Source organism: Ptiloglossa arizonensis, chromosome 10 (assembly GCF_051014685.1).
Source record: "Ptiloglossa arizonensis isolate GNS036 chromosome 10, iyPtiAriz1_principal, whole genome shotgun sequence".
NCBI lineage: Eukaryota > Metazoa > Arthropoda > Insecta > Hymenoptera > Colletidae > Ptiloglossa > Ptiloglossa arizonensis.
Window position 1 is genome coordinate 4,941,269 of NC_135057.1, and position 125,946 is coordinate 5,067,214.

Genomic DNA, 125,946 nt, shown 5'->3' on the forward strand with positions numbered 1-125,946 from the left:
ATTTCCAGAACTTAACCGATACTACTCGACTCGTACATTTCTTTTGAATCGACCAAAGACTAACCAGGCGAGACCGATTTGGACCAATTTGTACAAGAAACGTTTTAAGGTTTTAACCAAAGGAGAAGGAGTTGATAACTCAGGTATAAGGACTAAGAAATGTTTCAAAGTGTTCAGGATTGTGATAACTAGCATCAAGGAAAAAGTGGTTGAAAACGTTTAAAAAATAAACATGGCAAAATAAACATAAATGAAAAAACGCCAGTTTCTCGTACATGGTAAGAAATAATGTGTTATGAAAGACGATACAAAGAGAGAACTGAAAGATTAGTACTATTGAAAATACAATAGAAAGTGTCTTACAACTCGAAAACTATTATAATTATTGATACTTCCTTGTTTACTTTTGAAAAGTAAACAACGATTTTTAACTTTAGTTTTATTTAGCACCGATAAGGCTATAGATATACAATTTTACTATAGATTGTATATCTTGTTCAAGGATACATTCGTTTATCATATTCACGAGTAATTAATGAATTATCAGCTGAATTCAAGGCTTAGATAATATCAATTCTGATATCTGATAAACTGTTATTAATAATCTTATCAGGTATGTTGTCGCTCGAAGAAGTCACGAGATATTTTATACACAACATTATCAAACACTTTAATAGATGGCAATAAAGTAGAGGTAAACCCGCGTTTCAATATTTACACTATACTTTTATTCGACACATTGTTAGGTACGTATTATTTACCACAACATCTATACGAGCACTTATTCTTTTGACAATCCGTATCAAACGACTGCCAGTTATTGTTGTCCAATTCGAAAAAATATTTACGAAAGATGTTTCACCTAACGCGTACGTCTAAAATGTCTCGTCTACCATTAACGATACAAATAAGATTTTTAATAGCACGGAAAAAGAATAAAGAAGTCGTTACATTCCTCGAAGACACAAATCTATTACAAGATTAACACGTAAGTATATAAAACGAGAGATATCAAAGAAAGAAGTTTGTTTTTAGAGATAAAATATTACGATTGGGAAAAAGTTGGGATAAGATTATCGTGTCAACAGCAGTTTGAATGAAAAAATTTTCCACTCCGGTAACGCGAATAATTCCTACGAAATATTGATTCTAAAGAGTGAAATTTACGCAAGAATCCAATGGCTCAAGGACACGGTAGGAAAAAATTGTACGACAACGAAAGATCATCATCGATTAATTATAAACGCAAATGTAGCACCAGGTGTGCTTGAAAATGTACACCGAGCCACGATCCAGAGATACGAATTCTGTATGTTAATGAAAGAACGCGAGTCTTTCGGAATCCAAACCGATCAACTTCGTTTTTAGTCAATTTTTCGATTTAAATATTAAAAATCAACGTTGAAACAATGATTCTAACATCAATTTCCTCAATCTTTCGTTTCTGATTGGCAGCTTTATTGAATATTTCTGGTAAAAATGAAAATGAACAAGTTAAGTAAGGGAAATTTGACGCAAATAGTTATAAAATCATATTTTGCGCCATGAATAATAATTGAGGAGTATTTTAAGAAAACGTAAAAATGTAACTACCAAAGTTACAAAATGTTGTTTTTTCTTCGTAACGTATACTATGTATCAATGGAAATACGGTAGTATAAAATTTAAATACCATATCTGTTTATAAATAGTTATAAATAATGCTGACTGATTGCATCATTAATATGTCGAGCGTTATTTTTGTAGAAAACAATTCAGGTGTGAGCGTGAATATTAAATGTCATGCATTTTACAAAAATTTACTCGAGACACGATCAAATAAATTTTTAAAAGAGTTCATAATATAAAATGGAGAAATCTTATTAAAGAAATATATTTTTGGTTTTTGATACTTTCTATATACTAATGTTCTTAAGTAATTTGCGAACAAACCGGTTTGATACTTACAATGCTTGCAGATTTAAATGAACGATACCTTCGATTCTTCCGACAATTAAGATACCGCACATCCAGGTTTTTCTACAAATACAATTCTTTTTTCACAAATTCAAATATTATTAACGTAAAAAGTAAAAAATTTTTTAATGCGTTTAGATTACTCCAGTATTAGTGGCACGTAACAAAGGAAATAAATCAAATTTTGTTAACAATCTAAAGTCAACAATGTTTTTATTTCCCTCTGAAAAATTAGATTCTTGTCACTTGTATTGTTTTCTACAAAGACTTATCGATTTCCCGATATCGAAAAATCGTTTGCTTCCTTCCTAGAAAAATGAAAACGCAACATTCTACATCCACTGAATCATAGCTTAGGTAATTGTTTATTCCCTTGACACTCTTATTCGAATAAACTTGCTCGAGGGGGATTAAAATTATGTTTTATTGCAACTATCGCTTCGTAAATTAACCCTGATGCGTTCTTCGATTCGACTGTACACTCAGTCTTCTAACCAAAAATGTCCCGAATACATTAGAATTCGTGTTTTTTAACTTTGTTATATGTACTAAGGAAATACACGAGAATCCACTCGTATCTATTATTACACCATATCTTTAATTGGTAATTGGAAGAATTAAAAAATTTGGTTTCTTGATAAAAAAATGTATGCATCAACGATAATACATTTGTAGTATGTAATTTAAGTGCAATTTCATTTTCGTAATAATTTAAAACAGTGCCACTACCGGTACGTTACACGTTGCTGCTATTTCTTGACTCGTTTGTGTCGTCTGTTACTTACCATCGCCTGTGATTTTAAATAATAGTTTAGTTGCTTTCCGGTCTTTGTTGTTACATTCGTTCTAATACCTACTGTGAAAATTTTAAATCACAAGAGATAATCACAAAAGCGATTCAAATTGACACTTACAGTGTTCGAAGATTGAAACGATCGGCAAAGAGAGTCTTCTCCGTGAATTAAAGATGGCGCCTACTAGATGTTCCACAAAATCAAATTGGTATCTGCGAAATTTTCACCGATGGTTTCATTAATTCGAAAAATAGAAAATTCCATTATTCTTGGACGTATATACGCACAAGTGAAAAAAAAACGAAAATTTGCAAATAATTACAAGTCGAATGAATTTTTTCACCGTTTCGAATAGTTTACATTCTGGCAACGTTACTTCTCGCGGCAACGCTTCGATTAACGAAAACCAATATACCGTGAAGACGCGACAGGTCGAAAAAGACCCGAGGAACGTGCCAAGATCGATAAATAAAAATTGTTAAATATGTTCCGCGACGGCCGAGCATTTCGTTCCACCTTTTAGAAGGTTCCTCCCGATTAATAAACTATCTAAAATTTTGATATCGTCACTCGACCGGTCGATTAGACTCCCCCTATATTCGGGGGACTTTCCAGCCCCTCCCCCCCAATCGACGATAAATTAACCCGTGAAAATACCGAAAATAATACCGGGACGTCTAGATTTTTACACGGGCCCGGATCTATCTCTCCCGTTCGATTAAAATTTTCAATCTGCCGGTGAACATTCCACGTACAAAGGGGGAGCCCCATGTGAGTCAGGATACCGATAAGATTCATGCGTAAAAACGGATCTGGTTTACGAGAATGCTCGTCGTCTAGAACACGATTATTAAAACGTGCCGCCAGCATGTAGACCCCAACGAAGGAAACACAGTTCTCGGGGCCTTCTTGGAACCTTAAATTAAACCGCTCTCGTTGTTTTGCGATCGGAAAAGGATCCCGATCAGTGCCGAGGACTTGAGAGCGTTCCGGTGTCGTTCGCAATCGGGGGCATAAAGTGTCCGCATAAAGCAAAGTCCGGCGTAGACGTCGAACCACCAGGTAAGGATACGCTCGAAAAGGTGCCCCACGTACTCTACCTATCTTTGAATTCACTCGAGAAAATTCGTCAGAATTTTCGAACACCGTCGTTCACTGGTCTCTCGGATCGAATCGATGTCGCAGGGAACGATCACGTGCGCTCAAATTCGAATGAAACTGTTAATTAACGCGTTTATCGTTTCGCCAATTTCTAAACTCGAATCACGAAGAACGAGAACGAACTTTTCGATACGGAAACGTATCGAAATATACGGAAAAATTCCAATAGCCACGAAAACGAGGAACGGTTACTTTTGAAGGAAATTCGATGAATTTGATCCCAGCACCAAGCGTCGAAATTAAAAAGACACCGACATTGCAGAAGAGACAAGAGTCGTAGCCGTAGATACCTACTTTGTTTTTTCAACATTTTGTACGACGCTTCGTGCCGGAATCTGTTCAAAATTGCAGCGGTCAATCTTCGAAACAATAAGAGAAGAAACGCAACGCGTCGTATTGTGTAGAAAAATATTTCGAACGTCGATAGGCAATCGTAGGAGGTAAATAAGGTTAAATCCGCACGGGACAACGGTTAATCGATAGAAACGATTCGAAGTTTCGAAGTGAAATGCTCTCGTGTCCGAAAGTTGCAATTTCCAATAAGTAAAGAAGAATTCCCGACCGTTGCCGGATTGTTCATCCGCGCGCGTAAAATTAACCATCGGACTACGTAGCTACGGGTGTGTTCGACTTTGAATACCTAATCAAGATTCTATAATGCAATTTCAGTGTCGGTAGTCGGCTACGGGACACGGTGAACGCGTATCCTCTGGAAAGTCCACCGACTGATAACGCATCTAACGTTTTACAATCGAATGCCCCAAATATTTCTCGTCGACGAAGGCGCGGAAACTGCGGCTCGAGATTGATCTCGAAAACCCTCGAACTTGCTTGGTGCTCGTGTCGGGAATTTCGATTCGACGGGTGACGAAATTTCTTCGCATTTTCTGCGAAAAATTTGTCGAACTCGATGACGAAGCAACAGCGTGGAGCTTGGTGTCCGTTCCTGTTCACGAGGAAGAATCTTATCGGGTGGACAGACGGCGTGCGGCCCTGCGGGGTTTTAATTCGAATAAATCCGAGTTGACGAGGAGGCGGCCTTTTAAAATTCCAGTGATAACAGACCGGATCTACGGGGCTCGTCAACGATGTAACGTCTACTTACCGAGCTTTCTTTCTCTAAGGGAATTCGGTGTAATATGGGAACCATGGACAATACGATCGTTATTGTTCGAATGTTTCTACTAACTGCGAACTAGTAGAAGCGGTTGTAATTTTTCGTGAATGCGAAAAATTCGTTTTCCAGAACGGAGAAGAAACTATTTATTAAAGTAATTGTTTATAAATCTTCGTTTCGTAAACTTGTAAATTTCGTTGCGAATCTTTATTTAAACGTAGGAATAATAATAAATGAAACGCGTAACGGGATTCTCTATATCTCGAATTAATTGGATGAAAAATTTACGAAGAATGATTCGATTTTGTGGAAAACCTAGTAGGCGCCATCTTTCAATTCATACGGAAGACTCTGTGTGTCGATCGCTTAAATTTCCAGACACTGTAAGTACCAATTTCAATTGCTTTTAGAATTACCTCTTTTGTTCTTAAATTTTCACGGTAGAGATTAAAACGAAGGAAAAATAAAGAACGAGAAGCAACTGAAATGTAACTTAACATCACGGTCCGCTATAAATAACAGACAATGTAAACGAATCGAGAAGCAAAAGTAAATGATTAACGCTCGAGCTGGCACGTATGGTGTTTTCCACGAAAGCAACATGCGACGTACCGGTAGTGCCATCATTTTCCAATGTTGCAAACTACTACCAAATAAAATTATCACGGTACTTCCATCGGCGCATAGAAAATTTTTGATCGAAAAATACAATTTTTTCATTTGTCCATTTACACTGGTTTCCACAAAAATGTTTCGATTTTTTCATCTCCATTTCTATGCCTATCGACTAGTTCTCGCTACTACCTTGTCGTTGAATATGTTACTTTCGTTGTTTCTAAGATAGAATTAGTTATTTTATTTTTATACCAGTATTATTTACCACACTATTACGGTTCCATTGAAACAATGAAACCTCCAAGCAGACACCACAATATAATTATCGACACCTTGTCTGTTACTCGAGGTAGGTATATAGATACGTGAAACTTTGTGACAAACTTGTATCCTTGGAAAGATTATACATATGTACATATCTTATCTCGTTTAACAAATGTCTCCGTTCCTAAATTTTAATTCAAGAAAATTATCCAAATAATTTATTTTAATTTTGTGTTTCGTATGGCATTGTTTGCAACATAAAGCATGGTAAATATAATCGACTTTTCAACGAGAACTTTTTGAAAGCATTTAATTTAACCGAAAATTTCTCTAAATAATCTTTTATCGTCTATAGAACAAAATTCGATCGATCGAAATCAATGAAAACAGCTTAATTTACATAGGGTGTTCGTAAAGTTTCTATTTATTTGGTAAAATAATTTAAATTTTGTTAGTTTTTCTCCAGAAACCCCTAGAACGAATGCAGCAAATTAAAGGAAAGAAATTGTAAGGAAATCGGAGAGAAGTTTAAAAGTTTCATAATGGAAGACTTGGTCAACTGGATCAACAAATTTAGGTCTTTCGGATTTCTTTAGACGAGTTTGTCTGTTGAACGAAGATTACGAGTGTAGAAAATTTACACAAACTAAGAAGAGATGCATATTATGTATAATCCAACGAACAATTGCAATCCTACACGTTTGTGCAAAGGATTCAAAAGTTTATAAATGGATTCTACGCTTCAAAATTAAGAAAGGAGTCATAATAAATATGAGTATGAAAAACTTTTTTCGTTTCGTTTTCACAAATTCGATGGTGTATTAAGCTTGTCAAAAATAAATGTTTTTAAAATGTGCATCGCGATAATCAAAAATTGATTGATTTTGTTGTACTTTTATCAAATTATTCTAACTTATTTAATAGTCATGAATTTCGTTACAATTTGCATCTTGTACACTTTACGTCAATGTACACGGATTTGAACGATATTAAGTGAAAAGTCTAGAGCTATTTTTCTTTTATAACGATAGGTTTACTTCGACGGTTAATTCTAAACTAACACGTTCGAATTTTTTAAAATACACGACAATTATTGGAAGTAATTTAATAAGAATTATTAGGGCTGTTTTGTGGCATTATCAAAAGAATTGTTAAAGCAAGGTTGTAATTGTTAAAACAGTATGATAATCGTTGATATAAAGCACCAAAACACTGGTTCGATAATTTATGAAATTTATACAATTACACAAATTGAATGCGTGTATAAAGTATTGAACTGTAATGACCAACCTCGATACTTTAAACGTATTTAAATTTTATCCAAAACAGAAACGCGTTACAAAATCATTTAAGCTTGAAATAATAACTATAATAACCAAATTCTCTGTACATAAAAAAAAAGAGATAAATTATAATATAGATTATTTTTAAATTATACGTACAATTTTTAATCTTTGCCGTGTTACTGTTTGCATTTGGTTACATCAGTCGATAAGCTAAAGTCGACACAAATAAAAAGGCAGAGAAAGAGGAATGTTACTATCATGATATTAATATTACTGCAAAATAGAGGAAATATACTTCATCTAAAGAAATGAAGTGATTCATCTAAACTTGTCGTCGAAGGAATGATTAAAAGTCGCTTCGCAGTCCGAAATATTTCATTTTTTATAAAAGTGTGACGCTTAAAATCGATTTCCATAATCTACGGGAGAAAATAATTATTCGTGATAACCAACAAACTCCCACTGAAATTCTCTACGACAATGGCGCTTTGACGGTAATATTTGGAATTAAAAAACGTAAATCAAAGTAAGGTAATATCGCTGTAATACAAACCAATGTACATATAACCAAATTAAACTTAAAATACGTTATGTCACATAGTGTAATGCCGAAACATTATTGAAAGGCAATCATTTTTTTCATTTGTAACATATACATATTTTTACTTTAATATATTATTTTGTTTTATTTTTCTCGATACTTCAATTTTGTATACGATCGTGATATAATAAAGATATATAGTAGCTCGTGTAAATAATATATATTTATTCGGCAATACCTTCCCCTTCTACCAATAATGACTCCATCGCAGTTACGTTATCTAGTTCCTCGACACTCTAACCTTTAAGCCGAGCAAACAGCAGGATTATCAATAAATGTTAATTTATTGTTTTTTGTTGCTTATGGTAAAACTCTGCTTTAAGGAGAGTTACCTCTGACACATATTATCCAGTATTAATGAACAGTTCAACTCTCATATATAGTAAACTGACCGTTGATCGATAACTTACAAGGAACAACACCAATTGACACCAATTCTCATTCTCGGCCCTCTTCTGGTAATTATTTGTAGTTTGTCAAGGAGGTCACTAGATGGGTACTGCCATCTAGAAACCATAACCGAATACGATCGAAGGTCATACGTAGATTTGTTCCGTTTATAATTGAGCGATTTAATGAAATATGATTATGTAAATTTGGCATATAATTTTAAATGGTTTCAAATTAAAGAAGCATGTACATTCTGCTACAAGAGCATTTTAGATTATTAATATGCCGTTAATCTTTATTCTTTTTTAACGATGCAAAAAAGTTGTATTTCATCCTAGGTTTTCTACACCAATGTTTTTCAGTGTAGCTCATAGATTCCTGGTAATTTTCAAAAACGTTGGTGAGATTCACAAACTGGTAAAAGAAAAAAGAAGCTATTGTATAATGGAATTAAAGAATGCTTCCCATAGTGAAACCCTAAGTTTTTATGTCATTCTTTGTAGTATACACTTGTGCAAATACGCCTTTTTTTCATTAGTTTTACTTATTTGTAAATATAAAAATACTGATTACTTCCTTAATTTTTTAAAAACAACATTGCATACTCGTCACTTTTCATTCTATTTTATTTCTATTAAAAGTAGTAAAAGATACTACATGTGTAAAAGTAGTATAATGAATTTTTCGTTTACAGTTAAATAGTTTTATTTGAGAATCAAATAGAAAATAAGTTTTTTTTAAATTCTACTAGATAAAAAAAATTATATTATATTTATTATAAATATAAATGCTATTATAGATAAAAAAAATTAGAGAAATATATATAACGTTATAGTTAAATTGAAAATTACAGTGCAAAGTTCTTAAATATGTAATTTAGAGATTAATTACGATTTACAGATAGGATAGAGACAGGCTTTTATTAACATGCATTAGTATCTATTAGTATTTATAAGTATTGATAAAAAAAGAAGATGAATCACCGAGACAAATGTGAAAACCTCTTAAAACTGTACTGTCAAAAAAAAGCTATATACAAAAATGTAGTAATAGAATTGTATTGTAAAGTATTCTGTAAATGAAACACATATGTAATTATGTCGAGCAAAACCAAATTGAATAATCGAAATTAGGATATCATTCAGATTAACCAATCAGAATTGAGAACAACCTTCACGTTCCTCTGACTTGGGGCCCTCTAGTCGTTACGTATTACAGCATACATGCATATTTAGAGAAAATAACATTGCGATGTAGCTGAATGTATGTATGGGCTATGGTTCAGTTCAGTGTCAGTTGGTGTCAGTCGCGCAAAAGAAGTCATTGAGAATAAGCTTGACGTAACACCTCAAACCTCTGTAGCGCCTAGATATTAATGTGAAATATTTGAATGGGTCTCAAATGTTATTTAATTGCATTGTTTATTTAAAACGGAACATTTTCGTTTTGGCAGTTATTTTTGCACACAATTGACAAAGGTAAATGTTTGTTTATTTATATCTTTATTTTGTTACGCATTATATTACTCATGCATTATTTAAACCATATTCTACATTACTATAAATAAATAGAACATAAAGAATAATTCTAGATTCCTTTAAATGAAATTTAAATTCATATCATAATATTATTATAGAATTTAAAATAACAAGCACTACGCCCACTACCGAGTACAATCACTTAGCATGGAATCATTTATATTAAATCGATTTTAATTTTACGTTCCATCATGTTAATCCGGGCGTATAATCGACGTATGTAACGTCTCGATATTATTGTACGAACGTCACTATTTGTATACCCCTTATGTTAGATTAATCGTCGGAAAATAAGTGTTATGTTGAAATTTACACGTTAGTATTAATTGTCTCTATAATACATTCACAATATACATTACGTAAGTCTACTAATTTTTTAAATGTGTACATAGTTATCTATTCAAATTTTTGTGAGAGTATTGGAAAGGTCAAATGCTATAGCTGTTCGTTCTCAACACATTTAATTCAAATTCTGCGTAAACTGTTGCTAAAACAAACTTTTTTTACGTGTATTAATTAAATACATTATTTAGTTTGAATAAATGAGTTTAACTAATTTTCATAATTTTTACGAAAATACAATAATTTATGACGTAATTATAAACAATTCTAAATAATATTAAATTATTAAAAATATACATTTGAATATACAGGGTGTCATATAATTGATGGTACAAAGAAAAAGGTGGTGATTTTGTATGAAAAACTGAATTAAAAATACAGAATAAAATTTGTTTGTAAAAAGTTTTGTTTTCAAAGAAAATGACTTTGAAAGTATATCGAGTATATGTGTACTTGATTAAAATTCAATTAAACAAATATTACTTTATACTATTTCTATTATAAGGTATTTTGCAAACATTGTGTTTAACTTTGTGTTCATATAACAGTCTCAATGTTACGTCTTTTTATAGCATTCTTACTCTTCTCTTACAATTGTGGGTGTAACAATATAGACATCATTTCCAACAATTTTTAAATTGAATAAATTTCCAAAAAGTAAACATTTTGCTTTATTCTATGTTTATGCGTACCAATATTTGGAATATTCATAAACTATAGTAGAAATAATCTTCATGAAATTCATTTAATTGAATTAAATGCACACATACTTGATAAGCTTTCAAAGCCATTTTTTATGGAAACACAGCTGAGTATAAAAAAACATTTTTATTCAATTTCACTTCCTTGTTATGTTCAATCAAAAGCATAACTAATAATACATGCAAGCAAAATATAATTTTTTTTATATTTATAAATTATATATTGTATAATAGATATTTAAACCAAAACAACAGAATTAGATAGAATGTATTCTCTTAAACCTGTTTATTTACAGAAGTGTCTACAGACATATATAATAAAAGAGATTATTAATTAAAACTACTGAAACTGCAAAATAATCTATTAATGAAATGAGATTCAACACTTTGTCCTGTTGAAGGTTAATAAATAGTAATTGAAAGAGTACAAATGTCTGTATTATCAGATACAAAACCTATATCCATGTTACAAACTACATCACCACATTCAATGGAACTGGATGTAGATGTTACAGTAAGTTATAAAGCAATTTATTGAATATTCATAATATGTTTAAATCTGTGTATAATATAAAAATATTTTTTATGTTTAATATCAAAATTTTACCTAAATATTTCTTTACTTGATATATTTTAAGTAACTATTAGTTATACATTTCATTCTTTTTATGTTATATTGAATTAGATCAAAAATTCAAACAAGAATATATTCATTGATTTTTGTAAATTAAAATAATTATTTGACAGATTAAATACTAATTAAATCATACTTTACAAATTCGAATTTCGCCATATATCTGATTTCAGTTAATGGAAAATCTGATATTCAACTATATCATACACAACATTAAATTGTGTATTTCAGAAGAAACAAGAAAAGTGTATTGGTATTTCAAATACACAAAGGGTATGGACAAGTTTGATATCAGGTGCTATTGCAGGAGCACTGGCAAAAACAACCATAGCACCATTGGATCGCACAAAAATAAATTTCCAGGTTTCGAAACAACCATACACAGCGAGAGCAGCACTTAAATTCTTAATAAACACGCTTAAGACAGAGGGTTTGTTTAGTTTATGGCGTGGAAATAGTGCCACAATGGTCAGAATTATCCCATATTCTGCCGTTCAATTCACAGCTCATGAACAATGGAAGAGAATTCTAGGAATAAATGGATCGGAAAGGTAAAATACAACAAAATTGAAAGCAAATAAAAATAGTATAAATAGTAATGTATCAAATAGTGTTTAAAGTTTTTATAATGGATAGTTAATCAGTGGTATAATATAGTTATATCACATTTATGTCTGGTATATCATCATCTGATTTTTACATGTAGTCAACAAATTTTTGTACCAACACAAAGGTGTATTTACAATAATCACTCTTATTACAAAATCATGATTTAAACCATTATAAAATATATGAACACTAATAATGAATCAAAACGTTCTTTAATATCTTTTCACAAGAGTTCCAATCTAATTAAAGCTTTCAAAATATTTTTTGATTAAAAATATTTAAATTCAGCATTTTATTTAAATTTGCATTAAAAAAATTAGAACTTTTTATGAAGATTTAAGATTGCACGATTTGAAATTAATGATTTAAGACAACTTTCTTAATTAATTGATGTTTATAGACTAGAATTAGGAATACAAATACTAGAAATATTATTATAAGGAACTATAATAAAGGACATAAGACTTCTTAAACATACTTAATAAGTTGACTGGGCGGTAGCAACGACGGAAAGAGTAGGATTATGTACATTAAACACTGGCCAATAACTAGTAGCTGGTGAAATTTCATATATAACATAGCAAGTACTTAAGTCACTTACAACAGAATTTTTAGCAAATTATCTACAAATAGAGTCACCTTGCATAATCAAGTTTAGATATTAATTTACTTTAAACATTATTGTTTAAATTATGTATATAAAACTATAAATAGTAACATATATAATTATTATACATATATATAATTGTAATTTTATAATTTCACAAAAATGTTGAATATGTGCAGAGAGAAACCTGGATTGAATTTCATTGCTGGTTCACTGGCTGGTATAACGTCTCAAGGTACAACTTATCCTCTGGATTTGATGAGAGCAAGGATGGCTGTGACACAAAAGGCTGAATACAGAACCCTACGACAAGTTTTTGTACGCATTTACGTGGAGGAAGGAATACTCGCGTATTACCGTGGATTTACTGCAACGCTACTTGGTGTCATTCCCTATGCAGGCTGCAGTTTCTTCACCTACGACCTACTCAGGAATGTGCTGACTGGTGAGTCGGTTCTTTCACAAACTTGTTTGACGCCGTGACGGTGCTTTCACGCAAAGAAAAAATCGTAATTTATACGAACGAAAGTGGCTCGTGTATGATCGTAAAGCAGGGTACCCGTGGGGCACATCGGGGCTGTTTCCCGATATTGGGACAGTACTTACTTTAATAGCGACGCTTGTTGAAACAAGTCCGATGGCGGCGTTTTTCAAGTGCGTGCTTCATGTTCGATGATGGCTACGTGTCGATGAACAGTGTACCCGGCTATTCCTGGGTTTGCGACATCACTGATTTGCGGCGCCATTGCCGGAGTGGTTGCTCAGACTAGCAGCTATCCTATGGACATTGTTCGGAGGAGAATGCAGACTTCGGCAATCAAGGGTCAGCATTATCACACAATTGGATCGACCATAATGAAAATTTACAAGTAAGTTTAGTCTGTAAATTTTGTTATATTTTTTCTAAAAAGTATATTAAAATAATGTTAACGTTGTAAAAACTAAGTTATAGAATGATGTCAAAATTTAATGAGATTTTTGAAAATCATAATATGTACATATATTTTTTTTATATAAGATTGAAGAATGCGATATTCAATGTATGTACTTATAAAAATATATTTTCGTATATATTGTACGTTTACATATGTTGAAAATAATATTAGAATTTCTATTAATTAACATAAATTTACTCTACTTTATTTTGCAACTATACATCATTTTTATGTATTTTCAGAGAAGAAGGTCTGTTGGCTTTCTATAAAGGATTGAGCATGAATTGGGTAAAAGGCCCAATTGCAGTAGGAATTAGTTTTGCGACACACGATACAATTCGCGATACATTAAGGAAAATTGTCGCTAGTCACAATGAATCGCTAAATTAATACACCAAAATCATAAAATACAATATAGAATTACAAAAACTGAAAGAAAACGATTAATTATCCACTAACATAAGAAATCTAATTATAGATAAAAAGTAAATACACTTTTATCTGTAGAGAAGTCCTTTAAAATATAAATATGCCTAAAATTGATTATTGTGCAAAAAAATTGTAATACATAAAATAATACTGTAATAATTCAATGAAATTATATTATTTTTAAAGGACACATCTTAAAACAAGAAGGCATTAGTACAAATTGTTAATGTACATATTGTTATCTGAAATGTTATAAAAACTGTTGAACAGCTAAAAATGCATGTCAAATAGCTATATTTAAGCCAACGAAAACACATTGCACAAATATTCATTTTAACACGTTTGTTGCCATATTTTTGCAATGAATGTGATAAGCTATTTTGTATAATTTTTAATTTTTGCTTTTTTCTCTGAATTTTGTGAGACACTAAGAAACTACTGATATGAAGGAATCAAAATATTCAAAAATAGGATGTTTGTAGCATATGCAAACTTGACAACGAATGTGTTAATCTGTATGTTATATTTGAAATATGACATAAATTGTGTCAGTATAACTGTCTTTGCTTACCTAAATGGTAAACACATTTTTTAAATGTCGTGATTTCAAAACTCTTTTTGAAAAAGTAATAAGAATTTGAATTTTTCCTTTTTTAGTGATGGTACACACTGTTAGATACATTTTAGTATATAAATTAAAATAATTTTGGAAAGTGATAATGAACAAATACTCTTTCTGTTTGTGTCATTGATTAAAAAGCAACAAAATTTTGTATATTATAGTAGTAGAAAAAGCTAACTATGACAATAATCTTGTAAGTGTAATGTGCAATATTGAGAATTAGTACAATTATTTATAAAGGAACAAACTATTTCTAACCAACATTTTTCACAGTATCTATCTTTTTTTATGTCAAGATTTGTAGTAATTTTATATTCATATGCTGCTCCAAATTATTTTAACCTTGTATATATATTGAAACATTCATTTTAAACTTTATTATGTATTGTAAAACATTTTGTTGTTTAATCAATTCTAAGTGACTACTTATTAAAGAAATCAGTTTTAAACATTTCTTTTTTGGAAGTACATTCTTCGTTAACATTTTTTTATTTATACTGTTTATAAATAAATGTACTTAATTATTTAATATGTATATAATGGGTATGTGAAAATGTTGCAATATATTTTGTTTAATTTAACCCAAATATATTTTTATTTGAATAAAATAACTCTGTTTACTTAAATGCAACCAATGTATTATATGTCAATTCATAGTGCAGGTACTACGAACTTATTTAAAAATAAAATGAGAAATAAAATATGTGTGAATAAATTTTTGTTATAATATTAGTGATGTTTATAAAACCTATTATAAATAATCATGTCAATATTTAGTTTGTAAAATACTATTGAATTGGTTCTTTATGTAAAATAAAAAAATATTTTGTACAAAAAAAATATTTTATTAAAATTTGACTAGCCTAATTCTAAACAGGTTGTTCATTCTGAACAGTTTACTTTGCAGAATTTTGGTTATTACCAGTTAATTATTTAAGATATAAAAATGTAAAATACAACACTGTCAGTATATAAATTACAGATGGATCAGTTTCTATGAAAAGGCTTTAACATTCAATTTTTACTGCTTTAATCAAGCAGAATACAATTGAAAAATTGTCAATCTATTTTATAAAAAATTATTTTACAATAATACGATATTATTTTGGTTTGGTTTCTTGGTCATTTACGTATCTTATATAAATTTCTATTTCATCTTTTCCACCTGGTGGAATTTCAGCTTCATTCAAATATGATACTCCTATAGCAAGTACAGAACCATCGTGACTAAAACTAAGAGCAGCAACACCAGCATTATATCTGTGAAATTGACATAAGCGCTTTTTGTTAAAACCATCCCAAATATTCACATATCCATCTGAACCACCAGTTGCAAATGTATTATATGTTGAATGAAAACTAATAGCATTCACAGGATATATATGTTCTACATTATTTTCCTTAATTCTATGACACTTGAAAGCATATTTCTTTTTCTGTGCTTCGGGTGTGGTATCAAGATATTCAACAGCAACACGGCCCTCTATACTGCTAAGAACATATCCCTGAAAGTCATAAAAAAAAAATAAGGCATTACTGTTAAAGTGCCATTTTCATAATTTGTAGAGAACTAAACTTACTTGCTCATTAGGAAAACCTTTAATGCAACGTGTCTGATACTTCAAACTACTTTCACGTCTTTGAAACATACCAGCCATGTTTCTCAAATCCCAAATACAAACTTTCCGTTTGGCTGTACCTACTACAAATTTATCTCCACACACAGACAAAGCAAGAACAACATCTGGTTGTAAATAACTACCTACACAAGTGGGTGTTCTAGGATCCCAAAGCTTTACTGCAGCATCCCATCCACCAGTTAATATTGCATTTACTGCAGCACAATATTCAATTTTTCTAATTGATTTTTCATGTGTTCCCATTACTGATTCTGCAACACAATTCATTTTCATAATACTTTCTATACTACCAAGAATATTAGTAAAAATAAGAATTTGAAAATTATTCATACCAGTATTGCTATTGATATCATACATCTTTAATGTGTTTCCCAAGCCTCCACTATAAGCGTGAACAGCATCCTGTATAAAAACAACTTTTTACTATAGTATTTCAGGAGAATGAAAAACAAATTGAATTATAAATACAATTATATAACTCAACAATACTGTCAAGCACAATATCAGTAGATTACATTATATTATACATTGTGTTTAAATAAAATTATGAATATGTATAGCATTACTTATGTATAACTAAGAAGTACACATAACTTTTCTTATTACTTTTACTTTAGTTTTCCTTACCACACAAAGTTTTAACTTACATTATTTTGTCAGTGCTATACTTTTTTTCTTTCGCTCTTTTTCTGTTTCAAATAAACATAAGCACAATAACTCATTTATTTCTACAATAAATGGTACATGGAAAACTATTAATTAAAAAGAATTTGATGAATTTATGATTACCTGAAATGCAACGTCTAGAACTGGCAAATCATGATTATATTTTAATCTCATAGTATTAGCATGAATATCATACAACCGCACTGTACTATCCCATGAAGAGACAAGAAGAAACTGCGTTGAGTTCGGTCCGAATTCCACCGCCGAAATTGCATCGGTCGGAGGAGATTTTATTTTAAATTCTGTCCGAGACTCCATACTTTAAGAAAAGGAAAGATAAAAGATCTATTGTATACGCCGAATAATACAAATAAACATAACCTGTAAACAATAAAACAACCACGTACATTTTAAGAAAATGTCGATGCTCTTAATGGTGGAGCCACAATATATTTATTCGAAGAAGCAATATAGATTTATATACTGTTTAACTAATGATATACTATGAACTAAGTTTAGTGAAATTTAAATATTCTAGATGAAGGTAGGGACATCCGCTCAAAGACATAACGTAAGTAAACTGGAACGTATAACTTCACTACTGAACTTAACGCGAATACTAATCCTTGCATTACAAATTTAAAATAAATACAATTTTAATGAATCAACGTAGTTTCTAAGAAGGTATCACACCTAAATCACATATTAAAATCCAAGCTAAGAATTTTAAAATTATACAAAATTTTCACAGAAATATTAGTATAAATTCAAATCTCAGGAAACATTACAAACTCCATATTTCTTTTTGTTTGTACTATATCCGGGACACATGGTCGTTTCCTAACCATAGTATTACATTTTCGAGTTGTGTAGTGATTGTTTGAAATATTGAATGGAATATAAAGTAAACGAAGTATGGTAAGTTAGCGTAATAATTATTTAGTATCTACACCGTTTGTTTTTAATATAACTTTTTTCGAAATTATATACATATAACATCTTTTACAAAATAGAATTTTAACCCGAATATGATGATACTCAGTGTTAATTTATTTAATTTTATAAGTATTTTCAAATAAAATTAAAATACTATTCTTACATATTCATATTCGATACTATAGATTTTTAAACATAATAACAAATGCCTACAAATATTTTATACAAATGAAAACAGAAAATTTTACTTAAGCGTCTATATAAAACACGTGTAGAAATGCTTGAAGTACTCTGAATGAGTTGTTTTTATATCATAACATCGTTCATTAAATATAATATCTGTCAAATATGTTTTTTTAGTGACAATATTTTGTTAAAGATAGTAAAAATTTATTATATTCAAATTTAATTTAACATATTAAATTGAACTTTTTTACATAGTTATTTGTATTTTATGACTCAATACAATTTTTAAAAATAATAAAGGTAATACAAAATAAGTTTTATAAACACATTCATTTTTTTTGTATTAGTATTAGTAATAAATTTTGTCTTCATAATTATAACTAAATGTTCTTGCAATAAATTTGCATATAAGTGTAATAAGTGCAATAATCTAAATAATTCTTTATGATTTAAATATTTTAGTCGAAGCTGTTTGTCCTGTTCGAGCATGCTGCTGGCTATGCTATCTTTGCTGTTAAAGAATTTGAAGAAGTAGGAATGTTAATGCCTCAAGTTGAAGCATCCGTTACAGATCTGTCACGCTTTAATGCAGTTGTGAAACTTATCGGATTTTCGCCATTTAAAACTGCTTTGGCAGCTCTGGAAAATATAAATAGTGTTTCTGAAGGAATTGTTCCAGAAGATTTACAATTATTCTTGGATTCATGTATACCGAAATCAGGGAAAAAGGAAAAAGTTGTACTTGGTGTTGCAGATCCAAAACTTGGAGCTAGTATCACAGAAACATTAGATATAAAATGTGATCATACAGGTGTCATTCCAGAAATCATTAGAGGAATTAGATTTCATTTCCCTAATTTGATAAAAGGTTTTACTGCCAAAAGTTCAGGTGTTGCACAACTTGGACTTGGCCATAGTTATTCCAGAGCAAAAGTGAAATTTAATGTTAATCGTGTGGATAACATGATTATACAAAGCATAGCTTTGTTAGATCAATTAGATAAAGACATAAATACATTTAGTATGCGTATAAGGTAAGTTAATGTAATATGTAATTCAACTAATTTTTCTGAATTTATAAACGTAATTTGTATAAGTATTTGATTCAATTTTTCAAATTATATGTAAAGTAATATATGTTTGAGTATAATTTATATTTAGATGCATATATTATAATGTATCATTTCAGGGAGTGGTACAGTTATCATTTTCCAGAACTTGTGAAAATAGTTCCTGAGAATTACATGTATGCCAAAGTTGCACAATTAATAAAAAATAGGAAAGAGCTTACAGATGAAAAATTAGAAGCTTTGGAAGAAGTTGTAATGGACAGTGCTAAAGCTCAAGCAATTATTGATGCATCAAAATCATCTATGGGAATGGATATTAGCCCTGTTGATCTTCTTAATATTGAAATGTTTGCAGCACGTGTTATCGCTTTAGCTGACTACAGAAAACAATTATCAGAATATTTGAAGTCTAAAATGGCTGGTGTAGCTCCCAATTTAGCTACGTTAATAGGTGATCAAGTCGGAGCCAGATTGATAGCACATGCTGGATCTCTTACAAATTTAGCCAAATATCCAGCCTCGACTGTTCAAATTCTGGGGGCAGAAAAGGCTTTATTTAGAGCATTAAAAACCAAAGGAAATACTCCAAAATATGGATTACTGTTTCATTCAACCTTCATTGGTCGTGCGGGTACTAAAAATAAGGGTAGAATTTCAAGATATCTGGCAAATAAATGTTCTATAGCATCAAGAATCGATTGTTTTACCGAAACACCGACTAATGTGTTTGGCGAAAAGTTACGGCAACAAGTAGAAGATCGGTTGAAATTTTATGAAACTGGTGAAGTACCTAAGAAAAATATAGATGTGATGAAAGAAGCTTTACAAGAAGCTGCACATATAATAGCAAGTATGGAAGAAGAATCGCCTAAAAAGAAAAAGAAAAAAGAGAAAAGAAAAAAAAGTGATGTTATAGAAAATGGGACAGAGAATGGTTTGATTGAGAATGGAGTACAAGATGAAACTGAAGAACCACTAAAGAAAAAGAAAAAAAAGAAAAAGTCAAAAAATTTGGCTGAAGACGAATAAAAAACTATTTTGAGTCTTTATATAACTATAATGGTACGTTAATAGTAACAAACCTCTTTATTCAGTGAATGGTGTAAGTAACATATTCAATTTAAGGTATATTATGTCTTCTACAAAATTTAAATCGTAATTGCAATTTTTATCAAATTATTGTCTGATTTATTAATAATTAATTACTTTAATTGTAAACTTGTATTAAAAATGTGACAACTACATTCGATTATGACTTATACGTATTATTCATATACCCAATATATTATTTGAGAAAAAAAACTGTAAAATATAATCTTTTGTAACTTAAGTAATTGTATACATATATAATGTGCATTAATTTCCTTTTTGTATTATTTTCCAGTTCCCTGTTATTTTAATATGTATAACATTAGAAATAAATATATATGTATTTATATTTGTAATTTTATTCACTATTCAAAATCATTCCATTCTTCAACATATATTAATTTTATACATATTTCATTCATACAGTGCAATCTGATTAAGTTTGGTTAAATTATATTAAAAGTTTGAATCTCAGAAATTTGTAATACAAATATATCTTAACAGGCAGAAACATTTCCTGTGTAATACTATATCTGCCTAATTTATTCTTTATATATTTCTTTATAAATCATAAGATGTAATTTTTAATTATGTCAAATTTAGTACGTAAATATTTTATCTTTTATTAATTACTTTAATTAGACAATAACAATTATATTTTTCTTGCAATTTGTTAATTCTTTTATTGACATTAAGATAATATATTTTATAAACGATTAATCATGTCTGCTGAATATTTTATCATTAATCTCATCTATGGAATAGTGTGTTGACATCCTTTACATTTACACCTTATCTAATCTTGATTAAAAACTTAACATTTTTTCAAAAAGCTGTAAAAAAAGAGGATTATGCTTAAATTTATATCTGCTTTTATTATACTAAACAATCCCAAAATCCATTAACATTATTATAAGAAAATTCTAAAGTAAATATATCCTTGTTTATTAATCATGAATTGTTTTTATACAGTAACAAATATAAAAATCTAAAAATGTAGCAAATAAGAAATGGGTAATTAAATAAGTACAAAAAAATACTGAAAACTATACTGGAATTACACTTTAAAGAATTTTGGATGTGTTCATATATGTATATTTACTTTGACTTGTGTATAATGAAATATTTTATGTTACAGGAAATCAAAATTAAACTTCAACTTTAAAGGAAAATATACAAAAGGATAGTCAATTGGATATCGCCTATGCAGGGGAAAGGTACTTTGTGATGTTAAAAGTGAAAAAATTATAATAGTTAAGAATTCGTATTAACACCAGCACCAATGAGCATTTAATAACGATAAAACTGTGATGTAAGTATAAATACCTGAAGAATTAATTATTACAATTATCGCGGCTACTGTAAACAATATTCAGTCAAAAATCGACAAATGAGCTATTGGTTATCATTCGCACGTATATATCATAAGCGATATAATGACTGTTCTGAATTTTTCCAGAGGAACAATGACTTTCAACTCTGTAGTATCTTTTAAACGTAAAACTGTAAGGCATATGTAACTTTTAACCATATACACTAAACGCGCGATTAATATTGATATGTACCAGTACATATTGGTTAATATTGCTTAATGGTTTCAATTTAATACTTGTTATTTTAAAAATACTTTGATAATAAATGCAACTATACGTATATAAAGATCTAACAATAAAAAGTATTTTTGAAATTGTTATACACTAGTAAGTAATTATAACTCCTTCCACGCATATACAATAGACCATAATAAATTTTATAAGTATACTTATAACAATGAAACAAATGACAGATGTTATTAACGAAGTGTAATTAAATAAAATGAATGAGCCGTATTTGTAAAACGTACAATGAACAATATCATCGCGCGCAAATAGCATAAAAATACAGTTTACACTTAAACAGGAATTAAGAATGCGTATTTCAATAAGACAATACATATCACTTTTGTTTCCTATTTCTCAAATATAGAATTAATAAAAATTTTTGAATATATGATTTGTTACCAATATTCATTGTAAAAATTTATAAAACTTATTCACTAACAAAAAAAGGGTCGTTTAATTTCCATGATTCTAATTTTCTGCCAGTTTGACTCTATAAAGGCCTCTGTAATTCTAAATTGTAATCGTGCCTCTGTATATTAATATTTAAGCGGTTTGAGTGATGGTAGTACCGCACTTACTCATATTGACTATACTTGTTATGTTTGTACAGTAATACACACATGTATATGTATATTAATACATACATATATATGTATATTAATACATACATGTATATGTATATTAATACATACATACGTATGTATATTTTAACACTTTAAAAATATATTCCCATTTACATCAAACATTTTGCTTCATATAAAATGCTCAAATAATGGAAAATGTAAAGGATCCATTTTTCCCTTACAAGATTCAGTCTCTGATACTCGCATAGAAGCCTGTAAGTTAATTCCACATCAACTGTATGAGAATTGAAACAAAATTTGATAACAACTTAACAATAGAACTGTCTAATAAATGTAAAATACTTTCAACCATACAGAATACAATTTTAGGATACCTGTTTTACACATACTAATAATATAGTACATGTTCTGTGAAAGTAATAGATTACCTAAATCATTCATTCACGAACACGTATAAATATAAATCTGAACTTTGCTGCAAATTCTGAAATAACTTCTAAATTTTCTTTCTTCTACTTTATAAATAACAAAACATTATAATATTTATTGCATTAAAATATAACTGTAAAATAAAAATAACGAATATAGCATGCAGACAATTTTTTCAACATTCTTTCATTAATAAATATTCCAATAACTAAATATGTTATAACAAATTATTTTATGATATATTTCAGTATCATGCAGCAAAGATTTATGAAATCATTGCTAATGAACAGCACGCATAAAGGAAATACGACTTAATAATCTAATAATTAATGCTTAATTATTCATACTTATTTCTTCTCTCTTAATAATCGCATAAACAATTATTCGGAAAGATATGCATTTTTTCATTGTTAGTAACAAGTAACTAAGGAAGTGCTATTTAATTTTTACTTTCCCTGTCTACTTTACAAAAATTCTAGAATATCATTCAATCACAAAGATGATTAAATTTTTCATAACTATGTAATTATGCAACTACAATGTCCTTAAATAATTTACAATGGACCATAAACACATAATATTATTAAATCATTATGCTGAGTGGAGCGCTTTTAAAGCGCGAAAATGTTCCATTGCGCTGTTTTTGTGCTTCTGTGCTTTTTTTTAACGCAATAAGATCTTGCATTCTGTATCATGCTTTCATATTCATCTATAGTTTCTTAAATACTAGTAATTTTGTATAATTTTCTTTCGTGCAAAACTAACTATAATAGGGAAGCACTTATCATTAGTGATGTTATTGCGTCTTTTTTTTATAGACGAATATCATCAACACCAAATATCTGTTATAGAAAAGTGAAACGATTTTTAGATTCTTCATCACTGATGTAAATGCAGCTTCTAAAAGCTGCAATAACTCTACTTTCTATATTCAACCCCTGTAAAAGCATTTTCCGTTTTTTTTTGGAATTTTAAATAACAATTAACAGAATGTCTCGTATTCAATAGAAAATAAAAGTAGTATACTACATTTCCACAAGTATCTATAACTCACTTTCATGCATACACTCTTATGATACATTATACACTTAAGGCATAATCCTGATTCGTCATAGAGTTCAATTTACAATTATGTATAAAACGTTTAGGACAAGTCTGCCTGATTTGTTCCCGCGTAATTTGCAAATAACATAAATATTGATTACAAAAGTGTAATATTCATATTGCGGAATGTTACTGGGAACATATACTATCTAGAATTATCACTTTGACAAACACATGCTCACAGATGTATTGAAACTTAATCTATAGAGCTGCTCTAGACGTTAAACTAATCACGTATTTTACGTAGCACTCATCACGATTATATGTATTACATTTGTCAATAAATTGTTTTCTTTTGTAATTGTTAAATGACAGTAAAATGATAGTAACAAAGTTAATTACAGTAGAATATTAACAAATTATGCAACTCAGAATTAGAATATATAAAGTTTAGAAATAGAAAATATTTTTTCAACTTTTTATGAACACATAATTATGCAATGTATATTTCAGTGATCATTTTGCTCTGACATTTACAATACACAATTGTTTACAGTTGCACCCTGTATATAGTTAAACTGCTTCGCCCAGAAAATAGAAAATTTATTTTAATTCGAAATTATTTTATTTATGCCTTCAGGTTTTACTAATGTCAGCATTCACTTGTTTAAAAGTTTTCATTGAAATGCAGAGAAAAATGCTGGATTAACCTGTTGCTGTTTTTGCTGCTGAGGTTGAATCATAGGTGATGCATATCCCATTGTTGGCGTTGCTAAAATAATTACATTCTTTTTGTCACATATCACTTGTCACACAATTCAATTACAATATATGTAATTGACATATACAATTAATATACAATTTTATAATTTGATTTTGCCTACAGTTAGTATATGTACTTATAATGGAATGTTGAATGATTTTTCTTATTCATGTAAATTGTAAGATTAAAATACTCTATTCTATAGAGTTTAATAATTCAGTTCATTTTTTACTTTAACATTGTAATGATTTCACATTACTAGTTATTAAGAAGAAAAAAGAATTTTCTCTTTAAAAAGTTAGTTTTTATGTACTCATTAGTCAAAATAATTAATTTATAATATATACTAATACTACTGGATTTTGAAGAATTTACTGTATTATTATCGAATTGTACAAAATCAAAAAAAATTATATTTCACGTATTTTATAATTTACTTACTCGTAAGTTTAATTTGATGTTGTGGACTATTGCTTGCCAATTGATTCATTGTTGGTGCAGGTCCCATTTGTTTAGCTTTACTTCCCATTATATTGTCAAGATCTATATTCAATCCTGAACCAGCCCATGTAGAACCAACTTGTGCAGATATATTACTTGACATTTGATTTTTGGAATTGGTAGATGTAGGGGTAAGAAGATTTGTAACAGATGGTAATCCAATTGTTCCTAAATGTGACATTTCTTTTAGTTTTAATAACACACGTTTCTTTTTAATGCTTTATTATATTCCCGTATTTACATTATTTTAACTTATTAAGTGTCGAAAAGGTGAAATGTTTTGAAGTTAGTAATGCACGAACATATTTGTTTTTTGTTTATTCATTATATGATATTATTCTAGATAATTACAATTGTTTGAAAAATAGATTATCTAAATTTTATAAACTGTATTATGTTATAAATTACATTTTTTAGATGGTATTTAAACTTTCATTTGTGTGTGATAAATAACTAATAAAAATAGAAAATTTACTATATTATTTTATTTTATATATAATATTTTTAATGACATGCAAAGAAGCACTATAAAATTCTAGAATGAACTATATAAATACTTTAAGAATATTCTTCTAATTATTTTAAGATTTTGTAGAATGCATTCATAAACATCTTATTCAATTCCTGCTAATAATTAACTTTCAAATGTAGAACCTATAATGGTGTCGATCAAAAATATCACTCTAACACCTAAACTTCTACATTCTTTATCGTGATCACCAGTAATTAAATTTTGAGTCAAATCTAAAAGCCATAGTCTTACTTCAATAATAGTTTCAAATAATTCATTTACAATTGTATCTTTTGGTACTGCAATAAGTACAGCTGCAACACTTTCTATTACTGCTACTCTAACTTTTGCTTGATCATGATATCGCAAGGTCCATGATAGTTCCAAAACTTCTTTTCCCATTTTAGAAGCAAATAAACAATTTTGTGCTGCTGCCATTATTGTAGATAAGGTTTTAAGAAATCGAATCAACAAGATGTTTTCTTGATCTGAGAAAATCTGCAATCCACTATTTAAACAAGTGCCCTGTTTACCGAAACTATAAAGAAGTGGATAAAAAAATGAAGATGCAACATTTGCAAATTTATTTTCAAATGTTTTGGGAGACTGTATGCTATGTGCAAATCGTTTTGTATTTAATTCAGTTCTTTTATCAACAATTTCTCGCCAATCTATAATCTGATTTTCTACGCTTTTAAATTCTTCAAAATCGTCACTGTAAAGTACATTATATTGCTGACTTTTTTCAGTATTAATAAAAAGTGATACTTTGTTTAAAATTTCTTTTCTTCTTGGTTTCAATTTTTCTTCATTAATTGTATTCTCTTTATTTTGGTTAACTGGGATGCTTGATAATTTTTTTGCTGATTCTGCCAATACATCTAAGAAGAATAATCGTTGACTTACAGAATATTTATCCACTTCCATGTAAAATTGTTGACATAAAAATGCAGCGCATTCTTGGGGATATACAGTTACTATAGCAACACAAGACTTAAATGTTAATACTTCAAAATTTTCTACATAACAAGATTCTTTAAGTGTAATAAGAAGTTCCAATAATTCAATAGCAAAAGATACATCATCGCCTGGTAATTGCGATAATATTAATTCTTCACAAACTTCTAATGATTGTGAAAAGATATCTGGATTTGTTGAATTTTTTTCATTTACTAAGTTATCACGCAAATCTCGTAAATAGGCTGGTCGTAATTTTTCAATAGTTTTCATATCATGAGACATATCATATGGCACTAAATCATCATCACTATCTAAGTCTGAATCATTTTCGTTGTTGCTCTTAATTACTGCAATATTTTCTGATACTATTGTATGTGCTTTTACTAATTCTTTTAAATTTGTTATGGTAGAGATTTCTTCACATTTATTATTATCTTTTGTTTCTATGTTTCTCTTAGGTAAAAGGCTGCATTCCACTCCCAATTCATACAGTCTTTTATCACCCAATGTATCGAATTCAATATCATCAAGAATTAAATTATGCTCTTCAGTACATTCCTTTATTTCTGAATTTTTTGTTAGTGTACCTAGATTTTTTAAAGACTGAACTAAATCTTTCACTTCCGTTGGCATACTGTTATATTCAAAAGAAAGCTTTGGTGTGTCATCTGATTCAGATAATTCATTGGTAAAAATTTCACCAATACACATTCCTATTGCTCTTAACATAATATGCGAACATTCAAGATGAACTGATATACCAGAAAACAGTAATCTTTGAATATTATCTTTTTCATCCCTACTCAAATAATTTTTCGATTTTCTTAAACACATAATTATTAATTTTGTGATGTATTTATGTTGATCCACTGAAGTATGATTTAAAGCACTTTTATCACCCCAAATGTCTAGAAGTTTTATTAATAATTCAATTAGGATATGATTTTCATTTAAAAATTGCGATAAATACGAGCTCAGATTCATTATTAAATTTTCCTCGTTATAGTAACACATTAATGGAATTTTCGTTGTTAATGTGTATTTCCAATTCGAATTTGATAGTACATTTCCAAAAATTGAATATACTCCAAATTTTACATCACAATGTTTTAAAAATAATACAGCTATTGGTTCTATACTTGGTGTATCTAATGTTTTTAATATACTTTGTATTAAATTTCGTTCATTATTTTTATTTTGGTAACACCATGCTGCTAAAATGTAGATAAATGACAACAAATTTTCTGGCTTTGTAATAATTACCAGTTTGCTGATTAAAACTGAAAGCGGTTTTGTCTCTGCACTGATACCATAATGCAATCCAGTATTTATAAACAATATTGCATGAGCAATATGAAAACTAATAATTTTAAAATATATTCGAGGTAAAAATGTGTCAAATGTTTTATCTTTCAGCTTATTAGCTACACGATTTGGTAATGAGATTAAAATTTGTACCACATTTCGCCATGTCTGATCAAATTCTTCTTCTTGCCTTATATTTTGAGTACGACACTTGCATACATTTATTATTGCAGAAAATAAAGAATCACTTTTTATTAATAATTCCAAAATTATTGAAATAGTAAACATTATTTTCTCATCTTCAATTTGTTTCAGAGCAAGATTTAAGGTTGATAAAGATTCAGCTAAAATTGATACTGTAGCACCATCAACAATTATTAAATATTGAAGTATTGGATCTAATATATTTTCTTGCAATGGCCAATTGTGATCAAATTTTTCGATAACTTCTTCTAAAATTCTTCCATATAACATAGAATCAATTTCTGTATCAAAATCAAGCATAGTATATTTTTGTGGTGTGAGTGGACCTGGTAAGAATTTAATATAATCAGAAATATATGACTTCAGTTTTTTCAAACTTTTATGGCTTTTGATAGGACCCATAGAACATAATTCTCCCAAAAGTCGATGTGCAGCATGTTTTGAAAGATTTTCAGCTGAAGTGATGAAGCTTTCTTCTATCTTGTATGCTGTAAGGAAAGTCTCTCTTGGGGGCATTATATTATCTTTAAATATATCCTCAAGATTAAATAAGGCATGCGCAAACTTTTGCAATAAAAATTGCTTTTTTTAAATCAAACGATAATAATAATGGAAACAATTTTAGGATAATAAGTGATAAAAAACAAAATATAATAAAAAATCTTTTTTTCATATTTAATGCATTTAAAATCCTTAATTTTATGATTTAGTAATATTGAAATATGTTTACAAAGGAATAATCTTTTTTTTAATAAACCAGAATAAATCTGTAAAGCATTAAAAGGTATTAGACTTAAGAATATTTTGTTTTTAGTAAAAAATTAAAAAATTAATACATAATTAATCCCAAATTATTTATTGAATTAAAAAGTGTTTTATACAAAAGTTACTTGGTATTGAATGTAGAATCAAATCAGAATAGAAACATTTTATTTTCAAGTTTTTTATTTTAGTAAAATAGAAATGGTAGTGGACAATTTATTCTATATTCCCAAATTCCACGAATAGTTTGAAAATAATTGTAAAGCGAGATTATTTTGGTCAGTAAACTTTAAAAGAATGTTTCAACGTTTTGAACCAATTAATGGCAGAAATAAAAAAAAAATGCTTCATAAATTTCAATTAAAAAAAAAATTGATTACTTTTAAAATATTCTCTTTTAATTTTATCAAAATGTACAATACATGTTTTAAATCTTACTAATTCTAATGATTAAGTATTACTAAATCATAACATCATAATTACATTGAAAATAATGAATACAGAGTACTTACCTCCATGGCCAACCATAATAGGTGGTGAATTCATGCTCATGAAAAGATTAGAATTATCAGTGCTGTTTATTCGCCTATCAACAGAACCAGTGGTTACAGAATTTAAGGTATCCAAATCTGATAAAAGATCTGTAGATGAAGGCGCTAAAAAAAATAGTTTTATAGTTGAGTTCATATACTTTTTAATTGTAAATAACAATTGAATAGCAACTAATGGTTATCCATAATGTACCTGCATTGTTATTCAATGTTTGTTGATTACTAAGCACTTGTGGTTGTAAAGTATCAAACAAATTACTATTCATATTAGGATTTTGTGGAAGTGTATTTCCAGAAGTTGTAGGTGTAAAAGGTGTGCTTACTGACTGGGTATTCATAAACATTGCATTATTCACATTGTCAGTCATTGGACTATTAATATTTGGTATTGTTGCTCCTATCAAATTTATTTGTGTTTGTGGCAATTGTGATTGTACGGTAGAATTCGATATTGTTACAGAAGAATTAAAAGCAGATGTAAAATCTGCAAATTCATCATTACTATCTTTCGTTTTCACAGTGGGACTGCCAAACGCACTAGTAAAGTCTCCAAAATCTACATTTGCATTTTGACTTTGTACAGTGGGTTGAGTATTTGCCCTTGGATTAAAATCATCATCATCATCAACAACTGATTTGTTATTATTCTCATTCTGAGAATCAAAAATATCATTTAAAATGTCATTTTTAATTTTTTGCTTGGCAGGTAAAGTCAGAGAGTTGTTTTGTGATCCAGATATACCATTCTGCAATTTAATTTATAATTTTCAATTTATACCATTATGAAACCCATAAGTAACTACAATCTTCTATAGTTACTACTTCATTGCTTACATTAGACTGTTCTTTTCCATAATTTGCAGCAGCCCCTAAATCTACCTTCTTAATAATTCGTGGCATTCGTGCTGGTGAAGCATTCGTAGAAGTTGTGGACACAGAAGTGGTTTTATTAATACGATCTATATTGTCCATTGTATCTCTGTATTCTCTACCTCCTCTTTTTGGACTCGGATGGACATCATTATCTGAATCTTCTCTTTCACCATCGTCACTATTATAAAGAAATAAAAATAAGTAATACTAAATTAGTTGATTATTGTTAAAAGAAAAGAAAAACATAAAAGTTAAAATCTACCTGTTATTCGTATCCTCAAAACCTTTTCCTCGATTATCTCGATCCCAATCATTATAAGCATCTATACTACTTTTACCCCATTTTGGACTATCTGTCCACCTATCTCCACTAGCAAATCTCATACCCATGGCTTCACTGGATAAACCTACATATTTGTCCTTATTTTTCTTAGCTTTTTTTCTTTCTTCACGTAATTTGTCATCATCTTGAATGAAATCAATCAATTCTCTAACTTTATGCCTAATATTTATCCCTTGATCTTTCCCAAATTCATCAATGCAAGTATAATTTTCTAAAGATCTAAGATCATAAATATGTTCCCTAGATGATGTAACCACTCGTTCTGAACCATTGCGAACAAGATAATTTAAAAGTAAAAGAGACTGAAACAAAGAAACACAAATAATTATTTAAAAATAGAATTTTGCAATATAATTATAATAAAAAGAAGTATTTATAATAGTAAGAAAACATAATGTTCCTTTTTTAGTGAGATTTTGCTCAGTGATATGACATTTACACTTAAAACCATATATTGTTATATTCAATATTTCGACCTCTATTACTGTATGAAAGATCATGAAATAGTGAGTGACAGTTGAAGTGGAGTATTTCAGAATTATATTATATTATATTATATATTATATTATATATTATATTATATATTATATTATATATTATATTATATATTATATTATATAATATTATATTATATATTATATTATATTATATTATATAATATTATATTATATATTATATTATATTATATTATATTATATTATATTATATTATATTATATTATATTATATTATATTATATTATATTATATTATATTATATTATATTACATTATATTATATTATTAATTACTATAGGTATAACAATCATTTTTAATTACTGTATTATTTCTAATTATTAATTATAATAATAATAAACTTTTTATGGTCGTATTTATTTTATTTATATCAGTCGAAATTACTTTTGTATTATCTGAATTAAATATTTTATGTAGGATATAATTATTCAAATAATATATTCATTTGTTAAATGATCAAAATAAATATATTCATAATGAAATGAACATACCTTGTATGTTCGACGCCAATTCCGTTTTTCTTGCAACATCCTTTTCCACAACATGGACATTACCTCGGGAAATTGCTCATATGTGAATGTAGCTTGAGCCAGTTCTTGCATCATTGCCCCTGAAGAAATAAATGTGGTACAATTAATTTTACCATACGTCGAATTTCAGAAAAAGATAAAATTACACAGGGGTTAGCAATCATTATGCATACATATAAAAGTATATTTATTATTTAATACATCTATTAATTAAGATATTTGTAAATAAATTTCACAAACAATAAATATTTCGATACAATATCGCACGAAAGATTACACCGACAATATTCAAAATGCCGAACTTCGTGAATTATGTTTTCAGTAATGATTATTTGAATATTATTTTTGTAAATAAAAGTTTCGATAATTTTGATATTTATTTTATCAATTTTTCTAATACCAATGATTTCGTAATTTTCGAAGTACATATAATATAAAAACTATGTTTTAAATTTTTCATACTTTTATAATTAACATAATTATTTCCTTTAAAAAACAAGTAAACAAACTAAAAACATATGCGATAATATACTTGTTTAAATATTAAAATTTATACCGGTAGGACCCCAAGCATCATCGTTTGTTGCTTCTCGAACTTTAGCCTCAGTTTCTGTGTAATTCATTACCACGTTAGTCCTGTAAAATCAACATTCACTTTTATTAATAAATTATACAATTTTTTTAATATTCTTAAACAGTATAACACAGTATATGCGACAATGCTATTAATTCTGATGAAAAATTACTTTCACTGTATTCGTGCAGATCGTACGAACACCTGCTAATTGCGCAATAATTTTACGCCTCTGATGGCACACAATACTTTTCTGTTTTCAATTTCTAGTGCATACGTATCATATTACAAAATTTCAATATCGTTTGATAAAATTGTTTTCATGAAATTATATCTGTGAAAGCATTATTACAATACAAGAACAGATGTATTCTATATTTATTATTCAATATTCCTACACGCAGAAATCATTGTAAACATCAAATCGCGTCTAACAAAAGTAACCCGGTAACATTCCGATTACCGACTTTGCCTAAATTTTGCACATACTGTATGTTATATGTATACAATAATTTTCCCAAAACAAATATGAATACACTACCCTAAAGGTTCATAAGAAAATCGAATATAAAGTTCTATATTTTCTATATATTCAGTATACGTCGATATGTAAGAATAGAGTTCTTTTAGGAAAAAGAATGTATAGAAAGAAAAATTTTACTACATTCCAGATACCGCATTATTGATATTATTCATTGGTACATACATAACAAATTCCAAAAAATATGGAAAATACAAAACTTAAAACACGAGTTACTTGTGACCTTTTTAGTAGTGTCTCAATGCGTTTATAAATATCTGTGAATTTAATTTAAATTAAATTAATGATTCAAATGTTGTGAAATCTCTTCTCTAAAATTTACATTACTAGGTCTTAAAGAAATGAAATATTTAAAGTTTAAAGTTACCTATTATCTTTATATTATATTTTATTGTACATACGAATTTTTCCATTCTTCTAAATGATTGGATATTACTAAATAAATAATAAATAATAACATTTAACTATTATTTAATAATTTAGTTAATAATGGTTATGTTTAACACTTATTTCATAGATAATCAATCGAATGAAACTTTGTAACCAAATTATTACAGAAAAAGTAAATTGACGGGAAAGAATGCATAAACGTTTTTAACTCTTATCGTCAAATAAGAAAAGCAAATAACATTTTTCCTGGAAGATAACGAGTAACGATAAACAACTTTGTATTGTAATAAAGTTGATGTATTTACGGTTAAATTTTACGCGTTAATTATTATCAAGGTTAATATGCAAGGACTTCGAATTCCATTTTAATAGTATTTATATTCTTTTTAACACTTTTTTGGTGAAAAACGATAGAGTAAAATCAATTTTAAACGTTATTTTCAAAAATTTCATTACGAAGATATAAAAATTATGTTTTTCTGCAGTATGCATATGAGTAACAAATACACGAATTGAAAAATCAAACATTAAATATAAAATAAGTTTGCAAATACATATTTTTATTTAAAATTAAAAATAACGTTTAAATAAAATGGCTTTATTTAAAAGTTCATTACTTTATTAAACGTTTTACAAAATATTTAAGCTGAAAGTATTGATCTCAAAAAAAGGTTAGGAAAACAAGCTTTCATCTTAATAAATTTCTTATTACAAATAGTGTGTTTTAGAAATATACATATTTTACAATGTAAATTTATATAATCTTCTTAAAAAAAAATAATTTGAAGGAAACCAACTAATAAATGTACAAGTACATAATTGTTCATCAGAACAGCATATCAGTTAAACAATCGTATTTAAAATCAGAAATCTTCACATGCCCGTTCGTGGATTGCATTTGTATTCAGAAGCACTGTTAGGGATAATGGTGTTCTTCCGCTTCTCGGTTTCCACAGATCGTAAGAAATCATATATTTCCGATCGTGAGTACAAATTAACTTGTGACTACCGCTTTAAACAAATAATAAACGTAAACAATAATCACACGTTGAGAACTATATTTTAGTATTATACAGAAAGAAATAAAAGAAGAATAAAGTAATTAAAAAATTGGAAACTCAGTAAACAGTTAACGTTGAGAACCACTGTTTAATTCGACTCTACGAGTGTGTATGTATGTAAGAAATATAAGAACCGGTGCTGTAACCATACCATACTTATACATCCCATGATTACGCAAAAAAAGAAGGTAAAATGTTCATTTGAACACGACATTTTTTCTACTTTCAATTTTTATGAATACTTTTCACGCACATCGATTACAGTTGCATCAAAGCGTAACTTAACAACAGGTGTGAAAATCACGCGAGAATATCTAGCATCCTTGTAAATGAAAGGAAGTGGAAAAAAACAATTACTATATTAAACAAGTGATTGCACATAATTATTACGATAACTTTGTTATAAAATGTTTTTTTACGGCATTTGTAACATTTTATATATCACTAAAGATTATTCCGTATTGCAAGCGATTAAAGAATATTACTATGGTCTACTTTGATCTTTTATCATTGGTTCACGCTTGCTGTCATATTCAACTATTTTCATCGACGAAAACTGGTATTTTATCGATATAACTCACTTCCTCTTTTTTAAATATACAACACTTTCTCAACTGGTAGTCTTACTTATCATGGACAGCAACCTGTTCGTGAGCTTGTTAGAGGGCAGCTTATCTACTAATTCCAGTCTTTGCAACGATAAAATTACTTATTTTTTTGTACATTCTTACTAAGAACATGAAAAATATTTTCAATTCGAAAGTAAACTAATTAAAAAAACACCAATATAAAAGTAAAAATGTCGGTCCGAATAACGAATATAAACATAACACATTTCTATAAAAATATCTTCAACACACAACAAAGCAAAAGTATATAGTACAAAAATAGATGAATTATATAATTAATAATGCATTATTAGAATGTCTACCCGAACTTTTCGTAATACTCTTGTTAGAAATTACTTTTTCTAAGTACAAGATCTGCTACTGTTTACATTAACAACACATAACTAATATATAAACAAATTTAAAAAGCTGGTAGTGGGTATTATAATAATAATGAATACAAAAATAGCTAAGGGAACAATAAAATTATGTGTCGTCATTAGCAAAAAGTATTCAGAGAAAATAGTTAGGTTATTTTAACTTCTTATAGACACATAACACTACTTAATATCAAAAGAGGTATTCGTTATTATTTGACCCAGAAATTTGTATTCGATTAAATAATCGTTACTTAATAACTCACTCAAATAATATAATATAACAATATATTTATCGTAAAGAATTGTACAAAAGATTCATTTGAAATGAGCTTACGAGAATCTCGATTTTACAGATTTTTAATAGTAGTTAAAATAATTTTCGAATACTAGCCTGCAGATAGCGAGGGACCTGTTAAATAATGCAAGCAAAATAACTATTAACAAACGTAGAATTTAAGGGTATATGAAAAATCGTCCAGCGTATCGAAACAAGTAGAGTGGAATGCGTTGAAAAAAGTAAAAGCAAGGTTAGATCGCGTGTAATTGACTTAATCGTACTTACGCCTTATCCATTAACTCCCGCACTTTCCACATGTTCATCATCGTGCTTTACACTTTCCACAGAATGTAATACGCGTTTATCGCGAGAAAACTACGAAACTTACACTGATAAATGTTCACCAGATGTTTTTGGGAGCATTTGATTTCGCGACGGCGACGGCGAACGAACGTCACCAGGCGGTGGCCATGTTATCCCTTCCACGTTCTACTGAACTAATAGTCGTCACAGGTGTTTTACGTTTGCCAACCTCACTTTTCGTTATCACAGGTTTTCCTACGTAACACTTTTATAATCTTTCTCCAACATTATGTGTGATACTCGATAGCCGAAGAACCTAAATTGCTTATGGCGAATGGAATCAGTTAGTTTCCATTTGATCGAATGAATCATTGATAAATACACGTTCACCTTAATAAGTATAATGCACCAATTAATATTAACAAGTTAATTGTGAACTATAAATTATTTGTTGCTTGTATATATTTAAGTATTTAAAACAGAATTGTCATTGTTTGTATTTTGGTATTTTTACGTTGTATTTAAATATAACATTTATTTGAACTATTGCCAACTGATTATTTAAAAACTGACGGCAATCGTTTGAGTTACGTGCTTCATATTGTTTCAAACATTACCTATTTTAAATTGAATAAGCTTCCATTGTTTAATTTTTGTATTATATTTATTTGATTGTAAGTTGTGAATATAACCATTTGTTAACATATTCCGAATTTCTATATAAATGAAATTCTAAAATTTATACAAATCTTTATTTACAAGAACACCGTTTAAGTCAATATATACTAGTGTAAACTTGATTAAAATAATAATACAAAAATGTTACAATATATGTATTGTATATAAAAAATTATAGTAATAAATTGATGAAAAATATTTTATAATAGAAATGGAAGTGTGATGTATCACTTATTCTTTTTGTTTTGTATTGTACGTTGGTTAGGATTTATTTTTAATTGTGAGTAATATCTTAGCATTTTGAAAATACCAAAACTGTAGTGAAAAATTACGAAAATATTTTCCGTTATTATACACTATTATTATATTCAATTCAATGAAGAGTTATAGTAAACAAAACTGAGTGACCGAGTGAATATCTCATTGGTCCTTTTGTTTCTAGTTAGGAGTGTATCGTAGATTCAACGCTTAGTGAATTGAAACAAAATATTCAAGAAAAAATTACAAAATCAATGGCAAATTTCTATTAAAAATTTTTGACAAAAGTTAAAACTTTTAGAAAGAACTGACAATATTGTTATTTACATACATATAGAATAACTCATATAAAGTCTATTATATCTGTATGTATCTACTTTGAACAAAATTTCCTACCGTTCAGCCTTGTGCGGTCACGTGGTTTTGTTTATATGTAGTACATGATAGATGTAATAAGGTGTTACAAAACTACTTTATCGATTAAATAAAACATTATCATTGCTTCTTTTGTATAAAATGAAATGAAATTTATTAATTTTTTATAAACACATGTAAATTTACTTTGTGTAAATAATAATTTAAATAAAATTAAAAAAGTATATTTCGTAGCCCTCTGATGGTGGTTTCCGAGAAGTATCGCTATGTCTAGTTTTGTCTTCATCGTAGACTATACTCTCTGATTTATAATGTCATTAATACTTAGTGCAAATATCGGACAGTTGGATTGGTTGAATGATCATGTAAATCAAATACGAATCAATGAAAATAGTATTGTCACGTAATATGGCTTGTATATTCTTCACCAAATTATTTCAATTATTTTATAAAACATGATTTGTATGCACGAACGTATAAACGTGGTGGTTACAGTGAAAGAAGTCGTTCAGATAAAACGAAAATAACCGCCGTTGACGAAACGGTAACGAGCGTGCGTATAAGATTCAAAGATGTCAGAACGTGTTTAAATTGTCGTTATTGTAATATCGACAATGGAAGATTTTAACGATAGTGTGGATGGTAAGTTGGCTTTCAGAATGCGAAAAGTCAATCCAGAACAATTCCACACCCTTGTCAAAATGCATTTGTCTTTCGAATTGGATCTTAATACTGAGGAGTAAGTTGATAATTATTGTTATTTAAACTTTCATCTATAAAATTATTTTGTAATGTGGTACATTTTTTATGAAACTAATTTTTTTAATTATAAAATTAATTGCTAAATTATACAGCAATGACTGCTTCAATGAAAAAGCAAAATTAAAAAAATGGGGCCTTTTGAGCTTTACAAAGAAACCTAAATCTACAATTAACTTACAAAAAGGTGTAGAAGGTGCTAGTTTAACCGAGGATGGAATTAACCAAGTGAAACAATTAATAGAATATTTATCCAAGGAACAAAGTAAGTGTAGATTTTATCAGTTTGTAAAAACTTACATTATTAAATGGCTAATATTTCTTAAATAATTTCTTTTATCTTTGTCCTTTAATAATTTTAAAGATATTATTCAAGAGGGTATATTTCGACGTACTGGTAAATTGACAAGACAACAAGATTTGAAAATTACAATGTATCAAGGCATTCCATTAAATCTTAACGATGGTCGGTATAGTGTTCATGACTGTGCATCAGTATTAAAGGGATTTTTGGCAGAATTGCCAGAACCATTATTGTCAGATTTGCATTACCCTGCACATTGTCAAATTGCTGGTAAAATGTTTATAAATTTATATCATTATGCATTTTCATATTTGAATTATGATTATGTTTTTGTATGTACCTTTTCTCATTTCTTTTATAATTTAATTTTTTTTCAATATTTCAGAATTATGCAGTTCTGATATAAATGGCAATGATGCAAAGTTATTAAGGTCTTTGCAATTGCTTTTGTTACTATTACCATCTATGAACAGAGTTTTACTCAAGTATGTTTTAACACTTCTTAATAAAACAGCCAGTTTTGAATGTAAAAATAAAATGAATTGTGATACACTTGCTACACTTTTCACTCCACATTTGATGTGTCCAAGAAAATTGTCACCAGAAGCTTTACATATCAATTCTCAAAATTTATCATGTTTAGTTGCTTTTATGATTAGGAAAGGGACTGAATTGTTTGAAATTCCACCAAAATTAGCTACAGACATCAGAGCTTATTGGGTAGAACAAGAAAGAAAATTATTAAGCCCTAAGAATATTGATGTAAATCTATTTCTTTTTAAATTAGTTAAACAATTAATATTTTAAGTAACCAATTCATTGAACTATTTATTATTTCAGTTAAATGAATCTATACCAGATACAACAGGTACAGCACACACTGTATTTAGTTTTGTAGATCATAAATTAACAGCAAAAGCAAATTCTACACAAGATACTCAAGCGGCTTTAGCTCAACTTTATGCTCATATACAAGCTATGCCGGAATCGGCTAAAAAACGCAGGCTTGTAAAACAATTTAACAAAGAAAATGGTCAAGGCACACCAAGACAAGTTAAAAATTGTCGAACTAAAAGTCTTGGAGATTCAATTAAGAAGCATATATTTCAAAAGAAGATCTTGGGACATAAGAAATTTATTGATCTTAATATAGGTTGCAATATCACCAGATCAAGTAGTGAAGAAAATATATTATCATCGGTAATGTGTACACATAATAACTTTTTTTATGATGAATATAAATTAATTTTTTAATAGCATGATTATGTTAAAATTAACGCATTTTGTTTGCATGCTTATTGTTGTATAGAATTTAGAAAAATCATTACTTCAGACAAAAGTACTGTTTAGTAAATCAGATGATGAACTTAGCATGGAAAACTGCGATACAAATAATGATAATTTTCTTCATACTAAACATATTAGTAATAGTACTGGTAGTCTTAATACTCCTACGTTGAGGAATTATAAAGACAAAAGAAAGGCCATGTTGATGAGATTTGTAAATATAGAAGAAGAACAAACAAATGAAAAATATCATGAATGGAGTATAAACAATTCAGTTAAAAGATTTGAAGGAAATTCACATACAAATGATTCTATATGTTCAAAAATAAGTGACGGAAGCATATCTTTGCAAGAAGAACATTTTAATCCTGACAACTTAAGACGTGATGACGGTACTGCAGCTAATATTGTTAGATTATCTAGACAACTTAGCGAACCACCTGATATGTATTCTTCTCAAAGTACTTTGTATGAAACTAGAGAAAATGAATTAGTCAGACAAAATTCAGAACCTACTTTATCAATATCAAAAGTAACTAATGTAGATATGGCTTCCTCTTCTAAATGTTTTGAAAACAACAAGAAGCTACTGGAACATTCAAAAATGGAATTGCACACTGATAGTGCATGTGTTCACTTATCTCCCATTGTAAAAAATAGACTTTGGAATGTATATGTTGCCCATACATCTACACCATCAAATTTATTGCGCAAAAGCTTAGTTACTAATGATTATATGTTAACTCCTATTACTAACAATGATAAGAGCATGAGTCCAATTACCCAAAGTGCAACTAAGATGACAAAAGCGATGCAGGTATGTATTTATTCTACTTTAATATCACTCCTATGCATAATTAAAATATAATTATGCATTTTATATACATAAACTTTTTTGTTATAGTTCACAAGTTTATATAATTTTCATCTAAAAAAATATCAAAATTGCTCTGTAGGTTTTATCTAATTTAGAATATAACACTAAAATAAGATTATTTTCTTCAATACATACAGTAGATATGTAACTATTTAATTGGTTTCACAATAAATAACATAAGTATTAAACTTTATATTTATGGTAAAGAATTTTAAATAATTGTTTACATTTATTACAGGAAACAATGATGACACCACGATCTAGAAAACCAGTAATGATGGTTTCAGGTTCAAACCTTTGTAATCTTGCAAGTGTTAATAATAGTTGGACTCAACATAATGTATCTAAAAACATGCGTAGTTCAAATCTTGATATAATTGGACCAATAAACTGCACTTCAATTCTTGAAGAATCCCAAAGACCTAATAGTACAGATAGTGAAATCATTTATGGAGAAAGTATTGATTTGGAAGAGAAGGAAAACTTTGGCAATGATGTGAGAGAACAACGGAAGTTCTTTACATCCGTTGATGACTGTTGTGCAGTTACACAACACAGTACAATGTCCATAACAAGCACATTTAGAGAATATTTGTTATCTAGAAGTGTTTTAACTGCTAGTCCCGTTGATCTCAGTTTCACATCACGTACAGGAGATTTTGAACAATCAGAGTCTGACTTAAACATCTTAAACGAAGATCGTCTTTCTGACAGTTTACTTTGCTGTTTAAACGGAAATCATCCAGAATCTGATACTTCCGGTATTGCTTCGGGTAGCACTAATAGTGCAAATAATTCTTTGGAAAAAAATGACGAAGTTGCAAGTTCGCCAAGGAAACGAGCAACTAGTTTACAGCGTAATGATTCTAAAAGATCAGTAAAAGAAAATAGAACATCAAAAAGTATACGAGGACAAGGTTTTAAATATAAACAATTGAGTGAATCAACATTAAATTCAGTGAAAGTAAAAGATACGTTTCAAGAGACCTCATTTTGAGACATACAGTGATATATTTAAAGTACGAGTCAAAATCAACGTATTTTAACACTACATTGTTAAGGATACGTTAACTTTTATATAATTATGCAAATACATTTTTTATTTTAATAGTACATTTCATTCTGGAAAAGAAATTGATAAGAATTAATATCATAAAAACTTACAAAACTGATAAATTTGTACGTTAATGGTATTAGAAAGTGTAATTCTTTCGTGTACATCTGTGTCTTCGAATTTGTCTTACTTTTTGAATGTTCATAATAACAAAGAATAGCGTATCTTCATATGATATGTACAAATTTGTAATATTTACATTGTGAACATTTTATACAAAAGTATAAAGTATGACACATTTATTTTTTATAATGCCTAAAAGTTTATATGGCATATATTTTGTTAAATTATCAATCTATAAATAAATTTTTTTGCACAACAATATGTATGTAGCTCTACGTTTTTTTGTTATTTATTACAATAAAAAATATTACACACGATTGTAGTTTTAAAATATATACTATACATAACAAGTTTCAAATTAAATTTTACATAAAATTTATAATATTCCAATGAAGTGCTAGTACTTTTTTTTGTTATAATTTTTCAATATATAATACACATACCAAGAAGTTTCTTTACATCTTTGTATATTATTGATGTAGATAACATAAAATGCAGTAAACATGTGGAATTTTTATATATTTTATCACATGCTTTTTAGACACTGCAATTGTGTTACACACATTCACATTACCTATAACTATAATTATATTAAGAATTTAAACAAAAATAGCACTCTAATCAGAGTAAAATATACTTTGCAAAAGTTTTCAAAAATTTAGTATGGTTAATAAATAGATAGGTATAATTATTCTACAAACGTATTTTATTAATTTAACAAATATACAGATAACATGTCCTTAAAATATTGATGTACAAAAATCAGAAAAAAATTTAATTTGTGTAAAAAAGAATTTATATTTAAGAATGAGAAAATATTCAATAATTTATCATGCACATATGTTACTTTAATAATTAATCTTCACGTGTATATGTTTCCAATAATAAAACACTTTAAATTATAAAATGAATTTATGAACAGTTAATGATTCATATATTTATTATGCATAAATTGTATAGACAGCATTAAGCACGTAATATTTTTTTTATTAAACCGACCTTAAGTCTTTGCTGTCTGTTTATTTTGCTCAGGTTTATTTTTAGATTAAATTAAAAGGAAATTATTGAAATAAGAATTATTTACACAAAAATAGATTTGTAAAATTGATCATAGAAAAATATATAATCAATAAAAATTTGCAAATGTAATGAACATGTTCACTTATGTGCTTAATATAGATGACAAAAAGATTATATATGAGTTACAATACATTTCTATTTAAATATAATACTTTTATAATGCAGAGAAGTTAAGATATTCTTAAAAGTATGATATAATTATAATGTGAGTATTCTCCTCACTAGATGAATTATTGTAGTGAGATTAAAAATATATAAATTCTTGTTATTAATGTTAACAATAGATTTTGACATTATATGCATTAATTAGTCTTGTACTATAATAGTTTTGCAAGAAAATTAAAAAATATTAATAATAGTTATTGCTATTTTTACAGTAGTACAATATAGTTATACTTTACAGGTTGTTACCATTAATACCCTATAAAGAACATGTATCATAGCTTTCAGAATTATGTGAAGATGTAGATGACAAAGTGGTAGTAGTTAAAGGTGTAGATGTAGGTCAGAACATATCATCATGACCCATGTCTGGAATGTATGATAAACCTCGCTCCTTCAAAGCTTTATTTATTAATCGCTTTTGATCTTGTTTTAATTCCTGTTCTCGTCTTTGTGCATCCAGAATGTCATCTACAGATACTTCAGTTAATGGTAAATCTCTTTCTTTTTCTCTGTCCTATAATAAGATTTAATTCGTCTAATACGAATGTAATACAATCTTTTTTAACATATTAAATAATTATAAAAGTAAAGGTATTACTATTTCTCCTAGAAGCACTACATTTTCTCCTCTTACAATAAAAATTCCTCTTGGAATGTCTCCATATTCCTTGCCAACGTGAATTCTTTCAATTGTACGATGAAGTACTATATTAGCAAACTGATCAACACTTCTAAGATATCCAATTAAGGTTCTTCCATCTCTTAGTAAAACCATAAGTTTTTCTAAACCAGAATGACATGTGATATTTTATGGTAATGAAATAAACTTTATTAAAATAAGTATAGTAAATAAATTTTACTAAAAGCTAATTCATTTATTAATACTCAAAGAAAAAATGAAAGAAATTACATATAAAGTTTATGTAGTGAAATATTTTGTTACAGACACAAATATTTCTTTTATACGTAGTGTTCCTAATATTTCATTTTTTTGTGCTTAAACGCTGTTTACTTGTGTACAAATAAGATAATATTTATAATGAATAGATTAAAAAAACATAATAAAATTAACATAACCTAAAAAATGACCTAATTCTAACACAAATACGTACTGTCAAGTTCTTCGAGAAGAGACGCTGTCCCTGGTAAAATATTCATTTTGTAATGTCTTCTTCTTCTTGTAGAAATAGCTTTCAAATTAAAACAAATAAAAATCTTGCACATCAACTTAACCTGCAGTAGACTTCAAAACTACAATCATCTCATTTATTTGATAATATCTCTTGAATTATTTCAATTTATTAATTATTACCAACTTATTATTGTTGACAGTTTTATGTATATATACAATTAAACTAACAAACTTGTATATTTGATCATTTCCACATTTCCTACGTATCTACACAAGATACAATCGATAAATTATTACTGAAGTTTTATTGGTTAGATAAAATTTGTTATCAACTTTAGTCATTGTAAAGCAAGTAATGAATGTACTGAATCATTTCCTAAAAACGGCTTAGTTCTTAATTGAAATAAGTATCATTATTAATCATTTATGATTGATAAGGTATGTAAAAATTTCAGAAGTACAAAGTAATGCATAAATAGTAATACAATACTAATAAAAATTGTAGCGATGAGATAATAATTCTCAGCTTATGATTGGTCTAGAGTCTAGCTAATAGTACAAAAATTTCATAATTATAAAAATATATGGAAAATGTGAAATTAAAATTCTAGTATTCTAGTAATAACATAAAATTAAAAAATTAATATAATTTATATATAATTTAAAGTTGCATTAAATGCATTTGCTTATTAGTGTCTTGTTTTATTTGTTAGAGTTTATTAAATAGATTTAAATATATCTTTAAGTTAAGTAATGACATCATTGTTTTTCGATATGATTAATAGTTTCTTTTTAGTTGAGTTTAGTCCAAAAATTGTTCTGTGTTTCTTATATTTTTATATGATTTAACTGTCATGATTATTTTAGTATTATAAATATCAATCTAATTCTTATAATTTTTATTAAGGTATAATTTCTTCTAATCATTTTTCTATTTGTAACTAAACATTACTTTTCTAGAAAAATTGTTCATAAAATAAATGTAAATTATGTGTTATTTCATTCTTTTTAATTTAATACTTTTTATACAATTTATAAAAAATGTTTTTTTAAAAGTTTGGAACTATTAGAAATTTTCAGTTTTTTAACGCTATTTTTAAAAATTTTAAAATAGAAATGTTTGATTATATTTCTATCAATAAATTTTAAATTACTCCGATTGCAATATATAATTTCAGGCATACACTCTATATGTTCTACATCCACACGTAACATAACCTTTGATATGTTAGCATTTTATACGAAAAAAGGATTTAAAAATTTTGTACCATTTATAATTCTCGTTATAGGAGGATCATTTCTACTACGCGAATTTATACAAGTAAAGTACGTATTTATAATATGTATTTTGAGTTCATATACATGTGATAAAATATAATACTTTATGAACAGTTAATATAGTTTAACTATATTAGACGCATATACAGTGTGTCTACCAAAATATCTTATTTAAAGCAATACGTGAAAATGTTACTTACCAAATTGCAAAGTTTAAAGAAATACATAATATAGTAATAATGGTTTTCTTACAAGTGGAAACGTGAAACTCTAGAAATCAAGTTTGTTTCTTTAAATGGAGTAATCAATTTTTTATGCTCAATTTTAATATTACAGTGAATTCTGAGTATAAAAGTTCTAACGTACAGTTGCAGTGAATCTCTAGAATTTTTGTTTTATCACGTTATAATTTTATTCATAATAATAAATCAAAGTATTTTTTTATATATTACATTAATATAAAGTATCTAGTTAACAAAAGTATAAAAATTATTTGTGTATCTTGTAGTATTTGTTGCAGTATGTTTTTAAATAAAATAAATTCTTGCTATATCATGTGTGTTTTTAAACCTTACAAGTAACATCTTTGCATATTGTTTAAAATAATGAAGTCATTTGGGTGGACAGAGTTCACGAGACACACTATATTTGTATGTGTAGATATATATATCACTGATAATTATTAACTAGTTTTCTGTAATTTCTTTAGGTTAAAATACAAAACTGTTACACAATACAATTTGAAGGAAGATATGGAAAAACATGGTATTAAAGTGAAAAAATCTCTTACACTAGAAGAAGAATATGAAAAACTTAAAGAAGTAAGTAATGAGCACATTCAGTTATTAATACTGTGTAGTAATAATGTATCATATAATATTACTATTAATAATAATAATAATACAATGTAAATTGACGAATAGTACTAATACTAATTTTATATAAAAGAAATGCCATTATTAAAATAAAATAATTATAGTAGTATAGTAGAAATTGTAAATAATAACTTAATAATGTAGAATTTAATATTGTTGAGTAGTCGAATCTTGATAACTGGGAAAATGTTCGAATACCAAGACCATGGGATGAAGAAGAAGAAATAAAGAAATAAGATTCCTCTTTAAAAAGTTTATAGTTTATAGCAAAAATAACAAAATTTTATTATATTTGTCATGATATGTCTACATGTACAGATATATATAAAGTTATAGTAATAATATTTAAACATATGTTTTAGAGTATTTTAATCACAATAAAATAAGATTATCTTAAGGTGTGTTTGTACATGTATTTTCTTTTTTATAAATAATTATATACACTTCTTTCATACAATTGTCTTTTTATATAATAGTAGTAGCACAGCACACATTATTTGCCAAATAATCCTTATGTATAGAGTATTTTTTTTAACTACTTCTGCAAGTAAATGGCAATTTATACACTATTAGTTCAATTTTGTAGAAGTTGAAAATTATTATATAGAATTTCAAAATGTATTAAATATGAACGAATGAAGTAAATTTTAATATATTGAAGTTACCTTTCTTTTTTCAAATCCATACATACTCAATAAACTTTGTTGCCTTTGTACTGAACATAATTGTTGGCTTTGGCGCGTACTGTTTGTCATATGTGTTTTATTATTTACAGCCTAAAATAAATATTTTAATATATGTTGCCTATTTGTACTAAAGGTTGGAAGTTAGTTACTTTAAAAAAATATATGAATATTTTTGGTAAAGTTTAAATACTTACTATTCCAGAATTTGTAAAATTTTTACGTGTCATTTTGTTATTTATTTTTGCAGTTGGTTTTGTATTAGACCATTTGAACAAACTACTATTTGAAGTATTTATATCTTCTTGTTGAACTAAGAAATCAGAATCTATATCAGGTTTCAATAAGGTTAATGAAGTACTTAAATTGCATAATTCTTGGTTCCTTTTGTTTGAGTTTAGTTCATTTATTTTCACATCCAAATACGATGATAAATCACAATTGTACAAATTATTTGATGAATCTATATTATTGCATTGATGTGATTCAGGTAATGCATTATTATGCTCCTTGTCTATATCCATAGGATGTGATTCTATTTTTATTTTATCAGTGATCATTAAGGTTTGAAAATTGTCATTTGTTTCATTAGTTCTTTCCAGTTGCATATTTTCTTTTTTTAGTAAAATTTCATTTGAATTATTGGATGAAAACGACACATCTTTGTTTGTTACCATACTATTACTTTCTTTATCATTAGCTGATTTAGAAAAAAATTTACTTTCCACAACAAGTTCTTCATTTATAATTGTTCGCCTTACACGCGTCATATTTCTTCCCTTTATTCGATTTCCACTCTTAAACAAAAGACTCGGAGAACTTTTATTGCTAGATGACTCTTTTGAAAATGGATTTGCTCTTCTGACTAAAACAGGAGACATTTTTTCTTTATCCGGAGTATATACATCTATTTCTAAATTTTCTTCCGTCTTTGATGAAACTTTAGCGTCATATGTATTTAAAATTTCTTTTTGATTCAATTCTGTACACTCTGAAATGTTTGTATATATGGTTATTTTTTTAAAATGTGCCCAAACATATCTAACTATTCTTTTGTATATAAAATTAATTTCATACCAAAATTATCCTGTTTTACTGAAAAAGCTTTTTTTAAATGACTTGTTTGGAGAACCATCTCTTTACTAGAGGTATCTGGACATGCCATGAAACTTGTGTTTTGAGATGCTTGCAGAAGATTATTTTGTAACTTATATTTTTTTGACCAAATGCTAATATGTTGAGGATGAATTATTTTTTGTTTCCATGCAGTACTTTTGTTATCTTGGCTCTAGAAAGTACCAATTCAAATAATTTTCAGTACTATAGTCAAAGTTTTTAATAACATGCTTTGCTGTTCTATTTATTTATTTATATTTGTAAATATCTGTATTCAGTTTGTAATAAAGAAACAGTAAGAAAGTAAATTTATTGAAATGAATTTATTGTAATACTGTTTACCTTTACTTTATCAGGATTAAAGTCATGAAGTGGTTTTAATGAAATAGGATCCCAATTTCCAAAAGCAAGTTGCAATGCAATATCTGGATTTGTCTCTACACCAGCATAATATAATTGTTCTTCTGTGACATCAGACGTAGGTGGATTTAAGCGAACTTGTTTTCTTTGTAAAGGACAAAATACTAATTGGTGTTTAAAAGTAATAACTGCTAATATAAATGCATCTCTATATTTTTCTGTTACAACTAGCGACTTCATATTTAAATAAGAGCCCAAACGTGTTAAAGCCTATGAACATAAATACAATTAATTCATATATAGAATATTTTTATATATTTAGAAAATTGATGAGTATAAATTTAGAAATATTTACTCTATGTATATTATTATCTGTATTTTTCATAATAAACTTTTTTGCTTTATTCAGTCCAATCCCAGGTAGAGATGGTAAATAATCACAGCCTGACAAAATACACATGTAACGAAAATTTTCTATACTAAAATGCTCAGATTGCAAATCCATTGCAAGATGTAATCGTTCTTGATCAACCAAAAGACCATTACCATTTATATCCATTTTAAAAAATATCTATAATATAAAAAAGGAACATAATTTTGTTTCTGAAATTTTTAAATCATACGATTAATTTGACGCACTTATTTTTATATTTACACTCTTTACAATCTTATAAAGTTACTCACAATAAAACAAATATGAAAATATTTAAGTTATATATAAAATAATACTAACCTTTTTGCAACCAAATAATGTTAAATCACTATCTTCTGTAATAACAACATCAGCAATTCCACTGATATTAAGATATGCCAATTGTGCATCTGCCTCATATGGTGCTACAATACAATCAATATTCATTTGGTGGCACTGTTTAATTAATTCTAAAGCCATTTCATGTGTGACATCTATAGACCTTTGTAATAATTTTCTTCCTTCCACATGTTGTCCTATTTTTATCAACTCAATACCTTTGCGACGGTTTGTTTGTCTAGCTCTATATATACAAAAATAATTGACATTTTATAGATAATATACATACACATATATTGTATAAACAATTGAATATAGATATTGAATTAGAATTGAATGTGCATGTGCTAAAATATGAATAAATCTGTTACTAATTAAAATTATATACATAAATCTTTAATAAGGCTATTAAATATTAACTAATGTATACAGTAGATAGTAGAAAACAAAGTTTAATTGCACGTACTCTCGTCGTTTAGCTTCGGTTTGCGCTTTAGCAGGCAAGTATCGTCCATCAAATACAAGAATTGGTTTTATTTTATAAGAAAGTAACATATCTATGAACTTCATACAATAATGAACATATCTAAAACAAAATAACAATTATACAATAAATTGTTTTGATGCATAATATAATTACAGTAATATTAATTTTCTTACGCATCAGTCGATTGTCCCATTTGCAATTTAACAGCACAAGAAAATACACCTTTATGTAGCCAACAATAAGAATCGATTGCAACAGTACCACCGGCAAACTGATTAATATTTGTTCTTTGTGAAGATTTTTCTAAAAAAGGAAGTAATCCGATAATACCCATATTTTAGTTTAAATGTGAACACTGAATCACAATGGACGTTCGTATAACTGAATTGACCACAGTTATACATTTCCCGCTAAAATGTAATCAATGATTATAACGTTACTAGATGTACAAATTACTAACAAGTAATTGTGTATGGTTTTCATGGAAATAAAGCAACATGTAACTTACTTTCTATGGCTTTAAGTAGTTATAATGAAATGTGTAAATAAATATTTCTTCATTTAAAATTTTCTTATGAATTGAAAATATCTAGCAAAGAGTATTTAATTTTTTTAAAAATTGGGATCACTTTCAATTATATTTAAGGAATACTACATGAGTATTAACAAAATTTAGCATATTTTATGTCCCTATTTTCAAAATTCATATTTGCCAATCATTCATTTAAATTTATTATTCTATTATTTGAAATTTTCTAGCGTAAGTCATCCTCATTTGAAATTTTATAACTAACCTATAATCAAACAAAAAATTTGTTGTCTTATTACTGATAGAAAGTGCTGATGGCAACCATTCCTTGTAGTCTAAAATAAGTTTCCAAAAAATTAGCAGAAAGATGGCATTCATTCCTCTGGTAATGTATATCTTAACAAGGACTCCCATTCTTGTTATCGAAGGATTGTAAGAATTGTTTGCTTTTCGTAGCCCTCTAGTAACAACTGCAGGAAACGCCGCCCCATTCTAGCATGCTCGTAATACACGCCACCTGCTGTTTCTCATTGTGATTTAATAGATTTAAACCATGTTTATTTTTTTTATAATCGCACGATACAAGTAGAAGTTTGAAACTTTCTGAAAAACTGTCAAATCGAATGTAACAGTTATGCTTGGAATTATATAAGCGTGAAAAATAGTTTAGTGTGGTGTATTCGTCCTTACGTTGGCATAGCATTGAGATATGTATATCATACATATATAGATAGATGATACGTGACTCGTGAAACGAACTTTATAATTTAATGGTAGGTTATAACTATTTTATAACATATATATTTAATCTCCAATGTAAAGAAAAATTTTAATAATGTAATTTGTTATCCAAAATTTAGTATTTTTTTAGTTTGACACAGAATAGATTTATTAAATTCTGTGCGCATTTCAATTATTGAGTTACAGATATAACTTATTTTGTAACATATTTGTTATGCAATCTAAAAATAATGAAAAGTAATTACAATAGTTTTCATTTGAAAAAACAACTAATTTTTTCGAAAGATTATTAACGTGTACACGTTTACGTTAACTTGCTTTGCGTTGTAAATTAGTAATCTCCGGACATATTTCTTAGGTTAACGTATTTTAACGTCGAGTCAAATATATTTTGATTTTTGTAAACATTTTGGAGTTTCTGTAATAATTAAAAAAATTTTTAGTAAACATTTTAACTAAAAATATAAAAAATATTTACGTTATATATAATAATTTCAATAAATTCACAAACTATATGAACAAGAAGGAATTTTGTAATTTTTTCTCTAGTATATACTTTTCAAGAATATATTTAAAACTATTTTTGTCTAATTTTGTTTAATATTGTCTAATTTTGTCTAATTTTATTCTAATTTGTAAAGAGAATAATACGTATTTGTGTTTGTAGATCTATTATATTTTGTAACACATAAAAAAAACAATGAAAGGATGCCATGGATGAACACAACAATGATCCTTATGAGCAACAGCTTTATGCTATGTTTCAAAGTTGCTTAACAAAAGGAGAAACTGAATTACAAGAGGATAATTGGCTTACTTTATGTCATAAATTACATCTTACGGAACAAAGCGAAGAGTTAAAATCCTGTATATGGCAATATAAGCAAGAAAAGCAATCTATATCGTTTCAAGAATTTAGAACAGCTTTATTGACTTTATTAGGAAAAACTCAAGAATTAGTTACTCATTCAGATAAAGATTTCTCAACAGAGTCACAAAGTGACATAAATTCATGCATTGTAGATAGTAAAACATGTAGTTCACTAACACCTAATAATTCCAGTTCTTGCATAGATATTCTTAATGTAAAAACAGGTGATTTTAATATCTACATTATTTAAGGATTATAAGAACTAATAGTTTTTTTTTAGTTTTAACATACAAACTATTTTATATTTTATTTTTAATAAATGTCTTTTAAAACAAATATTAATTTTTAGGTGTGACATTAGATGAAAACAGATTAAAATGTTTATGGGAAAAAATAAATTGCTTAATAGAAAATGTAGATTCCACAACAATGTATTTTATAACTAATTGTTTAGGAATTCCAATTCTTCCAAAACAAGTAATTAGATTATATTGATATAATTATACTATATTATTTATAATTATTTCTTTATTATATTGATTCATTAAAGTAATGTAAAATAATTTTTTTTACAGGTCACACAATGTATTTTTGAGAAGCTTGACCAAAATTGTGATGGATTAATCAATTTAGATGAATTTCTTGTCATATTTCAAAACAAGACAACTTTGGAAGAACAATTAACCTTAACTAAGAATGATGATGGAACGTCTCTGAAGGAATTAACTAAATTAGATTTTAGAAAACGTAACTTTGATATGCATCCACCTCATAAAACAAGGTACTAATATCTTTATAAAATACTTTGTTTTTAACATTTAAATATTTAACACAATTCAATAAATATTATATGTATACTTTTTATTTATTTATTGACCAGCAGTTTTGCACGGGGTAACACTTTTCTTGATACATGGAAACTTTCTGATATAAATACATCTTTGTTAACTGATGGCACTCCTAAAACTTCTGATGTTTGTCTAGCTGATTTAACAACTACTTTGTGCGATGAATTGAAGAATTTTAATCATTCATTAGATCATTCTACAATTCGATCGCATATAATGTTGTTACGAGATGTTTTAATACTATATCAAGATGAACTACATGGCCTAAAGTACATATTATAAACTTTTTAAATAAAAGCATTTAAAATAAAAGAATCTAAATAGTTAATAATAACATTTTTGTATTTTTAGTCTTATGATAGAGAATATAAATGGTGAGAAGGAAAAGTTACGCATTGATGTTATAGAAGCTAATGAGCGAGCAAACACTCTTGCTCAAGAAATTGATGAGCAACATACCCGACAGGAAGAGGTTGTGCAAAACTTACGAAAACAACATGAACAACGTTATTCTGAAATTGTATTAGATCTATCCAATTTACTTAATTCTGAACGAGAAACAAGTGCTAGTGCTTTAAAATCAAAGGATGATCAAATACAAACATTGCAAAAAGAGAATCATGAAATTAGAAATAAGTTTGTAAATACATTACAAGAAAATCAAATTTTTGAAACTGAAAATGAGAATCTTCGTAGTCAAATAGAAAAACTTAAACAATCAAATAATGAGTTATTAATTCAGATGAAAATGTTAGCAACAGAACATGATGAGGTATTTTTAAAATGGTTTGATAAACAAGATACTAAAATGTAATTTTTGTATTTATAATCATATTTGTTATTGTTTTTAGTCACAAAATATAGAAGTGAAGCATCAACAAGAAGTTATATATTTAGTTGATCGTATTAAACAGATACAATCGGAAGCTGTTCTTTTACAAGACCAGAATGATGAACTTACAGCAGAATTAGAAACTTTAAAACTGCGTCATAGCCATGTTAAAGATACAAGGTGACATATCAAATATATACCGAAGTATTTCATAAAAGATATTTAAATTTTAGAGAATGAGTTTAATTTTATATTTTATTATTGTAGACAAAATCATTTACCAGGTGATCGTACAATAAAGAATATTCAGTCAGATGAGACTGAAGGTAAGAAAAATAGTATATATTGCATTTTTGTTTCCATTTCATTTATGAAAAATGAATATATAAAATGTTTCTTTAGATAAAGGAGCATTTATACTGGATGAAGAGGAAGATTTAGATGTATTTTTAAAACATTCCTCATCTGTAAGTTATGTTTAATATAATAATTTTCAGTATTTAATTTAAAAACGCAAAGTATATTTTTAATGTATATCATTTATTTGCTATTTACATAGATGCCCTGTAATTCCAATGAAGAAGAGAATGTGAAAAATTGTAGAAAGATAGAGTTAAAAAATTTTAAAAACTTGGTTATAAAACAATTAAAAAACATTTTAGCAAATAGTGACATGTGCACTTTAGAGAATTGTGTAATTAGAGAAGAAATTTCAGGAATTATCGTGAGATTGCAATCAAATTTAAATATGCAAACTTTTAAAGAAACAGATTCTATGAAAAGTATTGCATCTGAAATGGAAACAGAATGTGAAGAACGAACGAGTGAATCATTAAGAGATTTTGTTGTTTCCAAACATAAAAATTCTCTTTCTGTAAAACGAGCTACAATATCCAACAATAATGAGAATAATTGTGATGATGATAATTTCAACAATCAAGATGTGAAAACTGCATCGCAAAATAAAGTTCCAAGTCTTAGAGATTACCCTCCTCGGAAAGAAGAACATATAATTATAGATCATTTAAAATCAAGTAAGGAAAAAGATACTTTGCTTAATCATGCAAAGATAACTAATGAAATCACTACAAAAACTAATTCAAGTTTAGTAAAAAGTGAATCAATTGCAGACGTTAATTTTCTGAATTTAAAAATACAAGAACTACAAGCAGTACATACTGCTGAAAAAAAACAATTAACTGAACAATGTGCAGAATTAGAAAGAAGTCTTGATTTATTGAAAATAGAATATGAAGAATGTGAAGATTATTGGACTGCTAAACTAGAAGAAGAAAGACAACTTTTTGAACAAGAACAAAAAATTAGTGATGAAAAGTTTTCAGAACTTATAGCTAAAATGGAAGAATACGAAGAATTAATTAGTCCAGTAGATAAAGTAAAAAGTGGTCGTTTATCTCCAATTGAAGAGAAGTTTAATTTAGAACAGCAGGTAAATATTTTACTTGTTTTATCACGCATATAAGTAATTGTATTTTGTTCCATATAATTATAAAATGCCTTTTCGTTACACAGAGTGCTCTTCCTAATTTTATAATGTAAAATATTTTTTTATTCTTGGTATTATGAAAAAAATCTTTATAACAGACGCATAACTTGGTGAAGCATCGCATACTAAAATCATTTTCATTTAAGGTGAAAGTGTTTGAAAGACATTAATCAAAAGCTTTCACTGTAAGAGTCTTATAAACTTATATTTGCATTCTGTCATTCAATTGTAAGCGGTTATTAGTGTGCTTAAACATTTGTTTTTCCTGTGTACCATAAAGTCTTAAAAAATTCGCTTATATCTGGCTATTGTTGTACATCGAATAATAGATATCTATGTGTAAGAATGGTTGAATAATTCTTGACATGTATTAAATTTGTTTTACAAGTTCTTATTATATATTAATAAGGAATATATGACCATAATCTTATATTTTAATAACTTCATTTGACAGAAAAATGTTTCCATCATGTTTTCATCAATATTCGCTATAAAACTATATAATTTTAATGGAAAATGAGACATTTTGTACTTATTTAAAAGTATTTGAAAATTACAAAATTGTAATATTATTTTAGATGATAACGTTAGATGGAATAGTTTGTATATCTCAATATCTTTTTGATTTTTGTATTTATTCAAATGTCAAAATTTCGTAATTTATAATTAAGTATTAGAACTTTCAAAAGTGTACATTACTTTTTTTTATAAAGTATTTAGATCTTGAAGAAGAATTCGAAAAATGGAAGGCACAAGTGGAAGAAGATATTTCTCAAAAAAATAAAGAAATTAAAAATTTACACGAAACAGTGAAATCCTTAGAACGACCAAAAATGACTGATATGTCTGTTCAAGTTACGGATGAGTTTATATTTTCGCCTTTATTAATGCGATCAAATTATGTTCCTAATAATTCATTTAATGTTCAACCGTCCAGTGAATCTGCTTCCATGTTTACCCAATATAACGATAATATTCATAAACTGCCTGAAGAATTTAAATTTAATCGAATTCTAGAATCTTCAGCCTTATCGAGTGACTTTATTCCACGTGTAACAAAGGAAAACATGGACATTACCAAATGTAATCCGCATCAATTGCATACACAGTATTCTATTAAAGATGTAAATAATACATGTAAAATTGAAACACCAGGGTCTCATTGGAAGGCAGTTGGTGAAAATTTCATAAAAGAAGAAAGTGTACATGACACAGAATATAATTTGGTACAGGATACGATAAAATTACAAAATTTAAAAACTGCAAATTGTCAGTGTATGCAAAATAGTGCACAGCAACAAGTATGTTGTGTGAATGTAAATATAATACAGAACTTAAGTATGAAACTTCAGGCACAAGAGCGTAAGAAACACCAATTGCAAGAATGTTTTAAACAACAACAATACCAAATTGAATGTGTATTACAACGTAAGTTTTTTATTGTCTTTTTTCAATGAATTTTTATTGTTTTTTTCATTGAATGTTTATAATTATTATATTTAAATATTTATATTTTCGAAAATCCGTTCTGTGATTTTAGAGATTAATAAAGTAATGATATTATTTTAGATATTATATCTCAACATCAAATAGAAGTTTCCGAATTACAGTATCTCCTTCGTAATACACAAGAAAGGCTGCAACTAGAATTTCAAACAAGTGCAGAACAGGTGCGTGATGTTTTAAATAGTATTTAAAAGTTTTAAATTTCCGATTATTATTATTCCTAATTAATATTATGATTATAATATTGCATCAAATATATTCGAAGTTTTAATATAGTTACATATTTTGATATTTTTATACTATTCTTCACAGGCGGAACGATTGGCACGAACTGATATATTAGTAAAAGATTTGTACATAGAAAATGCATATTTAAAAACCAATCTGAAACGTTTACAACAGTATTATCACATGTTAACGGGATTGAATGCTGAATCTACTTCAATATGATATTGCAAACAATCATTAGTAATACATAGGAAGCAGAGGTCTATTAGTAAAGTCTTAGTAACAACATTAATAATGTTCTAACATCAAAGTGATTCAGAGATAAATGCAATCCTATCTAAATTATCAATTGTAATGCATATAGTTTCTTTTCACATAGTACATTTTTAAAAGAACTGTTAACAACTAACAAGAGTTATACTTTTATTTTTTTTCCGTGTTGATCGCTAATATTGAATTGATATTAAATTATATAAGTCATAGAATACTTTTTTAAACTCAAAAATAGTTAATATTTATTAAGTAAATATATATACATTATTTTTGCTTAGAACTTCAAATATGTATATATACATATAATACAACATCAACAAAATTAAAGAAACATTTTTTTTTTATTTCTTCTTGTTTATGTATATATGTATAGGAGACCATTTAATTGCATTGTTATACAATTTAATATAATTTGTTGTAATATTATCCATTATACCATAAACAAAGGATGTTGCATGTTCTTGATCTTCATTAACTGGATTTAAACAATTCATTTTTGTGCTTAAGACTAGCATTATTTATCAATAAATTAAAATTTTTTTAGTGTAACGTAAATTTAGAAATCTAGTGAGTTTATTAACGAATTACTTTATAATATTACTGATCGTTGATAAAAGTTTATAACCTGTTTTATTCTTTGTAAGTTACAATTACAATAAAGAAAAAGCAGCTTAATCACTAATCATGGTGCGAAGATATGTAAACTCATAACTCTTTAGTATCTACTTCTTAAGTTATCATGTATGATGCAGACACTTTACAGCTATTTGTTTAGATTTTTTTAGCGTAAATACCAAAGATACAAGTATTGCGTAAAATACGACGCTGATGATTATGCTTGTTACTTGTGATGTATAAGTGATTGTTTTCTCACTATTTAATCTATTTCAATTAATAGTATGAAATTAATACAAAGTTATTTTGTTACATTAAGGTATGTATTATTTACATTGAGAATGAAACACTTGTATTTTATATATGCAGAGTATTTCAAACAGATGAAAAAACCAAAATATGGAAATTTCTTGTATGAAGAGAAATCAAAAAGTTTTTTACCAATTTACAATCTGAGACTTTGTTTTTTCAAGATAAAAGTAGTTAAAGTTTTACGTGTTCAACTCCATAAACACATATTCTTCATGTTTGAGTGAGATATATGTATGTATATAAATAGTACGTATAGGGAGTTAGATGAGTAAACATTTAATTGATTGTAACCCAAAAATAAAGTCTTAGATTGCAAAATGCTAAAGTACTTTTTGCATTTCTTTAAATACGAGGAGTTTGTATGTTTCGGCTTGCCTCATTCTTTTGAAATACATTGTATAGTAGATGTATGAATTTATTAGTATTCACACTAATATTTATAAACTAGAAAGTTAGGAAGAAATTTGAGTCATGATAGAATTTTTGTTTCTTTGCTAAAATGTGTGTAATCAATAATAGTGATTAAAAAAATATCAAGTAAAGAATTATACTTGTTGAGAGTTTGACGGTTTATATCGGAAACTTATTTATTTAAACTAATTTATTTACTTATAGATGTGAAATTTTGAATACTTTGTTATTTGGAAAATCAACTTTAAGAGTTAGATGTTTGTACATGTAATCAAGATTAAGAGTATCATGGTATAGTTTTTAGTTTTTAATTATATTATGTTTTATAATACAATAGCTAAATCAAATTTTGCATACAAGTCATTGTATATTAAATTTCAACCAAATATAAACAAGGGATTGTATAATACACAATAATATTTAACTTATGTGTATGTATTTGTTTATCTGATTTCAGTCATATTGCTGCCATATAGAACATTTTGTATGATATTCATATAAATATTTGCATATTTTCATGTTGCAGCGAATTAAGTTTTTTCACATTTGCCTTTATATTCTTTAAGGTTCTAACATAATCTTTGCGACTAACTTATTTTATATTTTAAATATTCCTCTATATATTATTACTTATAAATCATTTTGTCTTCGATCATTCTATAGTTTTTCATAATGAAATTGATAAACGGCAATAATAAAATAAATTATGATATTATTATAAGCAAATCAGAGACTTAAGGCGATAATTATTAAGAGTTTAAGTTATTTAAATATCATAATTCAGCATGTTATTAAGTAAGTGCATTTCCTATTGTAATTACATTGTGTATAATAATGTACAAAATGTATTGATAAGTAAAGAATATGAAGAAAGAAAAACTTATTTTATTTATTACTATTATTATTATTATTATTATTATTATTGTTATTATTATTATATATTATAAATCTTATATCTTGTTAAAAATTAAATTACGTTTTCAATGCCAATATGTATTGAACAAAAAATTTGAGATTTTTTAAATTTGATCCCAATTACGACACCTATAGGAATACATTGGGATGGTCCATAGCTATAAGTGGTCAATAATTTTGTTCCCAATTTTCCCTTCCCAATAATTTCAATACATACAAAATTTGTTCGTCTACTCCACATTACTTTCCTTGTATCCACTGATATCTAAATGATCTTTTAATACCCTTTCGGACAAAGGTCGCATTCGATTACAATAGCTTTTACAAAAATTTTATGCGAGGCTAACTAGGTTGGCGGGTATACAATATATAAATCGTAATCTAAATTATATCTACCGGAAAAGATCGCTTAAAATGACTTTTGCAAGAAAAGGTCATAAAACATCCACTAAATACCAGTAGCTGAGAGAAACAATAACACCACCAGGTATGTATGTATGTGTGTATATGGAATTTCAGTGCAAGCTTGATGGAGTAGCGAAGCTACGTGCACGAAGGTTTACATGTAAAATACTATCCAATCGCGCTCAGATTTGACAGCAATTATTGTTCGATAAATTAGAACCATTTGAGGGGACAACAAAATTTCATTCATCTAGAATTTATAAATAGAAAGATTGTTTTCATACTAAGAGATACAAAATAAAATTAATGTTAATAGGTGGAAAAATGTATACCATTTAAAGAGGCGGACCTACACTTACGGAGTTTCACATGTTAAGTTCCAAGACCCGTGCGATATGTTTTCCTGTTACATGATCAATTTAATTTTTTATAGGAGTCATTTATTTATGTATTAGAACCATTTTAAGGTATTTTCCTAAAAAAATTTCGAAATAGAAAAATAAGGACCATTCAAATATATATACATACATATACAGGGTACATTTTTCAAAAATCTATTTTCGATTTGCTACATTTGTCTTATTCACTCTTACGTTATAAGTAACTTCAATATTCAAGATGTTTTTTTGTTTTGTTCTAGTTTTTTTTTCCTAGCACGAAATATCATAAAAAAACAAGAAAAAACGGGAGACATTTGTTAGATAATTTGACCATGAGTTAAATAATTACAATTTATTGAATAAAATTTAACATTATTTTTTAACTAGCAATAAAATCAATAATTTTCAAAATGTTGAAAAATCGTTTCAGATACATTTAAATATTGTTAAAGACTATAACATCTATCAAATTCAAAAATGGCTTTATAACGAATGCTTTGTATTGAATTTAGAAAGCAATTTATATACAACATGTTTTGTTTAGTTATAATAATTTAAATGTATGTATGTGTGTATAAGACGAAACCTGATCTTAGTATAAATAAAAGACTAATTTGATATCTATTTCTACTTCAACTCTAAAGTTTATTATAAACTCAAAAAATAGGAACATTATAATCGAAATCCAATTTACTGGACTGGACAATGTGTACTTATGTAAATATTATTATGTTTTTATACTCTTTTGCTAAAGCGCGAACGATTATCCGTCAACTGTTACGAACCAGTGAAGACTATTTTAATTTAACAATAGGGAACCTTGTATTGTACTTGTCATAAATATAAAAATCGTGTAATATAATATAAAATTAAGTTTATTACGTACCTTTTTGATGGAATTTTATATTCTGTAGACCAATAAAAGAACTGCGTTGTACGTGAACACGAAAGATATCATTTATTTATAATTTATGAGGACAAACAAGTAAATTTACATAGGAAGGACACTTTCAGTAAAACACATTTGCTAAACCGTTGTCATGCTTAACATAAAAAAGAAAACTAATCGAAATCTAGTCACCAGCCTTGCTGATATTTAGTCTTTCACTGAACGACGACAATGTTGGAGTTGTCGTAAAACAATTTAATTAGAATTATAAAATGTTTCGAAGCGAAAGCACAATAATTATACGCATTTTTTTTTTTTTTTTGCAAATGTTACTAACATCAATCTTTTGTCGCCTGGTAGCGAAAAATAAAAGACTTAACGTGATCTTCGAATGGACAATAAACATCTCTGTTGCTTTACCTCTCGCGTGCTTTCTTTCTCTTTCTTACTTATTCGATCTCTTCTCTCTTTCACTTTCAATTCCTCTATATGTAATCTATAATAGCATCATAGTAAACTAGTAAGGTACAAACAGGAGTTTTATACACAGTTTCACGAGAGAATACATTAAGCTCAAGGTCTTATCTCTACTTTTACGAAAACATGGTCCTGTGTGTGTCCAACTTCGCGCAATAATTTGGATAAATTGTCGTTAGTTATTCTTTTCGAAAGAGGGCGCGGCGATCACCGATAATTGGCGCGAGTCAAGTATGCAATTTTGAACACAAGTAAACTTATCGAAGTTTGTACGAAGATACCGACGTGAAAGAAATATACGCAAAAGTAAAGCGACCGGCAAAAAATGTCTTAAACTTATATAAAGATTTCAAAGGTAATTGTCGATCGAACAGCTACAATTTATGTAACTATTGGTAACGAGGATACAAGAATCTGTTGCTTGTCTCGGGTATACAATTGTACACACGATAGTGTATGTATGTACGTTGTCCATTCGATTCGTTTCGCGAGAATGGTCGATGTTATATTGCCTTGGGACTCTAACTTAAATTAATATCGGTATATAATTCGTGACATCGAAATTAATATTTTATTTATTGAGCAAGGTTCTAAAACATTCGTTCTTTTTCTCAACTAGCGAAACTAAGGCTATGACATTTATATAAACAATTATTCGTGCACGCTGCTTCAAAGATACGCTTGGAAAGTAACCCCGACTGGGTAAACGCGGTCGCTTACTTTCGCCATTTTCTAAAAATCGATACAATAACAAGAAATAAAGGGGGACAAATAATTAGGTTTCTAAAACTAATACAAAAAAAGGAGAAAAACGACTGCAAAGGTGAATACTGATAAATTATTAGTATCGTATAATCTGCTTGAATCTATCAACGTAACAAAACGATAATGCTTGCGATTCTTAAAACGAGATTACTGAAGCTCTTTCGGAGTTAGGGGTATCGGAAGAAGCATCTTCGTAAAATCTTAATAAACACGACTACGATCAACGTTAATATTGTTTAAAATCAGCATATATTATTACCTAACTGCTATCACGTTAACAATGCCGTAAAGAAAAGTTTCGAGATATCAAAATTGCATCAAGAGGTTACGTACTAAATATTGTAATGTTGTAAATAGGGACTTCTCAAAAGTTACGTTTAAAAATGATTTATCCACAGAAGTCAACCAAACAAAGAAAGAGAAGGGGAAGAGCCAAAACGAAAGAGATAAAAGCAACGAATAAACAAGAGAAGTTGGAAAAGACTGGCGTTTAGCGATATACATATGTATGTACATATGTATGTACGTATCTCTAATAGATATGAAAAAGTACGTTGCGTTCTTGCACCGCACTTCTAGTTCACGAACTCGAAGCGTTAGTCTTCGAAGCAGATGCATCACAGTACACAGTTTTAGCGACTGGGACCTCTATCTAATCGTAGTTACACCTTACAGCCTTATTAGCCTAATATCATAATTCGCCCGTGTCCACGGGTACGGTAGGTACAGCATTATTGACAATCATTAAGACGGATCCTACTATATTAAGTATAATTAGGTACAATTTGTGCAAGGTAATCGTTGTGTGACAGAATATAGGACAAGTGGCTACGCACTCAAACGACTGAAGCGTCTTTGTAAAATGATGCCATATCTTTCCCATATGTATTTCTCTTTCCCCCTTTTTTGTTGTTTCCATTATTATCGATTAATCGTTCATTTCTCTCGAAAGACAAACGAAACAAGAAGATCCGACTCGTCTGGTGTATAAAGTATATAAAGGTTTCTACCACAGCCCATTTAACGATATATCATTCATACATACATACGTACATGCATACATACATACACACACATATACATATACACGTATACACATATATATGTATATAATATATATTATTGTTATATTATCATATACGTATCGTGTCGTTAATACGATTCATAGGGTACATTGAAACGTAACATATCCAATATATATACATATATACACACACATATATATAATATATAATATATGTTTATATATATGTATATATAATGTATATATATTATATATATATTTTTATATATAAAACACTAAGAACGACAGTTAATTTTCTTTCCTTTCCTTTCGCATCCAAACCCATGTATTTACTTTTTTATTTATTTGTTCTTTTTTGTGTTTGTTCGTATCCCCTCGCGTTCCTTGTTCGAAATCCTTCTGTGACTATATGTATATTATCCGGTAATGCGCGATCGACGTGTCGCGGTAAACCTTCATTTGGTGGCGCTTAAGTTAAGAATGCCAAAGTTTCGTCCACGCTCGAAGAAAGAGTTAATAAGAAAACGTCATCGAAGTCCTTTAAAGTTTTCCCGGCTTGGATTGTCGATTTATGCTTCGCTCGAGAATGGAGCGCGATTTCGTTCAGGGTGTTCAGCATCGTAGGATCACAGTCGAAAAGCATTGAAGATTGGTTGAAGGAAATATTAACAAGCGACCAGTATGGAGTCGATCGACGCGTTACGATTTTATTTCTATCGAGCTCGGTTCGATCGCGTAGGCTTTTCTCGAGTTTGTCGCGCGCAAACGATTAATTACGAGAGAGAGAGAAATAAGTTGACACGTTTCGCAGCGAGGAAGCTAGGCTATTCATCGAATCGGACGAAAGCAAAAAGCGAACGTATCGACTGTAATGTTTAGTCGAATCCATTTTATCGTCTTCGCTTTAAGCAACGACGTATCGTTTACTTTTCTTGGGAGATTTTAATGGTACGTTTCAGGCTTCAAACACGATAAGGCCATGACTTTGTACAACTTGTTGATAAATTATACGTACAGGCGCGATCGCAATTTATACAATTATAATTATTACAGTAAAGGTAATTTTCAATTATGGTCTACGCAACGATAACGAACCAAACTGTACACGGAAAATGGTCTTCATTCTAACGCGGACGCACGGTTGAACGCATCCCAAGACAAACGATTTTACGAATTCGAGAAACTTAGGCAAATTGAACGATAAGATCAATTACGCTTCGTACCATTGTCCCATTTACCGTCCGTCCACGAGAAGGCACGGTTGTATTTATGTAAATTTCCAGCCCAGTTACAGTCATCGACGGCTGTCATTTCAAGATTGACCGAGACGAAATAATTCGCAGTGGCATAAGCACAGCCTTCGAACGATAGTGTCGAAATAGAATGATTTCCTTACTACGAGATTCTTACAATGAAGAAACGAGTTTGATTTAACGTTTTTAATAATCATTAATGACTTGAAATTCGTTTGTAGCTGAAAGAATCAATTTATATCCGTTAAAAATAATATAAATCCGTTCGAACTCATTTTAATTCAGAGAAACTCTGCATAATTACAATTTACATAAAAGTAAGTAATGTTGAAATTAAATAAAAGTATAACTTTTGTAATCAAAGGAAATAAAAGTTATACTTTTATTTAATTTCAACATTAATTGCGTGTAAATTGTAATTATGCAGAATTCCTCTAGATAGAAATTAGTTCGAACGGATTTATATTATTCATAACGAATGTAAATTAATTCTTTTAGCTACAAACGAATTTCGAGTCATTAAACTTATTTTTGTATTGGAAGATTCGCACCATAATAACATATACGTAAACAAGGAAATTATTCTGTTTCGACACTTTCGTTGCTGTGCCAATGCTGCTGCGAATTATTCCATCTCATTCAATTTCGAAACGAATGCAGTCGATCTTCTTCGTCGTCTTCGGCTAAGAGCGAAAAACGTTTGCGATTCTAGGAGAGCTAGTGGAACTAGCTAAACACAAACGTGCTAATTCTTTTCGCGGACGGGTGGTACTTTTGTTCATCGCGACGCCTGATTTTCGTTATCGCCTGGGTCGTGAGGCGAGAGTCTTCGTACGCTTAAAAGGCGAAGAGTGTAAAATCTTGGATCGTATTAATTGGTCTCGAACGCGATCACCGCGGTTACAATATTTTTCTTTTTTTTTTTTTCCTTCGGCAGTATAGTGTGTATTATCTCGATTGGTCTCCCAACGAGATTTAAAAAACAGTCGTAGTCAACGCAACGTACAAGCGTAACAAATATAAAAAATTTACCGAGTTAGGCAAACGTTACGGATCGCTCGTGGGCGACGAAAGTGAATTTGCGGTCGGTGGCGCTGTTACGAAACAGCACACGTGTCGGTACACGTATGCGTATGTATAGTATATGTACAATATATGTTCGTAAAAAATTATTTTGTGCAATTCACAGAAGGTGCGAGCTACCATCGTCTTAGAATCTCTACAGTCTTTAGTGTACGTGTCTGTTTTGTGCACCCGTTCGACGCAAGATTTTGCAGGACGCGCAAAAGGATGCATGTCTAAACGCATAGTCGCTTACAATTTGAGCATCGTTTCCATTTTATTTTCTCTTTCTTCGTGTTCGATCGACTTTACGTATACAATTTTTTCCCCCTCTATGCGATACGTTCGCGCGGCGATGTTGCGTTTAAAATCGGTGGACTCGCGACTAAATATTACATATGTATATCCCTGAACACGATCGTCTTCGATGTTTGTGGCTACATACGGAAACGAATCGTCTTCAGCGAATTGAACGTCATGGCAGAATTGTATGTCCCAATCGGGTCCCGTTGTACACGTGTAAGTATTTATGGGGGCTACGTATCGTGAAATGCGAGCGTTGCTTGCAATTCGACGCGCTTTTCGACCGCCTCAAATTATAAGCAGTTTCAGCAGTATGCGTGTGTCTGTTTACGCGTGTAAGCGAACGATTAGGTCGCGAAGGTACGCGTGTTTTCACGGCAAGATTGGTTGGATTATAGCGTCTCGAGAATTGCAATCGTCGATACAGCACGCGATTCAAAGATGTTGCGATATGTTGGGAATTTGATAGAATCTGACGACCGGTGTAGAGTTTTCGTACTTCGGTCGTTGTGTGTAAGTGAACGTGGACAAGCAATCGGGTGGAATTTTCGACGTTTAACACATTGATGACGGGAAACGCTGATTCGTGTTTTATACAATTACTAAAAAATGTTAATTACTGTTAAATAAAACGGTAAAATAAGTAATGGACGTGGGATGGTAGGTATGCCTACGAATGTGTGATATATTTGTAAATTTTGCTCGGTATTTTTCCATTGGCGAAATTGTTTTCAAGCAAATCAAACTAAGAAACGTTACTAGAAGTAATTCTAGAAAGAAGGATAAGATTTTGTATAAAATATTTCTTTTTTTTATTAAACGCTACACACTATTTTGAATCTTTTCAATCGTTCGTTAAATAATTGAAAAAAATACGTGGGAATTCAAGCTATGTGCTTATCAGAGCATACCGTTACCAATGTGTTAAGAAATAGCGAGAGCGTCAGCGTAATTTAAATGCGTCGTTTTTTTTTTCTTTCTTGTTTTCGTTTCTATTTTCGAATCGTTCCTGACGCTAGAAAACGAAACGAAGAACAGCCGCGCCGGAAAAATGATACTCCGATCGTATCGAATTAAAGTTAACTTTACGACGTAATTTTTGCTGCGTAGAGCTCAGCGGATTCCTTCCTTTTCCAGACCCCGTGTCCTCATGTTCGCGCAAGAATTTGCGAATCGATCGCGCGAGATCAGTTTTCTACGACCAAATTCGCGTTTAAATTCTTTCCCCTCGTTGCCCCTCCGATTCGAACAATCACAAACACGTCTTACCAAGAAACTAATTGAACTTCTGCTACTAGTCGAGAAACGCACATGAACTATACGTTTTTAGATGACGTCCTCAATCAAATTTACTAACCGACAACCGCAAAACGGCGATGAGTCCTATCGCAAATTGGACTCGGTTTTTTTTTCAACTTTTTCGAAATCACACTTCGTTTAGCTAGATCAAGGGATGCACGGTTGCTCGTCGCTAGCAAAATCGTCGCACCACCTTCCCATCCTATGTTAAATAATTATTGTAACGCGATCGTTGTATAGTATTTGGTATTTAATGGTCCGCAAACCAAGTATTCCCCTCGCGACGTCGATGTTCGTTTTTATTATTTTTATTTATTTATTAGTAGTATCCTTCCTCGTAATACTCAACCGTCGTTGACCCGTTACTCTGAATTAGCAGAGTGGTTACTTTCCGTAATAGCGTAAAACGATTGTCTTCGTACGAACGAATTATGCGTTATGATGGCCACGAGATCGCATGGTTTTCCTCGCTCGATGACGCGCGAGGCTAGATCTCGTAGAAGCTCAACAATCATCGGAAGCTCCGTTCTCGATTGAACCCGTGAACGTAACACGAAGTGTCGTGCTGTGGTTAAAACCCAATTGCATGGTTTTTTTTCTTTTCAGGTTTTACAGGCTGGATATCTATAAGATACAATTAATTACACGTGTATATATTCTTTTCGAGTCTATATACACGCCACAAACACAATTCGAAGATTATCTTTTGTAATTGCATCACCTAGTGGCCGTAATCATAATTCCACCGTAAAAAGATAAATATTTGAAAATGAAAAAAGAAAAAACAAAGAAAAAAAGAACGAGAAAGAACATTTTAGGTGAAATTGTTAAATTTAGTATCTTAGTGGTTTGTAGCAAATTATGTCGATGAATTATGCAAAATTATCCAGGGAAGAAGGTTCAGGAGCACGTACTGCTCACAAAAATGCAAAACTTCCGGCTAACGCGAGTCAATCGACTACGCAGGAGCAACGTGCCATTTTTCATTCACGTACACATCTTCGTCTAGACAGATTATCGTCATTAGTTGCGTCAAACTCTCTTGCTTTTTCTTTTTTCGTATTTCCGTCTTTTCCAATAGTTCTCGAACAAACTTTTGTCATCGTATAAGTGTTATAAATAGTAATTGACGATCTTTATTTTTTCGTACACCTATAACGGTTGACCAACAAAGGATGAAAGATCAGTCGAGTTATCTGATTTGAAAAATTGTACATTACTCCAACAGCATAGATTATGTGGACGTGCGTTGTCCGAACCGTTTTCGTTTGTTTTCGTGCGTACTGTACGTCCCTGAACTCCACGACCCATTTTTTGTTTGGATCACTTTAAGTTTAAATCTTTTTCCAAGAGATGTTTAACAAGTAATTGAGCAAAAAAGGTACTTTTCCTATCGATGTCGATTTTACCATTCCGTTTTTTCAATTATTCTCGAAACGAAATTTGTACAACCCTTCGCTGGTTTTATCTTCGGTCAGTGAATCGACTAGCTTTTTCTTTACGAATAAATTAACATTTATCCTCCGTATTTTCACCGTTTCATCGAGAATGTGGCTTCTTCGCGATTGCCGAGATCTTCTCGGCACCACGAAAGAAAATCGATCAGGGCGACCAATTCCGCGTTCACAGTTATGCTCTTCTCCGGTTGCGATTTTTCCCTGAGAACTTCTAGCCTGCGACGTGGATGATTCGCGAGACATTCTACGTCGGCGACAAGTTTGTTTTTATTCGTATTTTTGTTCATTTTACTTAAACACTCAAGCGTACCGGTCGTTGCGACATTCGATCGCTGAATTTGATTGAGGATCTATGAAGATCCTAATGTTACTAGTGCTAAAAACATCGATATAATGTCATACGTTTCTACATTAATAGATTTACCACCGTGTCTGATTTCTTTTCGGACTCGTCTATCGTATCGTACCCCATAAAAGATAACTCGACGATAAAGAGAAAACGTTTCGAGAAATTAATTTCGTTAAACGGCGTTAAAACGTGCCACAATGAAACATTATCGCTTTACGTAAACTCTGCTGGACTAGTGTGTATAGGATAACTTCGCGAATAATATTTAATCTGGTCACGTGTGTCCGATTCCACGAAATAAACTTCTCGAGGTATTTTCCATTTACTCGATCTCGCTGACGAGTATGTGGTGTAGTTCGTATAACGTACGCTAATCAAGTTAGAACGAGATCACGTACTATCAATCCACAGTGACAATTTCAGGGGTCAAATTTTACAGCCAAACTTCTTATTGTTACGTCTATTATGGAATTGGTGATAAAAAAAAAAGTGCTAGAGCGAGTTCTATTAAATCTAATTTTGTTGTACAGTTCGGTAATAAATTGAGGTATGATGAGTCTCATTACTTTTGAACAAAAGATGAAATTGTTTGCGGAACACTCTTATACTATCAAACATCGTGGAAACTTGAGCCTCAGTAGCGAGTATGTGGTGTAATTGATATACATACGTATGTAGCGTACGCCAATCAGGACGAATGGATGGATGGTATTTTTCATTTATCGTTAATTCCGACTCCATAGACGAGAAACCGTAGCTATCATTGGCGGTAAATCTGTTAATAATTACTATTCTTTTATAGACGAAGATCTCCTATGTAATCGTTCGCGACGTTACGAATGATTTCTAATTTTTCCCTTAACGCGGAACAAGCAGAGATACTAATTATAAACCTACTGGCAAGATACCGCTGATATTCATCGTAATCATCGATATGTGATGTAGGTGTTATGATACGTGAACGCGTCGTGATCGAAAATAAAAATACTAAATTGACATCCCGGATGTCGTCTAAGGCAATTGTCATCTAATATAGGCGAATCAAAAACAAATAGGAGTAGTAATTTTTCAACCATTGTTACCTATTAATTGTACAATCGATTACCTAAAGTGATCGGTAGAAAATTGAGAATAAATTCAGTTGCACGTGTCTTAATCTTAGAGAACGAGAAAGCAACGTGTATTCGATAATTTTCAAAATAATCACGAGTGAAAACAGAAACGGATAATTTGGACACGTTTCCATTGTTCGATCGTTGCGTACGAGAAAATTATAAACCGATCGATAAATTATTCTAACTCGCGTATATTGAATTGAACACTTGGGCTAAAAAACAAAAATAATGATTTGAAGCGCGCGTACATGTATCGCGTTATTTAATTCCTAAATATCCTTGTTCAGAGATATGTTGACTGGAAATTATTTATGATATTTACAATTAGTAACACCATCGGCAAGTGCAGCCGATGAGTGTGCAATCCACGTGTTTAGGGTTGCTGGGAAATTGTACTAAAAATTTTAACTACTTTGCGATTCCTCGTCAGTACCGACTGATAAACGTTCCAAGTTCACTGACGAGCAAACAACGATCGCTAAGACACTTATGTATATCAGCGGAGAACGCACCTCGCCAGCGGTTTAATCGAAATCTTAAAAATATCTAAAATTTATTTTTCTACGAGCGAAATTGTCCTAGATGTCATTACTCGGCGATTTTGAGTTTCACTAGTTTTCTTTCCCTTAGACGAATTACACGCGTACGAATTCTATTTTACATTTTTCTAATCGTCTCGTCTCAACCGGACGTTTCGCTAATTAATTTACCGTTAACACAGATACATATAATAAATATCCACATATACACATCTAAATATAATATGCATTTTCGTATTACCAATTATCGATTTCACCTTCCCGTTTAGTTTCTTCTAACTCGCGACTCTACTCGCCTATCCTTTCTACGTACAACCATTACACGCTAACATTGATGGAAGCGGCTACCCTAGTAATCAGGAATTGCGGATTTTTCACCCGCGCGACTATACTTCCCCTACGATTCTACTTTTGCTTAAGAAGAGAAAACTGGACACAGTCGCTCACACTTCGAATCCTCGCGTGTCGATAGCGACGTTGCATTAGATGCAATTAATGTTTCACGACCGATTCCATGCACACGAATCATCGTAAAAGACACACGTTGATGTCGCGTGACGAGACGACACGCGACAATTCCAAGAGCGTGTGTCGATCAGAATCATCGAGGCATATGCGATACAGGTTCGAGTAGTCTCTGAATCTTTCTCGATCGGATCGATCCCGTATGCGACACAACACGCGGCTATTAACGACTCCAATTACGTCAATCGTACTCATTTAAATCGAAGAATGTGCACGATGCATATTCAGATCTTCGGATCCCGCGTTAAAAGTAGATATAATTGCGTAAGACTTCGTAGAGAATCGATCGTACGAAAAACCGATTAAAACATCTGCGATACCAACGAATAACTTAAGCTAGTCGTGAACGACAAGAGTATGAAAGAGATTGACAAAAGCGCGAATACACACGATACAGAGACGGTTCCAGAATTTTAGATAGGTACAATCTTGAATGGCCAATAGATATCGTAAACAAAAACGAGAAACTCTTAATTTTACATATATTCTTCATAGTAACGAGGCAAGAACAAAGGAAAAATATAAGAAGATAATATGTTCACAGGTAGAAGCCGATTCCGACGCTAGACTCTTACTTTCTTATAAAACGCATATTTTATAATCGTCGGAGGTTTGCGAATGTACATTGCGCATCCTTTGGGATGTTTCGTCGTTTCATCAATACGCTATTACAGAGAGTAGAAATTTATGCATCTCCAATGCCAATGCTTTCCGTGTCCTTTCTACCATATATTAGCACGTTTAGGGTTGCGACGCAAATCTCACATAAATGATAAATAATAAATAACACCATAAATAAAGACTTTATTTAGAAACACTCGGATAAACAATATTATCTTAAATAATTTATTTATGCATAGAATATATTAATCACAAGAAAAGGAGACTAGGCAAAGATCTAGTTTAAAAGATCGGGAGAGTCGTTTGGGCTTAGAGACGCCTAAATTTCTTTATCAAAGATTTGAAGCGATACTTTTTTTTTTAGATAAAGCAACATATATACGAGAGAGAAAACATTGGCCGCTCGAGATCATTTTACCCAGAGATTTGCATTTTCTGTCGATTGCAATCGGAGAAACGAAGAAATGAAAAATAGCATCAGGGTGTACGTAGTCGAAGCGGGGAGAGTTACAAGGTGACCTTGAGCGGTTGTAGCATTAACGAAACGACGAGACACTCATTCAAGGATTGTAATAGCTTCAAGAACTCGAGCTTAAATCTTCTACGCTACTAAAAAGTTTAGTTTTCGGATACGTTTCTATGAAAATTTTCTTTCGATACTACTAATCGATAATACCCACAATTAATATTGCAACTAATAACTATAATTCTGAAACATCCGATATATCACGATAATTCGCTTAGCATTTAACTAAATATAACAATAGGAACAAGGAAAAATTACGAAGAATGAAAAGAATCGTCCTCTTAGTCCCCAGCAACAGTCAAGTGAGTAATGAAGTAACAACGGAACGTAACACGTGCGCGAGGAACGCGGACACGTTTGATGAACATTTAACGAAATGCAGTTAATCGTTAGATTCTTTACTTTGACGCTAAATAAACAGTCGATTATTCTTCGTGGAACAACGAATATCAAATGGAACGCGTTGAGTATCGGTATTGTTATACGACGATCTTCTATCTCCGATGTAAAATACTACATCGATAGAAAAGCATCGACCAGTTAAATGGAATACACGTACTGTGAGAGACTTGTGCATACTTTGCAATGAACTTCAAAGGTTCTGAATTATTGCGACAATGTTTCGTAAATCTCGAGGAATTTGACTGCGCAATCAATTTTAAAGGTCTCGAGATACTATTGAATTCTTTCTCACGACGGTGGAAGTTACACTAATGTTCGAAGGAACAATGGGGATAATGCAATCACTCTTGCTCTTTACTTATAGAGAAAAGAAATGTAACATAACTCCTGGCATCTCAATACCGTAGTACATATTCTGATATTAAAGGTTATTCAATGTTTCAAAACTTTTAAATCCATTACGATATACATAGATTTTCAAAACTATCGAATATTTTTAAATCGAATCGTTGCAAATCGTTGCAAAACTTCTTAGGAAACTTCTAAGAGTGAAGACTATTCGTCGCTATCTCGACACATCGAATACCTAGAACCTTACGAAGTTGTAGCAAAATTATTTTTTGTTGCATACCAAACTTAGAATTACACAGACAATATTATAAAATCTTCGGTACCTCTAGTCGTTTTAATACGAACGAATACTATCTCGTCGAATACTACGTTAATTATTGCAACATTTGCATCTTCTTCCTCGATATTATTTGCTTTCACGTGTCGAATATTAAATTTGTGATTATCCACGTTTTTTATCTTGGTAAGCGAATATGTAAAGTGTGAAAACGAAGACTGCAAAATTAGAAAGGCGAGCTAAATAAATTCTCTTTTACCCAAAGCAACGGTAGTGCTTCGATTATTAAAAGAGAAGCATAACGAGAAGAAAAAATGAAATGTTCGTTTAGTCGTTACGCATCATATCATTTCGTTCGTAAAAATAAGATTTTCGTATAAATTTGTAAAAATACAAATTCGATGCATATTTGCGCTTTCGATGGAAATTTAGCATACGGTACGCGTACTAATTAATATTGAGGAGGAAAACCCAAACGTCCACGATCGTAAAACGAGTCTAGTATAACATTTCAAATGTTACATGGAAAAAGAAGATTGTGGCCGTGGTAGCTGCTACACGGAAAGTCGAAGCGAGTCTAGTCATAACTGCACGATAAAATTCTTTGACTATAATATAAATTACTATTCCGTCACTATTACTATACAGAATACAAACGACTATAAGTATGATCATTTTAGGATAAATATTGCCCTCCTGATGGGACAAATACTGTGTGCAGTAATTTGTGCACGTGTGAGCATTATATCAAGCATAATTGTTCATTTTGCGGAGATTAGTTTCTCGTGAGTATCTTTGAGCGCGTAGCATTTTATTAGTGCCACATAGTTAACTGTTTTCTTTCTTCTGGCGAGATTGCTCGGTTGGTCGGTTACTAATGTATAATATTATTAATAACACGGCATAAATTGTCTACTGTATTAGCAACTAATCAATGTAACCCATTTATTGACCATACGTCTGTTAATCATTTCACATCGAACTATTTAATCGAATTTCAAGTTCACGTTCGACTTCTCTATTCCATTTGAACTCAAGTACCGTAACCCCATTGCAATAAATAACAATATAACTAATAACTCGTAACTCGTATTCAAACGAATAAATCGATAACTTAGAAACAAAGGAAATTATAGAGCGAAAATTACTGAAACACAGTGATGAAAATTACGTAATAGCCAGTTTTAATTGTATGGAATTTCTCCTAAACGTAGAAATTCAAAGTAGCACCTGCAAAACGAGCAGAACACGAATTTTAATTTCCACGCATTTTAAGACAGGGTTTAATATTCTTTATGGTATTACTCTTATTCGACTGTGGAGATGTTTTTCTTAAGTGGAATTTTCATTTTTATGCACCCAAAAATAACAAACATCAAAATTTCCCCCGAGTCCAAATGTACGAGTTAACAAAGCTGACAGAAAATCTAAATATTGATAAATTGAAAATTTATGACAAATACATTGACCGGATCACGGTAAAACAATGTCAAAGAAATCGTCGTGCAAATTACGATACAAAACGAGTTAATCGCCTTAGGTGCTGTTATACGTGTGTACTACCTACTGATCGCTTTGTTGTAAAATGTTGCGTCATGTTCATAATACAGCACGCATCAGAACCAAGAAAAGAATAGGCGATTTCTGTTCAAGCAATAATCGTATATTTTGCAAATATAATCGATCGAACTTTTTCCTGAAGATGGTTTGCTGTTGCAAAACATCGAAATATTCGCGAACGAAAAGTTCAAAACTGAGAGAAACAAATCATATTTTTGAAATAAATATTAAATTATTAAATTTCAAACCGAATCGATCTTATATGGACACCGTTTTAACAGGTACAAGAAAATTCTGTTAAAATATAAAATTTTTACATTATATCATCTTATCGTTCGTATGCTGCATTTTACTTTAGTTATTACGAATTAATACGCGTTCAAACAAGATCCGAACCTTAGAGAAAAATATGCATGGTAAAATTCAACCGAAATTTATGCGTTATTTCATGGGTTTTCTTTTTAATTTTACGGTAGAAAAGATATTAAATTAGATGGAAATTCCAAGTTAAGAACATAGTACGATAATGGGATAATTAAACACTGTCTATTCATACGCGTACATTAATTTCTGTCGTGTAACATAGAAATGGTATTTCGAAATTTTTATCCAGACCCTGTACCGCTTCGATTTATTATTTGGAATTTTGGAAACGTTATTTAGTATAAGCCTTTTCAAAAATTGATATTCCACGCACCGATCGGCAAAGGAATCGTTAACCTTACTGTATACACTAACGATACACCTTGACAATTTCGTGAGTTAAACATTGGTCGGTTTTTTCCTACTTTCCTTCGTCGCTACCTTGTCTGCTTTATATACACTTGTTTATGGACGCTTAAGATTTTTCCTATGTAGCTTTACCGCGCTTCGAGCGCTCATATATTTATTTGTGTATTCATATGTACGAGCATATACGTACACGTATATGCTGTATATGCACACACACAGAACACTTAATTAATTCTGTCACAAGGGCTTTTTACGAATGTGTTCAAGAGAGATCGGCGTGACTTTTATTTTGTGGCTTCATTGTGCGAAGGGTTCGTTTGATTTAAAACCTTTCCTACAGTCGGATCGAATTCAACTGGCAATTCAAGGTCATTAGCCCCATTGCAAACCATGCCAGATAATTTTTCTTCTCTTTGAAAGGCAGAGAGTGCGTGTACGACGGAGATAAACCATTAATGACCCTGAGCTAGCAGATAAATTGATCCGATTGTGCCAAGAAAAACGATGACACAACTTGCGAATGTGAAACGAAATTGCTGTACACGTTGAAAATCCTCAATTTGACGAATATCATTTTAATCAAAATAATTTTTAAGATAATGCACAATGTAGCTCGTAATAAGATAAACGCGTGGCGAAAATATAATATAAAATCGAGCAAAAACTGTTCAAAATTTATTATCATTACTTCGTCGCTCTGGACGTGCTTGCCCGAAAACGCAGATTGTAATGTCAAATGCGATTATTGTAAAACACTGAACAAAAATTACTTTTTTTTTTGCTACTTTGTTACTCAAGTAATTATCGATAAACGCTTTATCAAGTGTAATACAAATTGCAAATTTCGTAATGCTAAATAGTAGATCATCGTAAAGACGTTTCGTATTAAAAATATAATCCGTACTTCTCTCGATATGTAATTATTACGAACGGTACGTGTAAACAAATCACAAGATGTAGCAACTACAATTGACCCATGTGTCTAGAGTTTAGACACGTGGACTGTTTATCGTCAAATATATTTTGCAGCCAGCACGACAGCGATCGCGTCACTCTGTAACGCTTCATACGCGCATCATTTTGAAAACTGTTTCGAATAAAACCTAAAAACACGTAGAAATGTAGCAGCGGTTCGATTCAATATTTTCAAGTTGCACCTTTCTCGATTCTTTTTCTGCCACAGAGTACAAGAGGGAAGTTACACCGATATCCGTTAATGCATTTGCAAGAAGGAATACCCATTGTAACGGAGTCAGCAAAACAGCCTGTGTATGTGTATACATACATAGATACATATATATTTAGCTATTCAGTAATATATAATATCACATGCAATTTAAATAGGATTGTCAAACACGTATCTATGTAGATAGTGTTCCTATTCTTAAACGATGCTGCGTATGATAAATACGACACGAGGTAATCACTTAGTACGTGCGCATGCACATATCTATACGTAGCCTTATGCGAAAGCCCGTGCCCTTACGAAGAGGAAGAAGAAAAGAGAATTTCACGCGTGGAAAACGGACTGAACCGTACGAACGCTTCTTCCTCTTATCGACGCTCCTTTCTTTTTTTTTTGTTTTTCCCCCTCCACTTAAGTACGTACAGCGAATTCCTCTCCGCGAGAACCGAAAGGTCCGACCCTGGTGACGTATATTCGGTAAAGCTGCAGTTTCGTAACAAGTTTCCTAGGCTTTTGTACGATTTCGACGCAACAACACACGCTCCTTCGTCGACTTGGCGAAGTCTCCGAAAGCCCTCGCGAATACAAAGGGAGACCAGGATGATGCTGCGTGAAATTTCAACCAGCAGCGTTTGTACTCGTAAACGTTCACAATAAATTACCAACAAAGATTGCGAATGCCGATGAAACGTTGAAATTGTTTGGTAAAGCCGATGGGAAATTCGAAATTACTGTAAAACGGTAGGAAACATATATGTACATCAGTTCTTTGCGTACAATCCGAATCGGGTAATTCAGAAAGTAACGAACGCGAATAAATAATAATTCGATTGACAAAGATGCCGTGGCGTTTCTTGCATGGGCAGCAAGAAACTGGTTGCTCGAAGAGGTCAAGTACAACTAGCGTAGATAATTCGGATGATTGCACGATATTGACAATTAATCGAGCTAAGTACTATCCATTAAGTGACGCGCGCGAAACGGCTCGTAATTCGCGCTCGGATTGGCGAAATCTTGATCATTTTTTGTTTTCTTTTCTTTTTTTTTTTTTTTTTTTGGTTTTTTTGTTTATTTTTTTTTTGTCCCCTCGTAAACCCCGAAGATCCTCCTGATCGGCGCCACGTGGTTACAGCCGGATGCGTAAGTCTATCTATCGGTATCACATTCCTTGTTTACACGGAAACAGCAAGCGCCTCGTGAAGCGAAAAATACCGAAATGAAATACACGCAAAAGGAAAGGGGGGAACTAACCAATTGGCTGGCTGCGCGCGCTGTGTTCTTGCCGCGAAAAACTCTGCACAGTTATGTACAAATTGGCATTATATATATCACAGTTACAATACAATACGTCGACAAATGCGGAAGGAAATTCTGTAAAGCACTGCCTGCTTTTTCGCAGCTAACACCGCACAGCTTGTGTATCTCGTTTCGCTGTTTCGCGTTCCTATTGTAACGCAAGCGACAGCAATCTGTTCATTGTACGCTTATGAGCATTCGATAATCTATCCTATACTAACAGTCACGCGCGCAAACACGCAACGCACACGCGCACACATATACACATATATATTCATATGTCGTAAGTGCGCGTATGTGTGCCTTTGTGTACACACACACACGCGCGCGCGCGGACACTTCTTTTTTTTTAAATTTTCACTAAACCTATACTTTCGATCCCGGACACATGTTTAAGTTGAAGGGGAGGGGAAAGGGGACGAGGGTTGGAGAAAAGAGTAAACGTTGCGCAAACCGAATGCGTTTCTTTTGCGCTGTTTGCTTTTTCGTTCGTCGCACAAACAGAGAAGGGATGAAACTGGCAGGGGACGCAGAGGGACGCAAACGAAGAAGACCAACGCGAGAAGAAGGGAGGAGGGGGGTGTTAAACTACGCGTCGCGCGTCTCGGAAATTAGGCTAACGAAAAGAGGTCGTGAAGAAATGCAAGTGTTCCTTCGTGTAATGAAAAACGTCCTAAGGTATGCTGATACACGGAGACGATGCTCGACATGGTCCCCAATGATTACGTAAGCGCTATGTAAAAGCGAGTTAACAGTCTGTATGTATACTTGCGTTCCTGAAGAACTTGAACAGTACCGGGCCCCTTCCCGCAGAGGATTGTCTTTGCAGCCGAACGCGATTACTACTCTCGTATTACGTAGCGTTCAATAGATAGTTCGCCAATGTAACAACACTTTATTCCACGCAGTCGGGCAAACACCTCCTCCCTAACGATAATATTTTTTGTCTTCCGAAACATGTTCTACGTCTAAGATCAACAAATTTTATTTCTCTCTTACCGAGACGACTGGAATAGAAAAATGGTTTCGTTAAGCGATCAAGGTTTAGCAAAATCAATGAACGGTGTACATGCATTACGGATCTCGTCGCTGCGCAACGGTTTTTAAAACGTAAACGTGCGAATTTAATAAGACTGTGCCCGTTGATCGATGTTTCGAATAAGAGAGAAATACAATATTAATATAAAACTCTGTAAATCTCTAACAATTTTGTAAAACGGCGTCCCTGTACAGGAACAAGGTCGTCCAAAATTTGTAACGTTCGTTGGTGCTTGGGATCGGCGGCAAAGACAACCAGGAAATTCTATTCGAGTAACACAATATTCACTAGTAGCTACTAAATTAAATACTTCGCTAAAATGTCACGCCTAAGATTGATATAGAAGTATCGAGGAATTAAACCAACACACCTTTCCCTGATTAATCGCTCGGGAATTACTACGTACGATGCAGCTTAGATGGAAGTTGACGGATATATACACAGATGATTATATTAAAGTTTCACCCAACATTTGACAACCGATAACCGATTCACGAGCATTCTAATGATAATACAGGCCGATCGATTCAGCTTAAGTATTAAGAAAATTAGACCTCGAGACAATTAAAACGTCGCACCTAAGTTTCGTCGTCTCGTAATTCCTATTACATAGATACTAGATTTATTTTAACGCGGAGTACCTTGTTATCGTTGTGCGAATACCTGTTCGTAGGAACAGGGGAACGATCGGCGCTCGGACCTTTTAAAAAACGTAAAACGAAACGATTCTCGATGACTTCCGTAGAACTCAAACCACGCGATTTAATCGCGTCTTAAATTATATAAATAAAAAAAGAGAGAAAAAAAACGGATTCCGTATAATCGCACACGTTGGAACGTTAAAATTCTTGAGCTGGTTATATAGTCATTGTGTGAAAGAGCATACTCAAAATTGAGTAATTGGAAATGCTGAACTTTGCGAGTCGGCCGTGTAGAGCTAACAGTTTGCCTAGAACGTATATATAGGTTTATATACGTGTGTGTGTGTGTTACGCATATACATACATATATATATATGCATACGCACACATATATACATATAAGTATGTAGGAATAGTTACGTGTGTTTGCGTACGCATACTTTAAAAATTCTCTATATCTTATGTTGTACGTGCTCACCGAATCACGCTCTCTCGCGTGAGAATGTAGCGAGTATGCCTTAGGAAAGTTCTCTTTTAACAAAGATTTACGTGTAGTGTATAGTGGACATCATTTGCGTTGTATATATTATCTATTACCGATCAGATCGAAAGGCTGCGCATAGTTCACAGATTGAAAAGCTCACTCGATCTGCGATTAAGTTATTATCGCGTCTTGAGTTTTCGAAGTATTTCGAAAGTTTCGAGATATTCAACTACCTGACACACATCATGGGTCACACATTTAAGGAAGGCCACATTGAACTAGTCTAAGAAATTACTGCCTAGCACTCTGAACAAATATATTGGTAAGATTTAGCCTATATCATCTAGCCTATGACACATACGCAAACAAGTAATAGTTGGAGATTCTTGCAAAACGTTTTCATTGTTTTCGTTTTAGTACGTCTGAGAAATCTTGTTCTTCGGCTTTTTCCCACGAATTTTGGATCCTCGATTAATTTTAAACGATTATCTTTGGCATTGTGAAACACACAAGACAACAACCCAAAGATAAAAATGTCAACGTTTGTGAGTTTCTCTTCGTTAGTCTGTTAGCGAAGAACAAGCAAAATCACTTGAAAGTGCGATATACGATAGATGATTGGATCACAAGTATTAAATACCAGAACTGACATTCCCAAGACTGTACTATAGTAGGGATAAAAATATGTACAGTAGAAAACTATGGAGTCACTATTAACTTGTAAAAAGTAGACACGCATACGATATTTCCTATTTCGGCGTGAGTACGCGTATTTTTCCGTATGACGCATTGAAGATTCGCAATTAGTGGGCGGCATTTTTTTTTGTTTCAGCGATAAAATTATGATTAACGCCAGCAAAAGCTTTTCAGAAACGTAACACGGAATACGTAAATAAAAAGCTGCTGGGCTCGACCAATGTTTTCTCGCACGTAATGGAAAAACAGTTTTCAAAATGTTGCTAGGTACAACTTGAATAGTCGCCGACATCGGTTACTGCTTGACTTTCATTACGTTTTATCACAAGGACTGGATCTTTAGATGTTTCAACGACTTTTTTCTCTATGTCCAAGTCATACAGCAGTGTGGCTTGTAATGCGTTATACATACCAGTTCTTGCATACCGAGATGCCTTGGTCAGTTCGTAGACGCTGGCGGCCAAAGTTAATATATCTGTAAACATCGATCAATTACAAAAGTGAATTTTTTTTATTACTACTTAGAAAGAACAATGGTAGGAAATCCAATTTTATATTTAGATGCTTTAAACTCAATAATTCTACTAATGTAAAATTTTTACAAGACACGTAATTATCTATAAGTTCTAAGAAATTTGAAAAGCATACTTATTTATCCGTCATCCAATGAGAATTTACATCACACAACTCTTCTAAAAAAGTTTTCATTATGAATAATTACAAATAGTCCAAATTAAGACTTGTTTCGATTTATTTTCATCGGGGAAACCTTGCCCTTCCATTGATAGTATACTCGTGACAATACCAAGAGAAATATAAACGTTTAAAGCATAGTTCTAAAACTTTTACATTCCGAAGTTATTACGTGTATTTTGTACGACTTTCTCATTAAATAATGGACAAATAATTATATTTTTTGGATTCTTTCGAAATCATAGATACATATCTTGTAAATGTTTTACTTTGGCAAAGAGATATTAAAAGTGTTTATTTGCTACCATTGCCTTCGTGTGTTTTTTTTTCCATTAATGGATCATTTCAAGCATAATTAAACACTTTTTGAAGCAACATTTTAGATTTGGTATGTAAACGCCTATTCTTATCGATTATTCAGTTATCAATTATTTTTATTGGAAAAAAGTTAGCACTATTTTCCAAAGAGCTATAAAATCAACAATTTAAAAAATGTTTAAAAATCCTTCAAGATACATTTAAATATTGCAAAAGACTATACCTTTTTATTTATCATAAAGACTATATCCACATTCCTAAACCCTACTAGAGTATGAACTTACTCATAAATTTTGAGAAAAGTAACGGAGGGTGTTAAAAAATGCCCATTTTTGGCATCACCTGGAGATGAAAAATTCATGCAGAGTGTTTTCCAAAAAACAAAAAATGTCCTTATCTCTTTTCCAAGAAACAATGACAAAGTTGTCAAAAATGCGTTCAAACTTATGTATTTTCTACATTTCGTCGTTTTCTTCGGATATCGGACTATTCTCAAAATATTTAATGACTTTTTATACGTCGTTTGATTACTTTGATAATATATTGATATTTTGTAATGAATTTCGATTAATTAACTTGTTCAATTATTAATGGTTCTCGAGTTTCCATCACAGAGTATCGAACGCCACGATCCGCAAGGAAAATATCATCTGGTTCAAACTACCTTAATTAAGAGTATCAAAGCATCTTAGAAATAATTAATAAGAATCATTAATTATGACTAATAAATCAATGAACAAATGAATTGAAAGTAGTAATTGAACAAAAGGGAAGTATATAATCATTTATGCTACATAGGAATAAATGGAAATTGTAAGAATCAAAGGAAAAAAATATTATAACTAAAATAAGCAAATCTGTCTTCTTTTTTGGCTCTAAGATTTAACCCTTGTTTATATCTCAACCTCTCACCATCGCGATGTATCGTGAATGTGTATATAGTGAGGATTGTATGCTGCAGTTTATACATTGTTAGAATGTAATCTTTTGTACATGCATCTTGGAAATCATTATCAGTTGAACAAGCTAATTAGTCACGACTCGTTACGAAAAATTATTACATTGTAGAAGCAATTAATAGACATATAAAATGATGAAAGATAATTGAATTTCAAGATAGAATACCATCATGTAACATTGATTTTCAAAAATACCAGATTGATGGAACTAATTAACGCCATACTGAAAACGAAACTCCATTTACAACATTCAAACAGTTTAAAATATTTTGTATATGTATTAATTGGCAAAAGTAAAACCGCATTGGAAACTATACTTGCACACTCATGTGGATGTAAAGTCGAAGAACGCGTTGTTGGTTCCTGACATTAACAGATCTTGTCTAAATTTTTCATTTCTTGGTAATACAAAAAATGAGCATTTTTAATGCCCTCTTTTAATATATTTATATTATGTGATTCATAAATTTATATATACAGGTTATCTCATTTAAATTTAGATTGTAAAAAATCTCGAAGACATGTGATTTAAAAAAAACAACCGACATATGTTCTTTAGTATTTCAGTCATAGTCTAGGAGAACTGTATCGTCAGACACTTCAGTTTATGTAGTGAGTGCAATGAAATATTTAATAGTTGCAGAAAAAATTGATTCTTCTTTATGATGAATCAGGACGAAACTGATGAATCAGGAGGGGTACTTTGCGATACCCTGGAAAAAGGTGTCCATCACGTAGTACATTTTATCGTATTATTAAACAATTTATGTAAGAGAGAAGTATACAGAAGAAAACACGTACAAGTGAAAATAATGCAAATCGCATATTAGATTTGCATTAACTGTGTGTCATAATATCAAAAGAAGAACTTAATAAGTGTCTAGAAGTTGAGGGTAAAAATTTTGAACATTTATTATGATGTTCTTAAGCGAAACAAAAAACCTTCCAGAAGAAAGTAACGTTGTCATTTTAGTAGAGGAACAAAATTAACCTTGACATAAACATGAAAAATCAGCTAAATATTTTAAGAAAGATTGAACTTACAAAAAATGTTTCAAACAAAAGTTGTGCATTTTTTACGTAGAATATGATTCTGAAATGAAAAATATGGATTTATATAAAACAAGACGAGATGACCTTGAAATAACTTTAAAAACGCCCACGCATTAAAGAATTAGTAGTGCCATTTGACTCCTCATTCGAAACACTAAAGGACATCTGTCAGTTTGTTGTTTTTAAATCACATGTGTTCAAAATTTTTTTTAATCTCACTTTTAATACAATAACCTGTATTTGTATGTATATATAAATAAGTATTGTTATGTAGAATTGTTTCTATACCATAAATTAATTGGCACTTTACATTTTACATCACTAGTGTAATGAAGACATTCAAAATGTAAAAAATAATTGCTACATTCATATTTTATAATCTTCATTTTAAATATGTTTTAAAAGCATACCATTGTCGTTATATACAAGAATGCATGATGGATTTTCTTTTTGGCGTTTAGTAGCATTTGTAATTTCTCGTTTACGACATTCTTGGACGAATTTTATTGCTTCCAACCAATATTCCATTGCCTTGTGTACACGTTGATTCATTGTGGTCCCTCGCAGTCGTTCCATCTGTTTAAAAAGCACAAAAATAGTACATTTAATATTGTCTTATGAACAAAAAGGAAGCACATATGTGTATTTAATTACCTTTGCTATCAAAGTTATGACACGTGCATGTTCTCTTAAATAGTCAATAATCAAACGATCTACGCGTGATGGATTTCCTTGTAGGCGAGGAATAGGTATATTGTTTGCACTTGTTACTCTTTTCCCAGGAAAATGAGCAGCCAATCCAGCTTCACACTTTTTTCGTTCTTTTTCTAATTGTTTAAACTGTTCATATGTTTGTTCCAATCTAAAATGTAGTATACTTGAAGGAGCTGTACGTCTAGCTGCTCCACTTCCATTTCTAAGACTTAAACCTCCACCATAAAGTACAGAAAATAGACGTGGAGCTGGAAGTGGTACAGGAACTGGCATCACTGGTGGAAATACTCCAGATCTTACTGTATTTGGATTTGGAACTATTCCTGAATTGAAGAGAACGTCGGCTGATGGCATACCAGAAGTACTTTGTATTCTTGACATCTGATGTTGTTGTTTTACAATATAATTAAAAGTGTCCTTGTTCATTGAAGACCCTGCAATTTGATTGGTCAAATGACTCATAGAAGGCAAAGCTATATCTTTGGTAAGATCATATCCTTCCATTTTATATGCATTAGTGCTATTAGGCTGCTTCAAATCATGATACGATGTAGAACTCTGTGGTAACATTTTTAAAGTCTCGCCGTTATTGGCAGTGTAATGTTGATAATTGTGGTATCCATATTTTGCAATTGACTGATGAGTGTGACGTGAACTTAGATGTCTTGGAAAACCAATTGGTGAATATGTTTTAGTTTCAATAGTTTTCGATTTTGGACTGATAATTTTCAATAAATTGTTGTCGATTCTATAATCGTTATTCGAAAGACAATTTTCATTTGTATCTAAACTATTGATTGACGATGTGGTGAAATCATTTACACCTGGATAATAATCAATTAGTTGCTTATATTCTTGGTCCACAACTTGATCCAATTTGTAACTACGAGCTTGTTGTTGCAAAAATTGAAATTGTTCATTTGGTATAGAAATATTTGCCATGCTTAATCTACTTGAATCTTGTAAATCTTTATAGTCACTGACATTACTGCGCTGTATATTATTTCCAAAACAATTATGCAAATTTGTATCGGCCGGAGAAAAATGTTGCAATGGAGAATTTGAGAAAAAGCCAGAATCAATACTCAAATCAGTCATTGCTGAACTTGGTCTGTAACTTTGATTATTGGCAGTCATATTATATAATTCATACATAGGATTATTATATGCATTAGCAGTTCCATTTTGTCCAATATTGTTCTGATACTCTATTTCATTAAGAGTAATTGGATCAGCCACATTAAAATTAAGATCTGGATTTGTGCAATTTTGTATACGTTCATAATTTCCAAACAAGTCTGATGTACATCCTGGAGTTGATAAATTTTCTGACCAGTTAGCAGATTGCTTATTTGAATTTGTTTCATTCGTTGTTGTTAACAAATCATTACACAGAGGCATAATATTTCCACTAATACAAGAATTTTCATCATTTGGACGTAATATGTATGACTGTGATTCAGATGGGTATGTATTCAGATATGCATTAACCCCATTATTATATAAATTTCCTTGGTCTGGTACTTGTCCCACACATGTATTAAGACTCAATGTTTTAAGTTCTCCACAAAGATTGTTATAATTACATTCAAGTTTAGTATTACTGTTTTGTAATTTGTTGAATGTTAAATGCATATTAAAGTGATCTACAGTAGAACGATTGAGGTCTGTATTATTCTCCATGATAGAAGATTGAGTTTCCGAAGGATATTGAATATTGCCATTGTAACTATTACTATGAGCATTGTCACCGACAATCGAATCATCATCAAGGATTTTTGAGACCAAATCATTTACCATAGGATTGTTTAAATCCTGACTATCTTCATCTTCTACATTCATCTATACAAGTAAATTATTAAAGAAATTAAATTAGTATTATGATAAAATCTTTATTTTAAGTAATCTTTAAACAATATGTTTAACTACTCCATTCTGTTATGAATTACATTAAAACTATTAATATATGTATATTAAGTGAAACTTTTTGTTATACTCCATTTGAATTTATTCCATTTTACTCAAAGTAAACATAAATAAGTCTGGACAAACATAAATATTACATTGAAACATATGAAATGTCTATTTTAATGTATTAGATATTTTATCTAGATTGTATCAAGAAAGATACCATTTGCCTAGATATGGTTTACATAAAAATAAATGTAATATATGATGTTTTGTTTAAAGTAATGTTGGAAATTCTTTAGTATTGACTTTGTAATGTTACAGTGAATACATTTAAAATTCAGATAATTTTCTTGTATGAGTTTAAACTTGGTCGTACTGTGACTGAAACTGCATGTAACGTTAATACACTTTTAGAAAGAGTAGTGTTAATGTAGGTACCATTTGTCTTTGGTTTTATAAATTTTTTTGGCGATACCAGCCTTAATAATAGAGAAAGGTATAAACAAATTAAGATGTATCAAGACATTTGAACAAAAATTAGGAAAGTATAAACAAACAAGGCACTATTCTGTTGCATATTAATGCCTGCCCACAAGTTTCAAATGTAAAACTGTATAAACTACAATATAAAATTTTACTCCATTCACTATATTTGCTCAATCTATCCCCTAATGATTACTATTTTTTTCAACACCTAAACAACTTTTTGAAGAACAAAACATTTCCAACTTAGAAGCAGCAGGAAATGCATTCTTTGATTTTATAAAATCTAAAAGAATAACATTATGGAAAATGATATCACAAATATTGTATTTTGATGACAAAAATATATTAATTCCAATAGCACATACTCCAACTAATAAAATTACTTTAATGACAAATAAACATAGGTATATTTATTTTAATCAAATGAAATGGACATTTCATATATTAGGATTTAATGTTTAGATAATTATGTAAATATATAATTCTATTTGTAATTTAATAATACGGAATGAAATTTACTCTATATGCTCAGGCTGTTATTTGAAATACTGGTTACATTTGACAAATGAATATAATTAAATGAAGTTCATGCAAATTTTAATATTTGTATGTATGTAATTATTTTCAACTACTTGAATTGTTAATAATTAAATATAATGAATACAATATCATAATATACTATTTTTCTAATATTTTTTAATACATATGAACAAACATGCAACAGTTTGATATTTGATATTCATGCAGACCAATATGATAAATTGTATCATAATATAATGTAAATACATTATATAAAATCAAATATTATAAAATTATGAAATATATATTTTAAATGTAAAATAAAGAGTAAAACAGCTGTTTTATATTTACTTGGCCACTTATCCCTTATTATATAAAAAATTATATTTTATAATGATATTGAATAACAAAGAAAAAATTCTTATATGTTATATAAAATTCAATTGTTATTTTATATTCCTTACATTTTTTTGCGCGTTATATTTCATTAAATCATAGTTCCAATAATTATATTTTGCATTACATTGGTCAACTGGATAATTGTTTCGTGGTTCCAACATGCTGATGTTGCGTTCAACCACGTTATTCTATAAAAAAAAAGTAGTCAATTTTATATTTCAAAGAAATCCTAGCGATTACTGCATTACGTTACAACAATATGAAAATACTACTGATTGTATACATTTATATTTATTTTATTAAAACTTATTTCCATTGTATGATATGTATTAATGCATTAAAAATATAATTTTATAAATACTATGTATTATAAAAAAATTGTTATAAAAATACCATATTAGAGTAATTATACATATGTAAATGGGCATTATGAATGTATATAAACCAAAATAGTAAAAATCTGTTTATTTATTAATAATTTATTCTCAGAACCAATAATTTAAAATTTAAACCTATTATGAGCAAAATTACAATATCATGACACCAGCAGCGGACTAAGATCGAGTCGTTTTTATTAATTAAATTATCAAACAATTATGGTCGAAAGAATAATTTTTTCTAATATGCTGAACGTATTACATTTCTTTCTCTCATTAATTAAATAACATTTCTTAAACAATATAATTATACTTTTTTCGGCGCATTATGTTAGAATGATCGCGTTGTACTTTGTAGCAGAAAAAGATGAACGTCACATTTTCGACGATGAAGGCAAAGAAGACAGACAGACGCGGTCGCTTACCTTGCTAACAGTAAAACCATTGTTGCCGATAATTGCAGCCAAATTGTGCACCTCGGACAGAGCCATTTGTTAAAGATCACTGAATATCACCTCCACTCCTTGCCATCACCCTTTCACTTGTGCGTCTGTCCTACCAGCAGTATGCACACCCACACCGACCTACAGTCTCTTTAACGCACTCGCTTACATCTCACGATGCACATTAACGGTGCTACTATGGGAGGGCAAAATGTAGATGGAACTGCAGTTATTATACTATATCTGCATACATACACACTATATGTGCTTATAAAGTTAAGCACGTAAGTACAGATAGTGAATATTGAATATACAATGCTAGTCATCAATTTGTTTCGAGCTATTACACTGTATATATTTTCACTCATTGAACGTGGACATTTAAGTAAAAATTATCGTTCTTCAATCGTTTCGGAAATACAAGCAGTAAATGATTTCTCTTTCCCCTAGGACAGCATACCTGTTATTACTAAACTTTTCAAGCGCATGCGTATAAGTGCGAGAATATTCAAATGCTTTTGTCACATTACAAATCATAAAATATGTACTTAAAAACAATTTTTAGTTTAGTTGAAATGCAATTTATCGTAAAAACCTGAATTCTAATAATCCGTTAATTGGAATTAAGGCATTAAATGAAAGTAAGACTTAGAAATACTTTTATTTAATAAATTCACTAAAAATGTTTAATGTGGTCAGATCATATGTTCCATGTGCACTTTATTGCATAGAAGTAATACAATTTTTCTGATATAAATTTCGTTATAAAATATGAAATAAATAATATGAGCTTCATATAAGAGTGGTATGTGTTACAAATTTTGCTTTAAAATGTTACTGGATCTGTTTGAACGGTTTTATTTTCTGCTTCAATTTCCTTATTTAGGGAACCATATTTATTTGCAATATTAACTATTTCTCGTAGTGTAGCATTTTCTTCCTTTAAACTATAATACATTTCTTTTTCTTTCAACTCACTTTCTTCATCCAAGGCAACTGCAGTTTTCATTATTGCCGCCATTTCATTAATTTTCTCTGCTTGACTCGTAATTATCTGTAATTTTACATTAACATTATTAATTATTATTATTTCAAATTAAATTTTATATAGCAATAAATGATGTAGTAAATATAATTAGTACACATAGTTTATTTTGCATTTTATTTTAAATTGAAGAGTAAGCCTACAAGTCCAAAATTTGAACAATAAATATTAATAATTAATACAAGTTGTTAATTATGGATCAGTTGAAACAACATGTGTCAATAAATATTAAATACAAGTACATAATTCTAAACAGTTTTTATACTCACATTAGCATATTTTGAATTATCTAACGAAGGAAGATCTGTTTTGCACAGACGTAACAAAGATGCTGTTTGTTTTCGGTATTTTGACATTATTAATTCAAGAGCATGTTGATGATCCTCTAATGCATTTTTCAATTGTTTATTTTCTGCTTGTATTTCTTGCAAATGTTTATTCTCTCTTCGTATTCCTGCGATTAATTGTAAATGTGGCCTCTGATTTGCTGCAGTGTTCAAAATTTCTACTTCTTCTTGATACTACAAAAATAATACAGAATATAAATAATAACATTTGATTTCTATCATTAATTAATAGCAATATAAGTACTAAATTTTCATAGTTTCCTTTATTCATATATTGCTTTATTAATAAAGCAATTGTTTGCTTTATTTTTATCTACATAAATAAAAGTATTTTAATTTATTTATGCAAAATTATTATTTGAAATTATATTTTATAAATTTTCAGTTCAAAATTATACAAATTACTTAAATATTGATTCTTATTAATAAAATAAGTAAAATCTTATTTCAATTTTTATTCATTTCTAGAAGTTTACATTTTCTAATAAAAACTAAGAATATAAATTCTTTACCTGCTTCATGTTATCAATTTGTCTACAAATTGATTCTATTTCACTTATTAAATTATCTGCGGCATTTTCATGATCTGATATTCTGATTACTAACTTTTTAGCATCTAATACGATTTGTTGGAAAGTTAATGACATCTATAAAAGTATATATGTTAATATTAAATGAAAATATAATTCTTCTTTGTTAAAATTAAATTTACTTATCATATTAAATATATATACATATTTATTAATTTTTATATAATATTATTTCAAAATTCTAAATTCATATTTCCAAAAATATGATACGCAAACAAGTTTATTACCATTATTACAAAACTATAATTTATCATTAGTTAATACAAGTTACTCATCTGAGAAACATTTAGTTTTTGTAATGTTACACATAAGTGTAATAATTATATTTATATACCTTATAATAAAGAAATTAAAATGTATAATAGAAAAATAGATTTATGTTAGAAATAAATGCATGTGTGAATAAATATCATTTATTCCATAGAGTTAATTGTAATATTTGGGCAAATTTTTAACAGCTTACGTTTTATTTTTAATCATAATTACATTTTGAAAGTCTGTTAATAAGATATTTAGTCTTATGAACCATTAAAAGTTAACCATTATAAAATAGGTTATACTCACATCGAAACTGTCAAATTTGTTTTTTGTAATATTTTTAACGATAGTATTTGTACATTAAATGTAGTTATCTCTTATTAATAAAAATCTTATGGCACAAGTTTCAATGATATTACAATTATTATTTGATTTAACTTTTACCATAGATAAATAATAACTGTTTTTACTGTATGAAGAATGACTAACAATGAGATGGATGTCACATGAAAATACTTCGTTAGCTCTACGAATGCGATTGTTTATTTTCAATTACTTCCGTAAGATCATTGGTTTGCCAACTGGGAATGGCTAAGTTCTTACGTCACATACATATTGTATATTACGCGTTATTAAATATCAATGTTTGCCGACTGTAACGTTTTTCTCTATCATGAATTGAATCAATTTAGTTTATTATAAATGACAAGTTTTCATTACATGCGATTTTATTATGATATTTATATCAATAAGTAATGTGTTATATATGTATATTTTTTACTACAAGATTTATTGACGTTTGAATAGGTAATGTGTTATACATATTTTTTATTACAAAATTTAATTAAACATTTTTTAAAATTTTGCTATTGATTTTATGTACAAATTGTAAATATTGTTAAAATACTATTCAAATAAATTAAAAAGTTATCTCTTAAAAATTAACTAAAAATTTTCAAAATTATAAACTGTGTACAACATAATTATTTATACATCTACATCATTAATTATTTTAGATAATATTAAAATGAATAAATGTGCAAGTATATATTTTGTCTTTTTTAAAAAATCATATTTAATAGTTACAACTGATAGATGATCTTAATGAAAACTACATCTATGGTTTATTTTTTTTCAAATTGGCTATTAATTTTTATAACTTTGATTTTATAATATTATTAAGTGTATATGAAAATTTGACTAATTCTATATAAAAAAATAGTTCTTTATTCAAATTTTTTTATTTTACATTGTTTACATAGATTGGTAGGAATGAAGAATAGGAATAATTAATGTATAAAAATAATATACAAATATTAAATTGTAATTGCTTTATTTTACTTTGAAATAATAAAATGATTTAAGTAAAAATATTAATTATATTATGGTTTGTGTCAACATTCTGTATGATTTGTAAGTGATAAACATCAAGTATCAAAAATATTGTAACATATGTATGTTTTTTATACTTTAAATACAGAGTATAGGTGCAATAAAGAATTTATCATAAGTTTAATGTAAAAAATTAATAAAAAATGTTCATTTGTTTGTCACTGTGTGTATAAAATTATTTTATTTTTGTGGTTGCAATTAATGATAAATCAAAGATCGATTTATAAATTGAAAAATTGGTAGAATATCAAACACTTTGCATATGTATATATTATATGTATAATCATCAATATAAATATTATTCACAATTTATTCTAGTTATGTGCAAAGTAAATACACTTTGAGAGTTACATATTCCTATCAAGAATCGCTCAAATCTTGGAAAACTTAATTTTCTTTTTATTATAAATTATCTATTTCCATTGCAGGATTATCATAAGATTGTTTTGTTTCTTCCTCTGTTTCCTGATTGTCTTCGGCCCAACTTTGTTTTTCACCTGATGCATACAAGCCATATATTACAGCTCCTAGTAAATAAACTGTGCCAGCAATTATGAAAACTGTGCGCCATTCCGCAGGACTCTGTAATTACGATAAACTTAATTTTTTATTGTCATTTTATTAATTAATAACATTATTATAGAATATAATTAAATTTATTATAATCAAATATGTTACTAGTAGAGCAGTCGTTCTATTTATCTCAAACACCTTTAATATGTTCAATGGTATCGAAGGTATAAAAAAATAGCTGAAAAAAAGTTATATGATTTAAAGGGACAAATGTGATGGTAGCAAAATATTCTTCTACTGAGACCATTTCTACCTAAGATCATTTTTCAAGATCATTTCAAGGTCATTAATGTTTTCTTGTATAATGCTATATGTTTTTGAATATGTGATGTTATAGTCAGCATCGGAAGGAGTTTAATGACCTAGGACAATAAGTTCTTGAAATGATTTTGAGGACAAAAAATGTACATAATTAAACTTTTCTCTAACTATTTAAACTTTAGCTACAGGTATGTATCTATTATAGCATAAACTTACTTTATTCTGAACAATGTATCCAGTGATAATTGGACTAATAACACCAGGTAAAGTGGCAACAGTGTTTCCTATTCCCATAAGTACACTTGCATGCTTAGGAGCAATATCTAAATGATTAACTCTAAAAAATACAAATATTATTTAACTACAATAAAGTTAAAATATTTAAATGTTACGAATATTAAAATTATACTTCTATTAGAAGAAATTACAAGTATAAAATAAATTTCTTAAGTAGATTGATATGTTATAATTAATTCACTAATTTTTACAAATTATGTAATATTAGAATTTTTAAGTGAAATATAAGTGAAGTCTCAAATAAATAAATGAATTACACGCGCGCGTGCACATACATTCTATTAATAAACTAATTATTCTAACCATGTATACATCAGTATGCTTTTTCAATTATTTATTTATCAGACACAGTATGTGTAACGTACTTCTTACCACTTTCTTTTTATATTTGTATCCGAATATATATTTGGAATTTAAAAAAAAATTACCCGAAACCGGACCAAGCAAAACCACCAAGACCAACTGCTAGAGTAATAGAGATAACTACTCCCGCGGCGGTAAAGATGAAGCCTGTACAGGTCATAAATATTGTTTGGAACACAAAAGCTCCACAATTAAATAATTTGCGCACCTAAAACGAAAAATAAATTTCACCACTTTGTATTGAAAGAGATTTGTACATCATTTTTTAAACTCTCTCAATACATAAAATGTAATAAAATATCCTCTATATATATTTACTTTTATTTTTATCTAATATTTTCATGTATTAATTTTTTCATATAGAAATCTTATTATTTCATAGAAAATTAATGAACTACATTTCATTACTATCTTATACATGGATTTACATATCTTGTGCAAAAGATAGCTAGAAAAGCAGTTAGAGTTTAATACTTTACAGATTATATTTATAAGATCAAGAATTTTTATCTCAATAATTCGATAAAGTTAAAAATGTGATTTTAATCACTAGCAATATAAGCATTTTATTGTAATCATTAATTATATTTCTCTTTAGAATAGTGCTAATAATAGTGTATGAAAAAGATGAGAAGGATATTTATAGATACGGAAGTAATAACAGACCTGCGTAGTTGTTAAAATTTTCTTCATTCTTAAGTAATCTGCTAGGTGCCCAGAAAATGGTACAACGAAAGACATAGCCAGATACGGTAAGGCGGACAAATATCCAGTCTTATCCAATTTGAAATCGAGTACATCTAGGAATAAATTACTTAAATGAAACTCATAGCTATCCAATTAGTCATTAAATATGCAATTGCACTAACCACTCATAAATGTTGGTAATTGAGTGAGCATAGTATAAAAGCCCCAGTTTTCACTAAAGTGAGCTGCAATAATAGCCCAGACTGGTGGAGATGTCATTATAGCTTTCCATGGATGACAAATTTTCTGCATCACAGAACGATTAAAAAAAAATTTTCCGTATAAATATATAAAATGTTTCGTACTCTTCTCATAATCCGTCGGATATATAGTGTAGAACGAAGCACTGTTTTATCAGATTTTATTTTCAAAAAGGTCGGGTTCCTGCGCACTTGACAATGTTGATTAAACAAATGTGTTCTATATTTATAAATGTAACTAAAATTATAATATACAAGTTGTTACAATATAACTTTAGATTACTGTATATTTATATTCTTTCAATTGCAACATACATGCAAAGCTTCTTTTAGTTGACCAAAAGCATTCGGTAAAGACCATAAGGGGTTTCTTCAATTGTATGAAAGTATATACGATTTTTTTTATTAAAAGTGATTTTCATTATTTTCAGTATAAATTAATTGTTTAATGTAATGAGAAAACAAATCATGATTTTATCAATGTTTATAAATATAAACATGAACAAATAAAAGTCCGATTGAGATCCATTTAGTCAAAATGTAAAACAGATATACGCGCCATTGATAAATTTTGAAAACTACGAAACAGTTTTATTCTACATTTTTAGTTTATTTTTGGACGAAGAGTTATAAATCACTTTTTATAAAGATTAGTTTTAATATCGTGGTAGAATAAAGTATCTAAGTTGATACGAGACATACATATATTAATAAAAATATAATAACAAAAAATTAAGAAGCGATTACATAATTAAACTAACATATTGAGATTTCAAAAATGGTATTGAAAAAAATAATAGAATTTATCATTTAGTAGTATCCATGAAAATTCCATAACAAAAACATAAAAATAGAATGTTTTTCATTTTTTGAGAAAAGAACTGTAGTATAAAATTTCTTAAATAGTACTTTAGAACAGACTTACTTCCTCCTTTTGTGAATTTCCAAGACTACTTTTAATGTATTCAAGTTCAGCTTCGGAAATGTATGGATCGTCGTCCGGTTTATCCTTCACGATTATCCACCAAAAAAAGAACCAGACAAGGCCCGCTGCTCCAAAAACGTAAAATATGGAGGACCAGCCAAGGTGTTCAGCCATCAAGCCGGCAACTGGCATGGCAAATACTGTTCCAAGAAAACTTCCAGAGAATGCAAGGGTTACTAATTTCGACCTTTCCAGCGGAGGTGCCCATTGCGCCCATATCGCGTGCATGCAAGGGTATGTCACACCCTGAATTAAAATTAATGATTCATCAATCATCGTCTATTTGTTTCGTTTTGTAATTATAAATATATATCTAATACTAAAAAATTATAACCCATTACACGAGCAACGTTTCCATTTCCTTTAGGTAAGAATCAATTATGTACAGTACCGACTACATAAGTAAATAGGTATATCTTGTATATACAAATTTCATTGAATTTTTATTTCCATACAGAATAATTAACAGGCTATCGATTACATTTTTCATGAATTTATAATCTATTTTATAGTCTGATTATTTTTTTGAAAAGAGACATTTTTTGCTCTTCTCATTTTAGCTGTAAAAACTTGGATATGTATTTAAAGTCTCGAAAAAAATACTTGTTTTAGCAATTTATTCTAATTTAAAATTGTAAAAAGATAAGGTAAAATTGGTACTAATTTATAACTACGAGAAATTAATATTAATGACAACACGAATACACTGTATAGCTATCTCTATTTCTACATTATTTCGCTGATTTATGTGCATACATATAGTAAAACTGAGCCACATTTTTGTGGCTCTAAGAAATAATTTTAAAGTATCATAGGACACTAAAGATTTCTTTTATACAATGATATGTTTTATATACTCTGTATCCAACATTATGAAATAAACTATTTCGTTGTGTACTTCCTTATCTAATGAGATACATTCCTACCGCGTACATAAACAGTCTTGGCCTTAACGGCTATGTATGCGTCTGTGACAGCGAACCTGAGTGATAAATGTACGTACGATATTAGTGTGTATATATGTACAGATATTTTATAGACATATGGGTGTGCCGTATTTGACATTTTACGTACAGAGTTCAGATATTGTATTTGCGTACATACAGGATGTTTCGTTTAAAAATTTCTACGATAATATCTATAAAACTATCTAGAAGAAAGAACAAAGCACATTTTAGATGAAGGTCGAGGGAGATTGTAGAAGACGTCAAACGGGTTATGCAGCATTTTTTTAAATCTAGTTATAGTTGAATGTACCATTCATCCTTAACCACCCAATATAATTCAATTCTAAATACGAAATAATTTGAAAGAATGAGTGCTTGACTTCTATCTTACAACGAATAAAACTTATGCTGCAACCTATTATGGTCATTATTGAACTGAAAATTAATTTGAATTTTGATACTGCTTACCTCAAAAATCCCTTCTATTATCCGCAGAGCGATTAAAATGTAGACGCTTATTTTTGCCAGAGGTGGTGTGATAATTGTGAAGAAGGCTGTAGCCGCGATTCCAATACCGAATACCCTTTTTCCGCCAATACGAGCTGCAAGCCATCCCCCAAACAATTGTGTGCTTATGTATCCATAGAAAAAGGAACTCAGAACCAATCCTTGCGTTTTCGAATCCCAGTCGAAGTCTCTTTCCTGCAAGTAACGCTCTAAATACATTTAAAAGTGGATGCAGTCCAAATATAATTCTTCTACTATACACAATGTGTATTTTTCTTAATAATTAAAATTTGTGAATTACAATGCAGTTTTAAGGATAAAATTTTCCGTCTTTTAGTAAATGTTTCTTTAATTACATTGCAAAAAAAAGTTATTTAAAAAATATGTTAGGTATACGAAAAGAAACAAGTAAAATGATTAGTATGTACAACTATTCCTAATAAAATGATTATATATGTTTTTAATAATAAATTAATCAGGGTGTTTGAAACAAGCGAAAAATATGGTGTAAATGTAAGTCTATTAATTAACCTTCTTGGAATAATATCGATCAAAATAAAAAATAGTACTCTATATTGGAGTTCTAGTAATTAGGTTATATTAATTTATTTATTTTTTTGTGTTTCTATGTTTAAAAAGGGTATTCATCGTGCCATCATTTCCTTTCCTCTTCTATACAAATTTCATAAAGACGAATTATGCAATAGCGTTATTTTTAAAACGTACTTGATTTAATACACATTACTCTAATATGGTAAATATATTCAGTTTAATGTCATGTTTTTGGAATTTTATAATTAAAAATAGTATATTATTAGTGTATTAAGTGGACGTATTATGTATTCTTAAAAATACTAAATTTTTATTTTCGTCATAATTCGGCTATGTTTTAATTTAGTTTTATTTCAATAATAAACAAGAAAGAAGCAATCGATTAGTTAAAATAAAATAATATTACATTAAAACGTTTTTTCGATGTTACGATAATGATAATGGTGACAAATGTATATAAATCTTAATTTTTTACGTAAGCATATCATTATCGATACGATCGTGTAAGTATGAATTGCCATGGCATGCTGAGAGTGTATAGCTTAAACCATTTGTTTGATTGTTAATACAGTTTAATTGTCACTATAGTAAATCAGCACAGTATTTATTGTTAATAGTGGGCCTTCCAGTGCTTAAACTAGCTATTAAAATATCACAATTTTTATTGTACGTATTCATATAAATGAATTGCACACTTGCATTCTATTTTTTCGACAAATTTGTATTTTTTTACTCATTGATCTTTTGCGAACGAAGGAGTATGTTTATATTATTAAGCAACAATGAGTGATATTAGCTTCTAAATGTATTAACAAACATTAAAAGTGATTCAAATTAAAACAAGAGAGAAACTTATACTAATTACAGTGAAAAATTAAAAAATAATATACGATTTATTGTTTGAATTTTATTACATTTGAAGATCATTTTATTATATTTGCTCTTGATAATAGCTATAAGAACGCGTCAACAAAAATATGTACAATCATGACAAGTGGGCTGTTCTTTTATAATAATAAGAACCCTAGAAAATTGGAGAATAAATAATAAAAAATTGTTTACTTACAAAATAAATATTTCCGTGTTCGTCGAATTTTTTAACGTTTGCGGTCATCGCAACAATAGCCACACTCAAATTGACACGTAGAATGTAGGATGTGAAGAAACCAAAAAACGCCAATATCGCGACTACATATCTTCTTTTTTTCCAAAACCTCCAGGGTGACACGGGTGCATCTTGATATTTGACACTAGAAGATTTCCAGTGTTACACGTCTAAATATGAAAGTTAATAAGTACGATCTTTATCAAGTGCGAAAAAAAATAAGTATTTTAAACTTTAATAAGATCAATTTTAAGTTCAAGTACACCGACGCTCCTTATGTTACATTCCTCTATTGCACACACGAAAATAAGAAATAACCATAAAATATAAAATAGTTAACAATTTAAAATACTCATAAAATAGTTAATAATTTAAAATACTCATAAAATACTTAATAATTTAAAATACTCATAAAATAGTTAATAATTTAAAATACTCATAAAATAGTTAATAATTTATATTATCAGAAACTTCAATTATATTTGTACTTAAATAAAATATTAAGTAGTTGGTCGTATCATATTATAAATATTTGGAAATTAAATTGAGTAATAAAATTAAGTCAAATGAAAAATACGAATTTATCTAATCCGGTGTATAGCATATTTCGTACATTGTACGAATATATTATTTATAAACTTGATATTATTTTGAATAAAATAAAAAATAAAATAATGTAACTGTAACGCAATAAAATAATGTATTGCTAAAGTGCAACACTCACGTTCCATATTCAGTATCCTTGGCTAACTCAACCGAGGATTTCTTTCTCTCCATCGTTTCCTGAAAGGTTACTGATTGCAAACGCAGCCCAAAGAAATCTACTTTGTGAAATCATAAAACAACTGTGATAATTTTAGTATACTTATTAAGAGAAAATCATTCGAACTATAAAATATAACAATCGAATACACTATTGATCTTGCAGTACACTTGAAAAAGATACAATATATTTTCAAGTATTTTATTTATAATATACGAATGTTCTTTTCTCACAAAAGTTAGTTTGCTCTCATCAGTATTACTAATCAATTATATTTCTATGGAATAAAATTATGTATAATTAATTATAATAAATTGATATGTAATTATAAATAAATAATTAAAGCATTTGGATTAATTATGAAGAATTTTTAAATATGAATATTCTTATCTTTTTACTTTTCACAAAAAGAATGTTTATATAAAAAAATACGATATGTGCACAGTGTATAAATTTGTTAATAACATTAGAAAATTTTTTACAAATATTTTACTAGTTTTATTATTTACATATATTTAAAAGTTAGTTTAATTTTTGAATGGTTCTTAACATACATATATATGCAGTTTCGAATGAATCTATCTGCCAAACATCGTACGCAAAAAAAAAATGCAAGCTACGTCATATTCATAAATATATCTGAAAAGAGAGTTATTCCGTAACAATAAATGAAATATTATGAGAAAAATTATTTGAATCAAGTAAATATGATTTATTTCGCAACAATAAATGAAATATTATGAGAAGAATTATTTGAATCAAGTAAATATGTAACTTGTAATTACAATAATGGACTTGCAAGTACTAATATCGGGGAAAGGAATGTATAGATATTATACAAGCAATTCTAGTAACCTAATAATGCTATGAAAGGAGAAAGTCTCGTACTTGAAACAGATTATGCAGTCACAGAAAACAACGCGAGTCAAGTTACATCTGTTCTTGTTTAAACGTAATAAAGTTACAATATTCGAAATTTATATTGAATAACTAAAAACATATGTCGCCAAACAGATACGTTTTCGCTTGAAAATTAACAGATATATAAAATTAATCAATAATTGCTTTGCCACTTGTGAGTTTTAACTTATATTCCCTTTTCTTTGCACAGAGGGCAACACAGACCATATTGCAGTAACTACAGTCTGGTTAGCCACGTTTTACTTCGGAATAGTGATCGAAGATTATTTTCCAGTTAATTCATATGGTTCAAGAAATATTTGTGTTTCCTCGATCTCCCAGTACCTCGTCTGAATGCACAATTAATTTTTCAAGCACACTTGTATCCATGGGAATTCTACTAACATATTCTCGCGACATTTTCGCTGCAAGTATCGCGACACCTGTTACGCAAAGCAACTGTTGTGTTACACACGTGCAGTTCGTGTTCGCTTTACTTATAATTTATGTTTGACGTTTAGGACTATCCGGCGTACAGGTAATAAAAATGCATTCATATGTACTTCATACTACCACAATTTTGTTCATAAATTACGTGACTCGAGCAGTCAAGAGACGGTAAGTTTATTTTTTGATATTTATAACGTACTAATTACATACTTGAAATAGTGAATTCAAACTCCTTTTACTTTGTTATTTAACAAAGAAACATTCATTGAGGTTTTCTTGGAAGGAAGTACAATTTGTAAACAATCACAAATCAAATATAATTTATAAAAACCGTGTTGAATATATTTCGTGACTTTCTAATTTAAAGATGTGAAAAAGGTCAATTAAAATTCTCGAAGTTTGTACTTTCTTTGTGTCGTTAAACGTAACTAGTTATGAAATTTAATATGGTAATCTTTAATACTGTTGGAATTTTGTTTGATTTTTTTACCCAAATTCGGGTAGTTATTCGAATTCACTATTATTAATTGCACTATGTTTAGCACTTAAGTTATTCACACAGCAGAATTTTTAACGATTATACTGCGATATGATACGTAAGTTATCTATACACGGTAAAAGCTTTGAAAATCAATCATGCGATTATGGTGCACTCGCGATCGAGACTGAAACGATTGTCATGATAGGACTACACTTCCAGCGGAGCGCTTCATGATCATTGATCGTCCGTCTAACCACTGTGCCACTTTCATTTCCTACATTTTGGTTCCAAATTTGGTGGAACTGCTGCACAAGCGTTCAGATAAAATCTATCTCGATTAACAAACACTTAAATACAGACAAATAAATTTTCATTTAGAAATTTGATTGTCGGATACCATTGAGTAAATTATGGTTTAAAGTAGTACTGAATCGATAAAATTGTTATGCTAAATGTTTAAGTGTATCAAGTAAGTTAATATCGTAATTATCACCAACTACACTATATATTGTTAGCACGAATGAATTTAGCAATGCACTCATGAATAATTGATATAAAGTGATATGTAGATATAAAAATAATATGAATAGTATAAAACAAAAAAAATCACGCTTGAATATGTATTGTTAAATTATGTTATAATGACAGGGTATCTAGTATTTATTTGATTTTTATGCATACAAATTTGTATTGGGTTGATTTTTCGAATACATTAGTTATTCATATTATTCATTATTGTTATTTATATCACTCGTATAATTTGTATTGTTTGTAGGTTCATTACTTATTTATATTATTCGCGATTTGCGTTGTTAACACAATCTATGTTATTCGATCATTCTGTTGCTTGTGCTATTCTTGTTATTTATAATAATTGGGTTACTTTTGTTATTCGTATGAATTGTATTATTTATTATTAATTATTTACTTTACTTGTATTGTGCTATTAAATACTTATTCGCGTTATTTTTATTACTTGAGTTATTTATCATTTACACTGTTAATACAGTATCCGTGTTAGTCGTTATTTATTGTAAGAAATATTTATTACTTTTTATTTCGTTCTTTATAACTAAATAATGCGAATAACGAATAACGTTTTGTCAAATAGTAAACTATATGAAAAATTTATTCGAACAACATCTTACTTCGCTCAAAACTAGATTGCTTTTCTACACACTTTGCTACACAAGTGTAAAAACGAAGGCACATGCAAAAGTCACGCTTTTTGTTACCACCACAGTTCTTATGAACTTCTTCTTAATCGTGAATTAACTAAATTTTAACGTAATGAATGCAACGATACTTGTAAGTTTTAACAGTCAATTCTGAGAGTAACTACAGCAAAAGTTCGATAAGAGCATGAAAATCGGGATCTAAGCCAGGCATTTATCCAACGGTGGTGTTGATTTTTAAACTGCATTCCTATTGCGTAGGCATTTGCTAATTGGTACTGATCGATACTTCTCAACAATTTTGCCGATTAGATTTGTCAATTGGTGGCGAACATTTACCTCGTTGATACAATGAATGATTCGAGAAACTCAAGAGATTGTTTTTATTTTTCGATTCAGCGAAAGGTATTACAATTTTCACGAATGCACCATATCTTTTGTTTTTATTTTTACAGCCTCGTAAGTTGAAATGAATATTGAACTTTACAACAATTAAAATCTAATTTTATCGACAAACTCGCATCTCCACTGTTGGTTTCTACACGGCTTCTTTCCATATTTACCGACATCGTGCTAATCGGACATCGATCGACATGCTGGTCGGCATTTCATGCTATGCGATTCAAGGTCCGAACGGCTTTGCCAAATAGCAAATGTCGATGTAGTGGGGACGCGGCTTTAGCCACGATACAGCTCAAACCGGCCTTTGTTTGTCCGAATATAGAAAAGGACACAAGTGAATAAGGAAAAGGTTTGAGAGTTGAGGCGAAGAAAAAGAAAACATCGGTGAAACAAATTAATGCAAGATTAAACTTTTTTATTTTTGATTCCGTTTGAATGAAACTTCTACCATTATATTTGTAAAGGTTTCCTAAAAACCATTTAAAACTAAAATGAAACCAAACGTGTTATAATTCGGATTCTATACTTATTTAATAATTCATTAAATATGGTTTATATTATGTACTAAAATTTAAAATTTATCAAATTCTATCGTGTTTAATCTTATTTTAATTAGGAAAAGCTCACAAATATATTGGTTAAACTTTCATTAAAAACAAATGTCGTAAATAAAAAAGTTTTATCGATGTATTAATGTTGTGTATGTACGTACATGTATATTTTACCGATATTCAAGCTCGGATCGCATAACATTGTTTGACGATCAAGTTTTGTGACTTACCAAGGAAAATCCCCCTCAGTGGTGGGGATGAATACCAGGCAGTCATGCCGTAGATCGTTTTTTTGAAGTGATCCAACTTTTACTGTATTCAAATTATCCAATTGTGAATTTGGAAATCCTGCAGTCATGGATCATAGACTCGCTGTTTTTCTTACACAAATGAAACTACATTCCCTCTTATATTTCGTAACACAATAATTAAATTCCTGTTACATATATTAGACTTCCGATTAACCATTGCATTCAATTATCTTTTCAATTATAAACAATCATTAAATCATGTACTTATAATAGTAGAAGATAATGATATTAGAACACTGTATAAGTACGAAGTTAGAACACTTTTGTGCCGTTCATTTAAGTCTTTGCGAATAACAAAGACTTTATACACAAACCAAAACGTCAAATTGATACGAAGCAAATTTAATCTTCCGTTTTATATTGTATATTCAAAGTATGAATATACTTAACGATTTAATACTAAAGTAATTTGAATACAAAAATGTAAACATTGTGAGTAATTCTAGTAAAAAAAAACGAAAAGTAACGTATAAAATGTTGGTAGACACCGTCAAAGTTGAATATTAATTTCGACATTTATTGTATTTTATTACTTTGACCACCTTCACGGTAAACTAAATTGTCATTCATTGCATTCGACACTAATTATTGTAAGAAGTATGCTTTTTAATTTCTCTTTAAATGTGATTACTAAAAGTGATATTAGATTATAATATTTATTTAAAACTGGCAAAATGTTTAGATTTATCGTTTTTTTATTCACTTTCATAGCACAATAATTATAATTTTTAACGTATAGGAAGTAATTTAATTATAAACCAATTTACATTAAAATTGTGGGAATTATGTACATTACGAATTTGATAACGAAACTTTTAAGAAAAAGGAACTTTAGTATATGTAATTAAAATTGTAAATAATACAGTTCGTTAAACGTTAATCGCTGTAATTACTATTTCATTAAATGTTACATTTGTGTATCCAGCTAGTACTTAACATCTGCATATAGTGACTCATTCTGCATGTATTTTCAACATTAATTATTCGTTCTCACGAACAGTCGATATTGCTGCTTGATCCTCGTACGGTGACAAATGTAAATGTATGAGTCATATGCGCGCGTATCAGATGAATCTACAAAATCGCTTTTCACGAAAGTGATAAAATTGTCTGCTATGATTTCGATTTAATTTTGCACAGTTATTTGTCTTTTCAGATGTATCACAAATTGTTGGACATTCCGCACATAGCATTTTTCTCTTCATTTCTGATATTTTAAATATAGTACAGAATGTTATCCGTTACTCGTAGAATAAAAATTAAATTTTGAATTACATAATGAAATTTATGATTTACTCGATCGATAAATGCCGCGCATAAATCGCTGTATGTTGGTTATATTTGTTATCTATTTTTACATATCAATCAAAATATGTAGATGTGAGTATGAAACAAAGTGACTAATTCATTATTATCGGTAGAATTAACTGAGACTAAAGTGATTAATGATTGGATCTTTCTGACTGTTACGGTTAATATTGATTTATGCATTCGAGTATAAGCCGTGTCCTTTTCAAATGCTTCTCCATCAGAACTACAGCTTATACTCGGAAATCTTAAACAGTGATAACTGCAATAACACGAACCCGGAAAATTCTAATATTACCTTTGGATTGCATCAAAGAAATAGATATGATAAATAGTTTTCTGGTTGACTATTTAAACGATATTCGTATAAATATACATATACAACGTTAAAAAATTATAATATGTGTAAAATATTTCAAGGAAATGCAGTTCATTAACATGTTGATCGCAGCGTCGATTCACAGGGAACGGTAGTAAACTTTCCATTTAGGTGGCGTCAGTCTGGAGAGATTGATAGTGTATTTTTTGTTTAGAAGACAGAGATCGACAGTATCAAAGTTAAGAAAGAAATGTTGTAATTAATTCAGTATAAGAAGATATATGTCCACTTCTTTAATGAATCACTTGACCTTATAAAACAAAACTTTGAATAAGCAACGAACTAAAATTCTCTCTGCTCAAATAGACTTCACTCTTTCGTGACTTTTTCTAACCGATCGTCTTTTGGTGGTCGTCATTTTACCGTTTTTCATCTCATTTTTTTTTCTGTTTATACTTCGTGTACTTCTGCAATTGTTGCACCATTTTCATAGCTCAAACGGAAAGTGAAAGAAAATCGTGTTATTTTCTGTTTATGCTCTGTAACCAAACTTCCCGCGCTGTTGTGCGCTACCTGAATGGAAGGCCGAGTAAAATCGATTCTGCGCTCAATGTGTTAAAGCAGTTAAATTATAGAGGGTTTCACAGATAAAAAATTCATTTTTAATCCCGAATAGGATATATGTATATTGACTAAATGTTTTCAATTAAAATCAACTTAATAGTTATATTTAATATACACATTTTAGCAGCGTATACGTTGTAATATATCAAGGTGCTTGTTAGTAATATACCTTATCATATTGTATCGTAACGTAGTCTATATTTAGAAATATATTAATTTTGTACAAATCCATGCAATATGTTATTTGAACTCTTTTTTTGTACCTTTATTTTAGATTCTGTAACACGGTACACTACTCGACAATTATTAATATTTTCAACAAAATTAACTGCATTACAACAAATAATGATATAGCAGTTTGAACTAAATTATACAAAAATTCTCACAATTCTTTTAGCCTAATCCATTTCAAAATGTACTCAGGTACAAGAAAAACAATTTTTAAAAGTGATTGACTATTTTGATCATCCTGTGTGTTAAATACACTTAACAGGAATTACATGATTTTTAGCAATTTCTAAGAAACCTATCATTCTGACAATAAATGACGTTTTGGACGTCAATTAATCTTTGACATCCAAAATCCTTATCATAAAGCGATTAAAGACATCAAACAATCTCTTACTTGCTTATCTTAATGCGTATCTCAAAAATAACAGAACTTCCTTAATCGCTGGTCTTCCTAAGCATTCTTTGAACAAACCAAAAATTAATTGGAAGAACAAATGAAAAAATATATCAATATTATATTTTATTCTTTTAACGAAAAATCATTAAAGAATCTAAGCAAATGCGGATAAATAATCGGTACCAGATTAAAAACTAGTCATACTAAATTTACATCAAACTTCATTGCCCTAAATTTTGCTATCATCCGCCAGATTTAACAATTAAAATTAAATTTAAAGGACAATATCAATACTATCAAGTGAATTTCTAATGTTTTTTACTAGAAGACACATTCACTTCAAAAACTAATGAAATGTTCAATAGTAAAAATTAACTCGATCGCTTGTCACCTTCTAAATACCAATCAGCATTAACAGTTAACACGATATTAAACATCCAATAAATAAAAATCAAAAACAGCTGAGATTCGTAACCGTGTGTATAGTTCTGGTTAGAGTACATGCACTTACAACAGTTATTCCTTGGGATGCAATCCTTAAACACAAAAATCTCGCTGGTTATATCACGTGTTGTTATTTGTCCATAAATTCACGAATAAAATGATTAAAACTTGAGATGAAAATAATTACAGTAATTCATTATTATAAATTTGTATAGTGAATTCGGTAAACGCGAGACGCGAAATGAACATAACTAGTACCACTAGTACAGAACAACTGACCGGAATAAACGGAAAACGTTAAGTGTGTAAGTATGTAGTCAGTCGTACAGGTAGAAGCTGAACATATAGGAGAATGTAAATTGTTCTCTGCACCAATCAGAGTTCCATGTTACTCTCATAATGATCCGAATATTATGCAATTGGCAATCCAGTGCAATAATTCGCAAGTATTTTCTCACTTCCGCTCGCTCGTGTCGTCGTCGTCCGTCTTATCATTTTGTTCAGTTATTTGACATAAGATTTGTCTGGGATTTTTAAATTATGTTTTTAACTGATACAATCAATTGTAATCTTTGTTGGATTTAAATATAGTATCCTGCTGTTCTTGGGTAAAATTAAACAATCTTATGTAACATTTACAAAATAATTTTTTAAAATAGTAAAATAAAGATTAACGTTTTGTCTATCTCGTCAGACCTCATAAGAAGTCAATATCTATGGTAAAAGTTGAAAATGAATATTTGAACTAATGTTCGACAGAAATTTCGTTTAAAAGAAATTTTAGTTAGCTGAGTACGATTAAGAAACATTATTTCGTAATATAATTATGAATTGTCTTAAGAAACAAAATGACATTGATAAAAACTATTTTTTATCACAGTTGTATGAATTTTATAAGTCTTTCACATCATTTATTTACGACAAGCCATGACAATAAGTTACGTATCTTCAAAATTTACTTTGAGTTCAGAGATGTTACTGCTGTTTAATGGCTCCCATTATTTCGACACACATTGTATATAAATAATGTATTAAGTAATAAAAATATACCCATCGAATTACATATTTGATTATTATTTCATTTGAATCAATTTGTCTTGTATTTTAATTTTATATACTGTAGTATAAAGAGTATCATTTCCTAATATTCGTGTTATACTACATTGCTTCAATGTACAAATCATAGGTAATCGCGAAATATACTGAAATCACTTTACACCGTTATAAGACGCATTTACTATACTAAAATTTAGTAGATTTTATTGAATAATTTTAAGTGATAAGAAATGTTTAAAAAAGAAATTAGCAAAAAGAAAATGTCATATTTTCGGTGGAGAAGGTTGTAATATTTTTTAAAAATCTCTTTCATTTTTATCTTTCTATCTAATAAATGTTAGTACATTTGTTTAGCGTGTTATAAGTTTTAAACCAAATTCATTTTATTTTTCTAAACTAACTGTGAATTCATGACATCACTACCTCTTGAAAGTACAGTAGAGCTATATCTATATATATATTGAGAGTCAAAAGTAATCGAATAAGGGAATTTTCAAATAATAGAACAGTCATTTTTTTATGTTAAACTTCATTTATTTAAATAGAAAATAAAATGGGTAATATGTTTTAATATTTATGGTTTGGTTGCTAAACTAGATGGGTTTTTCATCATAGATTTATCTACATACATACATTCTTTTGTTCTTCACACTACTAAAGTCCTTTTTCAATTACCTCGAATACTTCAGTATGAGAAAGCACATCCTCGTTGTTACTTTTGTTTATCGTTTGAGATTGTGTAAACTTTACGTTCATGACATGTCCATCATTACAATCTGCTTTATCGCATGATTATCTCAATCACCACATCCTGGTATTCTATTCAGTATAACGACAGCTTCTTCGATATTCTCTTCTATTGTTTCTTCTTATTCGTTAATTTTTTTGGTTTCGTCTGATAACAGTTTTCTCCATGCTCTTTTAAATGTTACGTTTTTAACGCTGGACCATGCATTTTGTCATCGTGTAATGACAATTCAATTAATTTTTTTCCGTTGCTGTATCATTTTTTCGGCAGTATTATCCGTTCAAAATTTTTTTCCATAGATATTTTGTTATCAAATACCGTGACATGCTTTGAATCTTGATGAATAACGATTACTTTAAAATGTGGGTCTTCTTTTAATCTTTCACTCAACTCTGGAACTTTTTTACTTACCTTAAGTCCAGATAGTGGTACGCCTTTATTTCTTTGTTGTAGAAACCATTGAAACGTAACATCGTCTACGTTTTTATTTTTTGTATTTGTTAAGCTGCTCCTACTAGTACTAACAGGATTCTACGTACTGCATATAGCTTTCAATATCGTGTTTTTATTTCTTAGTATACGTGACTGTAGATTTTCCGTCACTGTGTATTTGCGCTAATTTTGTTGCACTTTCATCGCGTTCAGACTTTTTAATTATTTTGTATTTTGTAGTAATTTGATAAACCATACGTTCTTGTTTAGTTGCCATTGTCGCATTATGCGCTGTTAGCTTCGTGTTAAACTGTTACGATCAAGATACATTCGGTCGAACATAGGAAAGTATACATATATTATATATATATATATATATATTATACGTGGGAAGCATTTATCGCTACGAGATGCTATTCGAATGACAGAACATCCGAATTAATAAAACATTCGGATATTAGGGTATTTCAGATAATGGTGGTTTGAATGCGGGAGGCTCTACTGTATATACCTACAAATTTGGATCCTTCAAGGTGAACGGACATACCCTTTCTTGGGTATCCCTTGCCACCGTGAATCACTATAATCGCCAACCGACCCTTACTGACTACAAATAACCGTTCGTAAGCATTAATGGGCATTGCCCAATTTTGAATTGCACCCGAGCTTTTTGTTCATTTCATTCGTTCTATTTGTTCGTGTACAACCGTATTTAATCGATTTCATTTTTTCATTATTATGAATATTCTCAAAGATTTTAGGTAGATATTTCATCGAACAAAGAGGATTTAAATAATATAACACCTTTAACTTTCAATCATTTACTACATTTAATTCTTTATTATTCCTTAAAATTGTATGACTCTTTATTTCACCATTATACAGGATGTCCCATTTAAGTTGAGATTGCAAAAGATCTCGAAAACATGTGATTTAAAAACAGCAAACTGAAAAATGTTCTTTAGTGTTTCGAGTGGGGAGTCAAATGGCACTACTAATCTTTTAATGCGTGGGCGTCTTTACGGTTATTTCAAGGTCATCTCATCTTGTTTTATATAAACCCATATTTTTTATTTCAGAATCATATTCTACGTAAAAAATGCACAACTTTTGTTTGAAACATTTTTTGTAAGTTCAATCTTTCTTAAAATATTTAGCTGATTTTTCATGTTTATGTCAAGGTTAATTTTGTTCCTCTACTAAAATGACAACGTTACTTTCTTCTGGAAGGTTTTTTGTTTCGCTTAAGAACATCATAATAAATGTTCGAAATTTTTACCCTCAACTTCTAGACACTTATTAAGTTCTTCTTTTTATATTATGACACGCAGTTAATGCAAATCTAATACGTATTAAAAAACTAATAATGACATTTGACTCCCTAATCGAAACATTAAGAACATGTGTCAGTTTGTTTTTCTTAAATCACATGTCTTCGAGATTTTGTACAATCTCAATTTAAATGGGACACTCTGTATAAGATAAGTACTTAACTACTTATTTAACATTTTATTATTCGTGTATACTTATCTAAATGGTCTTTTCACTTTTTTTTATAATTAGGTGATTATCTACAGCTACAATTCATGTAGATCTATAAGGTTATTAAATTTCATTAAAATCGGTAAGAGTCACTACTGACATTCTTCTTGTAAAAGGAAACAGGACTGACCCTAGAACTAACTCCCTGGCTCGTAATATAATTGCTTAATAAAATTAAACGAGCAGATCGAAGAAATTTTCATTCTTCTATCTCATCAGTTTAGTAATATCGATTGTAATGCATTTAAAAGGAGATCAATTAAATTTTTATTCCATCTATCTTCTTTCGGATCGCTGTACGCAATAATCTACTCATAGTGAGACTTGATAATCGGTATTACTTTGTCGTGGGCAATACCGAGCTAGATATTCGGCTGCAAACTTAGAATAACTTTTTAAGATATAAGAATAAAAATACTATTGTAACATAAAAATCGTATGTATTATAATACATAAATGTATGGAACTTTTTATATTTCAATGAAATGTAACAATCGAATCTTTCAAGGTTACTCGAAATAGTAACCTTGTTCGAAATAGTCACGCTGTTCAAAATATTTGAGCGGCTTGTAAGATTCACGTAAATAAAACTACTTACCCGTTAGATATGCGGTCGCGTGTTCGTATCTACTGTTACTACGAGTTACTGATTTTGATTGCTATCAAAATAATTAATTCTTGCCATAATAATTTTTTTTTTTCACTTATCTTAAAAATTGAGATGTACTCTTTAAATGTTCGATTCATTTCTTTAATTTATTCATTAAATTGAATTAATCTATTCTTTATAATAACTTTAATAAAATTAATCCCTATGATTATTATAGAACTCATATTAAAATTTAATAATGAAATTTATTTTATTTGCCTAATTAATGTAATTATTGCCCCTATCATTTGCTTAAACAAAAAAATCAATCATAATAATTATAGGATATTCATCTGTTATACAAACATCTATTATAGTTATTTTATTAATAATTAACAAAAATACATTTTTAACATATTTCATTCTATATTCAATAATTTCTTTAATTTTAATTTTTATATTTAAAATAATAAAGATTAACTCTTCTTTCTTATTTAATATATTAACCTCTAATAAAACAAAAATTATTTTATACTCAATAATTATTATGTACACAAATTTCCCACCTATAGCACTCTTTATACTGAAATAAATCGTCCTAGAAACATTGATAAATTCAAGAATAAAATTTACCGTGGAAAGTTTAATTTGACATTTATTCGAAAGATGAAACATACAAAAGTTTGTACATAAGTATTTATTTATTTTATCGCACGGTAGGGAATATCATACAAATGGAAATACTTATCTCTAATGTCGGTAAATTGTACTTGTCGCGCCATCTATTTGTGGAAATTAGAACAATTCCTCGACAAACTTGAGCGTTTCTCCGCCAGGTGATTTCACCCCTTAAGTGTAGTTTAACCCTTTCTCCAATAGATGGCAACCCATGTAATTACCACGTTACAGGGATTTGTAATTGCGGGTTCAGAATATATTTGCATACATACAAACTATAATTCCAATATGTAGAGAAATATTCATTTATTTTATACCACGGCTTCTTCGATCGTATTTGTTCGATCTAACCAAATATTTCAAGAAATTGATGGCTCTTTATACCGAAACATTGTCAAAAATTGTTTAATCTACGGTCCAACGACGGTTGTTAATAATTATGATAAATAAATGTCAAGATATTGCGAAGTCTGCGAAGGCGAACGGTTTCAGTGAATGTTTGTTCATTTCAGCGATTGTTATTAACATTTACGCATGTTCCCTATATTGATCGAATAATGTGCATCTTATTTATGTATTGCAATTAATTAAGAAACTTATCGAAATTGATTTTGATCGAGACTCCACGTTAAAACGTGTTTCGTAAAGTTTTAAAGCGCGGAAAGTAACAATTGTTCATTAGATACATTAATTTAACATTTGTTTAATTCTTATAATTTACACAATACGCGTAGAAGTGGTATTTTTTACACAAAAGTGCCAAAATTCAATTAATCGCTTTTTTAGATAGAAAAATCACCGCGATAAATACTTGTGAATCGATAATCGATACGTGTAGCCTTGAGAATGTCAGTTGGATCTCAAGGAAAAATTCCTTCGCGAACAAGGAATATTTCAACGAAATGATATTTTAAGCCATTATTTATACTAGGACATTGTTAATAATTGTCTAATGTATGATCCTACGACGGTTGTTAATAATTATGATAAACAAACATCAAGATATTGCGAAATCTTCGAGGGCGAATGGTTTCGGTGAATATTTGTTCATTTCAGCGATTGTTATTAACATTTACGCATGTTCCCTATATTGATCGAACAATGTGCATCTTATTTAAGCATTAAAAATGATTGATTCGCCTCTAGCAATTGATTTTGATCGAACTTCAAAGTAAAGAGATGTTTCTTAAAGTTTTAAAACATGGAAAGTAATAATTGTCTATGAGATATATCAATTTAACATTTGATTAATACATGAAGAATCGAAATTTTTGGTATTTTCCTGATACCAAAGGTCGAAATTAAGGCATAAATTTTAGAAAATGTTTGATTTTGGGACTCTTGGTGTCAGTATACGATATGCGAGGAAGTGGCACGATTTCGCGGATTCTTCGAATTGACGTCAAATTCCAAGAATTTCCGCGAATCGGAAATTTGTAGAACTTTCGAACGAATTTCTGAATCATGGATCCCGATTTTCTTTGTATCAGGAGAACATGATAGTCGAGGACATATAGTTTTCAGTTGTTTTACCAGTTTGATAGGATCGGGTTAAAGAAATGGAAACAAATAATGGACAAAAATAAAGTTTCTGTTGTCAGTGAAATTGATTTTATTTCAATACATCAATTCATCGGAAATACAATCGCTTTTCTTCGATCCATTAACATATTCGCACTTTCATACTCATTACAAAAATGTTGTTCTTTAAAGTACTCTACTTGTAGAAAGTACTGTACCGTAAAGTACTCTACTGTACCGTAAAAATTACTATTCTAAATTCGCAGCCGATTAGCTCGGTACTACCCACGACGAATAATTATTGTTCGTCGCGAGTAATACCGATTACCAGGTCTCACCACGTGGAGGTTGCTGCGAGCGGAGACCCGGAGAGAGATAGATGGAATCAAAGTTCCATCGATCTCCCTCGACACGCGATACAAACGAAGATACTAAACCAAAGAGATGGAAGGAATCAATGTTCCTTCGATCTCCTCGTTCAGTTCTGCCAAGCAATTACATTATGGAAAAATTAGGCAAAATTGGGAAAGACGCAACACGAACCGTGCAGTTGGTCCTACTAGGTCTATCCCGTTTCCCCTCCGTGGTTCCGATTACAGAGAAAACGAACGACGCCTACCACTCCCCTAGAGGAGTGCCCCGTTTCTCCATCTTTACGACGAGAGGGTCTTATTTTGGAGGCTTTCGCAGGGACCGGCAAAAATGCCTGCTCCTGTGCTCGCAACATGCCCCCTCTGGAAGCGGACACACCGGAAGAGACGGCGATAGACCGTTCGGACTACTTACACGGCCGGCCACTTGCTTGTACAAGAAGCAGTGGTGACCGGACCGAGGAACGAGGAAGCGAGCAAAATTAAGCTAAAGATTGGATAATTGCTTGGCAGATCACATCCTTAAAACTAACTTATTCTAACTGCAGAGATAGAAGGAATCAATGTTCCTTCGATCTCCTCGTTTAATTCTACCGAGCAATTACATTATGGAAAAATTAGGCAAAATTGGGAAATACGCGACGCGAACCGTAGAGTTGTTCCTACTAGGTCGGTCCCGTTTCCCCTCAGTGGACCCGATTAAAGAGGAAATGCACGACGCCGTCCACTCCGTGGAGTGCCCCGTTTCTCCCAACTCCGCGTCAGGAGCCACGCAGAGCGTGGACCTGACCCACGGAGGATGACGAAGAGAGGGTCTTGTGGCACAAGGGCTTCCGCAGGGACCGGTGCGAACACCTGCCCCTGTGTTCGCAGCATGTTCTCTCTCAAAGCGGACGCACCAGAAGAGACGGCGATCGAGCGTTCGGTCCACCTCCACGGCCGGTCACTTGCTTATGCAACAAGCAGAGGTGGCCGGACTGAGATACGAGCAAGCGAGCAAAAAGAAGCTAAAGATTGGATAATTGCTCGGCAGATCACAGATATTCGTACATGGTGACCTTAAAACTAACTTAGTCTATACTTGGAATTAACAGTCCCGCGTTGGATGCAATACATCAGTCCTCTTCGTTCTTCGTTCTTCGTTTTCCGATACATCTAAGAGAATGTATCTAAGAGAAACCTAAGAGAAACCTAAGAGAAACCTAAAGTCAAGGCATAATAGAAAATAGAAATGAATTTGGTTAGTGGAAAAGAATAAACATGTAAAAACAAGTAGAAATTAAAATCAGAGAACAAATGAAATGAATTAGACAAAGGAACAATTAAAAAAAAAAAGAAAGGATTGAGAGAGTGGTCGCCAGTACTGACCACCGCCTACCGGCGGCCAGTACCGGTTACCAAGGTGGGGGGTCCCCCTTCCATAAACCTAAAACGAAGAGATCCGTCCATCTCGCAGCCTCCAGGAAGAATGAAATTTTAAACAATCGGCGGCTCCTTATATACCCACCGCAAGGTCACTTACCAGTGACTTACCGTTACTTCCATTGTCTTTGTTCGATCTAATCGAATATTTCAACAAATTGATGGCTTTTTAGCCATTATTTATACTAGAACATTGTTAATAATTGTTTAATCTACGGTCCTACGACGGTTGTTAATAAACATGATAAATAAACAACAAGATATTGCGAAATCTACGAAGGCGAACGGTTTCGGTGAATGTTTGTTCATTTCCACGATTGTTACTAACATTTACGCATGTTCCCTATATTGATCGAACAATGTGCATCTTATTTATGTATTGCAATTAATTAAGAAACTTATCGAAATTGATTTTGATCGAGACTCCACGTTAAAACGTGTTTCGTTAAGTTTTAAAGCACGGAAAGTAACAATTGTTCATTAGATACATTAATTTAACATTTGTTTTATTCTTATAATTTACACAATACGCGTAGAAGTGGTATTTTTTACATAAAAGTGCCAAAATTTAATTAATCGCTGTTCTGGATAGAAAAATCACCGCGATGAATACTTGTGAATCGATGATCGATACGTGTAGCCTTGAGAATGTCAGTTGGATCTCAGCGAAAAATTCCTCCGCGAACACAGAATATTTCAACGAAATGATATTTTAAGGCATTATTTATACTAGGACATTGTTAAAAATTGTCTAATGTATGATCCTACGACGGTTGTTAATAATAATGTAAACAAACATCAAGATATTGCGAAATCTGCGAAGGCGTATTGCTATAGCGAATGTTTATGTCTCTAGGCGATTGTTATAAACATTTTTCCAAGTTCTCAACTTTTATATTACAGTATGAAAATTAAATTTTATCGGAAAATTTAACTAATAGTTTGGTATACATATATTTCTCGATTTCTTATGAAAATTAATATTTGTAAACTAATTAATGGTTTGCACTGTAAAAGTTGGGATTATTAATTTTACAAAATACATTTTCTTTTGCATTGTAAATCAATAATTTCCTTATAAAGATAAATGTTGGTTGCAAATCGAGAAATATATGAATACAAATATTTTACTTTCATTTCCGATCGCAATTAATTTCTGAAAACTAACTAATGATTCATGATGCCTAAGTAAGATGCACATTACTCGATCAATATTGGGAACATGCATAAATGTTAGTAACAATCGCGGAAATGGACAAATATTCACCGAAACCGTTCGCCTTCCCAGATATCGCAATATCTCGGGGTTTGTTTGTCATAATTATTAACAACCGTCGTAGGACCATACTTTAGACAATTATTAACAATGTCCTAGTATAAATCATGGCTTAAAATATCATTTCGTTGAAATATTCTTTTTTCGCGATGGAATAGTTGTTATTGAGATCGAACCGACATTGTCAAGGCTGGAAATGTTTATCGATTCACAAACGTCCATCACGATGATTTATCTATCTAGAAAAGCGATTAATTGAATTTCGACGCTTTTACTTAAAGAATACAGCTTCCACGCGTATTCCGAAAATTATAAGAACGAAACAAATGTTAAATTAATGTATCTAATAAACAATTGCCACTTCCCATGCTTTGAAACATTAAGAAACACGTTTATACCTCGAATCTCGGTCAAAATTAATTGCTGTAGGCGAACCAATCATATTTAATGCATAAATAAGATGCATATTGTAAGATAAATGTTCGGAACATGTATAAATGTTAGTAACAATCGCAGAAATGAACAAACATTCTCCGAAACCGTCCGTCTTCGCAGATTTTGCAAAATCTCGATGTTTATTTATCATATTTATTAACAAGCGTCGTAGAACCATACTTTAGACAATTATTAACAATGTCCTAGTATAAATAATGCCTTAAAATATCATTTCGTTGAAATATTCTGTGTTCGCGGAGGAATTTTTCGCTGAGATCCAACTGACATTCTCAAGGCTACACGTATCGATTATCGATTCACAAGTATTCATCGCGGTGATTTTTCTATCCAGAACAGCGATTAATTAAATTTTGGCACTTTTATGTAAAAAATACCACTTCTACGCGTATTGTGTAAATTATAAGAATAAAACAAATGTTAAATTAATGTATCTAATAAACAATTGTCACTTTCCATGCTTTGAAACATTAAGAAACACGTTTTAACATCGAGCCTCGATCAAAATCAATTTCTATAAGTTTCTTAATTAATTGCAATACATAAATAAGATGCACATTGTTCGATCAATATTGGGAACATGCATAAATGTTAGTAACAATCGTGGAAATGAACAAACATTCACCGAAACCGTTCGCCTTCGTAGATTTCGCAATATCTTGTTGTTTATTTATCATAATTATTAACAACCGTCGTTAGACCGTAGATTAAACAATTTTTGACAATGTTTCGGTATAAAAAGCCATCAATTTCTTGAAATATTTGGTTAGATCGAACAAATACGATCGAAGAAGCCGTGGGATAAAATAAATGAATATTTCTCTACATATCGGAATTATAGTTCGTATGTATGCAAATATATTCTGAATCCGCAATTACAAATCCCTGTAACGTGGTAATTACATGGGTTGCCATCTATTGGAGAAAGGGTTAAACTACACTTAAGGGGTGAAAACACCTGGCGGAGAAACGCTCAAGTTTGTCGAGGAATTGTTATGACTTTCATCAATAGATGGCTCCACAAGCATTATCTACCGACATTACAGATGAGTATCCCCTTTCGAATGCCATTGCCTACCGTGCGATAAAATAAATGAATATTTCTCTACATATCGAAATTATTGTTTGTATGGATGCAAATATATTCTGAAGGCGCAATTCCAAACATTTGTAGCGTGGTAATTATATGGGTTGTTCTCTATTGGAGAACAGGTTCGTTAATTTTCGCGATTTCTGTTAACATTTATGCATGTTCTCAATATTAATCGAACAATGTGTATCTTATTTATGCATTATAAATAATTATACTTATAGAAATTGATTTTGATCGAGATTCAATGTAAAAATTGGTTTAGTAAAGTTTAAAAGCATGAAAAGTAATAATTGTGCATTAGTCCAATAATTTAACATTTATTTAATTTTCATACTTTACACAGTACGCGTAGAAGTTATATTTTATTCTCAAAAGTGCTGAAATTCGATTAATCGCTTTTCTATACAGAAAAATCTTCGTGATAAACACTTGTGAGTTGATAATCGATACGTGAAGCCTTGATTTCGAGGTATTAAAGATTTTTAAATGTATAAAGGAAGGCTAGAATATACCGTGGAAGGTTTAATTTTACATTTATTCGAAAGATGAAACATACAAAAGTTTGTACAAAAGTATTTATTTATTTTATCGCACGGTAGGGAATATCATACAAATGGAAATACTTATCTGGAAAGTCGGTAAATTGTACTTGTCGCGCCATCTATTTGAGGAAATTAGAACAATTCCTCGACAAACTTGAGCGTTTCTCCGCCAGGTGTTTTCACCCCTTAAGTGTAGTTTAACCCTTTCTCCAATAGATGGCAACCCATGTAATTACCACGTTACAGGGATTTGTAATTGCGGGTTCAGAATATATTTGCATACATACAAACTATAATTCCGATATGTAGAGAAATATTCATTTATTTTATCCCACGGCTTCTTCGATCGTATTTGTTCGATCTAACCAAATATTTCAAGAAATTGATGGCTTTTTATACCGAAACATTGTCAAAAATTGTTTAATCTACGGTCCAACGACGATTGTTAATAATTATGATAAACAAACATCAAGATATTGCGAAATCTTCGAGGGCGAATGGTTTCGGTGAATATTTGTTCATTTCAGCGATTGTTATTAACATTTACGCATGTTCCCTGTATTGATCGAAAAATGTGCATCTTATTTATGCATTAAAAATGATTGATTCGCCTCTAGCAATTGATTTTGATCGAACTTCAAAGTAAAGAGATGTTTCTTAAAGTTTTAAAACATGGAAAGTAATAATTGTCTATGAGATATATCAATTTAACATTTGATTAATACATGAAGAATCGAAATTTTTGGTAAAATAAGTGAATAAAAAATAATTATCATAAATAAATAATTAGATTTATTTCCGATTCTGTGTAAATTATTATATACAGTAAATAGTATAAATAAAATTCTTCTGGAGGCTAAAGAGATTAAAAAATATATTAAATATGTATTTAGAGTATTAGTGTATAATTTAACTATAGCTGAAATGATTTATAATAGAAATTATAACTATTATAATCATTTAATCGAAACGGAGAAACGGAGAAACGGAGAAACGGAGAAACGGAGAAACGGAGAAACGGAGAAACGGAGAAACGGAGAAACGGAGAAACGGGGAAACGGAGAAACGAAGAAACGAAGGAAGAAACGGAGAAACAAAGAAAGAAACGGAAAAACGAAGAAAAGAAGGAAGAAACGGAAAAACGAAGAAAGAAACGGAGAAACGAAGAAAGAAACGGCGAAATGGAGAAATAAATGGGGAAACGAACAAAGAAAAGGAGAAACGAACAAAGAAACGGAGAAACGAAGAATGAAACGGAGAAACGGAGAAATAAATGGAAAAACGAAGAAATAAACGGAGAAACGAAGAAAGGAGCGGAGAAACGAACAGAGAAACGGAGGAACGAGAAAAGAAACGTAGAAACGGAGAAATAAAGGGAGAAACGAAGAAACAAACAGAGAAACGAACAAAGAAACGGACAAACGAAGAAAGAAACGGAGAAACGGAGAAAGAAACGAGGAAACGAACAAAGAAACGGAGAAACGAACAAAGAAACGGAGAAACGAAGAAAGAAACGGAGAAACGGAGAAATAAATGGAGAAACGAAGAAATAAACGGAGAAACGAAGAAAGGAACTGAGAAACGAACAAAGATACGGAGAAACGATGAAAGAAACGGAGAAACGAAGAATGAAACGAAGAAACGGAGAAACGAAGAAAGAAATGGAGAATCGGAGAAATAAATGGAGAAACGAAGAAATAAACCGAGAAACGGAGAAAGAAACGGAGAAACGGACAAAGAAACGGAGAAACGAAGAAAGAAACGGAGAAACGGAGAAATAAACAGAGAAACGGAGAAATAAATGGAGAAACGAAGAAATAAACGGAGAATCCAACAAAGAAACGGAGAAACGAACAAAGAAACGGAGAAACGACCAAAAAACGGAGAAACGAAGAAAGAAACGGAGAACGGAGAAGTAAATGGAGAAACGAAGAAATAAACGGAGAAACGAAGAAAGGATCGGAGAAACGAACAAAGAAACGGAGAAACGGGAAACAGACAACGAAACGGAGAAACGGAGAAACAAATGGAGAAACGAACAAATGAACGGAGAAACGAAGAAAGAAACGGAGAATCGGAGAAATAAATGGAGAAATGAAGAAATAAACGGAGAAACGAAGAAAGAAACGGAGAAACGAAGAAAGAAACGGACAACGGAGAAGTAAATGGAGAAACGAAGAAATAAACGGAGAAACGAAGAAAGGATCGGAGAAACGAACAAAGAAACGGAGAAACGGGAAACAGACAACGAAACGGAGAAACGGAGAAACAAATGGAGAAACGAACAAATGAACGGAGAAACGAAGAGAGAAACGTAGAAACGAAGAAAGAAACGGAGAATCGGAGAAATAAATGGAGAAACGAAGAAATAAACCGAGAAACGGAGAAAGAAACGGAGAAACGAACAAAGAAACAGAGAAACGAAGAAAGAAACGGAGAAACGAACAAAGAAACGGAGAAACGAAGAAAGAAACGGAGAAACGAACAAAGAAACGGAGAAACGAAGAAAGAAACGGAGAAACGAAGAAAGAAACGGAGAAACGAAGAAAGAAACGGAGAAACCGAGCAACGGAGAAACGGAGAAACCGAGAAACGGAGAAACGGAGAAGCGTTTCTCCGTTTCTTTGTTCGTTTCTCCGTTTCTTTGTTCGTTTCTCCGTTTCTTTGTTCGTTTCTCCGTTTCTTTCTTTGTTTCTCCGTTTCTTTCTTCGTTTCTCCGTTTCTTTCTTCGTTTCTCCGTTTCTTTCTTCGTTTCTCCGTTTCTTTCTTCGTTTCTCCGTTTCTTTCTTCGTTTCTCCGTTTCTTTGTTCGTTTCTCCGTTTCTTTCTTCGTTTCTCTGTTTCTTTGTTCGTTTCTCCGTTTCTTTCTCCGTTTCTCGGTTTATTTCTTCGTTTCTCCATTTATTTCTCCGATTCTCCGTTTCTTTCTTCGTTTCTACGTTTCTCTCTTCGTTTCTCCGTTTCTTTCTTCGTTTCTCCGTTTGTTTCTCCGTTTCTTTGTTCGTTTCTCCATTTATTTCTCCGTGTCTCCATTTATTTCTCCGTTTCTCCGTTTCTTTGTTCGTTTCTCCGTTTCTTTGTCCGTTTCTCCGTTTCTTTGTTCGTTTCTCCGTTTCTTTGTTCGTTTCTCCGTTTGTTTCTTCGTTTCTTCGTTTCTTTCTTCGTTATTCCGTTTCTTTCTTCGTTTCCCCGTTTCTTTCTTCGTTTCTCCGTTTCTTTCTTCGTTTCTCCGTTTCTATCTTCGTTTCTTCGTTTCTTTCTACGTTTCTCCGTTTCTTTCATCGTTTCTCCGTTTCTTTGTTCGTTTCTCCGTTCCTTTCTTCGTTTCTCCGTTTATTTCTTCGTTTCTCCATTTATTTCTCCGTTTCTCCGTTTCTTTGTTCGTATCTCCATTTATTTCTCCGTGTCTCCATTTATTTCTCCGTTTCTCCGTTTCTTTGTTCGGTTCTCCGTTTCTTTCTTCGTTTCTCCGTTTCTTTCTTTGTTTCTCCGTTTCATTGTTCGTTTCTCCGTTTCTTTGTTCGCTTCTCCGTTTATTTCTTCGTTTCTTCGTTTCTTTCTTCGTTACTCCGTTTCTTTCTTCGTTTCTCCGTTTCTTTCTTCGTTTTTCCGTTTGTTTCTTCGTTTCTCTGATCCTTTCTTCGTTTCTCCGTTTCTTTCTCCGTTTCTCGGTTTATTTCTTTGTTTCTTCGTTTCTTTCTTCATTTCTCCGTTTGTTTCTTCGTTTCTCCGTTTCTTTGTTCGTTTCTCCGTTCCTTTCTTCGTTTGTCCGTTTATTTCTTCGTTTTTCCATTTATTTCTCCGTTTCTCCGTTTCTTTGTTCGTTTCTCCATTTATTTCTCCGTGTCTCCATTTATTTCTCCGTTTCTCCGTTTCTTTGTTCGTTTCTCTGTTTCTTCGTTCGTTTCTCCGTTTATTTCTCCGATTCTCCATTTCTTTCTTCGTTTCTCCGTTTCTTCGTTTCATTCTTCGTTTCTCCATTTATTTCTCCGTTTCTCCGTTTCTTTCTTCGTTTCTCCGTTTCTTTCTTCGTTTCTCCGTTTCTTTCTTCGTTTCTCCGTTTCTTTCTTCGTTTCTTTGTTCGTTCCTCCGTTTCTTTCTCCGTTTCTCGGTTTATTTCTTCGTTTTTCCATTTATTTCTCCGATTCTCCGTTTCTTTCTTCGTTTCTCCGCTTCTTTCTTCGTTTCTTCGTTTCTTTCTACGTTTCTCCGTTTCTTTCATCGTTTCTCCGTTTCTTTGTTCGTTTCTCCGTTCCTTTCTTCGTTTCTCCGTTTATTTCTTCGTTTCTCCATTTGTTTCTCCGTTTCTTTGTTCGTTTCTCCATTTATTTCTCCGTGTCTCCATTTATTTCTCCGTTTCTCCGTTTCTTTGTTCGTTTCTCCGTTTCTTTGTTCGTTTCTCCGTTTCTTTCTTCGTTTCTCCGTTTCTTTGTTCGTTTCTCCGTTTGTTTCTTCGTTTCTTCGTTTCTTTCTTCGTTACTCCGTTTCTTTCTTCGTTTCTCCGTTTCTTTCTTCGTTTTTCCGTTTGTTTCTTCGTTTCTCTGATCCTTTCTTCGTTTCTCCGTTTCTTTCTCCGTTTCTCCGTTTCTTTCTTCGTTTGTCCGTTTCTTTGTTCGTTTCTCTGTTCGTTTCGACGTTTCTCCATTTATTTCTCCGTTTCTCGGTTTCTTTGCTCCTTTCTCCGTTTCTTTGTTCGTTTGTCCGCTCCTTTCTTCGTGTCTCCGTTTATTTCTTCTTTTTTCCATTTATTTCTCCGTTTCTCCGTTTCTTTCTTCGTTTCTCCGTTTCTTTGTTCGTTTCTCCATTTCTTTGTTCGTTTCCCCATTTATTTCTCCGTTACGCCGTTTCTTTGTTCGTTTCTCCGTTTCTTTGTTCGTTTCTCCGTTTCTTTGTTCGTTTCTCCGTTTCTTTCTTCGTTTCTTCGTTTCTTTCTTCGTTTCTCCGTTTCTTTCTTCGTTTCTCTGTTTGTTTCTTCGTTTCTCCGTTTATTTCTCCCTTTCTCCGATTCTTTCTTCGTTTCTCAGTTTCTTTCTTCGTTTCTCCGTTTATTTCTTCGTTTCTCCGTCTATTTGTTCGTTTCTCCATTTATTTCTCCGTTTCTTTGTTCGTTTCTCCGTTTATTTCTTCGTTTCTCCATTTATTTCTCCGTTTCTCCGTTTCTTTGTTCGTTTCTCCATTTATTTCTCCGTGTCTCCATTTATTTCTCCGTTTCTCCGTTTCTTTCTTCGTTTCTCCGTTTCTTTGTTCGTTTCTCCGTTTGTTTCTTCGTTTCTTCGTTTCTTTCTTCGTTACTCCGTTTCTTTCTTCGTTTCTCCGTTTCTTTCTTCGTTTTTCCGTTTGTTTCTTCGTTTCTCTGATCCTTTCTTCGTTTCTCCGTTTCTTTCTCCGTTTCTCCGTTTCTTTCTTCGTTTGTCCGTTTCTTTGTTCGTTTCTCTGTTCGTTTCGACGTTTCTCCATTTATTTCTCCGTTTCTCGGTTTCTTTGCTCCTTTCTCCGTTTCTTTGTTCGTTTGTCCGCTCCTTTCTTCGTGTCTCCGTTTATTTCTTCTTTTTTCCATTTATATCTCCGTTTCTCCGTTTCTTTCTTCGTTTCTCCGTTTCTTTGTTCGTTTCTCCGTTTCTTTGTTCGTTTCTCCATTTATTTCTCCGTGTCTCCATTTATTTCTCCGTTTCTCCGTTTCTTTGTTCGTTTCTCCGTTTCTTTGTTCGTTTCTCCGTTTCTTTCTTCGTTTCTTCGTTTATTTCTTCGTTTCTCCATTTATTTCTCCGTTTCTCCGTTTCTTTCTTCGTTTCTCCGTTTCTTTGTTCGTTTCTCCATTTCTTTGTTCGTTTCCCCATTTATTTCTCCGTTACGCCGTTTCTTTGTTCGTTTCTCCGTTTCTTTGTTCGTTTCTCCGTTTCTTTGTTCGTTTCTCCGTTTCTTTCTTCGTTTCTTCGTTTCTTTCTTCGTTTCTCCGTTTCTTTCTTCGTTTCTCTGTTTGTTTCTTCGTTTCTCCGTTTATTTCTCCCTTTCTCCGATTCTTTCTTCGTTTCTCAGTTTCTTTCTTCGTTTCTCCGTTTATTTCTTCGTTTCTCCGTCTATTTGTTCGTTTCTCCATTTATTTCTCCGTTTCTTTGTTCGTTTCTCCGTTTATTTCTTCGTTTCTCCATTTATTTCTCCGTTTCTCCGTTTCTTTGTTCGTTTCTCCATTTATTTCTCCGTGTCTCCATTTATTTCTCCGTTTCTCCGTTTCTTTCTTCGTTTCTCCGTTTCTTTGTTCGTTTCTCCGTTTGTTTCTTCGTTTCTTCGTTTCTTTCTTCGTTACTCCGTTTCTTTCTTCGTTTCTCCGTTTCTTTCTTCGTTTTTCCGTTTGTTTCTTCGTTTCTCTGATCCTTTCTTCGTTTCTCCGTTTCTTTCTCCGTTTCTCCGTTTCTTTCTTCGTTTGTCCGTTTCTTTGTTCGTTTCTCTGTTCGTTTCGACGTTTCTCCATTTATTTCTCCGTTTCTCGGTTTCTTTGCTCCTTTCTCCGTTTCTTTGTTCGTTTGTCCGCTCCTTTCTTCGTGTCTCCGTTTATTTCTTCTTTTTTCCATTTATATCTCCGTTTCTCCGTTTCTTTCTTCGTTTCTCCGTTTCTTTGTTCGTTTCTCCATTTCTTTGTTCGTTTCCCCATTTATTTCTCCGTTACGCCGTTTCTTTGTTCGTTTCTCCGTTTCTTTGTTCGTTTCTCCGTTTCTTTGTTCGTTTCTCCGTTTCTTTCTTCGTTTCTTCGTTTCTTTCTTCGTTTCTCCGTTTCTTTCTTCGTTTCTCTGTTTGTTTCTTCGTTTCTCCGTTTATTTCTCCCTTTCTCCGATTCTTTCTTCGTTTCTCAGTTTCTTTCTTCGTTTCTCCGTTTATTTCTTCGTTTCTCCGTCTATTTGTTCGTTTCTCCATTTATTTCTCCGTTTCTTTGTTCGTTTCTCCGTTTATTTCTTCGTTTCTCCATTTATTTCTCCGTTTCTCCGTTTCTTTGTTCGTTTCTCCATTTATTTCTCCGTGTCTCCATTTATTTCTCCGTTTCTCCGTTTCTTTCTTCGTTTCTCCGTTTCTTTGTTCGTTTCTCCGTTTGTTTCTTCGTTTCTTCGTTTCTTTCTTCGTTACTCCGTTTCTTTCTTCGTTTCTCCGTTTCTTTC

The 125,946-nt window shown here is 30.2% G+C and overlaps 12 protein-coding genes and 1 long non-coding RNA gene across 23 annotated transcripts; 6 read left to right on the forward strand and 7 right to left on the reverse strand.

Annotated features, from left to right (window-relative positions):
• The first annotated feature begins 9,475 nt into the window (after positions 1 to 9,475).
• Positions 9,476 to 14,905, forward strand: Dpcoac (dephosphocoenzyme A carrier). Of its 2 annotated transcripts, XM_076321448.1 has the most exons (6): positions 9,476 to 9,662; positions 11,062 to 11,279; positions 11,631 to 11,950; positions 12,795 to 13,060; positions 13,313 to 13,484; positions 13,793 to 14,905. In XM_076321448.1, exons 2-6 carry the CDS (start codon positions 11,196 to 11,198, stop codon positions 13,938 to 13,940), a joined length of 990 nt encoding a protein of 329 aa, XP_076177563.1. In that variant the 5' UTR covers positions 9,476 to 9,662; positions 11,062 to 11,195; the 3' UTR covers positions 13,941 to 14,905. The 2 variants fall into 2 exon arrangements, with proteins under 2 accessions (XP_076177563.1, XP_076177564.1); XM_076321449.1 differs by lacking the exon at positions 13,793 to 14,905 and having other exon boundaries at positions 13,167 to 13,455.
• A 538-nt stretch (positions 14,906 to 15,443) lies between these two features.
• On the reverse strand, positions 15,444 to 17,506 carry Bub3 (mitotic checkpoint protein Bub3). The gene is made up of 5 exons (XM_076321277.1): positions 17,315 to 17,506; positions 17,031 to 17,226; positions 16,574 to 16,643; positions 16,182 to 16,492; positions 15,444 to 16,106 (listed from the first exon to the last, which is right to left on the reverse strand). The coding sequence occupies exons 2-5, from the start codon at positions 17,223 to 17,225 to the stop codon at positions 15,702 to 15,704; spliced, it is 981 nt and encodes a 326-aa protein (XP_076177392.1). The 5' UTR covers position 17,226; positions 17,315 to 17,506; the 3' UTR covers positions 15,444 to 15,701.
• A 183-nt stretch (positions 17,507 to 17,689) lies between these two features.
• Nop56 (Nop56 ribonucleoprotein) lies at positions 17,690 to 21,881 on the forward strand. 2 transcript variants are annotated; one of them, XR_012993436.1, is made up of 5 exons: positions 17,690 to 17,825; positions 18,492 to 19,063; positions 19,219 to 20,161; positions 21,327 to 21,500; positions 21,648 to 21,881. XR_012993436.1 is itself a non-coding variant. In XM_076321276.1 (4 exons), exons 1-3 carry the CDS (start codon positions 17,823 to 17,825, stop codon positions 20,126 to 20,128), a joined length of 1,485 nt encoding a protein of 494 aa, XP_076177391.1. In that variant the 5' UTR covers positions 17,690 to 17,822; the 3' UTR covers positions 20,129 to 20,161; positions 21,327 to 21,881. The 2 variants fall into 2 exon arrangements, 1 of the variants encoding a protein (XP_076177391.1); XM_076321276.1 differs by having other exon boundaries at positions 21,327 to 21,881.
• A 3,678-nt stretch (positions 21,882 to 25,559) lies between these two features.
• On the reverse strand, positions 25,560 to 36,236 carry Lqfr (clathrin interactor lqfR). The gene is made up of 8 exons (XM_076321273.1): positions 35,779 to 36,236; positions 32,219 to 32,298; positions 31,624 to 31,742; positions 30,539 to 30,921; positions 30,238 to 30,454; positions 29,597 to 30,149; positions 29,365 to 29,508; positions 25,560 to 28,578 (listed from the first exon to the last, which is right to left on the reverse strand). The coding sequence occupies exons 1-8, from the start codon at positions 35,817 to 35,819 to the stop codon at positions 25,745 to 25,747; spliced, it is 4,371 nt and encodes a 1,456-aa protein (XP_076177388.1). The 5' UTR covers positions 35,820 to 36,236; the 3' UTR covers positions 25,560 to 25,744.
• A 1,093-nt stretch (positions 36,237 to 37,329) lies between these two features.
• On the forward strand, positions 37,330 to 41,592 carry LOC143151833 (uncharacterized). Of its 2 annotated transcripts, XM_076321275.1 has the most exons (8): positions 37,330 to 37,510; positions 37,603 to 37,846; positions 37,962 to 38,131; positions 38,231 to 38,440; positions 38,556 to 38,932; positions 39,011 to 39,370; positions 39,480 to 40,274; positions 40,573 to 41,592. In XM_076321275.1, the coding sequence occupies exons 2-8, from the start codon at positions 37,722 to 37,724 to the stop codon at positions 41,329 to 41,331; spliced, it is 2,796 nt and encodes a 931-aa protein (XP_076177390.1). In that variant the 5' UTR covers positions 37,330 to 37,510; positions 37,603 to 37,721; the 3' UTR covers positions 41,332 to 41,592. The 2 variants fall into 2 exon arrangements, with proteins under 2 accessions (XP_076177390.1, XP_076177389.1); XM_076321274.1 differs by having other exon boundaries at positions 37,330 to 37,846.
• A 671-nt stretch (positions 41,593 to 42,263) lies between these two features.
• On the reverse strand, positions 42,264 to 44,220 carry Lsm1 (U6 snRNA-associated Sm-like protein LSm1). Of its 2 annotated transcripts, none has more exons than XM_076321744.1 (3): positions 43,869 to 44,220; positions 43,391 to 43,539; positions 42,264 to 43,270 (listed from the first exon to the last, which is right to left on the reverse strand). In XM_076321744.1, the coding sequence occupies exons 1-3, from the start codon at positions 43,978 to 43,980 to the stop codon at positions 43,097 to 43,099; spliced, it is 435 nt and encodes a 144-aa protein (XP_076177859.1). In that variant the 5' UTR covers positions 43,981 to 44,220; the 3' UTR covers positions 42,264 to 43,096. The 2 variants fall into 2 exon arrangements, with proteins under 2 accessions (XP_076177859.1, XP_076177857.1); XM_076321742.1 differs by having other exon boundaries at positions 42,690 to 43,270; positions 43,355 to 43,539; positions 43,869 to 44,180.
• Positions 44,221 to 44,655: 435 nt separating this feature from the next.
• On the forward strand, positions 44,656 to 46,593 carry L(3)neo43 (cytochrome c oxidase assembly protein COX16 homolog l(3)neo43). 4 transcript variants are annotated; one of them, XM_076322043.1, is made up of 4 exons: positions 44,656 to 44,795; positions 45,067 to 45,214; positions 45,876 to 45,987; positions 46,186 to 46,553. In XM_076322043.1, exons 2-4 carry the CDS (start codon positions 45,114 to 45,116, stop codon positions 46,267 to 46,269), a joined length of 297 nt encoding a protein of 98 aa, XP_076178158.1. In that variant the 5' UTR covers positions 44,656 to 44,795; positions 45,067 to 45,113; the 3' UTR covers positions 46,270 to 46,553. The 4 variants fall into 4 exon arrangements, with proteins under 4 accessions (XP_076178158.1, XP_076178160.1, XP_076178159.1 ...); XM_076322045.1 differs by having other exon boundaries at positions 44,682 to 44,795; positions 46,206 to 46,547; XM_076322044.1 differs by lacking the exon at positions 44,656 to 44,795 and having other exon boundaries at positions 45,051 to 45,214.
• On the reverse strand, positions 46,269 to 50,595 carry Tos (Exonuclease tos). 2 transcript variants are annotated; one of them, XM_076322042.1, is made up of 10 exons: positions 50,233 to 50,595; positions 49,612 to 49,848; positions 49,418 to 49,537; positions 48,934 to 49,195; positions 48,556 to 48,771; positions 48,183 to 48,470; positions 47,802 to 48,012; positions 46,922 to 47,715; positions 46,707 to 46,817; positions 46,269 to 46,579 (listed from the first exon to the last, which is right to left on the reverse strand). In XM_076322042.1, the coding sequence occupies exons 2-10, from the start codon at positions 49,770 to 49,772 to the stop codon at positions 46,577 to 46,579; spliced, it is 2,166 nt and encodes a 721-aa protein (XP_076178157.1). In that variant the 5' UTR covers positions 49,773 to 49,848; positions 50,233 to 50,595; the 3' UTR covers positions 46,269 to 46,576. The 2 variants fall into 2 exon arrangements, with proteins under 2 accessions (XP_076178157.1, XP_076178156.1); XM_076322041.1 differs by having other exon boundaries at positions 46,269 to 46,582.
• Positions 50,312 to 57,109, forward strand: Bsg25d (blastoderm-specific gene 25D). Of its 3 annotated transcripts, XM_076322040.1 has the most exons (15): positions 50,312 to 50,352; positions 50,424 to 50,740; positions 51,376 to 51,803; positions 51,929 to 52,056; positions 52,155 to 52,360; positions 52,460 to 52,696; positions 52,779 to 53,199; positions 53,279 to 53,439; positions 53,527 to 53,585; positions 53,662 to 53,726; positions 53,819 to 54,293; positions 54,390 to 54,709; positions 55,480 to 56,194; positions 56,336 to 56,436; positions 56,585 to 57,109. In XM_076322040.1, exons 3-15 carry the CDS (start codon positions 51,422 to 51,424, stop codon positions 56,720 to 56,722), a joined length of 3,408 nt encoding a protein of 1,135 aa, XP_076178155.1. In that variant the 5' UTR covers positions 50,312 to 50,352; positions 50,424 to 50,740; positions 51,376 to 51,421; the 3' UTR covers positions 56,723 to 57,109. The 3 variants fall into 3 exon arrangements, with proteins under 3 accessions (XP_076178155.1, XP_076178153.1, XP_076178154.1); XM_076322038.1 differs by having other exon boundaries at positions 53,819 to 54,709; XM_076322039.1 differs by lacking the exon at positions 50,312 to 50,352 and having other exon boundaries at positions 50,428 to 50,740; positions 52,463 to 52,696; positions 53,819 to 54,709; positions 56,585 to 57,107.
• A 7,526-nt stretch (positions 57,110 to 64,635) lies between these two features.
• On the reverse strand, positions 64,636 to 88,892 carry LOC143151871 (uncharacterized). The gene is made up of 5 exons (XM_076321339.1): positions 88,534 to 88,892; positions 87,797 to 87,919; positions 84,357 to 86,258; positions 84,113 to 84,278; positions 64,636 to 81,154 (listed from the first exon to the last, which is right to left on the reverse strand). Exons 1-5 carry the CDS (start codon positions 88,597 to 88,599, stop codon positions 80,943 to 80,945), a joined length of 2,469 nt encoding a protein of 822 aa, XP_076177454.1. The 5' UTR covers positions 88,600 to 88,892; the 3' UTR covers positions 64,636 to 80,942.
• Positions 79,981 to 81,834, forward strand: LOC143151872 (uncharacterized). Its single transcript, XR_012993451.1, has 3 exons — positions 79,981 to 80,305; positions 80,401 to 80,742; positions 80,816 to 81,834. It is a non-coding gene; the product is annotated as an uncharacterized LOC143151872 (long non-coding RNA).
• Positions 88,893 to 89,236: 344 nt separating the features above from the next.
• Positions 89,237 to 91,336, reverse strand: LOC143152155 (FGFR1 oncogene partner 2 homolog). Its single transcript, XM_076321959.1, has 4 exons — positions 91,098 to 91,336; positions 90,456 to 90,590; positions 89,866 to 90,117; positions 89,237 to 89,605 (listed from the first exon to the last, which is right to left on the reverse strand). The coding sequence occupies exons 2-4, from the start codon at positions 90,588 to 90,590 to the stop codon at positions 89,378 to 89,380; spliced, it is 615 nt and encodes a 204-aa protein (XP_076178074.1). The 5' UTR covers positions 91,098 to 91,336; the 3' UTR covers positions 89,237 to 89,377.
• Positions 91,337 to 92,444: 1,108 nt separating this feature from the next.
• On the reverse strand, positions 92,445 to 100,902 carry Mfs9 (major facilitator superfamily transporter 9). Its single transcript, XM_076321558.1, has 10 exons — positions 100,729 to 100,902; positions 99,445 to 99,503; positions 98,682 to 98,865; positions 97,025 to 97,258; positions 95,550 to 95,855; positions 94,547 to 94,670; positions 94,344 to 94,477; positions 93,743 to 93,885; positions 93,234 to 93,354; positions 92,445 to 92,765 (listed from the first exon to the last, which is right to left on the reverse strand). Exons 1-10 carry the CDS (start codon positions 100,801 to 100,803, stop codon positions 92,586 to 92,588), a joined length of 1,560 nt encoding a protein of 519 aa, XP_076177673.1. The 5' UTR covers positions 100,804 to 100,902; the 3' UTR covers positions 92,445 to 92,585.
• Positions 100,903 to 125,946: the final 25,044 nt, after the last annotated feature.

Excerpts from the sequence above, each read along its gene's own strand:
- Dpcoac (XM_076321448.1), top strand. The coding sequence starts at position 11,196 with ATGTCTGTATTATCAGATACAAAACCTATATCCATGTTACAAACTACA. Across the intron at positions 11,280-11,630 it reads AACTGGATGTAGATGTTACA|AAGAAACAAGAAAAGTGTAT; the intron begins GTAAGTTATAAA and ends TGTGTATTTCAG. Across the intron at positions 13,485-13,792 it reads ACCATAATGAAAATTTACAA|AGAAGAAGGTCTGTTGGCTT; the intron begins GTAAGTTTAGTC and ends ATGTATTTTCAG.
- Bub3 (XM_076321277.1), bottom strand. The coding sequence starts at position 17,225 with ATGGAGTCTCGGACAGAATTTAAAATAAAATCTCCTCCGACCGATGCA. Across the intron at positions 16,644-17,030 it reads TTCTAGACGTTGCATTTCAG|GATGCTGTTCACGCTTATAG; the intron begins GTAATCATAAAT and ends GTTTTTATACAG. Across the intron at positions 16,107-16,181 it reads AAGGTTTTCCTAATGAGCAA|GGATATGTTCTTAGCAGTAT; the intron begins GTAAGTTTAGTT and ends TATGACTTTCAG.
- Nop56 (XM_076321276.1), top strand. Across the intron at positions 19,064-19,218 it reads ACATTTAGTATGCGTATAAG|GGAGTGGTACAGTTATCATT; the intron begins GTAAGTTAATGT and ends GTATCATTTCAG.
- Lqfr (XM_076321273.1), bottom strand. The coding sequence starts at position 35,819 with ATGATGAACATGTGGAAAGTGCGGGAGTTAATGGATAAGGC. Across the intron at positions 30,455-30,538 it reads TTTGAGGATACGAATAACAG|TGACGATGGTGAAAGAGAAG; the intron begins GTAGATTTTAAC and ends TCTTTATAATAG. Across the intron at positions 28,579-29,364 it reads TATTATGGTTGGCCATGGAG|CATACAAGATAGAAGAAAGC; the intron begins GTAAGTACTCTG and ends CTTTCCTTACAG.
- LOC143151833 (XM_076321274.1), top strand. The coding sequence starts at position 37,722 with ATGGAAGATTTTAACGATAGTGTGGATGGTAAGTTGGCTTTCAGAATG. Across the intron at positions 37,847-37,961 it reads TTGGATCTTAATACTGAGGA|CAATGACTGCTTCAATGAAA; the intron begins GTAAGTTGATAA and ends TAAATTATACAG. Across the intron at positions 38,933-39,010 it reads TAAGCCCTAAGAATATTGAT|TTAAATGAATCTATACCAGA; the intron begins GTAAATCTATTT and ends TTATTATTTCAG.
- Lsm1 (XM_076321742.1), bottom strand. The coding sequence starts at position 43,980 with ATGTGCAAGATTTTTATTTGTTTTAATTTGAAAGCTATTTCTACAAGA. Across the intron at positions 43,540-43,868 it reads TCTTCTCGAAGAACTTGACA|AAAAACTTATGGTTTTACTA; the intron begins GTACGTATTTGT and ends ATTCTGGTTTAG. Across the intron at positions 43,271-43,354 it reads TAGTGCTTCTAGGAGAAATA|GACAGAGAAAAAGAAAGAGA; the intron begins GTAATACCTTTA and ends ATCTTATTATAG.
- Tos (XM_076322041.1), bottom strand. The coding sequence starts at position 49,772 with ATGGGTATTATCGGATTACTTCCTTTTTTAGAAAAATCTTCACAAAGA. Across the intron at positions 47,716-47,801 it reads AGTAAAACAGGATAATTTTG|AGTGTACAGAATTGAATCAA; the intron begins GTATGAAATTAA and ends CAAACATTTCAG. Across the intron at positions 46,818-46,921 it reads ATTTTACAAATTCTGGAATA|GCTGTAAATAATAAAACACA; the intron begins GTAAGTATTTAA and ends TATTTATTTTAG.
- Bsg25d (XM_076322038.1), top strand. The coding sequence starts at position 51,422 with ATGGATGAACACAACAATGATCCTTATGAGCAACAGCTTTATGCTATG. Across the intron at positions 52,361-52,459 it reads CATCCACCTCATAAAACAAG|CAGTTTTGCACGGGGTAACA; the intron begins GTACTAATATCT and ends TTTATTGACCAG. Across the intron at positions 56,195-56,335 it reads AATTGAATGTGTATTACAAC|ATATTATATCTCAACATCAA; the intron begins GTAAGTTTTTTA and ends ATATTATTTTAG.
- LOC143151871 (XM_076321339.1), bottom strand. The coding sequence starts at position 88,599 with ATGGCTCTGTCCGAGGTGCACAATTTGGCTGCAATTATCGGCAACAAT. Across the intron at positions 86,259-87,796 it reads AATATAACGCGCAAAAAAAT|ATGAATGTAGAAGATGAAGA; the intron begins GTAAGGAATATA and ends TTACTTGTATAG. Across the intron at positions 84,279-84,356 it reads TCATAACTTTGATAGCAAAG|ATGGAACGACTGCGAGGGAC; the intron begins GTAATTAAATAC and ends CTTTTTAAACAG.
- LOC143152155 (XM_076321959.1), bottom strand. The coding sequence starts at position 90,590 with ATGTCATTAACTTTCCAACAAATCGTATTAGATGCTAAAAAGTTAGTA. Across the intron at positions 90,118-90,455 it reads AAATTGATAACATGAAGCAG|TATCAAGAAGAAGTAGAAAT; the intron begins GTAAAGAATTTA and ends TTATTTTTGTAG. Across the intron at positions 89,606-89,865 it reads ATAATTCAAAATATGCTAAT|ATAATTACGAGTCAAGCAGA; the intron begins GTGAGTATAAAA and ends GTAAAATTACAG.
- Mfs9 (XM_076321558.1), bottom strand. The coding sequence starts at position 100,803 with ATGTCGCGAGAATATGTTAGTAGAATTCCCATGGATACAAGTGTGCTT. Across the intron at positions 94,671-95,549 it reads GAAATTCACAAAAGGAGGAA|AAAATTTGTCATCCATGGAA; the intron begins GTAAGTCTGTTC and ends TCTGTGATGCAG. Across the intron at positions 94,478-94,546 it reads ATTACCAACATTTATGAGTG|ATGTACTCGATTTCAAATTG; the intron begins GTTAGTGCAATT and ends ATTTATTCCTAG.